The sequence below is a fragment of the Sus scrofa genome, chromosome 4 (assembly GCF_054392235.1).
Source record: "Sus scrofa isolate SSC_HxYL_T2T_F1_AM1 chromosome 4, Sscrofa_HxYL_maternal_Yorkshire_Landrace_v2.0, whole genome shotgun sequence".
Classification (NCBI taxonomy): Eukaryota; Metazoa; Chordata; class Mammalia; order Artiodactyla; family Suidae; genus Sus; species Sus scrofa.
The window spans coordinates 1,167,039-1,303,383 of NC_139386.1; the positions used below are offsets into that span (position 1 = coordinate 1,167,039).

Consider the following 136,345-nt stretch of genomic DNA (forward strand, 5'->3'; position numbering starts at 1 on the left):
GACTGTCGCCAGTTCCACAGGCCTGGGGCCTCCAGGTCCAGAGCCCAGACCTCACTTACCCCTGGACTGGGCTGGCCTGGCCTAGAAGGGACAGGGACAAGTGTTCCGACCTGAAGACAGGCCAGTGACCTGCCCACCAGACAGGGGCCGGAGCCTGGGGCCCAAGGAAGGGTCATGCCATCCTGTGGCTGTGGCCCTGGGTCACTGCGGTCCAGGGCCTAGGCACATGGGACAGAGTGGAAGAGAATGCTGCCTTCGCCCAGACCCCGGGGGCCTGGGTCTCCTTACTTCCAGCCACTCTGGGAAGCAGGTTTGAGCCGGCAACAGAGATGACAGGCTGGGTTGTCCCCAGCACTTGAGGGGACAGTTGGGGGACAGGGAAGGGCCTCCAGTCCTGCGGAGTCCACAGCTGCCCCCTGCCCAGCCCCCAGCCCTGCCTGCTGCTCTGACCACAGGACTGGCCTTGTCACTTCCCTGGGCCCAGCTGCAAGATCAGCGGTTCCTGAGGCCATGGAGTCGGGCCATGGGCCAGGGAGGCCCTGCTGGGGTGCAGGCACCCTGCTCTCCCAGAGCCAAGGCCCGCTCAGCCTGCCCTCCACAGACACTCTGGGGCCCAAGGAGGGCCAGCCTGGAAGGAAGTCTCCCTTTTCTCCAGGGGGAGGGAACTCATTCATTCACTCAAAATTGTTGATTAACCACCTACTGTGTGCCAAGGCCTATCTAGGAGGTGGGGACAGAACTGGGAAGGGGACAGACAGCCCACCCCCTGGGGGTCCCTTTTGGGGGGGGTAGGGCGGGGCCTGCTGGGGGAGGCGCTGGCTTTCCAGGTGGAAGAACAGGTGGAGGGGGTGGGGGAGGAAGCAGGGGGCAGTGGGTGGAGGCAGATGGGGGGGGCGAGCTCTTTGGGGGAGGAGCTCTGAGCTGGGGAGGGGCGGGTGGGAGCGCCAGCTGCAGGGAGGGGCTGGGGGCACTGGGCCCAGACTGCAGTGTCACCTGGTGGCAGAGCTGGGTGCCATCCCGTCCCCTGGGTCCACTTTGGGCTCTTACAGCCAGAGCTGCCCCGGGAGAGGGCACAGGCTGCGCCCCAGGGCCAGGAGGACAGTTCCCTGGGGACCAGCCAGGGAGGGCTGGGGCCAGGGCCTAAATTAGGCAAGCACGGAGCCAGCGGGGCGGCCGACCTGCATTTGCGCCTGGTGAGCAGTAGGTAGCGCAGGGGCCAGGGAGGGGGACGGGGGTGAGGGGGACAAGCTGGGCTGGGCGAGGGCACATGCCCGGCAGAGGGGCAGGAGCTGGAAGGCCTGGGGGCGGGGGGGGGGGGCTGCAGCGCTGGGAGGGGCGGGCCGTGGGGAGGGCAGGGGGGCTGCGGGGCACCCACTCTCCCGCCACACCCTCACTGGCACCGGAGCTCCGAACACGTGCCCACTGCCATTCCGAGGCTCAGGCGGCCACAGTCGCGGCCCGCGCGCGGCCGCTGCTCCAGCACAGCAGCCACGACGAGTAATTTGCTGTTGGCGGGCTCAGTGCCTGCCTAATTCGCAGTGACACCGCTCAGCTGCTGAGGGCTCGAGCTGTCACAGCCGATTAGCCCGCGGCCGGAGGAAGGAAGGCCGGGGGCGGGGGCGGAAGAGGGGGCGCGGAGGGGCGGTCGGAGCCCGACGGGGACAGGACTGAGGGAGCGGGCACGGGGAAGGGACCGGCCAGGTGTGCCCGAGCTCTGCCAGTCTCCACTGCCCTGGGGGCGCTCCCCCTCCCCGCGCCTCCTAAGCTTCTAGGCGCCCCCCCCAACCTGGCATCCTGGAGGAGAACCTGGTGGGGAGCATTCTCAGGACATCGAGCTAGAATCCGGCTAAAATGCGCATCCCCAGACCTGAGGGTGGCCAGAACCTACGTTTCTAGGGCACTCGAGTCTGAAGCCACAGCCCGGGGGCAGAGACAAAAAGGCTGTGTTTATGGGGGCAGATCGCAGGAAGAACCAGGGTTGGGGGCACTGGGGGCTCTTCAGCCTGGGCCCCTGATAGGGAGACGCCCCCAGGAGGCAGGAGGTGGAGCAGAAAGCAGCAGACTGTAGGTGCAGGACCCCAACTTGGTGCCAGGGCTGGTGGGGGCGGGAGAGGGACACTCCAGCTGCCCGGGCAGCAGTTTTCCTCCTGTCTCTTTTGGCCCTGGCACTAGGCTGAGCCTCGCCACCTCCTACAGGCTGGCCTCCCTGGTGTTGGCACCCTGATTGGATGGCCGCCTGGTTAGGTGTCCTGAGGCCAGATGCCAGCCTCAAGGGGAATTGTTCCCCATCACCAGGCCACACTCTGCCCCGGACTTGCCTCTGTCACCCATCCCGCCCTCCCTTCTGCTCCCGTCCCTGCTCCCCAGGGGCAGGCCCCTCGACCTCTTGCCTTGTGGCCTCCTCCACGGGCCCTGCACCTCCTCCTTGACCTCGGCTTCGCTTCAGCCGGGTCTCGGCCCCCCTCCCAGGACTGGCCTCCCTCCCTTCCCATGGCCCTCTCCCGACCCCGGAGACCGGCCTGGGAAGGTCATGATGGGGAGGCCAGCACCTGCCAGAATCTAGAAACGGTCCTGGAGGTGCCCGTGGCCTGTTTTGCAGATGAGGGGCTGGGCGTGGGAAGGTCGCCCAGCAGGGCCCCGCAGGACCCCGGAGGCCAGCGGTTTCACCTCAGTAAGGAGGGTCCTGGGGCCCCTTCTGCAGGGTCAGGCCCAGTGGGGAGTGGCTGGGTCCCCTCCAGGCTCCCCCAAGCTCTTTTTTGGGCACGAGCACCCCAGGGCATGTGGCTGCATAGCCCACTATTCCCCTGAGACAGAGGGGTTTTGAGCACAACCGGCCACGGCTCCGTCGCCCAGACCCCAACCCCCGCTTCTCCCTGAGACCCCTGTCTCCTCTCGGGCTCAGGGCTGCCCTCTCCAGGCCGGAGCCTCCTGTGGGTCCCACAGGGCCCTGGCCTCGCCCCCGCCTCTGGGAGCCCTGGGGCCTGAGCGCTGCCTCCCAGGCGCGGTCCTCCTTCCCCGCTAACCCCCACCCGGTCCTCGAGCAGGCGTCCAGGGCACACTCGGGGGGCTTTCGGCCCGCACTGCCTGGGGCCACAGCACAGCGGAAACCCCTCCTTGTCCTCAGGGGACCCCAGGGGGTTTGGGGCTTGGGAGGGGACGAGGGCGCGGCCGGAGGGGGACGGGCGGTGCTGGGCTGCAGACGGGGCGGCCCTCACGCGCTGCGGAGGAGGCGGGAGCCGCGCCTTCCCGGGGCGGGCACGTGACTGCAGGTGCGAGTGGCAGAGCGTGCGGAGAGGTGGCACTTCCAGATGTGTGTCTCCGTGTGTGAGACGCTCTGGCTGGGGCGCCGCGGGATACGTACTCGGGTCACGTGGGAGCCCGGCGCTGGGACCTGTTACTCCAGGGGCGGGGAGGCAGGGGTGTGGGGTCACCGGGACTGCGGGGAAGGGGCTGATGGGGGGGGTCTGGAGGGAGTCCTGCGCTATTGGGGAGAAAGCAGGCGCGCAAGTTAAAGGAGTAAATGATAGAGAGTAAGTCAGAGAGGCCAGCACTGGGGGGACTGAAGGTGGGGCGGAGGAGGGGGCCCTTCAGACAGAGGCAGCAGGGGGGCCTGGCTGGGCCCGAGGGGAAGGTGGGGCCCACGGGGATGCAGGGGAGGGGCGGGGGGATGGTGGCAGGGGAGGGCGGAGAGGGAGCCCAGAGGGTGTGGGAACGGCGCGGGGACCCCTGGTTCAGTAGGGACGGATTGTGGGGGTCAGAGCTGGAGGTCACTGCCAGGTGCAGGTGCAGGGGGGTGGCCGGCCGGGCGGTGAGGCCGGAGATCTCATCCCCCCTCCCCTGTGCCTTTGTAGCTCAGAGGCCCAGAGACCTCCGGAGAGGGGCCTTCTGACTCCAGGACCTGCTCCCAGGGTCTGCTTGGGGCTGAAACAGGCCAGGGGTACAGCGTGGCATGGGCACGCGTGGCTCCTCAGCCCCTAGTTCCTCCTGAGGGCGGGTCCCCCCGCGCCACATCTAACAGAAGCCTGGCTTCCTGGACTTGAAGGGGCCGTGGGGTTTCCCCCCAGAGCCGGGCTGGGCAGAGCTGAGTCCCCTATTCCAGGGCTTTCTTCAAGGGTCCTAGCGAGGGGTCGGGGTGTAGGGGGGAGGCCCGCAGGGGGTGGCCTGAGCCAGCTGGCCGCGGGGGCGTTTGGGACCTGGGTTTGGGAGGGGAGGGCAGAGCCTGGGCAGCTCGGCCCCCACCGCATCCAGGCTGCAGCTACCCGCCCTGCCCTGGCCTGGGGCCTGCGTGTTCCCTCTTGGCTGCAGTTGGGGGGAGGGGGTCAGGTCAGTGCAAGGGGGGTGTCACTGCCTCCCCATCCCTCGTCCCCATTAAGGGGACAATGGGAGAATAAGCACTTTTCTTTCTTCATTTCCCCGCTGTCTGCTAATATCATATTGATGATAATTTCTCTTTAATGGGCTATTTGCGGTAATTACGATGCACTGAGTGAGTAATTGTATCTGACTCCCAGCGCCCACCAGGGCTGCGGGGGTGGGAGGGGGGCGTATGCGGCCTTTGGCCTTCTCAGCCCCTCTGCCTGGAACCAACTTCCGGCCCGTGACTGTGACCGCCTGGTGCAGGGGTGCCCCTTTGCCTGGCCTGTCTGGGAAATGCCAGGCTCTCAGCTCCCCAGCGTTGATGGGGCCTCTCTCCCAGGGCAGGGAGGGGCCCAGAGCAGCCCACTCCCAGGGCAGGGCACCCCTCCCTCCCCAGGGCGCTCTAGGCTCCCACGTGCGGGGCTTGGCCTCCTTGAAACTGTGGTTGCGGGGGGCCTCAGTCCCTGCGGGGACAGGAGCTCCAGCCCCCCCACCCCACCCCGCTCTGGCTGCATTGGGGGGGGCACAGTCACTGTTGGGCTGTGCAGGGCAGGCACCTGGGGACTCGCCCAGCCTCCCGCGAGGGAACTGTCAGTAGGGTGCCCGCCCCCCAGCATCTCTTTTCTCCCTGTGCTGTCCCTCCAAGTCCCTGTCACCTACCAGGCCTAGCTGGGCAGGGGGCATTGGGGCCCTCAACAGTGTGGCCCTGCTGTGTGCCGGGGACGAGCCGTGGCGGGTAGAGGTCAGAGGCCAGGCAGAGCTCCACCTGAGTTCCCATGCAGATGGTGAGCACTGGGGACAGAGAGGCCCCAGAGCCTGCTGAGTCCAGGACCTCCAGCCTCCCAGACCCTGGGGCCCACGCCCTGCCCTGCCCTTCCTCCACAAGGGCGACGTCCCACAGACTTGCCGGGCTGTGGCCGGACACCTGCCACATCCCGAGGCAGGGCCCCTGCCTCACCATGACCTCTGCCGCCACCACCAGCACCACCAGTGCCATCACCGCCCCCGCCGCCGCCACCACCAGCACCACCATCCACGCCTACGGTGGGCACAGCGCTTTGCTACACAGGTCATGCTCACGTGTTGGGAGAGAAGCACTCAGAGGAACAACCTCCTGAGTTGCTGCGAGAAACTCAACTCGATGCCAAACTGACTATTTTTGCCTGGGGAACAGGGAGCAGGGAGCGTCTCTGGGCTGGGGCCGTCCGGGAGTGCCTGGCCCGGCCACAATGCGCGCGCTGCTCTGGAAGAACATTGAACTGCTCTGGAAGAACATTGAACGAGCTCAACAGCAGGCCGGACAGATCGGGGGTGTGCCTGCAGAAAGCATGCCAGGCAGGGCACACACCTGCTCCAGGCGCCACCGAGAGGAGGGGCTGGCCTGGGATGTGGCCACCGCTCTGGGGGCTCGGGCCACGCGCCCACCCTGCCTGGGAAAACTCCGGCCAAGTGCAGTCTTCACGCGGGGCAGGTACGCCCAGAAAGGCGGAGGCTGGAGGAGTGGAATGCAGAGGGACTCCGCCAGGGACCTGGGCGGATGTGGGTGTGCCCCCCGCCGCGCTGAGGGCACCAGCCTCCCCTACCCCTCCACCCACCCGCACCCTGCCCTGTTGCCCACGGCCAGGGTCTCCTCGTGTGTCTTTTCTGGTCAATAAACCTCGGCTCCTGGGGGGCCTGCGGGGGGGTAGGCTGCTGGTGCTGCCCCGCCCCCACCAAACACTCTGTCATAATTAAGCACGCACAGCCTAATTAATTGAGTGGTCAGGATGCTAATTAGCAGCTTGATTGAGACTGGAGGAGGGTGAAGGGTAACCTTGGCAGTGGGCGCTCCTCCCAGCTGAGCTGCTGTCCGGCTCGCTCCCAGCTGGGGGCTCCAGGCCTGGCCTCCACCCCAGGCCTCACCCTCACGTCAGCCCTGCTCCCACCTCTCCCGGCCCTGCCCTGCAGCCTCTCTTGTCCCTCTGTGACCACCTCAGCCAGGTCGGGCCCTGGCCACTCCCTCCTGCTCAGCATCCCTACCCAAAGGAGAACCCACAGAGAGCCAGCTCCCTCGTGACAAGGCTTTTCCCGGGTAAGACGTGTGTCCTGGAGCCTCTGGCCACTGGCCCTAACCCTGACTCCTGGCCATGAGGGCAGCGTGCCCACACCTGATGGCAGGGTTCTTGCCCCTCTCCGGGGTCCTGGACTTCACCCCAAGCAGCCACAGACCCACAGGGATCTGGACACAGTGGCCTGACCAGCAGGTGTATGTGGCCATGCCCCCATAGCGTTTTCTCTCTTGTTTGGCATTTTAGGGCCACATCTGCAGCATATGGAATTTCCCAGGCTAGGGGTCCAATTGGAGCTGCAGCTGCCGGCCTACCCCACAGCCACAGCAATGGAGGATCCAAGCCATATCTGCGACCTACACCACGGCTCACGGCAACACCATGTTCTTCACCCACTGAGCGAGGCCAGGGATTGAACCCGCATGCTCACGGATGCTAGTCAGATTCATTACCGCTGGGCCATGACGGGAGTTCCCAGGCCCCCATAGCTTTGAAGCCCATCTCCTCTGAGCAGCCTCCTCCCCGCAGGCTCATGCGGGTGAGTAGAGGGCACGTGGGCTGCTGAGAAAGGGGGAGAGAGGAAAGGCTGGGGTGGGTGGGAAGCCCAGGGGTTGGGCTCCTTCTGAGAGGCCACCTGCCGTCCACGTCCAGCCCACACTGCCTGTGCTCCATCCAGCCCCCCCTGGCAGGAGGGCCACACCCCTCCTCTCCCTGAAGGAGCCAAAGGGCAGGAAGGGGCCTGCCGGAGAATGGCCACACCCAAGCCTCGCTGTCCTCATCCGTAAAGTGGGTGGTGGTGACAGGCCTCCCTCCAGGGACACCCTTGTGGTCCTTGGCTGATCAGCTGGATTCCTGGCGGGAAAGAGGAGGGATGGGGGGCGCCCCCCCACGCCTTTAGGGGCCACCCAGAGCCAGCCAGTGGAAGAAGTCCCCTCTAGGCTCGTGCTGCTCTGGAGCTCAGGCAGCGCAGGCTCCAGACGTCGGGGGTCGCAAACTAGAGGCGACGGCTACTCAGGGTCCAACCTGAGGAGGCTGGGCGGGGCACTGGAGACCCGCAAGCAGCACCAGGCAGAGGGCACCGGAGGGGGCGGGCAGGGGGGTGCTGGCCGCGTTCGAACCAGAGGCGGCCTCGGAGCGGGGACGACTGCGGGAAGGAGGAGCCCAGTGGCTCCGGGAGGAGGTCTGGGCACCGCACCTCCCGGCGCCCTCCCTCCCCTGCTTGGCCCCCGACCCCAGGGGCGTCACCCGGGCTGAGCGCGGGCTCCGCATTCCAGCCCGGCGGCGGGGACGGCAGGACGCGGGGAGGGGCGGCGGCGCTCTCCGGCCTGGCCCGTGGCCTGGCGCGGCTCCACGGCGGACAGATGGCAGCGGGCAGGGCGGGGTGGAGGGTGCAGGGGGCGTCAGATGGCGCCGCCCCGGGCGCACCCCGCCGCCGCCGCCGAGGAAGCCGTCTGCGGCCCTGGGCTCTGCGCATCTGGGGGGGAGGCGGGCCGCGTGCCCGCTGTGCTGCGCGGGTGGCGGGGGAGGTGACACGCCGAGCTGCCACCGCCGGTGCCCGGGGCTGTCCCGCCGCACGGGGCGGGGCGAGGTGGGAACTCGCGGGCGGGCGCGCGCAGCTGTCTCCCCGCAGCTGCCGGGCTGCCGCCGGGCCGCCAGTGCGCGTGCGCGGCCAGGGCTGGGGGGCGGGGCGGGCCGCCCGGGACCCGACGGGCGGCCTCACGGTCCCTCGCGTCGCGGCCACCCGGTCTCATTGCCTCTGTGGCGGGGCTGCCCCTGCGGCCAGGTGAGCTGGTCACTCCACCCAGGCCCGGGGTGAGGAAGCCGCGGTCTAAGGGTGTGATGTACACGAAACCCAAGCCGAGGGGAGATAGAAAACAGATGTTTTTGGAGTTCCCGTCGTGGTGCAGTGATTAACGAATCGGACTAGGAACTATGAGGTTGCGGGTTCGATCCCTGGCCTCGCTCAGTGGGTGAAGGATCCGGCGTTGCCGTGAGCTGTGGTGTAGGTCGCAGACACGGCTTGGATCTGGCGTGGCTGTGGCTGTGGCTGTGGTGTAGGCAGGCAGCCAAAGCTCTGACTTGACCCCTGGCCTGGGGACTTCCATGTGGTCCATCTGCAGTCTTAAGAAAAAAGAAAAATACATCTTGTCGTGTCCCCTCCCCCGACTCTTACAGCCTGCTGAGCACTTGTCTGTGGGCACCTGTGAGGGCCCCAATTTGGCCGGGGGCACTAAGGACCAAGGAGGAGGCCACAAGCCAGGCAGGCAGTAGGCAGGGCACACAAGCCTGGTGGGCAGTAGGCAGGGCAGAGCCTGGGGCTGGGGTTCCTGGAGCCCAGGGCCCGCCTCCCCGCAGCCTCCCCGGCCGCCTGCTCCCACAGGGGGCTGTGGGCAGGGGTCGGGGGGGGGGGCAGGGGCTGAGGGGAAGGCTTGGAGGTCACAGGAGCTGGCTCTCTTGTGAACAGTTGAGGCCGCGCTGGGGCGGAGGCAGGAGGTTGGTGAGGGGCCTCTTCCCGTCCGGTCCCTCGGCCCCTCAGGGAGGCCAGGCCAGCTTGCTGGGTCCCCACACTGGAGGGGGCTCCCTGCCCTCCTGGCTGCGGTGGGTGGCCCCTGTGCTGAGGGCTGTGGACAAGGCAGGGGCGGCCACGTGTGGGGGAAGGGGGATCCCCAGAGGGGCAGCACCCTGCCAGGCCCGGAGGAGGCGGTGGTGCTGGGTCGATGGGGAACAGTCCACGCAGAGGGAGGCGGGGCAGAGCAGGCATTGGGGTTGCGGCAGCTCAGGGGCTACTTCGGGCAGCGGGGAGAGGTTACTGGGGTCAGGCTGCAGAAGGGTCTAGAGAGTCGTGGGACTTGATCCTGTGTCTGCTTCTGAGAGGGGTGTTCTGCGGTGCGGGCCGTGACGGGGACGCCTCAGACCAGGCTCCGGGAAGAAGAGTCCCTGGTAGAAGATGGGGACGTGGCATCAGGCCAGGCACGTAGGAAGCCAGACCCTGGGCTGGGGGTGGGAGGGGGCCGGCTGGGCCGGACAGGGGCGGTGATCCTGCCGGGGGCGAGCATCCATGATGAGGGGGTCCCAAGCAGGAGCCAGGCGGGGGCGGAACAGCCCAGGGGCCAAGGACCTGTGCGGCATTTGTCTTCAGGGCTCTGGGGAGGGCTGCCTTGGAAGGTGGAGGGACCCTGTCGGAGACGGAGGGTGCCTTGGGAGGTGGCGCTGAAATGACCTCACAGGTGACCTGCAGCCAGGGAATGGGGAGGGCAGCGCCCAGGCCAGGGGACTGAGAGCCGTGCCCCCTTCGCCCCCTCCATCTGCCCTCACCCTTCTTGCCTCACCTGCTCTGGCCAGTGATGGCAGCCCTGCCCCAGTGTTTTTGGGCAGCAGAGGACCGGCTGGCCCGGCCCTCGTGCCAGGCCTTGGGCGCTGCGGAGGGAACTGGAGCTGCGGGGCTGGGTTTCAGGCCACTCCGCCACAGCATGAATAATGCAGCTGGCTGAGATTGGAAGGTGACCTCAGCCTGGGGGGTGGGGGCACCCCCAGAGCCTCCAGCCCATCCTAACCTCCCCCCTTGCCAACCAGGACACCGGGATCCCAGCCCCCCCCCGGGGGGGGCATCCAGTCAGCTGCCCTGGGACACCAAGCCAGTGCCCCCCTAAGCTGTGTGTGGTGGAGCGGGCTGTAGGGCAGGCATGGGCGTGGCAGCTTGGGGACAGCAGCATCCTTTTCTGTGTGGGTCCCCCGGTGCCTGTGGCTCATCTCCTACAACACAGAGGAGACCGCGCCCGAGGAGGAGCCACGCCCGCTTCTGGATGCTTCTTCCTCTGACCTCTGGAGGAGAGAGGCCAAACGTCAGCCTGAAACCTCCCAACCTGCGGCCGAAGAGAATCTCCTATAACCATTGGAGGAAGGGTGGCCCCGGCCACACACAAGAAAAAGCCAGGAAGGGGAGGAGTCGGACGACAGCAGAGTGGCGGCCCCTCGCCGTTTCCAGCTAGAATTCGGGCGGCCACCCCTCAAGGTGGGCGGTGGAATCCGGACATTTTAAGGAGTGCCAGGGCCCCAAAGGCTTGCCTCTGGTGTCCCTTCCGGGGAAGTGAGCACACAGCAGCTGGGACAAAAAAGCAGGGGGGAGGAAGACATGGGTCCCCGAAAAGGGAACCCGGCAGAGGGGGGCCCTGGAAAGCAGCCCCCGAGTGGCAAGGTCCCCCCGGGCGAGGGCCGCGTGCAGACAGAAGGTCTGGAAGTGCGGCCCAGGGAGCCTGCGGGAGCCTCATGCTGCTGCCGCCAGTGTCCGGATCCTCAGGCTGCAGGACCGTCAGCAGGGTCACCGCACAAACAGGGAGGGTGCATGGGGACCGCCGCTGCTGCTGCCGCCGGCAGGGGTGAGGGCCTGAGCCAGGCGGGTCGGGCCGGAGACTCCCGTGGTGAGGAAGCCGCTGGGGAGGCCACGAGCTGGCGGCGGGGGCGGGGGGCGGCAGCCAGATGCCCTTGCCCAGTGGGGGCGAAAATAGCGCAGCCACTGAGGAAGGCAGCGTATGGGTTTCTTACCAAATTAACACACTCTCACCACAGGATCCAGGGATCCTGCTCCTTCTCTTTTCTTTTGGCCACTCCTGCAGCACGTGCAAGTTCCCCGGGCCAGGGATCGAACCAGCGCCCCTGAAGTGACAATGCTGGACCCTTCCCCTGCTGTGCCACGAGGGGACTCTGACCCCTTGGTATTAACTAAAGGCCACAGTTTGCCTTAGGGTCCACCCTTGGTGCTGTACCTTCTGTGGGGTTTGATCTAATGCGTCGGGACCTGTGTCCACCCTTACAGGGCCATAACCAAGGCTTCCACTGCCCTCCAGGTCGCCTGTGCCCATTCTGCGTGTCTGTCCCCAAGACACACACCCCTGAACCACTCTCTCCATAGTTCTGCCTTTTCCAGCATAGTCATACAGATGGAATCTTCTAGTATGTAATCCTTTTAGACTGGCTTTTAAGATTCCTCCAGCCTCTTCATGGCTGATAACTTTCTTTCTTCCTTCCTTCCTTCCTTCCTTCCTTCCTTCCTTCCTTCCTTCCTTTCTTTCTTTCTTTCTTTCTTTCTTTCTTTCTTTCTTTTTCGGCTGAGCCCACAGCATGTGGAAGTTTCCAGGCCAGGGATCAAACGTGCACCACAGCAGTGACAATGCTGGTCCCTTAATCCACTGAGCCACCAGGGAACTCCCCGTTTCTTTGAACACGAATATTCCATTGTCTGGACCGACCATGGCTCATGGACTCACCTGCCGAAGGGTATCTTGGGCAGTTATGAATGAAGCTGCTGTCAACATCCACACACAGGTTTGTTTGTTTTTTTTTCTTCATGCACGGGTTTTGTATGGACATAAGTTTTCAACTGCTTTGGGTAAATACACCAAAGAGCAGGATTCCAGGAGTTCCCTGTTGGCTCAGTGTGTTACAGACCCAGCATTGCCACTGCCGTGTCATGGGTTCAATCCCTGGCCTGGGAACTTCTGCAAGCTGCAGGCCCAGCCAAAAAAAAAAAAAAAAAAAGCATCAGCGTTGTCTCAGTCCTAACAAAAGTATCACACGGGTGCACTGTGTTATAGGAAGGAAAATCAGGGTGGTGGGTTAACATGGAAACTGTACTTTTGCTCATTTTTCTATAAATATAAAAATGCTCAAAAAATGTTACTTTTATATCCAAATTTATACCTACCTGTCTATCAAAGGGAACAACGAAAAGATGTGGGGCCTAGAAGGGGCAGAGGGCTAGGGCATCTCTGAGGGCCCAGGACCCACCCATCCGCCCAGTTCCCAGGCCACAGGCAGGGACGCTGTGGCAGCTAAGACCCCGGGGGCGGTCGAGGCTGGGTGCCCCCCCTCTACCCCACCTCTGAGCCCTGCTCACCTGGCAACCTGACCGGACTTGCATCACGGTCCCATGAGGCTCCTGCTCCGGATGGCGTTTTCCTTGGCACCACAAGGGCCCGGCCCCTCGACACCTGCCACCCCCAGACGAGTCCACTGACCAGCCTTCTTTGGCCCCCCAGGTCCATGGCTCTCCCCCACGAGGGGCAGCACAGCTGAGGGGGGAGCCGGGGGGGCGGCGGCCTGGGAGGACCTCACTGAGGCCCCGGGGTAGAGCCCAGGAGGATGCCTCCAGCAGAACCCGCTCCCCATCCGCACCCCTGCCCCACCTCCAGCCAGCGTCTGGCCCTGGAAGTCTCCAGAACTGGAGTTCCCGTTGTCGTCGTGGCTCAGTGGAAACGAATCTGACGGGATCCATGAGGATGCAGGTTCGATCCCTGGCCTCTCTCAGCGGGTTAAGGATCCTGCGTTGCCACGAGCTGTGGTGTAGGTCACAGACGCAGCTTGGTTCCCATGCTGCAGTGGCTGTGGCGTAGGCTGGCAGCTACAGCTCCGATTGGACCCTTAGCCTGGGAACCTCCATGTGCCGCAAGTGTGGCCCTAAAAAGCAAAAAAAAAAAAAAAAAAAGATAAAAAAAATAAAGAAATATCTACCTGCGGTGCCTTCGGTCGCTGCAGAGGCACGAACTCCATCCCCGGCTCGGCAACTTCCATTTGCCACGGTGCCACCATTGGAAAAATGAAAGCCGGAACTCACCTTCTCACCGCTCCCCGGCCCTCCTGCCCTGCGCAGCCGTGATCGGCCCCCAGGCCACTAACTTCCAGGCAGCTAAGACCTGACGCCCAGGCCCGTGGCTGCCTCCTCATCACTGGGCAGGCGCTTAGTGGGCTTGGGATCTGATGTCGCTGGGTGCCCTGTCCTCTGGGGCCTCCGACGTCCCCTTGCCTGGTCAGATCCCTGGCCTGTGGGCCCGGCCACCTCTCCTGCAGGAGGGTGCGGCTGCTCATGGGACCACAGCAACGGGTGGGGGGCAGGGGGAACCCGCACCACTCTGCTCCCGGTTCCTGCAGCCCCTCCCAGGAGACCCCCAGCCCCCTGCAGAGCCAGGCAGCCCCAAGGTCAGTGTCTGCGTATTGACAGCGTCTGTCCACCCAGGGCTGGGGGGGAGCGTGCACAGCTCAATAAGGCCCGTCTCCTGAGACGATAAATTCGGCCATTGACCCGGCAAGCAGATGTCGATAAGCGAATGGTTCATATAAACACTGTCCTTCCCAAATGAATGCGGGCGCAGGGTGAGCGGGACAGGGCTGTCCTCTCCCAGCCCATCTCTGCCGGGGGGCGGGGGCTGCCCTCTCCTCCACGGGGTCCCGGGCAGCCAGATTTACTACATTAAAACCGGGGAGGCCTGGCTGCATTCAGATATCAGCTCGACAACTAAGCCCTGGAGAGGGAGAGGACCCCCGCCTGATCTGGGGCGAGGTCCCCGCACGGACGCCACAGAGAATAGCTCTACAGACAATGCGCCCACCCTGGGCCCCGGCGCTAAATTTAGCCCAAGACCCTGGCGGGAAGGGGAGGGCTGGACAGGCATTGTGACCGCAGCGCCTTCGGGGCCCACCCTGCCCCAGGCGCCAGGTCTGGGCCACCCCACCGGCCTCCCCAAGTGATGACCGGCGGGGCACCAAGAGGCTGCCAGCCGGTCCAGGGCGGGGGCACTGCAGGACCACGACCCTGAAGGACCTTTGAAATTGTCCAGCGTGAAGTGACCCGACCCTCCAGTGACCCCCATTTGTGCGGCCCCTGCTTCTCTACACAGGGAGGAGGGAAGGCACTGGGGGGCTGCTTCCGGGCCAGACATCGGCTACCTTTGGGGGGCTCCTCTGCAGGGGGGCCTTGAGAATCTCGGGTGTCAGGCCCCCCACAGCCAGGAGTTCCCGAAAGGTGGCTGGGCACCGCCCCGTGGGAGCCCTATAAATAAATGATCCTCTAAAGCCCAGTCTGCCGGGCAGTCCTGCCCTAGGGGCAGCTGCTGCGCCCAGCCAGGCCATCGCCTGCATCCTGCAGCCTCTGGGAAGAGGGAAGGCGCTGCCAGACATTTCCTGGGGCCTGGCTGGCCTCCCACACCCTCTAACCCAGGTGCACAGAGGCCCAGAGACCCAGCAGGGTCAGTCTCGGGCTCCTCCTGGCAGGGGCAGGGGCCCTAAGGGTTGGGGTTGCTCCCCATGGCACAGGCCCAGGCCCAGGCTCTGGCTGCCAGCCTGGGACTGGGCTGCGGACCTGGGGTGGCCATGGGGCTGCCCCCCCTGCCTCCAGGAGGCCCCTCCTCTCCGCGTGCTCCCCGAGTCCTCCATGATGTGCTTCCCGGCCGGACCACGGAGCCCAGAGCAAGGTGGAGGGGGCTGCAGCCCCCAGGGTCCATGATGGATGGGGGCCGGGGGTGGGGGGCGCGCTGTGCAGAGGGGAAGCAGCTGTCAGCACCTAATGGGCCCCTTGACAAATAGGATGGGGAAGCTGGCAGAGCTTCCGATTTGTCCCTGCCCCCGAGCAGGGCCCCGAGGGCAGGGCAGTTCCGGCCTGGCAGGCCGAGGTCAGCACTGGGGTCTGAAGACCCACAGGACAGGGCTCTGCCCCCCTCTCCTTGGCAGGTTCCGGTGGCCCTGGAGGGGAGGAGGAGCTGGGGGAGGGGAGGGGTGCGGAGGCGGGCCCCTCCCAGCCTCGCAGGGGGATGCTGAGCTCAGCGCTGCCTGCGCTGACCGACCGGCTGACCGACCACTGAGGGCTTTAGGGACCATTACAAACCCTCTTGGCCGCCGGCGCCTGGAGACATCAATTTGCTGCTGGAAGGTAGTTACCGCTGCGGCCTCCCCTCCCCCGTGCAGCCTCCATCAAGCTCCCCTCCACCTACCGGGTCTGCCCTGCCCCGCCCAGCACTCGACCTGCCGCCTTGGAAGCCTCGGGACACGCCCCACGACGTGGCCAAGGCTGGAGGACGCGTCACGGGGTGGAAGACGCCAGCCGCAGGCGGACCGAGCCAGGCCCGAGACACAGGGAGGAGGAGGGCGGCTGGCGGCTGCACCAGGGGATCAGGGACTTGGTGTTCAAGGGGGCAGAGCCTGGGTCTGGGGAGGCGAGGTCCTGGAGCTGGAAGGTGGCGAAGGCTGCCCAGCATGTAAATGCGCCTAAAGCCACTGACCTGAGCGCAGGAGGAGGGCGCACGGCAGGTTTTAACGCAAAGTAGCAAGAAGCGCTCCCACGTCCCATGTCCCAAGGACCCACCGTCCCTCCTGGCTCCCGTTCGTGGACGGGGTGTGGGCGCATGACTGCCTCGCAACCCCTTCTGTCCCCAGGCTAGGCCCTGCGTAAGGACTGTCCTTGGAGGGGTGGCAGCAGCTGAGGGGCCTGGGGGTGCAGGTGGGGATGGGGGTGGGGGTTCCAGGCCAGGAGGGGACTGGGGCTCCCCAAGGCAGGCCGTCCTCGGGCTCAGACTGGGGACCAGCACTGCGACTGCAGGAAACAGAGCTGGGGGGCGTTTTTCTTACGGACTCTGGTTAGTGCGGGGTGATCAGAAGCAGGCCAGCTCTCAGGCTGGGCCCCGGCCCGCCCCTGGCCTGCCCCCCACCCATCCCCTCGACAGCCTGGAGGCAGGCCTGAGCCCCGACGGGCCCACTCCTTACCGGATCCCCACGTTGCCCACACGCTCGCTCTACAGGGTAGGTGGGGGATCCTTGGGCCTGGGCAGGGGACCTTGGCAGGGGCACTTGAGACGGACCGTGAGGAGCTGTTCGTCTGGGGCATCCCAGAGGTCGCGGCCACCGGCCCTGAGAGCGGGAGGCGAGGGCTGCTGAGCCGGCAGTGCGGGCGGTGCCCGGCGGGGAGGTGGCGGGCTGCGCGCCCGGAGAGGATTTAGAGCCGGGCTCGCTCGGCCATCGATCCTCCCCGGAGTCTCTTCCGAGGTGTATAAAACTGCTTGTTCTCCGAGTTAGAAAAACGGCCACGGTCCGGGATAATTGATTGGTTTTCCTCTTTAGGAATTTTCATAAACACCAGTTCCAAGAACAGGTAAATTCTGGTCCCCAGGCCACGTCAGACGTGGGGGCAGCTGACAGGCCCCACACAAACTCCCTCCAGGGCAGAGAGCAGGGGCCGCCCTGCACGTGGCGGGGTCACCCACGGCGAGGAGCGTGGTGGCGGAGGCTGGGCCTGCCCGGGGCTCCCAGTCAAACCCCAGCAAACTGCTCTGAGCAGGCCCACAGGTGAGTGTCCGGGAACCCCAACCCTGCCCAAATGCTGCGTGACACTGGACAGGTCTCTGAACTTCTCTGGGCACTAAAACAGGAACGTACACACAGCCCCTCGAACCCGAGTGGCTGTGTCAGGGTTCCAGGACACTTCCCAACAACCCCTTAAACCCACATGGTGGCAGAGCCACCTCCTGACTGCTGCTCTGTTCCACAGTCCTCCTCTGGGGTCCCGCGAACGGGCCCTCCTACCCCACCACTGCCCTCCACCCTTCCCACACCAGGCTGTTTCAGGCCTCTTAGTCAGCCTGGAGAGCTCCTACTTGCTCCTCAAAATCCTTTGTAAGTGCCCCTCCCAGGCAGCGCTGTACCTCCCTTTTGTAATTCCAGCCTGGCGCTTGTGCACAGGAATATGGGATCCTGGTCCCCTGCCTGTGCCCTGGCCCAGCCCCTCGGGGTGGGGTGCTGGCCGAATGGACAGCGGTGGGCAGGCCCTTGGAGGGTCAGTGAACCAGCCCCAAGAGGGTTGACTTGTTAGCTTCTTTATCATATGCTCCCTCTTCGACTGAGTGATGTGCCACGTATGTTGTGAAACACACAGACGCAGACACTCCAGCAACAGCTGCGCCCGGGTTTCAAGCTCTCACTCCCCCCGCCACGCCTCTGCTTTGGGGACGTGGGAACTGTCACCGGGCAGAACTTGATCAGCGACATTCGGCCTTGGAGCCGAACTGGGGCTTCTGCATCTGGAACCCCCACACACCCTGGCAAACTCCTGGGACGTGCCTGGGGGGCCAGGTCAGGGGAGGGGAGGAGCGAGGCCGGGGTGGGGGGCAGGTGAATAAGAACCAGTGAAAGTGAGAATGGGGGTGCAGGGCTGGGCCATGGTCCTGACGGTCGAGGGGCCTTGGCCGCAGACCCGGTTGCCCACTCCCCACAGCCCTGCTGCCCTGGCCGGGACCCACTCCTCACTGGCCGCCTGCCCGGCCAGGGCCGCCTGTGGGCGGGCAGGACGTGGTGGGCGTGCTGGGGGGGAGCTCAGGCCCCTTTTCTTAGGATCAGTGAAGGGGTGGCGGGCCCTCTGACCAGACGGGGTCCTGGCCTCCTGCCATCAGGGCCACTTGGCTTCTTCAGGGACAGCCTTGTGCTGGGGAGCTCCCCCTCCATGGCCCCCACCACCTGCGACAGTTTGCCTCCTAAAAGCCCTCCACACTGGGAGTGGTCTGGCCGAGGAATCCCTCCCAGGGCCTCCCCCCCCAACCCTGGTGGGATTCTAAGGTCTTACCAGGCTCTTCGACTCAACAGACAATGCCTCAGAGGTTAGAGGTCAGCTGTCCAAAGCCCTGCCGGGGCTGGGAGTGAGGCCCAACAGAGGCCCCGGGCAGCTTCAGGGGCCCACCCTGCTGGGCCTTGGGGGCCACCAGGGAGCCAGGAGTGGGGAAAGGGAGAGGCTCAGAGGCCTCCTGCCGACTGCCCTCCTGCCCACCTCACTCTCAGGGCCGTGCCCCTGAGGTGGCTGCAGGGCCCCGCCGTCATCCTGCCGGGGGTCCCTGGGGGGCTGAGGACAGCTCCGGACAGGATGATCCGCTATCGACAGGCCAGCCTGCTCAGCAGATCCGTCCCAGGCTCAGGATGTCGGAACGTGCCTGGCCATTGATCTGACGGAGGACGGCCTGGCTGGGCCCTGGGGGAGGAGGGGGCGGGCACAGAGGCGGAGACGCACACCCCTCCTCGTGCCCACCCTGCTCTGCTTGGTCCACCCTGAGGGCCGGGGCAGCCTCCGTGGTCCTGGGGGCAGAGCTGAAGTCTGGCCGTTGGTGAGGAGCTGGAGTCTCTCTGGCCCTGACGGGGGCTCAGGACACTCCCGGGGCACTGTCTTTCCTTGCTGGGCAGGTGACCCTGGCCTGGGCAAAGTAGGAACTCAGCTGTGACCTCTGAACCCTAGTAAGCACGTGCCAGCTGTTTCGAGGGGCCCGTTGACTGGGGCCTGGCTCCCTCCCGGGTTGGCTGGTCCTGGGCACCCCAACCCACCAAGGTGGGAGAAGGTGCAGACCCGGAGAAGAGACAGGTGCCCCGAAGGGGAGTGGGGTGCTTGGCGCCAGGGCCGCAGGGATGAGAGGCAGCACCTGTACCTGGAGAAGCAGAGACAGCACCTGAGACTGGTAGGGGAAGGGCAGGGGGAGCAGAGACCCCGGCTGAGCCCAGAGACGAAGGGGAGCGACAGAGACACCAGGACAGGAAGGGCGGGGCTGGGACCTGGCTCCCCTACCCGGCGGAGGCCGGACCAGGCTCGGGCCACCTTGGGCTGCCCTCGTGGTCTGATTCAGGTCTGGCACGCGCTGTCCTTGAATTGATCGCTCGAAGCCGGTTCGCTTGGTGGGGCCTGGGAGCTTCTGGAGCCAGGCAGCCAGGCCTCCTGGGAAACCGCAGACAGGGCCTCGGCCCCCTGCCCGCACCTACCCTCCCTTCCTGAGCTGCACCGCTAATGAATTGGGATTTGATCTGCAAGACCACAGCCCGCCGCCGCGAGGCGGTCTGGCTCCGGCTGGGGGGGGGGGGAGTGAGGGGCCAGCGGGCTGCGGAGCCCGTGCTGCCCACCCTCCCACACGCTGGTGGCCTCTGGGCTGTGGCTCCCCACAGCCACGCAGGTGGGGGGGACCCTGGAGTGTACCCCCTCCCAGCACCAGGGCTCCCTGTGGGCCATCCCCACCAGCCCCAGGGGCCAGTGAGTGGGCACAGGGCCTGAGGGGCTCCTCCAGGCTCTGTCCTGCCCCGGGACCGGCCCCCGCACCATTCTCCACCTGCACCCTTAGGCCCCATGCCCAGGCCAGCCCCTCCTCTCCCCCAAACCCAGCCCTTGGCTGGGCCCCCACTCTGCCCCCCACCCCCACCTCCTCCCTCACCCCACAGCCCTCCGCTTCCCTGCCCGGCCTCCAGCAGCCCACCCGTGCCTTGGGCGGGGACGGGACCAAGCCCCTCTGGGCAGCCAGTCCTGGCCTGGCAGGACCCCGGGGCACGAGACAAGCATGCACGAAAGAAGGAGCAAGTGAGGAGAGCAGAGCCCCAGGAGGACACGGGAGGGTGGCAGCTCGGAGTCCCGGCTCCAGGAGAGACTGTAAAACCGGACGAGGGGCACAAGGGGCAGATGGGGGAGGCCACGTGGCCGTCACCACAGAAGGTCGGGCAGGGGTCCCAAGGAGCAGGACCCAGGTGAGGAGCCACCCCCTGGGCCCTGGGCTTTCCTGGGGGTCCTGCCTCCCTGAGCGCAGGCCCCAGGGAGGTGGTGACAAAGCGACAGGAGGGTCAGAGGGAGGGGGCGGCGGACGAGTGCAGCCGTCAGAGCAGCGATTTTAAGGCAGGATCCAGGAGAGAGGGAGAAAGATCTGCCGGTTTAACGGGAAATGAATCCCTCCTGCCTCCCAGCCCAGCGCAGGCACCACGTTGGGCAGGGGGCCTGGGACAGCCCACCTCGGGCTGCCCTCCTCCTCTAGGGCCGCAGGAGGCTCCTTGGCAGCGCCCGTGTCTGGGGTCAGTCAGGACCTGCCTGCTGTTCCCGACCCCTGCGGCCTCCACGGAGCGACAGAGCACCGAGGCCTCCTGTCCACCCCACACGCACGGGAGGAGGGTCAGGCCTGCCGCCTGCTTCTGCAGGGAGCCAGCTCCCCAGAGAGCCCCCCACACCCTCTTCCAGGGCCCGGCACCCCCTGGCAGCAACCCTGACCCTCGTGGCCTCATGCCGCTGATCAACCCGGCCGTCACCACAGCCAGCCTTCTGCCCGTGTGGCCAGTGGTGTGGACGCCAGCAGCAGCAGCAGCAGCAGCAGCAGCAGCAGCGTCGCCCAAACTGCTGCCCTCTACTGGGGTCTTGGGGCCCCCGTCTGTGTTGGGGGCATAGCAGCTGACTCAGCTGGACTCGCTGGGGCCACCGAGCGGCTCCCGGGCAGGACGCCTGGGGGGTGGAGGTGGCAGGTGTCATTCTCAGAAGTAAGCTCGGGGGTGGGGGGTAATGAATGGGGGGTGGGCTGCAGTATTTAACAGTCGCTATTGGATTGTGTGGCTCGGCCTGTAACCGGCGCATTATGAAGCCTAATGGATTTTTGAGGCCAGATTGATTTTTCATTAATTTGGTAAAAATCTTTTTCCTCTCCCCTATAATTCTGTCTTAAAACGCTCCCCCTGACAGCTCGATAAGTCACTCTTGTCTTAATGCATGTCTGGCTCACCCGTCCAGGGGCGGAGGGGGCGGGGAGCGTGGAGCCCGGGGGGCCTGCCCATCATCGCAGGTAAGTACTGCAATATGCACGGGCCCTCGCCCGGCCAGGGCCTCGGCTGGCCGCAGGCAGGACCTCCACAGGCCCCAGCCCCCCGACAGAGACGACATGCGGGGACACTGAGGCAGGAGCCGCACCCCCAGGAGGGCTGTCCCGCTAAGGCCCTCCTCCTGGTCATGGCAAGGCGACACGGGGCTGACCCCCGAGGGGCTGACCCCCGAGGGGCTGACCTGCCCAGGCCTTTGGTCCCTCCTCAGGGACCCTCCCACGCTGCCCCGAGAGGGCCTACCCCAGCCTGGCCTCCTGCCCACCTCATCCTCCAGAGAGACCTCGGGGCCAGAGGGGCCTGCGGCTCCAGCCACCAACCCTCAGCGGCTGACCGGGCTGACCCGGGGGCGGGGAGGGAGCTGACCTTTTCCTCCTCTCGCCCTCTGCTCTCCAGCACAGTGCCCCCTGCTCCCCCAACACTGCCCTCCTAGCCTTCTCTCACGGGGTCTCCAGGCTGCCGGACACCCTCTTCCAGGGCCTCAGGTGACCCTCCAGGCCCCTCCCACACCCCTCCCCCTCCAGCCGCAGACTGTGCCTACTGGCAGCCCAAGTCCAGGGTCTACCTTGAGCTGAACCACCCAAACCTGCTGGCCCTCCTGGAGTCACCCAGTCCCACCACACCTGGCCCAGGCACCCCCAGGGGCCCCATGGCTCTGCTTCTGGTCCTCAGAGTCAGGCCACCGGGGGCCCTCTGGGAGTGGGGTGGGATGGGGTGGGGTGCCTGGGAGTGGGGAGCAGCTCCATGGTTGTGCCCTCCCCAGGAAGGGGCCGGGCTTTCGAAATGAGGCCCTTCCCCCACAGTCCCACCTGGGGCACCCTGGCCCTGCCTGGCTCCATCCTGCCTCTTTGCCAAGCTGCCTCCTGCCCTCCTTCTAGGGTCTCCTCACCACCCTGTCCCTGGAGGGACCAACCTGAAACTGGGCAGCGGCATGAGGCCCCCTGTGCTCTGTCCCTGCCCTGAGATGCCTCTCTCGGCCCCTAGATGGTCTGGCTTGACCTCTCAGTGCCCAGACCGCTGAACGCGGTCTGCTGGCTCTCCAGAGAGGATCCTAGGCTAGCTCTAGCCGCTGCTGCCATCACCCCAGCGTCGAGCCCCAACCCCATCCTCTGTCCAGAAGAAGGGACGATGGTGAAGGGGGCCCTGGCCCGAGGCTCGTAAAGCTAGTGTGTCGTGGCACTTGGAGGGCTTAAGATCAAATTGGTGCTGACACTGATGGGGTGGTGGAGCTGCTGGTCCGGTGGCGCCCTGCAGAACTGGGGAGACGTGGATGCCGGCGATGGTGCTGACGGCCGTGGGCATGGGGCGGAGGTGGAGGGGCTGCTGCGGGCTGGGAGCCGCCACGGGGCCGATGAAGACGAGCTGTCCCTGTCTGTCCGCTGCCCGGAGCAAGGGGGCCGTGGAGCCGGGGCCAGAGGGGCTGTCTCGGCGGGGGCGGGGCAGGGCCGTGGGACCCGGCCCTCTGCTCGCCGCAGGCCCACGCCTGGGAGTGGGTCCGGCCGTGAGGAGGGGCCTTCCTGCCGACCCCGCCCTCCTGGCCCGGGCGTCCTCCCCGCTCCTGTGCGCGCGCACGCGTGGCCCCGGGAGCCTGACCCCGGTGGGTCGGCGGGGCCTGGGCGGGTGCGCCTGTGTGCGCGCGAGCACGCGGTGGCTGCGCGGCCCCCAAAGGGGCTGAGTCAAGGATCCACGTCCCAGAGGAGGGAGCCGCTGGGCCCGGGCCCCTCCCAGACGCCGCCCGTGCAGCCGGGCTCTGAGCTCACAGGTAGGAAAGCGGAGACCCAGCCACCATCTCCGGGGGCTGGGCGCAGGGCCCTCTCCGGGTCCCCGGGCTCAGCCCCTTCCCAGCGGGGCCCTGGGCTTCAGCTGGGCAGTTCTGCCCGGCCTTCCGCGCCCTGTCGGAGCGCCCACCTGCCCTTCTTCCCACTCGGCCTGCCTCGACGCCGCTCAGCGGCCGCAGGTGAGCCCCCGCGGCAGCCCCACCCGGCCCGCGAGCCAGGTGCCACTGAGAGCACAGGTGGAGGAGGGCAGGCTGGGCCGGGAGGGAGGGGAGGAGGGCCGCCGTGGGGGGTGCTCACGAGCAGCGGGGCGTCTGGACCCGGGTACAGCTGGTGCGGCAGGGCTGGGGCCAGCGGTGCATCGGGCGCGAGGCACAGGTCGGGTCAGGGGTGAGTGCCGCGTGTGCTTTGGTCCCTGAGAACTTAGGCAGGTCGCTGCCCTCTCTGCTCCTCACCTGTCCCTGCTGGGGTGTGAGCCGAGGGACCCTCTGTCTCAGGAGACTGGCTGGGCAGAGATGCTGGCCGGGACTCTGCTGAGGGGTTTCAGGAGCCCCCACGGAAGAGGTGGCTGCAGAGAGGGGAGGGGGTCCCGGGGGCCTGACGGTGGCTCTCCTTTCGCACACACCCGGGGGCAGGGGGCCACAGAGGGCAGAGCTGCAGGTTTGCTCCCAGAGGCGGGGCCAGGCCCTCACCCCTCATGCGGGGAAATGGAGAGTCATGGCGCCGGTGGGGGTTTAATGTGCTCTAAACCCGCGCACTACCCGTTCCCTGCCCTGGGCCGCCCTCACCCTGCCGGGACAGCAGCATCGAGTGGGCACCTCCGGGGTGGGCCCCCAGCCTTGTCCCCACCTTTAACCTTCACCCAGTGGCCTCAGGGGCGGCTAAAGCTCACATCCACCCTGGAGAGCCCCTGCATCCCCCGCCTCTGGCTGCGGGTGGCCTCCGGGCACCCCCCACACACACTGGCCATCACCCCGCTCCCTGCTCTTCGGGGTCTGGAGCCGGCTGAGCCTCCCCCTGAGCCCAGCCCCACCGCGACCTGGCGGCCTCCTCCCAGGCCCCAGTCCAGCTCCTCCACTGCCCGAGCGCCTCACCGACCACTGACCCTGACCTGGGCCGTCTCCACTCCGCTCTCGAGAACGGTCCCTGTCGAGCCTTCCAGGCACTCGGGTCCATCTCCTCCCAGGCGAGGACCCACGTGCTCAAGGGCCAACCGGCAAAGCTCAGCAGGTGCTGCAGGCTGTGTAAGGGACAGGGAGGTCCGGGCAGCCCTCCCGGCCTCAGACCCCCAGCCCGCCCAGCAGGGGCTTGTCAGACTGCCCCGCGGAGGCCGAGCGACCCCACAGGCCTGGGCAGAGGCCTCCCTCTTCCCCTGGGCGGAGCCCACGGGGGCAGTGCTCAGGACCCTGTCTGGGGGGGTGGCGAGCTTCCTTGAAGGCCAGCCACCTGGGGAGCAGCTACACCAGGCTCTGGGCCCATTCTCCGAGGCCGAGGGCGGCGGGGCAGGGGGCGGAGGTGTGGCTGCTGGACGGCCCGAGAGGCCCACGTTCCGGCCACTGTGGCCAAAAGTGCCCAGGCTCTTGCTCCAGGGGCTGGGGGAGGGCCGGGGGTCCTCGTGGCAGCCGGGGTGGGTCCGCCCTGACCCGACACCTGAGGCCCTGTCGGGTCGGGTCCATCCTACAGAAGGACAGACCGAGTCCCAGAAACACAGGGACTTGGGTGGAGTGGGCTTCCTGTGAACGGGGGCGTTTACCACAGAAACGTGTCCTCTCAGAGCACTCGAAGCCAAAAGTCTGCGATCGAATTGTCGGCAGGGCAGTGCCCCCTCCAGAGGCTCGAGGGGGGACCTTGCTCGTCCCTTCTAACTTCCGGGGGCCCCTGGCCTGGGGTGGGCTCTGCTCTCCTCCCCTGCCTCTTACTGGGAGCCGTGTCAGTGGACCCAGGGCCCGTCCAGGTTGTCAGGATGCTCTCATCCCAGGACCCTGAGCTCCATGACTCCGGCTGCGTCCTCTTCCAAACAGAGGCACGTTCACAAGTTCTGGGGTGTATTTTGCGGGCTGCCTTGAGCCCTCCGCGGTCAGGCAGCAGCTCCAGCTTTTCCAGTCAAAGCTCTGGCTCGGGATCCTCGGCCTCTGGGGCTCAGGATGCTCTGAACCCCAGCTCTCCTCTCATGTGCCCCCCCCGCCCCCAGAGCTCGGGTGGGAACTGCTGCTCCTCTCACTCTGCGCCTTCCACACCCCCACTTCTGGGTCCCCAGGGCCCTGGGAGCACCCTGGATGGCCCCCAGTGGCTGTGCGGCTTTGGGCGTCTTGCCACGTCAGACTGCTGCCTCCTGTGGGCTCAGCCCAGGGGCCAGTGTCCAGTGGGTGGCAGTGGGGACCACCAGGAGGGTGACCACGGTTAGTGGGGTTCCAGCTAGGGGGTGGCTTTGATCCAGGCCCCTGGTTTTGGAGGCTCCTGGGCGGGGGTTGCGAGGGTGGGGGTGGGGCAGGCGCCCAGGGCGCACTGAATGGTGGGGGGCATGGGCAAAGCCAGGAGGGTCCGCAGCCCGCGGCCCTGGCGCCTGCTCCGCCCGGGCCCCCTCCCCTGATGGCTGCGCCCGGCCCCCACCCGGCCCCCCTCCTCCGCCTTGGGGCTCCCTTCCGCCTGCTCCTCTCCTCACATCAATCTGTGCCGGGCTCGCTGCTGACCCAAGCGAAACGGAGTTTGCCTTTTCCCCTCTCGGCAGTTTTCTGTTGGCAAAGCAAAATGATCACAGCGCGCGCTCACCCCGAACTCCCTGCCCCCCCCCGGAAAACGAGACGAGGCCCCTTGGGCTGGTCGCGGCCCACTCCCTGGGGCAGGGGCACAGGTGCCTTCTGGGGACACGTGTGTCCTCCAGTCAGCGCCCAGGCGCTCAGCCCACGCTCTCCCGGCCTCCGAGGCACCAGGGAGGGGGCAGTCTTGGCAGCTCCTGGGCCTGACCCTCCCTCCCCGGGGGCACGTGGGTGGGACTCTCGCACAGGGAGGTGCGTCTTCCCAGGTATTCATGGGGCGGGGGGATGAGCTAGCGCAGTCCCTGTCCATCCGTGACGGTGACAACGGTGATGTGTGGACCAGAAAGCGAGGAACCAAAGCCGTGACCCAAGGTGTGGCCCTAGGGCGGGGTGCACAGGCTGTGGGCAGAGTGCGGCTGCGGCGCCCGTGGGGACAGGCTGGCGGGGGACCAGCATGGATGGGCCAGGCGGACACACGGCTCCTCAGGCGCACATACCCACGAGCCAGCCCATGAGGCAGAGGGCGCAGCCCTGTCCCAGCCCAGGCCAGGCCCCCAGCAGATGCCCCTCAGCCGCCTGCTTCACTCCTGGGCCGGGCTGGGCACTGACATGACCCCGAGCCACCCTCTGCAAAGCAGGTGTGTGTGTGGCAGGGCTCATGCCTGGGCGCCAGGAAGGCCACTCAGGCCACTCTTGTTCTGAGTCCTGGCCCCAAGGGAGGTGCAGCATTGTCCCTAGGGTGGGGGACAGGCTGCGACTGACCACTGGGGTCCTGCCAGGCTCCATGGTTGTGACCTCATCCCCGAGGCCTCCCGGAGCCAGCTTAGAACTCCGCCAGCTGCCAGTTCAGCTGTCGGGGGCACTAGGGAGAGGCCAGGAAGGTTGGACAGGCCGGTCCATCCTCGGGTGCGAGGTGTGGGTGGACAGTCCCCCCCCTCCAGGGACAGCTGCCTCAGGCGAGCAGAGGCCACGGCTGGCCCCGTGGGACACAGGTCGGTCTGCTTCTCACTCAGCACCCACGTCCCACCTGGAAAGGGGGTCCACTGCTTCCTGGGGAGCTGGGGCTCCCCTTGACGCCCGGCCCCGGGAGGCGAGCAGGCAGGCAGGCAGGCTGTCCACATCGGGAAGGCGGTGCGTGGCCTTGGGGAACGGGCCCTCCCCGCAGACGGGGCAGGAGCAGGTGGCAGCCCTCACGCCCCGGGGTCCACATCAGCTGCAGGGGGCGGGGAAGTTGCCGAGTCGTCCTGGACAGGACCTGCCAGCCCTGTCGTCCCTGATTAGCGGGTAATGGCTTCCTTGACGCACAGGTTTATTAATCAAATTAATACGTGGCGAGGTGACCTTGGCCGGTTCTGCTGAGAGGGGCATTCTCCCAGGAGGGGCGGGGGCGGGGGACGCACCTGGATGCCCTGTCCCCGGGCTCAGGCAGGAGGAGCGCGCGTTCCCTCCTCACCGCACTCGCCCACCCCTCACACACTCAGCCCCACTCGCTGCTCCCCCAGCTGTGCCAACGTTCAGGGAGGTGGTGATGGCCGGGCTGCTCCAGCCTGGGGGCCCCGTGGAGGGGCGAGGATGGTGCCTGCAGAGGCGGGGGGCGGGCTGCGCCTGGGTCTGCAGAGAGGGGTCCCTGCTCTCTTGGGTCTGCTGCCTGCCCCTTCCCAAAACGGTGCTGCCCGAAGACCCTGCCTCCTGTAGCCGCTTGAGCGGGCAGTGCCTGCCCCCTGGTGGCTGCCAGGAACCCCCCCACCCCACCCCAACCTGGTGAGGGCACCCCCTCCCACCTCACCCCTCCCTTTGGGGCCAACTCTGAGTCTCACGTCTGTGGGATCTGGGGCAAAGTGCCCCTCTGCCACCGCCAGTGTGCAGGCCTGGGGGACACCGAGGGCTCAATCCGAAGAGTCCAGTTTGGTGCCAGAGGGGCAGCTGAGGGGGCCGGGGTGGGCCGGGGCCCCTCCTCTCTGCTGGGCTTGGGTGCAGGAGCATGAGCCGGCCTCACAGACACCAGCCTGTGGGCTGGAGCAGCAGCCTCATGTGCCCAGGCTGGGATGCAGGGTGAGGCGGGGCAGAGCCAGGCCCGATGAGGAGTGGGGGCTGGGCCCAGCCGGGCAGACGGGCGGGTGCAGGGCTGGGTCCCATCTACACCCTCCACCAGGTAAAGGAGGGGTGTCAGGGCCACGAGGCAGGAAGAACATGAGCAAGGATGGCTCCCCGTCCTGCACAGAGCGAGAGTGAACACAGTGCCTTGGTGGCACGCGGCCTTGGCTGGGACTCCACCCAGAGAGGAGGTGGTGCTGTGGGTGCCCCAGACTGCTGTGGGGAGGCAGGAAGGGAGCTGAGGCTGCCCCAGCCTGAGGGGTGCCCAGGAGTCCCTGTGGGCCAAACAGGCACTGGGCTCCGGGCAGACCCAACTCTGTGGGCGGGCGTGGACGGGGAACGGCAGGTTGGGGGGCGGGGGAGAGCTCAGCTGAGGCCTCAGGGGCCCAGTGTGGGTGCGGGTGGGCTGCAGGCACCAGCTGCCAACTCGTGGCCCCTGCCTGCCCGGCTCTGGGGTCGGCTCCTTCCGGGTCCAAGAGGAGTAGCTAGACACCCATCCCCGGAAGCTGCCCTCCTCCAGAGGGCACTCGGGGCACACGTGGACAGGGCAGCCAGGAGGCGGCCTCCTGGCCCCTGGGCGGCTGTGATGTTTCCCACGAGGGGCTGTGGCACCAGCCCCAGCACTGGGCTCAGATACACCTCATCTGACACTGTCTTGAATGGGCACCCCGGGCACTGGGTGGGCAGCGAACTGGCCCGAAGGTCTTCTGAGGTGGGGGAAGGCACGAGCCGGGTCCTCCGTCCCAGGCAGGCAGAGCCCGGCCCCTCACTCCACCCTGGGCGCCCTGGAGGGTGAGGGCAGGGGCAGCTCGGGGCTAGGGGGCTGCAGACAACCGTCTTCCTGGCTTGCGTCTCCCGGCCTTGCGGCCCCAGCCAAGGAGGGGCCTGGGGCTGGCTCGTGTGGGCACTGGTGTCTCCCAGCCACACTCCTTCTGGCTCCTCAGAAGCCCCCCGAGGGCCGGCCGGTGGTCCCCCTGTGCTCGGGACAGAGACGGGCACTGGTCAGTAGCCCTGGCCTGGTTTGCCTGTAGCTAGCCTGGTGCATGGGACAAGGGACGAGGGGGCGACACGTTGGGGGCAGCCATGCTGAGGGGACAGGGCTCTGGCAGCAGCGCCTCTGCCGGAGCCTCCAGCAGGGTGGGGCTGGTGGCGGGCAGGGGGCCCCGTCGGGCAGGAAGTGTCCTCCTGGCCTCTGGGACTTCTGGAGGCAGGCCCAGGAGGTAGGGACCCCCTCCCAGGCCCCTGGGGCTCACCGGGCCAGGCTCAGCACTGGGCAGCAGCGTCGCCACCTGCAGGCTCACGCCCTCGTCGCCCACACTCTTCAGCTGGGCCACCACCTCCGCGTGCTTCCACCACCGGCACGGCTGCCCGTTCACAGACACGATGTAGCCACCCTCCTTCAGGCCGGCTGCCTGCAGGGCCACGGGAGGGTTCCAGGGGCCCCGCCTCGCCTCTGACTGGTCCCACCCGCCCACCTCGGCCCATCGGCCTGCGGGGCCCTTACCGCAGCCCGGCCCCCGGGAACAACCGCCGCGATGAGAACGGGCGAGTCTCCCCGCAGCGTGAAGCCGAAGCCCTCCTCTCCTCGGGCCACATGGATGGGCCCCGCTAGCCGCCAGCGGTTCTTGACTGAGAACACGGACAGGGGCCCCTGCGGGGGTCAGCGGTCAGAGGCCTGGCTGGGCTGCCGCACCTGGAGGAGCCCTGGCCTGGAGCCCCGGGCCCCCGCCCTGCATCCGGGGCAGAAACCCTGGGGGGTGAGGCCACCACGGAGGGCAGAGCCAGGGTCGGGGGTGCCTGGGAGGGTGCTCACCAGCCGGTGGAAGATGTCAGCCACCTTCACCTGGGAGACGCTGGGGGCTCTGCCCTCCGGCCTCTGCTGCGTCTTGGCTGAGGGCGAAGGGCAGGGCTCAGCCCAAGGCTCACGGCTCCAGAGCCCTGAGACGTGGTCGGGGCCCCTCGGCCAGAGCACAGTGGGTGACCCCAGCGCGGCCCGTGCACCTTGGACCCCTTGCGGACCCGCGGGGCCCGGCTGCGCCCCTGCCAATCAGGAGCCCCAGGGGAGGCCTGGGTGTTTCTGCGCCGCCCCGCCTGGGGGGGCAGGAACCAGGTGTGGGGAGGGGGAGGGGTGGAGGGGGCCAGGGAGCGAGCCGCCGCCGGGGCGGGCTTCTCCCAGCTGCCCTGCTCCTTCGAGGGCTGCAGCTCCAGCTCCGTGGGGACTGGGAGGTAATTGGCCGCAACACCCGCCCCCCCCCAGGGGCCTGGCCACTCACGCCGGATGTCAGGGGCCTCGGTGGCCTCGAAGAAGTCGTCCTCGAGGTCGAGCTCCGAGTACTTGGCCAGTGAGCGCTGCAGCGCCTGGGCCAGCACGACCTGCAGCAGGTCCACCCTGCGCAGCGCCCGGCACACGGCGTGCAGCCGCAGTGCCTCCTCCTGGCCCAGGATGGCCCGCTTCAGGTGGGCCTTGCCTGCACAGGACCGAGCCGCCACACGCTGCCCGCCTGGCCCTTCCAGGCCGGGCCCCTGCCGCCCCCACCCCCAGATGCAGCCAGAGGAGGGCAGGTGAGGGCTTCTGGCTCATCCTGAGGGCCCCCCCGACAGGACCAGGAGGAGCTGCCTCCCACGTTGCCCCCGCCAGCCCAGAACACCACCCTCACCCAGGGCATCACCCACCAGGCAAAGGGTATCCAGGCCGGCTGGAGACCCCGTGGGAATGAAGGATGGAGTGGGTCATTTCTCCCCCGTCCCTGGGGCCCCCGCGCCCCACCCTCCTCTGGTGGCCGCCTCACCCAGCTTCCTGCGCTCCTCCCACTCCTGGGGCAGGGCGGGGGCCCTGGGCTCAGATGGGGCTGGGGGCCCGAGGAAGACCTGCTCCAGGGCTGGGAGCTCCACCTCGGCCGCCGCTGGGGGTCAGAGAGGGCGGTGAGCCACGGGTGCCCAGAGCCTGCAGGCACTGGGCACGCGGGGCAGGGCACTCACGGGGGCCGTCGCACAGGGCCAGGGCCGCCTGGTAGTGGGCCAGGGCCCGGAAGTACTCGGCCTTCACAAGCACCAGGGTGGTCCAGGAGAAGGGCACGTAGTCCCGGACGGGGGGCTGGGCCATGGTCTGGTGCACCAGCCGGTACTCGGCCGCCACCTGCTGGCACACACGGGACAGTGGGGCCTCCCGTGAGCAGCAGCCGCCCGCCCCGCCGCCCACCCGAGTCCCAGCAGCTGCCCTGCCCCACGCCCCGTGCCGAGCTGAGTGCCTGACCCCAGTGTGGCCCCAGAAGCAGGGACTCAGGACCCTGGGGGCCTGACCAGCCCCACAGAGCCCAGGACAACAGCTGGCTTTGGGAGCCCCCTGGGCCCCTCAGCTCCAGCCAGCACCCCTGACCCAGGCCTGCTGCCCATTGAGCAACTGCAGCTGGCGGCCCGTTTTCCCGGGATGCGGGCTCCCCACCTCACCTGGGCGGCCTCCTGAGCCAGGTGCAGCTGGGCCAGGCAGGTGTGGGGGGCCGCGGGGGGCTGCAGCGAGAGGCCCTCGAAGACGCACTCCTGGGCCTGAGCCGTCATGAGCTGCTCCAGCACCAAGAGCGACCCAGGGCTCATGTCCGGGCTGGGCGCGTGGGAGAAGTTCTCCCGCAGGAGGCTGAAGACCCCTGCGGGGGGGAGGGGGCTCGCAGCGGCGCAGCAGGGCTGCCCCAGCGCAGGCTGGAGGAGCGCCCTCTGCGCCCCTCCGTGTGCTGAGCCTCTCAGGCTGGGGCGCCCTCCTCCCCGCCCCCACACCCCGGCCACAGAGACGTGGCTCTGCCACAAGCGCCTGGAAGCAGGGAACAGCTGTGGGCCAGGGTCTGGGCGCCCTCACCAGCAGCCCTCCGAAAGGCCTCCACGGCGCGGCTGGTGCCCTGCGGGCTGGAGCGGTCCTGGCGGGCGCCCATCTGGGTGTGGAGGGCGCCGATGTTGAAAAGCACACTGCCCTTCTCGAAGGCCAGGGCCCGCTGCTGGGCTGGAACCCCGGTCAGTGAGTCGTACCTGCAGGGTTGGGTCAGGCTGGGCAGAGTTCACGGCAGCGGGGAGTCCCGGGCGTGGCCCAGGGCGCCCACCCACCCTGCCCCTACCAGTGGAAGAGCGGCCCGAGGTTCCTGGCAGGGGTGGCGAAGCGAGCCTCCAGGAAGCAGAGCTGGTGGTAGTAGGCCGTGAGCAGTTCCAGACCCGCCTCGCTCCGGCTGGGGGTCCGCGTCGCCTGCCGGGAAGAAGTCGCCTGGGTCCCACCAGCCCAGCCCAGCCCAGCCTGGAACCCCCTGGATGCACAGCCCCACGGGAACACCCCGGCGTCTTGGGGTGAACATGGCCACACCTGCCTGCCCTGGGGCTGCTGGGGACCACATATGCCACCCCAGGGGACAGTATAGGGCCCTGGGGCAAGAGGCTCCGGCAGGGTCCCCGAGGGGGACCGGACCGAGCAGCCAGAGGACAGAACTTCCCGGTGTTCGAGGAGCTGCCCTGGGTGGGGACTGAGCCTCACCGTCCTGCCTTGATGGATCTTTCACCTGTGGCTGGGAGGACCCCACCCACCTGCCGTAGGTCCTCCAGCTCCCTGACTTCGGCCTCATAGGAGGCGCTGTCCTCTCCGAAGTGCTCTGAGATCAGCTCCTGGTTCGGAGGGACAGGTGCCACACTGCCCGGTGTCTCCCAGACCAACGCGGGGCAGGGGGGCCCCGGAGGAGGGCTGAGGCTGGGGTGCACAATGATGGGGCTGCCCCCCCCCGCCCCAAGACCCAGCGATGTTCCTACTGGAATGTCCTCATCAACCCCCTCCCCCTGACAGGCCAGGACACTGAGTCCAAGGGCCAAGGTGGCCTCCCCCTGGGCCTAGTGGGCAAGCTGCCTGGGGCGGCCTGGCTCCTGAGCCCCCACTAGGACCCTGCAACGAGTTGGGTTTCTCAGCACGGGCTGACTGGAGGGGGTGGCCTCCTGCCAGCAGGACTCTCAGAGCGAGACAGGGACCCTGTAGCTGACACCCTTCCCAGGGTGCAGAGCCCACTGGATCTGAACCCCTGCAGCCTGGGGGGCCTGGCAGCTCCGGGTCAGACCCTTCTTCCTTCCGGGCCTCAGAGTCTCCGAGGGCTCAATGAGCAGGCTGGACCGGGAGGCCTGCGAGACCCCCAGACCCCGGAGCTCAAGGCCAGTACCCACCTTCAGGGGTGTGGCCCAGTCCAGCTGTTTGGTCTCCTTCAGCCCCAGGGGGATCATGGGGACAGCGATCCCGTCACTGGAACTAGAAGGACAGAACTCAGGCTCCAAGGTGGACCTGCTGGCCCAGGGGCCAGCGTCCCCGGCTACTGCTCCTGCTACAGGTGCCACACCTCTCCTGATTCTGGTACACACGCACCCCCTCGTGCTGTGCTGGATCACGTCCCCCAAACATGCGTCGTGGTCGGTTGGGGGTTAGGCGTAGGGTCCATCCTCCATCCGGCGAGCACGCACACTCACCTCTCTGGCTGCTCGGCATCGGCGTTGCCATCGAGCCCCTCCAGCTCCTCCTTCAGCAGCTGCAGGCTGGAGTTGACGTAGCTCAGCTCCAGGGCCACGGTCTCTCTGACCTGGGCATTGCTGGTGGCCCTGGGGGCAGCCAGGCTCAGGTGAAGCCCCAGCTCTGCAGATGGACCCCTGCGCCAGCCTGGGCGCCAGAGCCCACTCCCAGAGTGACGAGCCAGCGGGCTCAGACCCTTAGGGGGACAGCAGCGGGGTCCGGGGTCCAGGACTCACCAGATGACCTCACCCTTCTCTGAAACCCCCTGTGGTTCCCGCGGATTCCTGTCCACACGTGCGTGTCATGACACTGGCCCGAGCACACCGCATCAGAGGCAGGACTCCCAGGGCATGAGTGGCCTCTGCCACCTCCCTCCCCAGGACGCAGCACACAGCTGCCCCCCACAGCAATGGAAGCCAACTTCCCTGGAGGGGTGGGGGTCAGACCCTCTCTGTGGCTGCCCGAGGGGCGGGGGGGGGGGTCCCTAGGAAGGCGGGGCTGCTAAGGAAAAGGAGGGCCCCCCAGAGCCCTGTCCTGGAGCTGGCTCTGTGCTCACTGGCTGTGGCTTGAGCAGGCCTGGGCCTCGGGCCATCACCTGTAGCCCAGGCATGTGTGAAGAGCTGGGCACACATGCTGCCATGCACCTCCCCAGTCGGAAGGACTGTTTCCCGGGTCCTCAGCCTTGGGACGCCTGTCACCTGCCGCTAAAAAGTGCCCCAGCTGGTCACCATGTGCATTGGAGTCTCCCACACCGCGTGGGGTGTGGATACCTGCTCCAGCCCAGCATGGCACTCGGCCGGCACTGAGCTCACCCCTGCCAGTGAGGCCCCCCAAGGTGGGAGCTGGCTGCCCCAGCCCCTAGTGGGAGAGCCAGCCCTGCCTCCTGGGAAGCCACAGTCACGGACTCACATGTGGACCGAGAACAGGCAGCCACCGGGGTCACTGCCCTGCCTCCTTTACGCAGGGTGGGCCTGGCTCGCAGGGGCCTCTGGGAACGCGGCACCGCTCTCCTGTGGGGCAGGGGTGGCAGCTGGTACCCCAGGCAGCCAGCACGCACCTGTACAGGTTCTCGGCCCCTGTCCGCATCCGTAGCTCTTTGTTGATCTGCTGGTGGATCCGGGCCCTGCGGCTCTGCAGGGGGTCCCGCTGCATCTGCGCCAGCTGATCACAGCCCTGCAGAGAGGCCGCAGTCATGGGGGCCGGGCCTGGAAGGACGGGGCCCCAGGAAGAAGTTGGGCACATCTGCTGGGGCTCTGGGACTCAGCAGCCCAGCCTGGAGCCCCCACCAGGAGACAGCCGACCGCCCGCCCAGCACACGTCCTCCAGCACTTGCGAATTCCTGGCGTGACCCCCACGACCCATCTCGCCCTCGCAGTTACTCCAGGCCACACGTGTTTAGGTGGGGGGGTGACAGCCAAGGTGCTCACGAAGAGCGATCTTTCAGAGGAAGCGTGCCCTGTGGTCACACACACACACACACACACGGCCGTTTCAGACCCCGTGGGGACTCCAGCCTGTCCCGGCCCCACGCGGGGGGCACTCTAAACAAGGCTCCTGGTGCACGGCCACCTTGGACAACAGCCCAACATCTCCAGACACCAGCATTCTCCGGAGAGGTCAGTCAAGGAGGACTTCCTACAGGAGGAGGCATTCTTCTGGGACTTGAAAGACAGAAGGCTTCCAAGCGGTCCTAGGTGTTGAGGAGAGAACCTGCACCCCACTGACCAACGGGATAGAGAGCAATCAGCCAGGAGGACTCCCCCTCTGGAGCCCCGGGCAGGCCCTCATCTGGAGGTGGACGAGGGCTGGTGTCCCGATGGCACCAAGAAGGGACAAGACAACACAGCCTCCCCCTCCCCGCTCCGCCCTGCTGGCTGGCTGTCTTCCCACAGGCCCTTCTCTGTGGTGCCTCCTGTGCCCACTCCGGGCTCAGGAGGGATGAGCCCAGGGTGTGAGCAGTCACCCCCTGCCAGGAGGCCTGAGACTCAGAGGCAGGGGCAGGCCCCGCCGAAGCCACACCCCTCTCCCTCCCAAGGTCCCACTGCAGAGCTCCAGCAGGTTCTCAGGGCTGTGGGGGACAGCATGGCCATCCGCCTGGGGAGCAGGGCCGCACTCGACACAGTTCATTTGGTCTCCTGTGTCAAGGACTCCTGGAGAGAAGTGTTGGAGGCCGGAGACCGCGGGGTCTCCAGGGAGCTCTGCGGCCAGCACCCCTCAAAGCCTTGCCACCCTAACTCTCCCTGCTGGCAGCAGGCTGGTTGTGTAACCTGGGCGGGCTGAGAGCCACTCTCACAAGTGGTAAAGGGATCTGCCAGCTCGCCCACTTATGGCAGAACCCCCACCTCTGATAAGGCAGCGACCCCAACACACCCTCACTGCTGTGGCCCCGACGGGTGAGGGTCTAGTGGATCCCCCAGAATCCCCAGGAGAAAAATGCCATGGGCAGTGGCCAGAGCTGGCAAAGTGTGGGGATAGCTATGCCAGCACGGGTCTAGGAACAAACCTGCAGGACGGTGGGCAGGGCCAGGCCGCATGCCCCCACCAGGCAGGTGGCATGGGACTGAAACCCCTCGTGGATATGGATGCCCAAAGCCTGGAATAAGCACTGGGGCAGCCTCACGGTGACCCCCAGGGGAGAACCGGGCTCCGGGCTGCAGAGTGAGACAGCCAGGGTGCCTCCTCTTTCCCGAACACAGACTCCAAAGGTCTCCAACCCCCCCCAACCCCCCCAGCGATCAGACTTCAGAAGGAGGCAGAGGTGCGGGTGAGGAGAGACAAACACCCAGATGGGAAGTCCTCCAGCCACTTCCTATACCCAGGAAGCTTCAGCCGCCTGTCTCTAGGCCTTTCATCAAGAGATGAGTGCCCCGGGGCAAAGTTGAATGGCCCTAGGGAAGAGAGCAAAGCTAGGAAACGAGTGCCAGGCACGAGGAGCAAACATGAGGGCCACGGGCTGCAACGGACCCAAGCCCAATCGCTGCCACAGAAGCGGTTCCTGGAGCATTGGAGAAAACCACAAGCTGGGCTGGCGCTCCCACCGGTTTCTGGTAAGCGCAGGGCGGAGGTGGGGGTGTGTGTCCCCAAACAGGAGGGAGAGAGAGGAGCACAGGCAGCCAGCCAGCCAACCCGGCTCTGGCTCCGCATGGAGCCCTGGGTTCCCCAGCAGTAAGACCACCTTGCCTCTAGGGGCGAGTGAGATTCTCGGGGACCGGGTGGGTCCGCCCCCGCCCCCGACACTAGCGGTGCGCTCAGACGGGAAAAGCCAGCGTGGGCTCCACAGCCCCGCCGGTGGCAGACAGCCACAGGAGCCGGCTGGGTCTGGGACCCCTCCTCCCGGCGCCCCCTGCCCCCGGGCGCGCCCACCTTGCGGGAGCTGCCAGCCGCCTGCAGCTGAGTGCTCTCCTCGCCAGCGGCCTGGCCATCTGGCCTCTCCTCGGGGACCATCGCCGCCCGCTGCTCGGGCCACGCCCACCTGGAAGCCGATCCCGGCGCAGGGACCCCCGGCGCGCGGGATCCCGCACTGTACTCTTCTCCCGGTGGCCGCCAGGCCGGGTGGAGAGGCGGGGCGCTAGCCGCCGGGCGTGCGAAACTTGTCCAATCGGCGGCGGCAGCGACTCTGACAGACGGAAGCTTCGGCCAACCAGAGCCCGAGGGAGGTGGCTTCGCGGCCAGACCCCGCCCGCCTGCGCCCGAGGAGCCCGGAGGCGGGGGGTGGAGGGGGATGCGGTCGCCCCTGGCAACCGCCGGCGGCGGAAAAGGGAAAAACAAGGCGCGGCGCAGGGCCCTGGGCAACGCGGGTTTCACCCGCCCAGCGGCGGGGCCTCGGGGCGCCGCTCGTAAAGATTCGCCAAGGGGTGGTTAACAGTTTTGCTGGAACAAGCGCCCGTGCAGGTCTCGATGTCCGCTTTTCTCTCTGCGTCGGGACCCAGGCTTCGGCCTGGCCACAGTGCTAACAGCGGTCGGCGCTCCATTGCCATGCCTCTAGATCCTGCTTCCAGAACCTGCCCCTGGAACCCGCCTCTGGAGCCCACCCTTCAGAACGTCCAAAACCCACCCCAAGAACCTGCTGCAGAACTCGCCAGTACAATCTGCTTCCCGAATCATCTTACTTTCACAGCCCGCTTCTAGAACTGACTTGCCTCCGGGACCAGCCTGCCTGCAGAGCTGGCCTGCTTCCAGAATTGGACTCTTTCCGTGCCCTGCTCTCCTGGTGGGTTTGCCCCAGCGTCCGGGTCCTTTCCTGACTTCTCCAGGTATGATGACTCTGGAACACGCTCGTTTCATGCCCGGCTCACCTCAGGGAAGAACACACCCCTTGTAGGGGCAGGAACACCAGAGCATAAGCAGTAACGCGGCTAATCTTTATCACGTTGCCCTAAAGTTCCAGCCTTGCCATCTTCGCCATCACCTGGGTTCCTGCCACGCCTCCGTTCTTCCCCACAGGCTCTTGCTTGATCCTGCAAATCCTGTGAGCTGAGCTGCTTGGGCCGCCCTGGCCATCTGCAACAATAACTACGAAATAAGGGAATCGTTAACTCCCGGGAAAATAAAAAATAACCAGAGACGTATTTGACCTGACTCAGCGGTGTACCACTGTCCTGTGGCATCTTGACCCTGGACAGCTTTTACGAGTTTCTGTGGGGAGGGGAGAGGTGAAAGGTGAAGAAGTGGGTGAGAGAAGCGCCTCGTCCTCCTGAGGCTAAATCAATAGATAAGGCCTGAATTAGAAGCAGAATTCCAGAGGCAGACGCTTGTGGGTGGAATTGCGGAATTTGCAATGGTGGAATTCAACACCGCATTGGCAGCTCAGCGACTTAGGGGAGGTCGCCTCGGGGAGGGCAGCGGGGCTCTGGAGGAGGCTCCTCTTTGGCCGAGTGGTTCCTGTAGAGCTAAGGTTGGTGCGACGCTGCATCTTCTATAACCAGACAGTCCTAAAGCTTGTGTTTTTCAAGAGTGGGTGTCTAGGAGTTGACAAGAAGAAGCATCCCAAAGCGGAGTTCCTTTGTGGCACAGCGGCTAAGGATCTGGTGTTGTCGCTGCCGTGGCTGGGGTCCTGCTGTGGTGTGGGTTTGATTCCTGGCCTGGGACCTCCCTGCCCCCCCCAAAATCTTTCATTTTATGGGAGCTTATTACTATATGATATGATGTATATGTGAAATAAGTATTCTCAGCCAAGAAAATAGGAGGAAGAAAAAGCTAAAGAGGAAAAGCTAGGAATGCTTGTTGTGGCCCTGCGGGTTACAGACCCGACATTGTGTCTTTGAGGATTTGGGTTTGATCCCTGGCCTCGCTCGGTGGGTTGAGAATCCAGCATTGCCACAAGCTGTGGTGTAGGCTGCAGATGCAGCTTGGAACCTGTGTGGCTGTGGCTGTGGTGTAGGCTGGCAGCTGTAGCTCCGATGAGACCCCTAGCCTGGGAACCTCCATATGCTGCGGGTGTGGCCCTAAGAAGACCAAAAAAGTTGGTCAGTCCCTCAGAGGCGCAGTCTGGGACAGAGATTCTCTCGGCTGGGCTTCGCCTCTGACTGCTTGAGACTGAGAGGCGTGAGGCCCTGGAGGCCCTGAGCCGTGACCTTCGGTCTCGAGGGGAGGCCACGTTGCTCCTCCCCTGGGCTCATTTCCAGGGAGGAAGGCGGAGCAGGAGGAAAGCCAGATGTCCCCAAAGCTCCCCCAGACCTTTGTCACCTGGCCACACGTAGCTGCGGGAGAGGCTGGGGAGGTGTCGGCCTTGCTGCCCGAACGCAGTGGGGGTTCTGTCTGGCAGGAGAGCCCGGAGTGGGCTTGGCTTCCCAGAAGGAGTGGCCGCGTTGGAGTGAAAGCACAAATACACCACATTCAGAAAGGAAAGAGAGCGATGATCGAGACGGGGAGCTGGCACAGACCATGGGAGGACGTTGTGCCAGTAGACGGGCCGGGCCAGAGAAGACGGGCGACTCTGTACCCAAACACACATGGGAAGGGGGGAGCGAGGAGACCAATGACCGTGGAATCAGGTGCTGAGAGGGGCGCCAGGCGCCCCAAGTCCGTCCAGTCCAGATAACAGCTGCTTGCTGTGCTGCTCAAAGGCCCCCAGCCTGTGGAGGGCACCGAGGGCCATGGAGCAGCCGGCCAGGGTAAGGTGCCCACGTCTCCTTAGACGTGGGGACACTGCCCTGATTTCACCCACGCAGCTCAATGACAGATCCTGTTGTTGGCGGGTCCTGTCCAGTTGCCCCTCCCCGGTCACTACAGAATTCACAGGCTCAGGGAAGGATGGCCAAGCAGCCCCAGAGGGCAGAGACCCTGCTGGCGCCTCTGGGTTGTCACGGCAGGGTGGGAACCATGTTGGGGGCTGTGTGGGTCAGGAGCTGGGGGAGGTTAAGCACCTGCCACGCCAGGGAACTGCTGCACAGTCACCATCCAGCCCCAAATGCTGGCGGGACACAGCGAGCCACACTGGTCCCCTTAGTCCCCTTCCTTCAGCCGGTGGTCACCTGACGCCCGGGGGCTGAGGATGCAGCTGTGGCCAGTTGGACAAGATGGGAGTCTTCAGGGGGCTCCTGGGAGGGTGACCTCCCCCGACCCCCACCCTGGAGCTGTCGTGGCCGCATGCCACCCCGAGGCTTGTGGGGGAACCCGAGGGTGGCAGAGAGCCCTGGCCCTGCTCCCCTGACTTTGGGTTTGGGGACATAACCAGTCTCTTCTCCTTCTCAGTCACTTGGAGTTGGGCTTGCTGATGTCTGAAGCCCAAATTGTCCCACACCCAAGTTCCTGTTGCAGCTCGTGGGTTAAGAACCAGACAGTGTCCGTGAGGACACAGGTTTGATCCCTGGCCTCGCTCAGTGGGTTAAGGATCTGGCGTTGCCGTGAGCTGTGGTGTAGGTCGCAGACTCGGCTTGGATCTGATGTTGCTGTGGCTGTGGTGTAGGCCTGTGGCTACAGCTCCCATTAGACCCCTAGCCTGGGAACCTTCATACACTGCAGGTGCAGTCCTAAAAAGACGAAAAAACAAAACAAACAAACAAACATTAAAACAGAAAGAGAAGGAGCTGTCTACATTTGATGAAGACAGTGTATCAAATACTACAGATAATGACTATGTTACATATTGGAATTTTAAAACCATTGACATTTATTTATTTACTTATTGTTGTCTTTTTAGGGCTGCACCCATGGCATATGGAGGTTCCTAAGCTAGGGGTCGAATTGGAGCTGCAGCTGCCGGCCTACACCATAGCTCATGGCAATACTGGATCATTAACCCACCGAGCAAGGCCAGGGATCAAACCCGCAACCTCATGGTTCCTAACCAGGTTTCTTAACCACTGAGCCAGGACAGGAACTCCAGCACTGGCATTTAAATCAGGAACAAGATATGAATGCTTGCTACTACGATGGTTCTTCAGAGTAGTTTTGGGGGTTTTTTTCTCTCTTTTTTTCCCCCCAGGGCCATACCCTCAGCATATGGAGATTTCCAGGCTAGGGGTGAAATCCGAGCTTTAGCTGCCGGTTTACACCACAGCCACAGCAACTCGGAATCCAAGCCACATCTGCAGCCTACACTGAAGCTCAGGGCAACACCGGATCCTTCACCCACTGAGCGAGACAGGGATCAAACCCGTGTCCTCACAGACACTGGTTGGGTTCCTTACAGCCGAGCCACAGCAGGAACTCCCCGGAAGGCTTTTAAGTTAGGGAAATAATGCAAGAAAACCAAGTATTAGGGGAAAGGAGACAAAATTCTCTTTAGGTTCAGATGACATGATTACTTTTTTTTTTTTTTTTTTTTTTTTTTTGTCTTTTTGCCTTTTCTAGGGCCGCACTGGCGGCACTGGAGGTTCCCAGGCTGGGGTGTAATTGGAGCTGTAGCCGCCAGCGTACGCCACAGCCCCAGCAACGCGGGATCCGAGCTGCGTCTGCGACCTACACCACAGCTCACGGCAACGCCGGATCCTTCACCCACTGATCGAAGCCAGGGATCGAACCCGAAACCTCATGGTTCCTAGTCAGATTCGTTAACCACTGAGCCACGGCGGGAACTCTTGGTTACATAATTTAAAATCCCAAGAAAATTGGGACTGAACTCAACCCAGAAAACTGTTAGAACTAATTAGAGGAGTTCCCATTATGGCTTAGTAGGCCGGTAGCTGTCACTCCAGTTCAACCCCCAGCCTGCAGACCTCCACATGCTGTAGGTACGTCCCGAAAAAGGAAAGAAAAAAACAATTAGAAAATTTGGAAAGGTAGCTAGTATTTTTTTGGCTGCACTCAGGGCATGTGGACATTCCCAGGCCAGGGATCCAACCTGCACCACAGCAGCCACTCAAGGCCCTGTAGTGACAAGCCAGCCAGATGCCCGACCCACTGCGCCCTTGGGGGATTTTTTTAAGGTAGCTAGTTTTAAGCTACTGTATGTTATGGATTGAATTGTGCCCCCTCCCAGATTCCTGTGTCGTCATCCACAGGCCCAAGGTGACCGGGCTGGGAGGGGTTTAGGGTTAGAGGAGGTCGTGGGGGTGGGGCCCCCGCGGCGGCATTACCAACGTCACTAGAGAAAAAGGCGCCAAAGCCTGACCTTTCTCCCCCATCTCCGCCCCGAGGACACAGCCAGGGGGTCTGCCAACCAGGGAGATGAGGAGGAACTGAATCAGCACCTTGGTTTTTTTTTTTTTTTTTGGTCTTTTTGCCTTTTCTGGGGCCACTCCCCCGGCATATGGAGGTCCCCAGGCTAGGGGTCTAATCAGAGCTGTAGCTGCTGGCCTACGCCAGAGCCACAGCAATGCGGGATCCAAGCCGTGTCTGCCACCTACACCACAGCTCATGGCAACACCGGATCCTTAACCCACTGAGCAAGGCCGGGGATCGAACCCGAAACCTCATGATTCCTAGATGGATTCATTAACCACTGAGCCACAACAGGAACTCCGGCACCTTGATCTTGGCTTCAGCCTCCAATACTGTGAGAAAATAGATTTCTGTTGTTTAAGCCGCCCAGCCTGTGATATTTTTCTGATGGCAGCCTGAGCAGACTAGGAGACCATTTAAAGAATAATTGCTTTCGAGTTCCTGTTGCGGCGCAGTGGAAATGAACCCGACCAAGAACCATGAGCTTGTGGGTGCGCAATCCCTGGCCTCGCTCAGTGGGTTAAGGATCCAGTGTTGCTGTGAGCTGTGGTGTAGGTCGCAGACGAGGCTTGGATCTGGTGTTGCTGTGGCTGTGGTGTAGGTTAGTGGCTACAGCTCCAATTCGACCCCTAGCCTGGGAACCTCCACAGGCCACAGGTGCAGCCCTAAAAAGACAAAAAACAAAACAAAAAGGATTAATTGCTTTGATTTATTTATTTTTTCCGGCTGCACCTGTGGCATGTGGAGGTTCCTAGACTGAATCCGAACCACAGCTGTAGGCAATGCTGGATCTTTAATCCACAGTGCGACGGGGAACTCCCAAGATTAATTGCTTAAAAAAAAAAAATCCCAGAAATACAAACTGGGAATTTTTTCATTCAGAATGTTGGCATTCCCGTTGTGCCTCAGCAGTAACGAAACTGACTAGTAATCATGAGGATTCAGGTTCGATCCTTGGCCTCGCTCAGTGGATTAAGGATCAGAGTTGCAGTGTAGGTTGCAGATCCGTGGCTCGGATCTGGCGTTGCTGGGATCTGGGGTTGAATACAGGGATTGGCACAAAAGCATGGGGTGTCTGGAGAAGCAGAGGCGGGAGGCGGGCTTGCCCAGAGCCCACCAGGCGGGGCTCCTGCAGACACTGCAAAATCCAGGAGTGTGCACCCGGGAGCCAGGGCTGCTGCCACCTGTGCCACTGCCTTTGCCTCCCCCAGCACGGCTCTCCCCGAGGTCTCGCTGGAACCCAGCGGGCAGGGAGTCTGGGAAGGTAGTTTTCCGGCTTCCAGGCTCTCTGCTGGAGAGGTGCGTGTTGAAGTGCAGGTGTCAGGCTGGGGACCAACAGCTGGTGGCGTCACACCCCGGATATAAGGGACAACGTGTGTGAAAACCTGGTGTGCTGCACCAGGAGGCAGGGAAGGGCAGACCGGGCACCAGGGCACACACCTGTGAGGCTTCGGACAGGCAGGTGTTTGAGGGGTTGGTAGTGTGAAGCGGTGACAAGGATAAAGGGGCAGCAGCCTGTCCCAGGGGTGGAGAGAGAATGCCTGTGAGGCGTCACGCTTGAACGTGAATGGGCACCGCCGGCCCCTGTGACCCTGCATTTTGAAATCACGGCTGCCAAGTGAAAACGTCGGCGTTGACACAATAACAGACAAACAAAACCCGAATACGACCCCAGTGGCCCCTGGCAGCGGACTGGGTTTGGGGTCCTTCAGTTCAAAGCTAAATGTCCAGTGACTTGGTGAAGGCGGTGGCACTTCCGTCGGCTTTCTTTCTGGTCCCAAGTCTCTACGAGGGACGTTGCCGACACTGTTTATTTACATTTGCATTTTTTTCCGAACGAGGGGCAGAGGAGTCAGGCTCTGGAGGCACAGGACTGGCAAAGAATTCCATGACTCATGTGTTTGCTCACGGTTGTGGCACGTGGAGATTCTGGAGTTTTGGTACCTGCCTGTACTGAGAGGGGCCGCGACATACACTGAAGAATAAATAGCCGTGACGCCCGAAGGGAGCATGATATACTGCTGGGGGTGAGCCACTTGTCTGTGACAAATGGGGGATCAGGCAGCGCAGGACCACGGGAAGCCTTAATCAATGGTGGTAATAGCCTCCGATGCATCAGCCGTGCGGGTGTCACCAAGGGACCAACGCTGGAGAAGAGTCAACGGAACGTGAAAAAGGAATTGTTTGTAAATACAATCAACAATTTTGTGGTCGTGAGAAAGCCATTCATCTTTTGGAAACCGCCTTCAGTAGAAGATGCCCCCGGCTTCCTGGTGAGACGGGGCCATCAATCCCACGCAAGTCACGGGGCCAGTTCAGGGCTGTCAAAGGCTCAGGGAACAGACATTCATATTCATTCTTATTTAAAAGCGAGTTGAGAATCAGTTGGGGACAAAGGGCCACGGAGAGCCTTGGCTTGCAGAGGGCACATATAAAAGCCGCCGGGGAACAGAGAGAGGTCCACAGTCTATCTTTGGGGCTTCCGGCCATGGACCCCGGTGGGAGGGGCTCTGTGGGCCCTGGATGCCCACCACACGCGGGCCCTTCCCGGGCCAGGTCTGCGCTCTCCTCCTCCCGACACGAAGGTGCTGCGTGTCCACGTGGGGAGGGAGGGGGGTGTCTCTCTCCAAGCAGTGAAGATGGCATGTTTTGGGGTGAAGTCCAAGGAAAGGGGGGAGCCAATTACTGTCCTTGTAAATTTGGCAGAGTAGCCCGGCTCCGTGGGCATTTTTCTGGCCACTTTGGGGACCTAGTTCCACCCTTAGAACAGCAGGAGGTGAGGACACCCAGAGCTGCCCAGAGCTTCGGTGTGAGTAGCTGGCATGTACTGGTCTGACTGTGGGCAGACGGCTGGAGTCCCTGCGTGGCTCTCTCCCCACGTCCCGCCGTCCTCTGCAGCAGATCCCACAGCCAGGTGGGGAGCATGCTGCGGCAGAGCCACGTGTGCTGGAACAGTCATGGACAGAGGGCCGGGCAGGCCAGGAAGAGGAGGAGCGGCAGGGCTGGCTCAAAAGCCACCCAGAAACCTTGCGGGGGATGGGGTCCCAGGAGAGCCGATGACTGAGGCATGTCTCATGCTGCACACGTCAGCGGGATAAAGCTGGGGAATGTGGGGGAGCCGTCCCAGCAGCGGGTAGGGACAAGGGGCTGCTTTGACGGGGATGAAAAGGGAGACAGAGAAGTGGGTACACGTCTGGGGTGTTCTGTTCTGGGGTGGGGGGATAGGACTGCGAGCAGCTGGCTGTGGGGTCGGGACGACCGAGGGGCAGGCTGGCCTTTAACACAGGGACAAACAGTCCAACCACAGTAACAGGAGAAGGCAGAGGGATGGGCAGGAGGCAGGATCCGAGGTGGGAGGAAGTGGATGCCCCCTGTGGGCCGTTTCTGCGTGTCGGTGACTGAGGAAGCAAGGCCCCCGCTGAGGACGGGCCCAGGAAGCTTGCTGCAGGTCCCAGGAGCGGGGGTGGGGGGTGGGGGAGGTGGGGGGGATGGCTAAGGACAGGGCTGGGGCTCGGCCGGGCGGGGGCTCCAGCTGTCCTGTGGCTGCACAGAAGGCGGAGGGCGGGTTTGAGCAGGTTTAAGGGGTGAGAGGGCATGGGCAGCCTTGCTAGCTGGAAGAAAAATGCGTAATTTCCAGGACTCCTTCATTTGTGACCTAATGCAGGAAGATTCAGATTCTGGGTGGAGGTAACTCTAATGTCACAACTGAATATCATGCTGTCACACAGTTTGGGGTATAATTTATAAAAATTTTTTGACACCTGCCCAGTCAGTCAACAGACAACAAAGCTCCTACCCCAAACCCAGGACCACCTCGACATAGCTACCTCCGAAAGTATGTATCATCAGAAAATATGCATCATTTATTTACCAAGCAAAAAAGGGGCATAATTCAGTGGAACCAAAGCTTCCTTTTCCCTGAAAACCTGTTTCTATTTTCCACGTATGACTAATTTTTAATCTCAGTGACTGAGCGGTAATGCCATTGTCGCTGATGCTGACAACGGGGTTTTTTAAGAAGCATATGATAGATGTCGCCTTCATGGTATCCTTTTTTGGTTATCGTTCCTCTGGCGTTCGGAATAAAATGAGTTCGGCTTCCGTGGGGCTTGAGCAAATCCAGGCGCAATTGTAGATGAGATGCCATCTTTATGCAAAGCCGCCGCATCACATGCTCAGCTGGCAGTGTGTGAGGCCGTCGACGCGACAGAAGGCTTCCGACTGGCCATTACTCACCAAAGCAGGAAAACAGCTATTTACCTAACGTCCATTTGTTAAGAAGGCAGGCAAACGGCGTCTTTAATAACCTCAAACAAACGCACCAAATTGTAAAACGGGGAGCATGTTTTAACCATCGCCACCGTTCCCCCCAAAAGTGTGCTTTTAGGCCGTTTAACTGTGATGGGGCTTTAGGGTCAGAGGACAACCCCCCCCCCCAACTCCTCCTGTTCCACCTCCCACGATCCTCAGCGGCCATCTGCACTGCCGGCCCTCATTGCACCAGGCAATGGGTGTCCTGCGAGGCTCCCTTCCTCGAGACCGTCCTGCCCATCGAGGCCCATTCGTGGCTTTAAATGCAACGGCAGCCTGTTGTTACCGTCCCTAACCTGGCACTGCCCCCAGGGCCTGCACCTTCACATCCATGCCCCACGGGGCCGTCTCACAGCCCCACACGCAGGTGCATGCACGAGCTCACACCCCTGGGAGACTCGGCCGGGGCTGCCCCCTCACTGGCCCCGCCCCTCCCGCGGAGGCCCCGCCCCGCCCCCTGCCGACTGGGCACGTCCCCACCCCGCCCCTCACCTCCCCTTGAGGCTCCCCCCACGCACTTGCACCGCCTGCCTTCCCAGCGGCCCCCGCGCGGCGTCGAGGTGCGGCACGTGGGGGCGACGCTGCGCACGCGCGGACCTCATTGCGGGGCGGTGGGCTCGTGGCGTCGTTGCGGTCGCGGTGGGTCCGAACCGCGAAGAGCTGCAGGTGGGACGGCCTGAGGGCGCACCCCCCTACTTCCCTGCAGGAGCGGCGGTGGCCCGCAGGGGCCTCCTGCTTCCACCCTGCGCCTGACCGACGCTCCCAGGAGCATTTCCGCTGGGTTCCCTGGGCTCCAGTCCTTGCCTGGGGCCGCTCTGGAGTCCACCTTAGGGGCTCGGTTGTCCGCCTGAGCCCTGATCCGCCTGCCTTTTCCTATCGCCTGCCTCCTCGTGCTCATCTTGTAACACCTCGAGTTTTCAGCTTTTTTTTCCCCCTTTTCTGTTTGGCGGATGCATCTGAAGTCATGAAGACTCACTCAGCCAGAATTGGCAAATGGGCTATTTTCAGTGAAGTTTATGCTTGCATTTCAGATGGTTAATTGTGATATTTAAAAATTTCAAGATGACATATAAAGCACAGGAGAATGTTCCTAGAGAGACTAATTCTGTAATGGTGGGTCAGGAATGATTGGCATGTCCTGGCGCAGCGGCTCTGTGGAGACTTCGCCAGCAGTGTGCCTTTGCTTTGCTCTTGGTTGTGGGTTGATGAGGTCGCTGTTGCTGTTTGGGAAGTAGACTCAGCCAGTGGGACCACCAGCCACGAGTAAGACAAGAGGGGGACTGTCCCAGCCACGTGGGCCCAGGATAACCTCCTGGAGGACTGACCTGCTGCCTCCTTGGTCTCCTCTGTGATGGTCTCAGCTCTGTGTTTTCTTATAGTTGAAGACACACAATTATGGATACAGAAGAGGTGATGGGAGACGGTCACACGTCCGATTTGAAGCTGTTCTCGGTGAAGGATAAGCTTGTCCCCACAAGGTAAATGAACACTTCTGGAGAGAAGTGGCCTTTGCTGGGCAAATGGTGCTTTTATTTTTTTTTTAGGGCCACACCCACGGTATATGGAAGTTCCCAGGCTAAGGGGTGAATCGGAGCCGCAGCCGCCAGCCTACACCACAGCCACAGCAAGGCCACATCTGAGCTGTGTCTGCGACCTACACCACAGCTCATGGCAACGCCACATCCTTAACCCACTGAGAGGCCGGGGATTGAATCTGTGCCCTCATGGGTACTAGTTGGATTTGTTACTGCTGAGCCACGTTGGGAACTTCCCTAATTGTGATTTTTAAATTACTGAGCTGCCTCACCTCTTGAAATGGCCGAGTCTAAGGACCCTGTCCCCCCCCTGGTGGAAGACGGGATGGGCACAGTGTGTGCACAGACACGGCCCAGGGGGCTGCGGGCAAGGAGTCTGGTGTCCGGCGGGGAGGGGGAGGGGCTGTCCTGTCACTTTTCTGTGCTGTTTGTGTTTCTTCCAGTGAGACCTCATTTCAATGTTGGCTTCGCATTTCCTCCCTTGGGACTCACATTAAAATATTTCTTTCATTAAAGGAAGAGGGAGAATCCTGACCAGATGAAAGTAAAAAACCCAAAGAAACGGAACGTGAAGGGGCCAGACCAGAAAAGTCAGGAAGGGCGTGGGAAAGGGCAGGTTTGACTCTTTCCTTTACGTTCAGCTTCCAGTTTTAAACTTAAGCGTCTTCCGTAGGTTTGTTTGCATCGTTTTTACGGGTTTCTTGGTTTCCACGTCATTTGGATGGTTTGTAAAATTCACCCTTTGTGTTCACTCAGAGGACGTTTATTTCCAGCCTCGGGAGGTGCGCTGCGCCCGGGTGGTGCTCGGGCCTTGGAATCAGTCCTGGGAGGGGGTGGGTGGTGCACAGCTCGAATCCTTTGACCCGGGGCCACCTCCCTCTTGCTGGGTTTTAAGGACCAGGCGGCCCCCCGCTCAGGGTGTCACGGTGGCCTGGACTGGTGCTGGTCCCTTCCTGAGGGTCACATTGGTCTTCGCAGGGGCCACACGCAGGACACATTGGTGATGGTCTTTTTAGTGTCTTCACAGGCGTTTTAACCACTTGCTGCAACACGGCCATAATCCTCAGTAACACTGTTTTCTCATGACCCGTAGCAGCGTCTGAAAGAAGAAAGCACGTTTTTTGTTTCAAAAGATACCAGGTACGGTTGGTTCTGTGTCTCTTTCTTCTCCACGGGAGGCGAGGCGGACGTGGTGATGCTGGGGCGGCGGGAGGGGCAGTGACGTCACCTCTGTCCTGGTCCGGCCTCGGCTGTGGAACCGGGACCCGAGTTCCCTGTTCTCCTCCAGTCTCTGCCCTCACTCAGGCAGAAGCTAAGGATCCGGTAGAACGTAGGACGAGGGGTAACGTGAGCTGCTGCCCTGCAGGAAATCAATCCCTGGACCTTCTGTGCCAGCCGGGGTGTAGGCTGCTGTCCTGAGGCCCAGCCCCTCAGCTGCGCTCGCTCCTCTTTTTTTGTGTGGTTTTTATTTTAAATGAAGGATCTCGTCGGCAGGAATTGTAAACTAGGTGACAATCAGTGTAAGCCCATCATTTTCGAAGGAGAGCGTGCATGTCACCTAAACGGCCTCAGCCTGCAGCTCTGGCTGCTTCCTTTAGGCGCTGGTCTGTTTTCCACCCCTTCCTTGTGTCAGATGATAGGGTAAATCACTCCCTTTGTCCAGTAGAACAACAACAACAAAAAAAAGCTGATGGAAAAAGCATGGTAGGTTTTGCTTTTGGAAACTTTGGTGCTGGAAACACACACCCGGCTCGATGACAGGATTTGCGTATCAGTTTGCCGTGAACGGAACCCAAGCTTTAGGATCAGGTGTTTGGGGACTTCCCGGGTGGCGCAGTGGGTGCAGGAGCCCTCGTTGTCACTGCAGCAGCTTGAGTTGCTGCTGTGGCATGAGTTCTGTGCCAGGCCCGGGAACTGCCCCATGCCAGGGGTGCAGCCAAAAAAAAAAAAGAAAGCAAAAACCGAAATCAGAGTCATGTAGTTGGAGCCCTGTTCTAAATAGTAGTTGCAGCCTGGGATGGAGCCTGGGGCTGTGGAGTACAGGAGTGGCTTAATGTCACATTTCCTCGCAGTCCTGTCGCATGGAGTTTATTGGTTTCTGGTGACCTGCTATCGGGGGAGCGGCGCCCCTCCCTTTAACTTCCGCCATTTGCGGCCTCCCTGGCTCCCCCTGGTGGCCGTGCTCTGGGCAGGCACCTGGGACGCAGGCACCTGGGGACACAGGCCCACGTGCGTCCCAGTGCAGGCTGTTTCGGGAAAGGTCACAGTGCTAGAGTGGCCGAGATGTTTCAGAACTGCTTGGACGCACAGAAGTGTGTGGCCCAGGCCTGGCTCACAGGTCACAGCGTGCGGCCCCTGTGCTGGGACATGGAGGCAGGATTTCTCCTGGGCCCGAAGTTCTTTCCCGGCTCTTCTTTATCTTTCACGGGACATGTCAGAAATTTGGGGGAACTTTCCTTTGTGTTTGTTTTCATTGTAGTCACGTTCACACGATGTAGAAGTCATCATTTTCAGGCGTGCAGTTTGGTGGCACTAGGTGCGTGCGCCGTCTTGCACAGCCGTCACTGCGAATTGCAGAGTGTTTTCGTCACCCCAGAGGAAACATCCGTGCCCCTCTCTTCCCTCTTCCCGAGGCCTTGATAACTCTTTTTTGGTGTGTTTTAGGGTCGCACCTGCGGCATATGGACACTCCCAGGTTAGGGGTCCAATCAGCTGCAGCTGTCGGCCTGCACCACAGCCACAGCAGCGCCAGATCCGAGCCACGTCTGTGACCTGCACTGCAGCTCACGGCGGTGCTGGATCCTTAGCCCGCGGGGTGAGTCCAGGGATCGAACCCTCTTCCTCGTGGATCCTAGTCGGGTTCGTCACTGCTGCGCCTCACTGGGAGCAGCCCCTAGACAACTTCTAATCAGCTCTTTATTTTTACGGATTTGCCTGTTTGGGGTGTTTCAAACGTGGGTCGTGTTCTTGGCCTCTCGTGCCTGGCTTCCTTCACCTGGCATCCTGTTGCGATTCGCCCACGTTGCTGCATGGGTATCAGCACTTCATTCCTTTTTTGGGTTTTACTCTGAACGGTCCTCTTTGTGCTTATCTGCTCATCGGCTGGTGGTCGTCTTGGGTTGTGAACGGTGCCGCTGTGGGCACTGAGGCACAGTGTCCGTGTGGACAGTGTGAGTAGAGTTGCTGGGCTGTGGCGACTCTGTCTGCCTCGCCTAGGGGCCGCCACCCTGTCCCCAGGGCGGGGGGCTGGTTTTGTCCCCCCGCCCCATCAGCCCTCGTTCTGGCCCATCTGGTTGGCTGTGGCCATCCCAGTGGCTGTGGAGACCCTGGCGGTCAGTCAGCTGGCGCTGGCCCTGCCTTGTCCTCACGACCTGGTGCCTGGCCCTCCGCAGGGCCTGTCTGTGCAGGTGTTTGGGTGACGGCCCGGGGCCCCCCCCGGCCATTCCCACCTGGGCCTGTCATGTCTGGTCTTTCTGTTTCGTTTGTGTCTGCATATGGCTTCTTACACTTACTTCTTCTTAAGGGCTAGTTCGCAAAGATCATTTTCTAAATTGCTGGTCCCTGGCAGTTGTGTAGACGGGGGCAGGGGCAGACTCGGTGGGTGATGTGGCTGGCTGCACGGCCCAGCAGGTCTCCTGCCGCAGGAGACGGGCTGGTGGTGCTTTTGCACCTCCAGCAGCCCGTTAGTGTCAGGCTGGAGTCTCGATCATCAGCCCCCTGCCCACAGAGGTCACACAAATAGGGACACGCTACTCCTGTTTACCACGTATATTGGGAACAACAGAAGAAGGGCCATTAAAAGACTGGAGACTTTGGGGAGTTCCCGTCATGGCGCAGCGGAAACGAATCTGAGTAGGAACCATGAGGCTGTGGCTTCCATTCCTGGCCTCACTCAGTGGGTTAAGGATCGGGCATTTCCGTGAGCTGTGGTGTAGGTTGTAGATGCGGCTTGGATCTGGTGTTGCTCTGGCTGTGGTGTAGGCTGGCGGCTACAGCTCCGATTGGACCCCAAGCCTGGGCGAGGCCCTAGAAAAGGCAAAAGACCAAAAAAATAAAAAAAGACTGGAGACTTTGTAGTCGACGCTGTGGGTTATTTTGAATCTTTCGCTCTCTTTTCAAAATGGTCGGCTAAGTGAGCAGCTGATGATGTATTTATGTCGAGTTTTGTGTCCTAGATCTGCACAGAGCGCCCAGCCACTGAAGGCACATAACCATGAAAAACCATCCAAGAAAAAAGGCCAGGTAAGCTCCTTCGGGTGGGTTCTCAGGACCGACTTTGTCGGCACTCCGAGGCCACGAGGAGGCCCTGGAGACGAGAGGAAGGTGGCCCTTGGTGTTCTCCAGGGGTCCTCTGAGGACGGGGCGTTGCAGGCTGTGCCCAGCGGGCAAGACGGCGAGAAGGCCCTGAGGCCGGGCACCCTGGGAGAGGGAGACAAGGAGCCCACAGACGCAAGCCAGGGCAGCGACCGGCTGAAAGGGAAGCGCAAACAGACCAAAAATAGAGGGAAAAAGTGCGCAGAGGAGAAGCAGGAAGGGCGTGAGGAGAAAGGTGCAGGGAGCCGGTGCAGGGCGTTGGGGCCGCGGGAGGGCAGTGGGGACTGGAGGGGGGCTGCCGGGAGGGGCCTCGGGCTGGGAGCCAGCGGGGAGGCGGCACAGGCAGGCGACAGGGACACGGGAGCTGAGGGCTCCAAGGAGGACACGCAAGTGGCAGGAGAAGCGGCCACAGCGGGGAAGGCCGGGGACACGGAGAAGGCAGGAGGGTCGGCTGGGAGGACGCCGCTCCAAGGTGAGGGCGAGGAGGGCAGAGGCCCCTCGGCTGTCGTGGAAGCTAAGCCAGAAGGCGGTGCGGAATTCATTGCGGGTGGCAAGTGCTCCTCAGAGACTGTGGTGTCCAGAAAAGACAAAAAAAGGAGGAAGGGCAACGCAGCGGGGGCAGGAGCTCCAGAAGCAAAGGAACTGAGCGGAGGGGATGGAGCGCGGGGGAGAGAGGCCGCGAGGCCTGGCCGCGGTGCGCCCAGGAAGGACGTGCAGCAGCGGCAGGAGGGACGTCGATGTGGCCCGGAGACGGGCAGAGGCGTAGAGGAGCTGGTCGGTGCGACATCCGGAGGAAAAGTCAGGAAAAGGAACCGCGAGGCCAGCGAAGGGCCGGAGACCGAGGGAGAAGGCACGTGGAAATGGTAGGACCTGCGCCCCCACCCAGGCCCCGCCCCTCACCAGGCCCCGCCCCGGCCCCGCCTCCGAAGCAAGGCTCCGCCCCCGCAGCCCAGGCCCGCCCCCGCCCGTGGCCTGTCTCCACCCCCAGGGGCCTGCCCGCCTCCGCAGGCCCCCGGGGCGGGGGCGGGGGCGGGGGCGGGGTGGGGGGGGGAGGCGGTCTGCGCGCTGGCCTCTGCCGCCGGCCTTGTAGGCCTGTTGGGGTTTCGTGGAGGGAGGCTGGGGAGGGCTCTCGTGCAGGGGCAGCCCAAACGTAGCGTGTTGGGAGGTCCTGTCGAGGCTCAGGGGGAGCCAACCTGACTAGTATCCGTGGGGACGTGGGTTTGATCCCTGGCCTCCCTCGGTGAGTTAAGGATCTGGCATTGCCGTCAGCTGGGGTGTAGGTCGCAGATGTGGCTTGGATCTGGCGTGGCTGTGGTGTAGGCCAGCAGCTGCAGCTCTGCTCCAATTGGATCCCTAGCCTGGGAACCTCCATATGCCTCAGGTGCAGCCCTAAAAAGAGAAAAAGACAGGAAGAGAAAAAAAAAGCAACAAGACAAAAAGAAAGGTAGGTTTTAGGGGCCGCCAGTGCCGGCCGCTGTGATGAAGCGCCTGCTCTGCGTCTGCATCGCCTTTGCCTGGTCCTGGATGAGGCAGGTGCTGTTACCTCCACATTTCCTTGAGGAAACCAGGGCACAGAGACGTTAAGTAACTTGCCTGTGGTCACACAGCTCCTGACGTTGGACGCCGTGGTCTTAGCCATTACCCATGCGCTCTCCCACACGCAGCCGCACGAGGCTGTGACAACCCGAGATGTGATATCCCAGTGAGGACGTGCTCTGGGTGTAAACTGCACACTGATTTCAATTAGGAGCAAAAGGGTGTGTGAGCTTACTCACCGATGTTTTATATTGATTTGCGCGTTGTCATTATTTTAGATGTTTTGGTTGAGATTAAGTATATTTAAGAAATCAAATTCACCTGTTTTGGTTTCTAAACAGTTTAAAATCCGCATCTGGCACGGGTCGCCTTGCTGGGCAGTGCTGGCCCTGCCTTGTGAAGGGGTGTGATGGACACACAACTGGGCACTGGCCTGGGGTCACAGTGGTCTTTGTTGACGTCCGCTCCACGTTCAGCAGTAGCGTGATTCTAGGGAAGGTGGTTTTCTGAGCCTTGCTTCTCTCGTGTGTGAAAAGGGGTTATTTGTGCCTCCTCCTGAATTGCCACGTGCCAGGGGATGTGTGATGCCATATGAAATGGCTGGATGTGGCATGGTCCCTCGTTGTGGGTTTGATTTGCATTTCCCTGTTGGCTAAGGATGCACCCTGTGTGCTTATTGGCTATTTGTGTATCTTCTTTGGAGAAATGTCTGTTCGGTTGCTTTGCCTTTTTTTTTTTTTTTTTTTTTTTTTTTGGTCTTTTTAGGGCTGCACCCTTGACATATGGAGGTTCCCAGGCTAGGGGTTGAATAGCAGCTACAGCCGCCGGCCTACACCACAGCCACAGCCACGCCAGATCCGAGCCTCGTTTACAACCTACACCACAGCTCACAGCAATGCCAGGTCCTTAACCTGAGCGAGGCCAGGGATCGAACCCTCAACCTCATGGTTCCTAGTCGGATTCCTTTCCACTGCGCCATGACAGGAACTCCTGCCTGTTTTTTTAAGTTAGGTTATTTGTTTTCTTATTGTTAAAGTGTAAGAGTTCTTTCTGAGCAGTAGACTCATGTATAATTTGCAAGTATTTTTTCTCTTTCTGTATATTGTCTACCGTCTTTTCTTTTTTTCTTTTTAATACTTTTTAGGGCCACACCCATGGCATACGGAGGTTCCCAGGCTAGGGGGTCTAATTGGAGCTATAGCCACCAGCCTACACCACAGCAACGCAGGATCCGAGCTGTGTCTGCAACCTACACCACAGCTGACGGCAATGCCAGATCCTTAACCCACTGAGCAAGGCCAGGGATCGAACCCACAACCTCATGGATGGTAGCCGGGTTCGTTCACCATTGAGCCATGACGGGAACTCCTGTTTGCTTGTCCTTTTGGTGTCATGTGTAAAGACCAGAGTTTAATCCACAGTCATGAAAAGTCATACCTGTTTTTTTTTCGGGTTTTATGGTTTTGGCTTTAGCTCTTTAACCCATTTTAAGTCAACTTTGTGGTTGTCTCACTTTTTCTTTGCGTGTGGATAGTCCAGCACCACCGGTTGAAACGACCCCTTTCCGTACTGAATCGTCTTCCTTCCTTGGGGAAGGTCAGTGGCCATAGATGTGTGAGCTGATTTCTGGACTCTGAGTCGTCCTCCGTTGATCTGTGTTTTATCCTTATGCTAACACTGTGCTGTCTTTTCTGGGGCCTTGTCTGAGGCATGTGGAAGTTTCCAGGCCAGGGATCGAACCCATGCCATGGCAGCAACTCAAGCTGCTGCAGTGACAACACCAGATCCTTAACCCACTGTGCTAGAGCAGACCTCCTACTAGTAAGTTTTTTTTGTTTGTTTGTTTGCACCTGCAGCACATGGGAGTTCCTGGGCCAGGAGTGAAGTCGAGTTGTCGCTGCGACCCGTGCCGCAGCCGGAACTCCTGTGAGTCCTCAAGGTGGAGCGTGGAAATGCGCTTCGCTCCTTTCTTCCAGGAGTGGCTCTGCTCTTCTGGGTATTTTGTCTTTACGTGTGAACTCTAGGATTGTTTGCTAATTTCTGCCAAGAAGCCAGTCTTTCCAGAGGGGCTGGCTTTTCTCTGTGGATGGCTTCGGGGAGTGTTGCCTTCTTGGCAAAGTGAAGTCTTCCAATCCATGAATGTGGGGTGATTGCCATTTATTGAGATCTTCTGTAACTTTTTTTTTTTTTTTCTTTCCTGCTTTTTTAGAGTTGCCCCCATGGCATATGGAGGTTCCCAGGCTAGGGGTCAAATCAGAGCTACAGCTGCTGGCCTACACGCCAGCCACAGCCACTCAGGATTGGAGCCGCATCTGCGACCTACACTGCAGCTCACGGCAGCGCTGGATCCTTAACCCACTGAGCAAGGCCAGGGATAGAATCTGTGTCCTCATGGTTACTGGTCAGGTTCATTTCCACTGAGCCACGATGGGAACTCCCTGGTTTTTCTTTTTTATCATGAGAGGGGGTTGGTTTGTTTTGTCAGGTGTTTCTTCTGCATCTGTTTAGAGATGGGATGGTTTTTGTTCTGCCACATTCCTGTTCACTGAATTTGAGCAGAGTCTGAATATGAAAACAGAGTGGGGAGTTCCCGTCGTGGCTCAGTGGGTAACGAATCCGACTAGGAACCATGAGGTTGCAGGTTCGATCCCTGGCCTTACTCAGTGAGTTAAGGATTCGGCGTTGCTGTGAGCTGTGGAGTGGGTCGCAGACACAGCTCGGATCTCGTGTTGCTGTGGCTCTGGTGTAGGCCGGCAGATTAGACTCCTAGTCTGGGAACCTCCATATGCCGTGGAAGCAGCCCTAAAAAAGGCAAAAAGGCCAAAAGAAAAAACAGTGGGCTTTGGATTCTGATGGAGGAACCGGCTGGCAGCTCAGGCCCAGGTGTACTTGCTGACTTTAGTAGGATGAGAAGAGAGCGAATGCAGGGCCTCGAAGCTCACGTGGCAGCAGGTGGGCCTCACAGAGCGTTGGCCTGCTGTGTGCTCTGTGGGTGGAGGCTGACAGGTGTCGTGTGTCCTCTTCCCACAGTCCCCGAGCCCTGTCCTACGAGTCAGGGGAGCTGGGCACCTGCCCAGGGTTGACAAGAGGTGGAGCTTGGCCCGCTGCTGCCTCTGGGCTCCTGGAAGCAGCCCCTCCTGACCAGGCCCTCCCTGGAGGGCTTGCGGTGGTCTGTGCTGCCCAGGGCAGAGCTGGGAGGTCAGACTGGGGTTGGGGGGGGGGCAGCTGAGTGCGGGAAGGAGGGTTCAGCTGCACAGGGTGAGCTGGCCTTTGCACACTGGCCCTTACATGCTGGCCTGTGGTGCAGAGGGCCTGCTGGTAGTGTGAGCTTCCTCTGCCACATCTGGCCTGGTGTGCAGGACGAATGTGTGATTACAGAGACCTAGTCTGTGCCTTCGGGGCCTGGGGCCTGGACTTGGCGTGGCCAGTCAGGCAAGTGTGCCAGGCAGGGCCCTTTGCACCCGGGGGCGGGGCCGGCTTTGGCTCCTGGGGCCTGGAGAGCCTGGTGCACACGACAGCCCCGGGGCCCCAGCCACTTCAGACAGTCCTCGGGCTGAGGGTGTGGTGGCTCAGGGCTGATACGTCCGGCCCCTCCCAGGCACCGGACAGAGGGAGTGTGGGGCCCAGCGGGGCGCAGTGCAGGCTGCTCTTTGGTTTCTCCAAAGGTGGTTTCTTTTTTTATTTTTAAGCTTTTTTTTTGGTTCTGTTGCTTACATAGCTGTGTGGGGCCTTTCTGGTGGTGTTGGGTGCTGGTTTATTTTGAACTGGATGGCGTGCTCCCTGCTGGAGTCTCAGTTCCCGCCTGTTCCCAGGAGCTGTGGTTCATTCATTCTCATCCCGGGCAGGATCCAGGCGTCCAGTCTCCCCGTAGTGGCCACTGTGCCCCCAGCTGAGGCCTGCTTCTGCTCCCAGGGCTCCCACGCTCCTTCCTGGGGGATGAGGGCAGAGGCCCCAAGTCTTGTGGGAAGTGAGCTGTCGGGGGTAGCGGCGGCGGGGAGGACGGTGGTCCCTGGCATGAAATGCCACGTTTCCAAAGAGCTGCGTGCCCCGGGGGTTCCTGCTGTGGCGCTGACGTCATTAGCAGCGTGCTTATGGGCTGTGCTTTCCTGTGGTCTGGCCGGCTCGCTCCTGTGACCCAGGTACAGACAGTACCTCCGCTTTATCATCACGAGCCAGAAACTTGCCAGTGGAAACCTTCTGTCTGCCTCTGGGGGTCTGGGGCCTGCTGTGGGGCGGGGGGGACAGGAGCGTAGGGAGGTAGGGAGGTGTCAGGCCTGCATGTGGAGCTGGGCCGCCCACTCACTGTGCTGGGTTGCAGTGGCCCCTGGGCTGGTACGCCTGGTACATGGCTTCCAGAAAGAGCAGCAGATTGTGGTTGCACAGGATTGGAAGTAGGTTGGAGCACGACCTCCCTTTGAAAGCGAGCTTGCTTCTCACAGCAGCCTTGGTACCGGGGTCTGCCCTGGTGAGCCCCACGGCCCCGGCCCTACTCGGGTCCTGGCCAGGGAGTTGCTGGACTTTGACCTCAGTGTCCTCATGTGAGGTAGGGACAGTGGTAGAATCTGCTGGTGGCTTTGGCGGCGAGGACCTTGGCATGCTGCCCAGCACGTGGCCGTGCTTGTTCAGTCCTGGGAGCCACACTTGGCTACGTTCCGGAATCTGAAACCGACGTGTCTTCCGTTGCTAAATGCTTGTCCGTTGTAAAACGTTGTCCTAGTTTCTGTTCTCACTGGCACGAATGGGGTGTCCTGGCAGGACGGCCAGCCTAGATCTCCTGGGCTAGGGCAGCAGGATAAGGCCCGGAACTCCGAGGACGTGGCCTCCGATTCAGCCGGGTCCCGCCCCACCGTTACCCCTCGCCTCTGTGCACCGTGGTTCCGCCCAGCATGTTCTTAAACTGCGCCGTGTCTTCCCGGTCACGGGCTCCACCCAAGCTCATCTCCTCTGCTCCGGTTCCCGGGTTCCCACGTTGCTAGCTGGGCCTTGTCACCAATCTGTCTCGCTTGCCCCTCCCCGTCTCCAGCCCTTCAGAGACTCTTCTGAGTCCACCGGGCTGCCTGAGCTCAGGGCTGAGCGTGAGGCTCCTGGCTGCACCTGGCGCCGCGTCTGCGCCGGGCGGGCTGCCTGCCTCTTGGCGCTGGTGCCGACGGCAGGGCCTGGCCGGGGCAGACTCCGAGGCCCCCACTCTGCCAGGCCGAGGCCGTTACTGTCCTGGGGCCTTTGCACTGCTCTTCCTCCTGCCGGGAGTTGCTTTCCTCCCCGCCCTGTAGCTCCAGCCCAGCTGGCAGAGGGCCCTGCCGAATCCAGCAGCAGCCACCCCCACCCCCCTTCCGCCTAAGCCAAAGCAAGTTTCTGTCTGAATTCATCTTATCTCCTGGGGAAAGGGCCTGCTGGACCTGGCAGGCCCTGGCCCAGAGCAGGCCCTCGGTAGAGCTCCAGGGCCGGGGAGGTAGGTAGCAAGGTCTCATGGAGGCAGGCCCTGTGTGGTGGCTGCTGGCGCGCCTCGCAGGTGGAAGGTCTGGGGCGGGTGGGGGCGGGGGTCTTGGCCGGGCTCCCAGGGACGCGTTGGGTGGTACGAGACCCACTGCCAACAGCAGACCCTCCCTAGCGTCCTCGAGGCTCACACGTCTGGGCCGCCTCTCCGCCGGAATATCTGCTCGGTCCCTGTGCCCTGGGGGCTCGTGGTCCTGCTGCCCCCTCTCCCCTGCCTCCTGCTCAACCCCGCACTGGGCGCCAGCCAGGCCTTTGTGGAGCAAAAACGGTCCCGAGAGCGCACGGCGGTGGCTCCCAGGGCGCGCTCTGGGGCAGCCCTGAAGGAGCCCCTCCAGGCCGCGGAGGTGGGGCTGCTGGGCTCGAGGCCCGAGCGGGGGGCTGACCCGCTGGGAGGCGGGGCCGCGGGCCGGGGGCGTGGGCGTCGGAACTGCTGGGCCTCCCGCAGGTGGGAAGAGGAGAGGAGCCCCCGCGGCGTGAGGTGGACGCAGCTGGAGCACAGAGGCCCGTGCTTCGCGCCCCCGTACGAGCCCCTTCCGGATGGAGTCCGCTTCTACTACGACGGTGAGGACTGCCCGGGGCCCCCCGCGACCGCGGGCCGAGCACCCCCCGGCCTGCTGCTCCGGCGGCGGTGGGGCTGCCCCTGGGGTCAGGGCCGGCCTGGGCCCTGGGAGACGCTCGCGCTTCGCCCAGAGCCGGGCCGGGCCCCTTCCAAGTCAGCAGTTGAGAGGCCGCCTGAGGGATCAGCAACTGAGGTCCCCAGCCCCGCTGCGGCCGCCCAGGGCTGCTCCTGCCAGGCGGGCGGGGGGTGGGCGCGGCCGTGTGTCCTTGAGCTGGCCCAGCTGGCTTCTGCCGCCGCCGCCTTCCCGCTGTGCCCCCGGGCCTGCAGCCGGACCACCCTCTGGGTGAGGCCTGGGCCCTGGGGGTTGGGAGCAGGCTGCCCGCGGGCTCCCGGGCGTGCGGCTGCTTAGAAGCTGAGCGAGTTTCCGCCCCGCCCGGCCTCTGCTGCGGGTTTGACCGGGCCCCGGTTTTCCGCCGTCCCGAGGGCTGTCCCAGCCGTCCCAGCGCGCTGCCCGGGATGCTCGGCCGGCGCCCGCACGGCTCGCCGTTTCCTTGCCGTGGCCGCGCCCTCGACGGCGGTTTCGGTTGAGCACCTTTTTCTTCGGCTGGACTGAAATCCATGCCTGGCGGCGCTCAGAGCCCGTCCCCGGTGCCCCGGAGCCCGCTCTGCTGGGCGGGAAGGGATGGGGCGCGCCCGGCCTTGGGGGGCAGTGCGTCTCCGGCGGGAGCCCAGCCCCTCCGCCTTGGCTGCTCCTGTGGTCCCCTGGCCTCAGAAGCTGGTTAGGGCAAGAACTGCGCTGTTTCATCCTGGCTTTTTCCTTGTTGTCAAACGAATGCGTCTATGTTCCCCAGCGTTTTGTTAGGAAAATTTTCGAGCACACAACGCCGCTGGGAGAAGTCCCTGTGGCTCCCGCCTCCTGGCCGCGGGCCTGTAGGCTGCTTGGCGGGGACACCTGAGCGTCTCCACCCCAGTTCCTCGAGCAACCGCCACAGTAGTTGGGCGAATGGGAAGGTGTTTAAAAGGTTGCAGCTGCTACAGTTACTCACATTTTTCTGCTTTGAGGCCTGCAGGTGTTGTTGAGCTGCAAATGTCGGTGTAATGGTGGCAGCCTCCTTTGATGAAGGGTAATTGACTGTAGGTGTGTGGGTTTATCTTTGGCTCTGTTGACCCATATATGTGTTTTTGTGCCAATAGCACACTTTAGAATTTTTTTTGGTCAATTTTATTTGTGTTTGCACAGGTTGTGTGTGTGTGTACACACAAACTACTTGCACTAAAGAGTGTAATCTTTTAGTCATCAGAGTTGCTGTCAGTAATCTGTGGGCAAAGCAGGGCTCATCCAGAGCCCTGTGAGTTCCCCGTTTCACCTAATGGGTCTTTAACTGGAGGGGAGTGTGGCTGATTGTGTAGCTCCGTGTAGCGGAGAGGCTGGGCTGAGTGTTGGATGCTTAGCGTTTTCATCAGCCTGGGAGACTTGAATACCTCTTTTTGTGTATCTGCGCCTTAGATTCCTCACCTGGAAAAGGAACGCATTAGTTAAGATTTTCTTGTAGAGCTTGCAAGTTTAGAACTGCCGACCTTTTAGAAGTCAAGAATCTTTTTTTTAATTTGCTTTTTAGGGCTTTACCCACGACATATGGAAGTTCCCAGGCTAGGGGTCGAATTGGAGCCACAGCTGCCAGGCACAGCTGCCAGGCACAGCCACAGCAGACCTGCGCTGCGTCTCTGACCCACACCACAGCTCACAGCAACACCAGATGCTTATTAACCCTCTGAGCAAGGCCAGGGATCGAACCTGCATTCTCATGGATACTAGTTGGATTCATTTCCACTGAGCCACAGCAGGAACTCCGGAGGTCAAGAATCTTGCCACATTGTTTTTATTACTGTAGCTTTGTAGCATTGTCTGAAGTCTGGGAAAGTTATACCTCCAGCTTTGTCCTTTTTCCTCAGGATTCATTTAGCATTCTGGGTTTTCCATGCTTCTATATCCATTAAAAAAAAATTTTTTTTTTTGTCTTTTTAGGGCGGTACCCATAACATATGGAGGTTCCCAGGGTAGTGGTCTAATCAGAACTGTAGCTGCCAGCCTACACCACAGCCACAGCAATGGGGGATCCGAGCCGCGTCAGCAACTTACACCACAGCTCACAGCAATGCCAGACCCTTAACCCACTGAGCAAGGCCAGGGATCGAACCCTCAACCTCATGATTCCTAGTAGGATTTGTTAACCACTGCACCATGACGGGAACTCTGCAACATAGTCTTTTAAAATTTTTTTTATTACTTAATGACTTTGATTACATCTATAGGTGTACAACAGTCATCGCAACCAAAATTTTATGTCTATCCCAAACCCTCAGTTCATCCTCCCCCCCAAACTGTCTCCTTTGGAAGCCATGAGTTTTTCAAAGTCTGTGAGTCAGTTTCTGTTCTGCAGAGAAGTTCATTCCGTCCTCTTTTCAGGTTCCACCTGTCAGTGAAAGCCTTTGATGTTGGTGTCTCACTGTCTGACTGACTCCACTTAGCAAGATAATCTCTGGGTCCATCCGTGTTGCTGCAAATGCCACACTTTCGTTCCTTTTTATGGCTGAGTCACATTCCATGGTGTGTATGGACCACCTCTTCTGGGTCCACTCCTCTGTCGATGGGCACTGAGGTGGCTTCCATGTCTGGGCCATTGCAAATAGTGCTGCAGTGAACATCGGAGTGCGTGTGTCTTTGCGAGTCGTGGTTTTCTCTGGGTAGATGCCCAGGAGTGGGACTGCTGGATTGAATGGCCGTTCTGTTTTGAGTTTTCGGAGGCATCTCCATACTGTTTCCCACAGTGGTTGCACCAATTTACAGTCCCCCCAGCAGTGTCCTGGGGTTCCCTTTTCTCCACACCCTCTGCAGCACTTACTGGTCGGAGACTTGTGGATGATGGCCGTTCTGGCTGGTGTAAGGTGGTACCTCAGCGTGGTTTTGATGTGCATTTCTCTGAGAATGAGTGACGTGGAAGATCTTTTCATGGGTTTCTCGGCCACCTTATGTCTTCTTTGGAGAAGTGCCTGTTTAGATCTTCTGCCCATTTTTGGATGGGGTCGTTTGCTTTTTTTGGTATGGAGCTGCAGAAGGTGTTTATAAATTTTGGAGATTAATCCCTGGTCAGTTGGTTCATTTGCAAAGATTTTCTCCCATTCTGTGGGTTGTCTTTTCATTTTGTTTAGGGTTTCCTTTGCTGTGCAGAAACGTTTAAGTTTGATTAGGTCCCATTTGTTTATTTTTGTTTTGACTGTCATTACTTGAAGAGGCGGATCTGAGAAGATGTTGCTGTGGTTTATGTGGAGAGGGTTTGGCCTGTGTTTTCCTCTAGGGGTTTTATAGTGTCTGGTCTTAGGTCTAGGTCTTTAATCCATTTTTGAGTTTATTTGTGTGTATGTGGTGTTAGGGAGTGGTTTTTTTTTTTTTTTTTTTGGTCTTTTCTAGGGCCGCACCCGTGGTATATGGAGATTCCCAGGCTAGGGGTCTAATCAGAGCTGTAGCTGCTGGCCTACACCAGAGGCACAGCAACACTGGACCCAAACTACATCTGCGACCTACACCACAGCTCATGGCAACGCCAGATCCTTAGCCCAATGAGCGAGGCCAGGGATCAAACCCTCAACCTCATAGTTCCTAGTCGGATTCGTTAACCGCTGAGCCACGGTGGGATCTCCTAGGGAGTTATAATTGCATCCTTTTCCATGTGGCTGTCCCGTTTTCCCAGCACCACTTATTGAACAGATGGTCTTTTCTCCATTGTATATTCTTGCCTCCTTTGTCATAGATGAGTTGGCTGTAGGTGTGAGGTTTAATTCTGGGCTTTCTATCCTGTTCCACTGGTCTATATGTCTGTCTTTGTGCCAGTACCGTACGGTTTTGATGACTGTTGCTTTGTAGTATAGTCTGAAGTCAGAGAGCCTGATTCTTCCTGCTCCATTTTTCTTTTTCAGGATGTCTCTGGCTATTCTGGGTCTTTTGTGCTTCCAAACAATCTTTAAAATATTTTGTTTGAGTTCTGTGAAAAATGTCCTTGGTAATTTGATAGGGATTTCATTGAATCTGTAGGCTGCCTTGGGTAGTATAGTCATTTTGATAATATTGACTCTTCCAGTCCAAGAGCATGGTATGTCTTTCCATCGCTTTGTGTCATCTTGGATTTCTTTCATCAGTGTCTTACAGTTTTCAGAGTACAGGTCTTTTGTCTCTTTAGGTAGGTTTACTCCTAGATATTTGATTCTTTTGGATGTGATGGTAAACGGGATTGCTTCCCTGATTTCTCTGTCTCATCTTTCATTGTTAGTGTATAGAAATGCCATCTATTTCTGTGTATTAATTTTGTATCCTGCAACTTGGCCAAATTCATGGATGAGCTCTAACAGTTTTCTGGTAGCGTCTTTAGGATTCTCTAGGTATAGTATCATGTCATCTGCAAATAGGGATAGTTTTACTTCTTCCTTTCCAATTTGGATTCCTTTTATTTCTTTTACTTCTCTGATTGCTGTGGCTAGGACTTTCAAAACTATGTTGAAGAGTAGTGGCGAGAGTGGACATCCTTGTCTTGTTCCTGATCTCAGCGGGAATTCCTTCAGCTTTTCACCATTGAGAATGATGTTCGCTGTGGGTTTGTCACATATGGCCTTTATGATGTTGAGGTAGGTTCCCACTATGCCCACTTTCGGAAGGGTTTTGATCAGACATGGGTGTTGGATTTTGTCAAAGGCTTTTTCTGTGTCTATTGAGAAGATCACATGGTTTTTATTCTTCGGTTTGTTCATGTGTGTAGCACACTGATTGATCTGTGGATATTGAAGAACCCTTGCATCCCTGGGATAAATCCCACTTGATCATGATGTACAATCCTTTTCATGTAGTGTTGGATGCTAGTATTTTGTTGAGGATTTTTGCATCTATGTTCATCAGTGAAATTGGTCTGTAGTTTTCTTTTTTTGTGGTATCTTTGTCTGGTTGTGGTATGAGGGTGATGGTGGCCTCATAGAATGAGTTTGGGAGTATCCCTTCCTCTGCAGTTTTTTGAAATAGTTTCAGAAGGATGGGTATTAGCTCTTCTCTAAATGTTTGACAGAATTTGCCTGTGAAGCCATCTGGTCCTGGACTTTTGTTTGTTGGAAGTTTTGTTTTGTTTTGTTTTTGTCTTGTAGCCATTTCTTGGGCTGCTCCCACGGCATATGGAGGTTCCCAGGCTAGGGGTCGAATCGGAGCTGTAGCCACCAGCCTATGCCAGAGCCACAGCAATGCGGGATCCAAGCTGTGCCTGCAACCTACACCACAGCTCACGGCAACACTGGATCCTTAACCCACTGTGCAAGGCCAGGGATCAAACCGGCAACCTCATGGTTCCTAGTTGGATTTGTTAACCACTGAGCCACAGTGGGAACTCCTTTTGGAAGTTTTTTAATCGCAGTTGCAATTTCAGTTCTTGTGATTGGTCCATTCATCTTTTCTAGTTCATCTTGGTTTAGTCTCGGAAGATTGTACCTTTCTAAGAATTTGTCCATTTCTTCTAGGTTTTCCGTTTTATTGGCGTATAGTTGCATGTAGTAGTCTCTTATTATCTTTGTATTTCTGTGATGTCCGTTGTTACTTCTCCTTTTTCATTTCTAATTTTATTGATTTGAGTCTTGTCTCTTTTTGCTTGATAAGTCTGGCTGGGGGTTTATCAATTTTGTTGATCTTTTCAAAGAACTAGCTTTTCGTTTCATTGATCTTTTCTGTGGTTTTCTTCGTTTCTATTTCATTGATTTCTGCTCTGATCTTGATGATTTCTTTCCTTCTACTACCTTTAGGTCTTGTCTGTTCTTCTCGAGCTGCTTTAGATGTAAAGTTAGATTGTTTATTTGAGCTTTTTCTTGTTTCCTGAGGTGGGCTTGTATTGCTATAAACTTTCCTCTTAGAACGGCTTTTGCTGCATCCCACAGGTTTTGGAGTGTTGTGTCTTTGTTGTCATTTGCTTCTGGGTATTTTTTAATTTCCTCTTTGATATCTTCAGTTACCCATTGGTTGTTTAGTAGCATGTTGTTGAGTCTCCATGTGTTTGTGTTTTTTTGCAGTTTTTTTTTTTTTTGGTTGTTGATTTCTAGTAGTATAGTGTTGTGGTCAGAAAAGATGCTTGATATGTTTTCAGTTTTCTTAAAGGTACCGAGGTTGAATTTGTAGCCCAGGATGTGATCAATCTTGGAGAATGTTCCATGCGCACTTGAGAAGAATGTGTATTCTGTTGCTTTTGGATGGAATGTCCTATAAATATTCATTAAGTCAATCTGGTTTAATACTTCATTCAGGGCCTGTGTTTCCCGATTGATTTTCTGTCTGGATGATCTGTCCATTGCTGCAAGTGGGGTGTTAAAGTTCCCCACTGTAATTGTGTTATTGTCAATTTTTCCTTTTAAGGTTGTTAGCAGTTGCCTTATATATTGTGGTGAACCTATGTTGGGTGCGTAGATATTTAAAATTGTTATATCTTCTTATTGGATTAATCTTTTGATCATTATATAGTGACCTTCATTGTCCCTTAAAATATTCTTCATTTTGAAGTCTATTTTGTCTGTTATGAGTGTTGATACTCCAGCTTTCTTTTGATTCCTGTTCGCGTGGAATATTTTCTTCCATTCTCTCACTTTCAATTTGTATGTGTCCCTAGAAGTGAAGTGGGTCTCTTGAAGACAGCATATATATGGGTCTTGTTTTTGTATCCATTCAGCCAGCCTATGTCTTTTGGTTGGGGCAATTAGTCCATTAACATTTAAGGTAATTATTGATAGGTCTGTTCTTATTGCCATTTTATTAATTGCTTTGGATTTGTTTTTGTTGCTCTTTTTTCTTCCCTTCTCTTGTTCTCTCCTCTTCTGGTTTGATGATTATCTTTAGTGTTGTATTTGAGTTGATTTTTCTTATTTGTTTATCAATTGTAGATTTTTGGTTTGCATTTATTCTGAAGTTTTGATATGAGTGCATATATATATATATATGAGATTGTTTTAAGTTGTTGGTCTCTTAATTGCAAGTGCATCTCCAGTGTCCTGCATTTGTACCCTCCTCTTTTCATGATTTCTGATTTTGGTGGCATAATTGTGCATGGATGATTTCATATCTTTACTGTATATATACCTTTACTGGTGAGCCTTGTCATTTGTGGTATCTTTGTTTCCTGTTGCTGTCTTTTCTTTTCTGCCTAGAGAAGTTCTTTTAGTATTTGTTGTAAGGCTGGTTTAATGGTGCTGAATTCTCTTAGCTTTTGCTTATCTGTGAAGGTTTTTATTTCGCCTTCAAATCTGAATGAGAGCCTTGCTGGGTAAAGTAATCTTGGTTGGAGGTTTTTTCCTTTCATCACGTTAAGTATATCATGCCACTCCCTTCTGACCTGCAGAGTTTCTGCTGAAAAATCCTCTGATAACCTTAGCGGGGTTCCCTTGTATGTTATTTGTTTCTTTTCCCTGGCTGCTTCCAATATTTTTTCTTTGTCTTTCATTTTGGTCAGTTTGATTAATATGTGTCTCGGTGTATTCCTCCTTGGGTTTATTTTGTATGGTACTTGTTGTGCTTCCTGGATTTGAGTGAGTGGTACCTTTCCCATGTTAGGGAAGTTTTTGGCTGTTACCTCTTGGAATATTTTTTCCATCCCTTTCTCTCTCTCTCCTTCTGGCACCCCTATAATACGATGTTGGTGCATTTAACGTTGTCCCAGAGTTCTCTGAGACTCTCTTCATTTGTTTTCAATCTTTTTTCTGCATCCATAATTTCTACTAATATGTCTTCCACCTCGCTTATTCATTCGTCTGACTCCTGTATTCTGCTGTTAGCTGCTTTTAGTGAATTTTTTATTTCAGTTATTGTATTTTGCATCTCTTCTTGTTTAAGTTATATCTCTTTGGTCAGTATTTCCTGTAAGTTATCCATCTTTGCCTCCAGTTTATTTCCAATGTCTTGCATCATCTTCAGCATCAACAGTATACAGTCTTTTTTCCTGGGGACTGAGAATCTCCTCATCACTTAGCTGATTTTCTGGGTTTTTTTCTTTCTCCCTCATCTGAGTTATAGTTCTCTTTCTTTCCATTTTCTTAGGTTTTTGGCGTGGTGACCTTTTTACAGATAATAGAGTTGTAGCCTCTTTTACATCTGGTGTCTGCCCCCCTTGTGGCTGAAGTCAGTATGGGGGCTTGCTGTAGGCTTCCTGATGGGAGGGACTGATGCCTGCCCACTGGTAGGTGGAGCTTATTCTAATCCCTCTGGTGGATGGGGCTTTGTCTCTGGTTAGGATTAGAGGCGGCTGTGTGCCTGGGGGGACTTGAGGCAGCCTGTTTACTGATGGGTGGGGTTTAGGCAGCCTGTTTACTGATGGGTGGGGCTGTGATCCCACTTGGATTGTTGTTTGGCCTGGCTCTTCTCAGTGCCGATGTGTTGGGCCAGATTTTCCTAAAACGGCCACCTCCAGAGAAAGGCACGCTGCTGAATACTCCTGAGAGCTTTTCTTCCAATGTCCTTCCCCCACAACAAGCCCCATTCACCCCTGTTTTCCTAGGAGGTCCTCCAAGAACTGCAGTCAGGTTTGACCCAGATTCTGATGAAGACTTTGCTTTACCCTTTATCCTGGGACCCAGTGCACATGAAAGTCTGTGTGCACCTTTTAAGCATGGGGTCTCCGTTTCCGTCTCCTGGAGCTCCTTCACACAAGCCCCACTGGCCTTCAATGCCAGATGCTCCGAGGGCTCTTTCTCCCAGTGCCAGATCCCCCATACATGGGAGTTTGATGTGTGGCTCAGAACTCACTCCTATAGGTGAGTCTCTGTGAACCAGTTACTTTCCAGTCTGTGGGGCTTCCCACCCGGGAGGTACGGGGTTGCTTATATCACATAATCGCTCCTCCTACCTCTTGATACGGCCTCCTCTTTGTCTTTTGGAGTAGGACATCTTTTTGAAGGTTTCTGGTCCATTTGGTTGAAGATTGCTCAGCATGTAGTTGTAAATTTTGTTTTTAGGAGAGAAGTTGAGCTCCAGACCTTCTATTCTGCCATCTTAATCCCATCTGAGAGTGTTCTAATTTCATTCTTTTACATGTAGCTGTCCAGTTTTCCCAGTGATGTATTGAAGGGACTGTCTTCTGTCTTTTCTCCATTGTATATTCTCGCCTCCTTTGTAATAGATTAGTTTTGATTATAGGTGTGTAGGTTTAATTCTGGGCTTCCTACCTTGTTCCACTGATTTATATTTCTGGGTTTTTTTGTGCCAGTACCAAACAGTTTTGATGACTGTAGCTTTGTAGTATAGTCTGAAGACAGGGAGTCTGGTTCCTCCAGCTCCATTTTTCTTTTTCAGGATGTCTTTGGCTCTTCTGGGTCTTCTGTGCTTCCAAACTTTTAAATATTTTGTTTTAGTTCTGTGAAAAATGCCATTGGTAGTTTAATAAGGGACTGCATTGAATCTGTAGATTGCTTTGGGCAGTATAGCCATTTTGACAATATTGATATTCCAGTCCAAGAGCATGATCCATCAGTTTGTGTCATCTTTCATTTCTTTGATCAGCGTCTTAGAGTTTTCAGAGTACTTTTGTCTCTTTAGGTAGGTTTATTCCTAGGTGCTTTATTCTTTTTGATGAGATGGTAAATGGGATTGTTTCCCTAATTTTTCTTTCTGATCTTTCAGTCAATAAATGCAGTCAATTTCTTTGTATTATTATTATTATTATTTTGCTTTTTAGGGCTGCACCCATGGCATATATAAGTTCCCAGGCTAGAGGTCGAATCAGAGCTGGAGCTGCTGGCCTATGCCACAGCTACGACAATGTGGCATCCAAGCTGCATCTGCAACCCACACCCCAGCTTACAGCAACGTCGTATCCTTAACCCACTGAGTGAGGTCAGGGATTGAACCCACATCCTAATGGGTACTAGTTCAGTTCATTATGGCAGAGCCACAACAGGAACTCTGGTTTGCTAGTATTTTTGAGGATATTTGCATCTGTGTTTGTCAGTGATACTGGCCTGTAATTTCCTTTTTTTGTGCTATCTTTGTCTGGTTTTGGCATCTGGCTGATGGTTGCCTTATAGAATGAGTTTGGGAGTGTTCCTTCTGCTGCAAGATTTTGGAGTAGTTTCAGAAGGATAGGTATTACCTCTTCTCTAAGTTTTTGATAGAATTTGCCTGTGAGGCCATCTCCTGGATTTTTGTTTGTTGGAAACTTTTTAGTTACAGTTTCAGTTCTTGTGATTGGTTCATTCATAGTTTCTATTTCATCTTGGTTTAGTCTTGGAAGACTGTACTTTTCTAAAAATTTGTCCATTTCTTCTAGGTTTTCCGTTTTATTGGCATGTAGTTACTTGTGGTAGTCTCTTATGATCTTTTCTGCTTCTTTGGTGTCCCTTGTAACTTCTTTTTCATTTCTAATTTTATGGATTTGAGTCCTCTCTCTTTTTTTCTTGATGAGTCTGGATAAGGGGGTTTATCGATTTTGTTGATCTTTTCAAAGAACCAGCTTTTAGTTTCCTTGATCTTTCTCTGGTTTTCTTCGTTTCTATTTCATTTGTTCCCGCTCTGATCTTTATGATTTCTTTCCTTCTGCTAACTTTGGGTTTTGTGTGTTCTTCTTTCTCTAGTTTCTTTTCTTTTCTTTTTTTTTTTGTTGTTGTTGTTGCTATTTCTTGGGCCGCTCCCGCGGCATATGGAGGTTCCCAGGCTAGGGGTCGAATCGGAGCTGTAGCCACTGGCCTATGCCAGAGCCACAGCAACGCGGGATCCAAGCCGCGTCTGCGACCTACACCACAGCTCATGGCAACGCCGGATCGTTAACCCACTGAGCAAGGGCAGGGACCGAACCCGCAACCTCATGGTTCCTAGTCGGATTCGTTAACCACTGCGCCACAACAGGAACTCCTCTCTAGTTTCTTTAGGTGTAAAGTTTGATTGTTTATTTGAGCTTGTTCTTGTTTCCTGAGGTAGGCTTGTATTGCTATAAACTTCCCTCGTAGAACTGCATTTGCTGCATCCCGTAGGTTTTGGAGTGTCGTGTCTTTGTTGTCATTTGCTTCTAGGTATTTTTTAATTTCCTCTTTGATTTCTTCAGTGATCTGTTGGTTGTTTTAGTAGCATGTTGTTTAGTCTCCACCCATTTGTGTTTTTGCAGTTTTTTCTTGTTGATTTCCAGTCGTATAGTGTTGTGGTTGGAAAAGATGATTGATAAGACTTCAGTTTTCTGAAATTTACCAAGGCTTGGCTTGTGACCCAGAGTGAGGTCAATCCTAGAGAATGTTCCATGTGCACTTGAGAAGAATGTGCATTCTGCTGCTTTGGGATAAAATATTCTATAAATATTTGTTAAGTGCATCATTTAGGGCCTGTGTTTCCTTGTTGATTTTCTGTCTGGATGATCTGTCCATTGCTGCAAGTGGGGTGTTAAAAGTCCCCCACTATTACATTATTGTCAGTTTCTCCTCTTAAAGTTGTTAGCAGTTGCCTTATATGTTGAGGTGATCCTACCTTGGGGCACATGTTTACAATTGTTCTATCTTCTTCTTGGATTGATCCTTTGGTCATTATGTAGTGTCCTTATTTTCTCTTATAATATTCTTTAAGGTCTCTTTTGTCTGATGTGAGTATTGCTAGTCCATCTTTCTTTTGATTTCTGTTTGTGTGGAATATTTGCTTCCATCCTCTCACTTACAATTTGTACGTGTCCCTGGAAGTGAAGTGGGTCTCGTTGTTGTGTCCATTCACACAGGTCTTTTGGGTGAGGCATTTAGTACATCACATTGACGGTAGTTATTGATATGTCTGTTCTTACTGCCATTTTATTAGTTGTTTTGGATTTGTTTTTGTTCATCTTTTTTTCTTCCCTTCTTCTCCTGTTCTTTCGTGTTTTGTGTGTTTGTTTGATTTTTAGGGCCACATGTGCAGCATATGGATATTCCAAGGCTAGGGGTCAAATCAGAGCTGCAGCTGCCGGCCTGTGCCACAGCCACAGCAATACAGGATCTGAGCCAAGTCTGTAACCTACACTGCAGCTGATGGCCATGCTGGATCCTTACCCAGTGATCGAGGGCAGGGATCAAACCCCCATCCTCATGAATACTAGCCGGGTTTACTACTGCTGAGCCACACCGGGAACTCCCTCTCTTGTGGTTTGATGACTGTCTTTAGTGTTGTGGTTGGATTGCTTTTTCTTACTTGCGTGTGTATCATAAATTTTTGGTTTGCAGTTATCATGAAGTTTGGATATAGGAGTCTATATATATACAGGATTGTTTTAAGTTGTTGGTCTCTTAATTGCAGGTGCATCTCCAGTGTCCTGCATTTGTACCCTCCTCTTCTCGTGATTTCTGGTTTTGGTTGCATTTGTAATATTTTTGTTTCTAGTTGCTGTCTTTTCTTTTCCACCTAGAGAAGTTCCTTTGGTATTTGCTGTAAAGCTGATTTAGTGGTGCTCAGTTCTCTTAGCTTTTGCTTGTCTGTGAAGCTTTTGATTATTCCTTCAAGTCTGAATGCGAGCCTTGCTGGGAGAGTAATCTGGGTTGGAGGTGTTTTCCTCTTGTCTCTTGAAGTATATCCTGCCCCTCCCTTCTGGCCTGCGGAGTTTCTGCTGAAGAAACCCAGCCAGTAACCATATCGGGGTTCCCTTGTATATTCTTTGTCTCTTTTCCCTGGATGCTTTTGTTACTGTCTCCTTGTCTTTAATTTTGGTCAGTTTGAGTAATGTGTGTCTCTGGGTGTTCCTCCTTGGGTTTATTTTATACAGCCCTCGTTGTGCTTCCTGCATTTGAGTGAGGGGTTCCTTTCCCATGTGAGGGAAGCTTTCGGCCATTCTCTCTTCAGATGTTATCTCTGGCTCCTCTCGCTCTCTCTTCATTTTGGCACCCCTATAGTATGGATGTTGGCGCATTTAACATTGTCCCAGGGTCGTCTTAGACTGTCTTCATTTCTTTCCAATCTTTTTTTCTCTTTTCTGTTCCATGTCAGTGATTTCCACTGGTCTGTCCTCCACCTCGCTTATTCATTCTTCTGCCTCCTGTATTCTGCTGTTAGTTCCTTCTAGTGAATTTTTATTTCAGTTATTGTATTTTGCATCTCTGCTTGCTTAATCCTTAAACCTCTATTTCTTTGCTCAGTGTTTCTTGTAATTTATCAGCTTTTGCCTCCAGTTTATTTCCAAGATCTTGAATCATCTTTACTGTCATTAGTCTAAAGTCTTTTTCATGGAGGCTGATAATATCCAGATCACTTAGCTGTTTTTCTGGGTTTTTTATTTTTTTGCTTTGTCAGATCTTTAATTGTAAGGTTTTGTTCCTTGAAATGTTTCCTTTTTTTAAAAAAAAATCAATATATAGTTGATTTACAGTATTAGTTTGGGGTTGCAACATAGTGGTTTTTTGTTTGTTTGTTTGTTTTTTGTCTTTTTGCCTTTTCTAGGGCTGTTCCTGCAGCATATGGAGATTCCCAGGCTAGGGGTTGAATCGGAGCTGTAGCCACCGGCCTACACCAGAGCCACAGCAACGCGGGATCCGAGCCGCGTCTGCAACCTACACCACAGCTCACGGCAACGCCGGATTGTTAACCCACTGAGCAAGGCCAGGGATCGAACCCTCAACCTCATGGTTCCTAGTAGGATTCGTTAACCACTGCACCATGACGGGAACTCTGCAACATAGTCTTTTAAAATTTTTTTTATTACTTAATGACTTTGATTACATCTATAGGTGTACAACAGTCATCGCAACCAAAATTTTATGTCTATCCCAAACCCTCAGTTCATCCTCCCCCCCAAACTGTCTCCTTTGGAAGCCATGAGTTTTTCAAAGTCTGTGAGTCAGTTTCTGTTCTGCAGAGAAGTTCATTCCGTCCTCTTTTCAGGTTCCACCTGTCAGTGAAAGCCTTTGATGTTGGTGTCTCACTGTCTGACTGACTCCACTTAGCATGATAATTTCTGGGTCCATCCGTGTTGCTGCAAATGCCACACTTTCGTTCCTTTTTATGGCTGAGTCACATTCCATGGTGTGTATGGACCACCTCTTCTGGGTCCACTCCTCTGTCGATGGGCACTGAGGTGGCTTCCATGTCTGGGCCATTGCAAATAGTGCTGCAGTGAACATCGGAGTGCGTGTGTCTTTGCGAGTCGTGGTTTTCTCTGGGTAGATGCCCAGGAGTGGGACTGCTGGGTCAAATGGCCATTCTGTTTTGAGTTTTCGGAGGCATCTCCATACTGTTTCCCACAGTGGTTGCACCAATTTACAGTCCCCCCAGCAGTGTCCTGGGGTTCCCTTTTCTCCACACCCTCTGCAGCACTTACTGGTCGGAGACTTGTGGATGATGGCCGTTCTGGCTGGTGTAAGGTGGTACCTCAGCGTGGTTTTGATGTGCATTTCTCTAAGAATGAGTGACGTGGAAGATCTTTTCATGGGTTTCTCGGCCACCTTATGTCTTCTTTGGAGAAGTGTCTGTTTAGATCTTCTGCCCATTTTTGGATGGGGTTGTTTGTTTTTTTGGTATTGAGCTGTCTGTGGGAGGTGTTTATAAATTTTGGAGATTAATCCCTGGTCAGTTGGTTCACTTGCAAAGACTTTCTCCCATTCTGTGGGTTGTCTTTTCGTTTTGTTTAGGGTTTCCTTTGCTGTGCAGAAACGTTTAAGTTTGATTAGGTCCCATTTGTTTATTTTTGTTTTGACTGTCATTACTTGAAGAGGCGGATCTGAGAAGATGTTGCTGTGGTTTATGTGGAGAGGGTTTGGCCTGTGTTTTCCTCTAGGGGTTTTATAGTGTCTGGTCTTATATCTAGGTCTTTAATCCATTTTGGGTTTACTTTCGTGTATGGTGTTAGGAACTGGGGTTTTTTCTTGCTCCCTTATCTGAGTCATAATTCTCTGCCTTTTCATTTTTTATAGACTTTTGGTGTGGTCTCCTTTTTGCAAACAATAGTGTTATAACCTCTCTTGCTTCTGATGCCTGCCCCCTTTGTGGCTGAAGGTCGGGGGCTTGCTGTAGGCTTCCTGATGGGAGGGCCTGGTGGCTGCCCACTGGGAGGTGGAGCTGATTCTTATTCCTCTGGTGGGTGGGGCTTTGTCTGTGACTGGAGGTGGCTGTGTGATTGGGGGGGTCTTTGGGCAGACAGCCTGTTTGCTGATGGGTGGGGCTGTGTTCCCACCTGGCTTGTTATTTGGCCTGGGGTGTCTCAGTCCTGATGGGGGGGGGGGCACACCAGGTTGTCCCAAAGTGGCGCCCTCTAGAGGAGCACGCAGGGAGGATTCTTCCCGAGACCTTTGCCTCCAGTGCCCTTCCCCCGCAGTGAGCCACAGTCACCCCATTTTCCAGGAGGTCCTCCAAGAACTGCGGGCAGGTCTGACCCAGATTCCCTTGGAGGCTCTGCTTTGCCCGGGGGCACAGTGCACACGGAAGCCTGTGTGTGCCTTTCAGGAGTGGAGTCTCCATTTCCGCCAGTCCCGGGAGCTCCTGTGCACAAGCCCCACTGGCCGTCAACACCTAATGTTCTGGGGCTCCCCCTCTCAGTGCCAGCTCCCAGGCGTGGGGACCTGCCGTGGGGCTCAAACTCTCACTCCTGTGGGTGAGCTCTGCGATGTAGTTTAGTTCCTCTCCAGTCTGTGGGCTGCCCACCCGGTGGGTATGGGGTTGCTTATATCACGTAGTCACCCTCCTGCGGTCCCGATGTGGCCTCGTGCTTGTCTTCCGGTGTAGGATAGCTTTTTTGATAGTCTGCAGTCTGTTTTGGTGAAGGTTGCTCAGCAGTTGTTGTAATTTCGTTGCTGTTCTGAGAGCAGGTGGGCTCCAGTCCTTCTATTCTGCTTTCCTCCTGGGTCCTCTGCGCCACGTCACAGATTCCACGTGGAAGTGATAGCGCATGGTGCTTGTCTTTCTCTTTCCGACCACTAGTGTGAGACTCTCTAGTGGCATTCATGTGCTGCAGGTGGCATTATTTTGCTTTTGTTTATGGCTGAGTAGTCTTCCATTGTCTGTATGCACCACATCTTCTTAATCCGGTCGCCTGTTGATGTACATTTGGGTTGTTTCCTTGTCTTGGCTGTTGTGAATGGTGCTGCTGTGAACATAGGGGTGCAGGCATCTTTTTGAATGAAAGTTTTGTTTGGATATATGCCCGGGAGTAGGATTGCTGGATCATGTGATAGTTGTATATTTAGCCTTCTGAGGAACCTCCCTACGACTGTCGGCACATAGAGTTTACATTCCCACCAGCAGGGCGGGAGGGTCCCTCTGCTCCACACCCCCTCCAGCATTTGTTATTTGTAGACTTTTTAATGATGGCCACTCTGACCGGTGTGAGGTGGTACCTCACTATAGTTTTGATTTGCATTTTTCTAATAATTAGTGATGTTGAGTTTTTTGTGTGTGTATGTGTGTTTTTAGGGCTGCATCCAGCATATGGAGGTTCCCAGGCTAGGGGTCGAATCAGAGCTGCAGCTGCTGGTCTACACCACAGCCACACCAAGTTGCTGCCAAGGCCAAGTCTACAGCCTACACTGCAGGTAACGGCAATGCTGGATCCTTAACCCCTAGAGCGGGGCCAGGGATTGAACCTGTGTCCTCATGGATGCTAGTTGGGTTTGTTACCACTGAACCATAACGAGAACTCCCTGTTTTTATTTATGTTGCCTTGGGAGACTGGCCTAAAAGAAACCTTTGTACGATGGATGCCAGAGAATGTCTTGCCTGTGTTCCCTTCGAGTTTTGGGGTGTCTTCATGTTTAAGTCTTCAAAAGCCATTTTGAGTTTATTTTTGTGCATGGTGTGAGGGTGTGTTCTAGTGTCACTGATTTACATGCAGCTGTCCAGTTGTGAGGGTATAACAAATTTTAGGGTTAATTCTTTGGCAAGAGTCACGGGCAATTTGGTAGAGGCTGAATTCAGTCTGCAGATTACTTTGGGTGGTGTGGCCACTTTAACAGTGTTCATTCTCCCAATCCAAGAATATGGGGTATCTCTCCACTTCTTTGAACTGTCTTCCGTTTCCTTTGTCAGCATTTTCTAGTTCTCAGCATATGAGTCTTTCACCTCCTTGGTCAGGTTTATTCCTAAGGATTTTACCTTTTGGGGAGCAGTCTTAAAAGGGATTTTTAAAATTTTCTGGTATGTCATTGTTAGTGTAAAGAAATGCAGCTGATTTTGTGTAGTTAATCTTGTATCCTGCTGCCTTGCTGACTCCATGGATCAATTCTAGAAGTTTCTGTGTGGAGCCTTTAGGGTTTTCTGTACAGTGTCGTGTCACCTGCATGTAGTGACAGTGTCACCTCTCCCCCTCCAGTTTGGATGCCTTTTCGTTCTTGTCTGACCGCTGTGGCCAGGACTTCCAAAACTCCGTTGAGTGGAAGGGGCGAGACTGGGCATCCTTGTCTTGTTCTTGTTCCAGGTTTTAGTGGGAAGGCTTTCGGCTTTTCTCCCTTGAGGGTTCTATTGGCGGTGGGCTTGTCATACGTGGCTTTTTGTTACGTTGAGGTATGTTCCCTTTTTACCCACTCATGGATGGACGTTGGGTCTCATCAGGTGACTTCTCGGCATCTCTTGAGATGATGGCGTGGAGCTGCCTGTGTGGAACCGTTTTGTGACTCGGGGGTGACTCCAGCTTGGTTGTGGTTTATGATCTTTCTTATGTATTGTTGGGTTCAGTTTGTTACTATTTTGCTGAGAGTCGTCTTTCACTCAGAGCACATGCTTCCGAATTAAAAAAACCCGGAACGCGTTGGCCTTGGCGACACCTGTGGCAGGATACAGCCCAGGGTGGGGGCCACGATGGTCTGAGCAGCAGGATCTTGTGGCCTGGAGGACACAGCTGGCAGCTCCCTCAATCGGTGTGTCTTCTGCCGTTGCCAGGAAAGCCCATGAAGTTGAGCTTAGCAGCCGAGGAGGTTGCCACGTTTTACGGGAAAATGTTGGAGCACGAATACACAACCAAAGAAGTTTTCCGGCACAACTTCTTCCGTGACTGGCGGAAGGTGCGTGTGGCCCGGCGCCGGCTCTCCGGGGCCGCTTCGCAGCTCGGCCTGGTGCCGTCCGACGCGTGCCTGCCTCGCTTCTCTCCGAGCCGCTGGCGGGGCAGGCAGGGCCAGGCTTGGGGTCCCCAGGAAAGGCCGTTGCGGGGGGGGGGCAGGGGTGGCCCCTTCTGGTCCCCAGGAAACAAACACTTGCTGGGAAGCTCTGTGGGATGAGCTGCTAGTTGCCTTTTCATTTCCCTCTTGAAAAACCGGCTCCCGTGCATGACGGCGCTCAGCTCCGGCTACGTCCGTGGACCTCACCCCGCGAAGGCAGGCCCAGGCCCCTTCCACCTGCGCTGGGGAGGACGCCAGCGCCATGTGTGCCCCTTTCCCGGGTGACAGGCCCCCAACGTTCTGTCACAGGGCGTGGTGTGGCTGTGCACCCACCTCTCCGCAGGGACCCGGGGGGATGGGGTCCACGGGCTCAGTGTGTGTGGCTGGACTGGGGCCTCTTCCGCTGTGGTCGCCGTGCCCGGCCCAGCAGGTGCGGGTGGCAGGCCGTCCCCCTGAGGGTGAGGGAGGCTCTCAGCGCCCCGGCCACGGGCTGCTGGTGGGGGCCGTGCCTCAGCTGCGGCCGCGGGGCTGATGCAGCCGTGAGGAGGGAGGGAGCGCCCCCGCCACCTTCCTGCAAAGGCTCTCCTGTGGGGACCCCTGCGGCGGCGGCGGGGTGGCCCGGCGCTCTCCGCCCAGTCTGTCCTCCTGCTTCTGGGGCGACCGTGAGCCTGTGGGGTGGGCCCCAGCCATGCGGGCCAGGGTCTCGCTGCCACGGGATGGGCGCCGGCCTCCGGTCCTCGAGCGCGGGTCTGGCTTCGGTGCAGGAAATGACGGCAGCCGAGAGGAAGGTCATCAAGCGCCTGAGCAAGTGCGACTTCACGGAGATCCACAGACACTTCGCGGACAGGGCCGCGGCCCGGAGGGCCCTGCCCCGGGAGGAGAAGCAGGTCAGGCTGCTCGGGGCACCGTCTGGCTGGGGCCCCCGGGAGGGGGGAGGCTGCTGGCGCGCGGGTGGCCTCACGCGGGGGCGGAGCACACGACCCCTCCCCTTCTCAGAGGCCAGCCCTCTGCGGGGATTCTTCTAGACAAGCCCCCGGAGGGTGTGGCGAGGGGGCTCTGACTGCGCGCCTGCGTCCTTAGAGCCTTCTTTTTTCGTTTTTGGCTGTGCCAAGGCATATGGAGCCCCTGGGCCAGGGGTCAGATCCGACTGAGCTGCAGTCGCCACCCGAGCCGCAGTGCTGCAGCCCGCTGTGCCGGGTCGGGGATTGAACCCGGGTCCCAGGGCTCCCCGAGACATCGCCCATCCCTCTGTGGCAGCAGGGACTGCACGCTCAGACACTCGCGAGTCACACGCCTCCTAAGTGGGTGTGCACAGAGCTCGGTCTGTTCACCACGTGAACCTGTGGGATGAACCAGGGGGTCAGCAGCTCCCTCGCGCTGGACGTGGATGGGCATGGCTGCGGCGGGAGTGGGCGCGGGCGCTGCGCCCCGGGCTCAGCGGCTTCCTGGGCTCTGACGGGTGCTCCCAGAGCAGCAGAGGTGGGCACTGGGCTCATCCTGTCTCTTCTCTCCCGACACCTACGTGCTGTTTTATTAACACAGAGGCTCAAAGAAGAGGCGGAGAAGCTTCAGCAGGAGTTTGGCTACTGTATCTTGGACGGGCACCGAGAGAAGATAGGCAATTTCAAGACGGAGCCGCCCGGCTTGTTCCGGGGCCGCGGCGACCACCCCAAGATGGGGATGCTGAAGCGGAGGGTCCTGCCGGAGGACGTGACCATCAACTGCGGCAGGTGCGCTGGGCCCTCGCCCGGGGCGTGGTCGTGAGCCTCAGGGAGCACGGGGCCCGTCGCTGTCACTCTGGGCTCTGGGTGGGCGACAGGGCAGGTTCCCGCAGGTGCTGGCCCAGCCCGCCTTCCTGTGCCGCCGGCCGGAGGCTTTCTGCACCACGACAGCTTGTCTGCCTGATCTCAGCACGGCCCTTGCCCCTCACGTTTCAGGTTATCGAGATGCTCTGATTACACACGCGTGTGTGGCCCTTGTGGGCCGCGTTCCAGCAGTGGCTTCTGTGCCTCCACCATGTGGGCCCTGGCTGAGCGGGGTCCTTCGTGCTGTTGAAGCTCCTGGAGATGCCTGTGGCCCTGGGCCACACGTGGGGGCAGCCCTGAACGAGCCTGTCCCGTGCACGGTGCTGCCGGAGCTGAGAGGGAGAGAGGCCGTGACACGAGGGCTCTGCTGGGGCGCGAGGCGGCTCTGGGACAGATTCAGACCGCCAGGGCCAGCGATGCCAGGCGCGGTCCTGTCACAGGAGGTGGGAGAACTTGGCTCCCAGTTGAGCGCGCGGGGTCTTGAATTGTTGGGTTCAGGTCGCTCTCTTGATGCAGGGACTCAAAAGTACCAGAGCCCCCGGCAGGCCACCAGTGGAAGGAGGTGCGGTCGGACCGCACGGTCACATGGCTGGCGGCGTGGACGGAGAATGTGCAGAATGCCACCAAGTATGTCATGCTGAACCCCAGCTCGAAGCTCAAGGTGAGCCGGGCTCTGACTGAGCAGCTGGGCCACACCCTTCGGCAGGGCGTCCCCAAGGTCCTGGGCGTTACCAGGCCAATTCTGAAGTCACATTGTGTCCGGAAGCCATTTGCTTTAAAAACAGGGAATTTGGAGTTCCCGTTGTGGCACAGCATGAACGAATCTGACTAGGAACCTTGAGGTTGTGGGTTTGATCCCTGGCCTCCCTTAGTGGGTTAAGCATCTGGCATTGCTGGAGCTGTGGTGTAGGCCAGCAGCTGTAGCTCTGATGAGCTCCCTAGCCTGGGAACCTCCATTTGCCATGGTTGTGGCCCTAAAATGCAAAAAATAAATAAAAAATAGAAAAAGGAAATTTAAATTTTACACCTTCTTTATTTTTTATTTTATGTTTTGCTGTTTTTTTTTGTCTTTTTAGGGCCACAGCCTTGGCATATGGAGGTTCCCAGGCTAGGGGTCTCATCGGAGCTACAGCTGCCAGCCTACACCACAGCCACAGCAGTACCAGATCCCAGCCCTGTCTGCTACCTACACCGCAGCTCATGGCAATGCCGGATCCTTAACCCACTGAGTCAGGCCAGGGATCGAACCCACATCCTCATGGGTAGTAGTCAGGCTCATTGCCACTGAGCCACACGGGAACTCCTACGCCCTGTTTACATTTCAGTGAATTTGGGGGTCTGCTCTCCGCCCCCGCTGCGCAGGTTGGAGCGGCCCCATCCTGGATCAGAGTGTTGGCAGGTTCCTGCTTGCCAGGAGCACCCCGGGTTTTCCTTGCAACTTATTCTCATTTAGGGGGAGAGAGACTGGGAAAAGTACGAAGTGGCTCGGCGCTTGAAAGGCGTGGTGGACGAGATCCGTTCTCGGTACCGGGCCGACTGGAAGTCTCGGGAAATGAAGGCGAGACAGCGCGCTGTAGCCCTTTATTTCATCGACAAGGTGCGCATGGCCCCAGGCTTTCCGGCCTGCTCTTCGCGGATGGGCACCGGTCGCCAGGGCCGGGCTGGCCGGGCAGCTGGGGGACGGCGGGGCTTCCGGGTCCTGAGCCGCGGCCTCGTGCTCGTGGGGGCCGGGGTGCGCCTGGGCGCGGGTGGGGTGTGCGCGCGCTCCTGCTGCACCTGTGCCGCCCTGACCCCGCCCCTGCCCCTGCCCCCGCCCCATCCAGCTGGCGCTGCGAGCTGGGAACGAGAAGGAGGAGGGCGAGTCGGCCGACACCGTGGGCTGCTGCTCCCTCCGCGTGGAGCACGTCCAGCTGCACCCAGAGGCCGACGGCTGCCCCTATGTCGTGGAATTCGACTTCCTGGGGAAGGACTCGATCCGCTACTACAACAAAGTGCCGGTGGAGAAGCCCGTGAGTGCCTGTGTGGGCGGGGGCGGGTCTCGCCCCTCCGACGCGCGGCCCCCCCCCCCCCACCGACGCGCGGCCCCTCCGACGCGCGGCCCTTGGCCTTTCCCGTGCGCGCGAGGATAACCAGGTCAGGCGGCGGCACGCGGGCGCAGGAAGGCCCCGTAGGCTGACCTGGACCCGCCGTCCTCCCGGTGGGTTAGTCTGGCAGCTGCTGTAACTGAGCCTCGACGTGCCTCTTCGGAGGTGGGGAATCCGAGACCTGGTTGTGGCAGGGCCTGGGCCCTTGGCCGCTCTGCAGAGACTCCTTCTGGGCCTCCCCTGGCGTCGCGGCCTGAGGCAGCATCACTGCAGTGTCTGCCTGCCTGTCTCTCCCCGCTCCCCCAGTCTTGTTCCCCTGTGTCTGCCTGTCTTCCTGCTGGGTGTGGGGCTTAGCCCAGTGTGAGCTCATCTTAACTGATTGCATCTGCAAAGACCCGGTTTCCAAAAAAGGTCATGTTTTGAAGTTCCTGCATGAAGGACACTAATTTGGGGGACATTGTTCACCCCAGCACACTTGGGAAGGGTCTTCTGGGCAGTCAGCTCACTGTGGTCACTCTGGCGGTGTCCCTGGTGCCTTTTCTGAAGGCTGAGGCTCAGGCGTGGAGCCTGCTGGCTGACCCTCGCGCCCACAGCGCCTGGCCTTTGCGGGCGGGGGGCGTTTCTGGTTCGCCAGGAGGTCTGGAGGGAAGTTAGAACTTGGGGATCACTGTCTCCTGGAGGGGTGGAGCCTTGCATGATGGTCGCCCTGGCCTCTGTCTGGGTGGGCACCGCGTCACAGCAGTGAGAGCAGACCCGCTGCTGACTGCCTGCCTGCCTTGTTTAGGCAGACATGGCTCCGCAAACACAAATGGGGACTTTGGGGAGCCTGACGGAGCAGCACGGAAACACCCACTTAGGTGGTGTGATGCACCCCGGTGCCTGGTGTGCCCAGGCCTCTGAAATCCATCCGGAGGTGAACTAGTGAGAAGCTGCCAGGCGATGAGGGGCAGAGGCCTCCCTGGGCGGGGGGCAGGGGGCTTTTCTGACCAAACACCAGGCTGGATGATTCATAAACGGGTGTTTATGTCTCACAGTCTGGAGGCTGGAATGGAGGGCTGTGAGCTGGCCTTCTGCCTGTGCCCATGTGGCGGTGGGGGAGGAAGTGCTCTGGGGCCTCTTCTATAAGGCACTGACCCACCCAGGGGTCTGGAGTATTGGGGGACATGGTGCTGAGAGCAGGGCCCATCCTGCCATGTCTGGACCTGGGCACCTGGCGTCCAGCCCAGTGGGGCACACACACAACTGCGTGGAGGGCAGTGCGGAGCTGGCTGGAGAGATGGGCCCAGGCCGACGCGAGCTGGGAGGACGGGAACGCCAGGCAGGGGGTGCGGCCAGGGCCCCCATGGAGCCTTCTCGCAGTAAGAGCAGCTTCTGCAGGGGAAGTGATTTCTCCCGGAAGGGCTCAGCGGAGGGAAACAGACAGTCTGTGAAGGTTGTCGGAGGTCCTGTGGTGTCGGGCGAGTCTGACTGTGGACCTGGGGTGACCTGGAGGAAGCCCAGCGTGGGTGGCGGGAAGGAGCTGGGGTGTGCAGGGCCGCCAGTGCCGGCGCGTGACCCCAGGGCGCTGCCCCCTGCCCCCTGTGGGAAGCGCAGTCCGCTGGTCTCCGAGTCCCGCGTGCAGACGTCCCTGTGCGGCCCTCATTTAACCCCTCCGCCTCTGGTTCCCAGGAGGCTGCTTCCCGCCTGCAGTCTTTCTGAAGGGCCCTCTCCCTGTGGCAGGTCTACAGGAACCTGCAGCTCTTCTTGGAGAACAAAGACCCGGGGGAGGAGCTCTTTGACCGACTGACTGTAAGCCCAGGGCCCCTGAGCCGTGCTGACGGGTGTCCCGGGGACCGCCAGCGGGCTCGGCCCGTTGGGGACGAGCCGGGAGGAGCGTGGGCCCTGAGTCTAGCGTGTTCTCTTAAACAAGAAGGTGTCCGTCCAACCAGCAGCCTCCTTCCACCCGGAAGCGTGTGTGCGGTGGGGGCTGGGAGGGACACGTGACCCTGTCCCCAAAGGAAACCACCTGCTGAGACCTGCCTTTCCGCCTGTGTTCAGACCGCCAGCCTGAACAAGCACCTGCAGGACCTGATGGACGGGCTGACGGCCAAAGTCTTCCGGACCTACAACGCCAGCATCACCCTGCAGGGCCAGCTGCGAGCACTCACCAGAGGTGCGTGTCCCCTGGTCTGGGACAGGGCACCTGTGCGTGGTATGATGCCTTGTGGCCAGTGTCTAGGGCAGCGTGGAGGTGGCCTTGCCTGGTCCAAGTGTGGGCTGAGCAGGAAGGGTCAGGGGTGTGTGTGTCTCAGCTGGAAGGGCCCAGGGCCCCAGGCTGAGCCTTCCCTGCAGGGTCCCCTGCTCCTGGCTCTGGCCTCCCCAGGGCCGCCCCACCGCTCCTGCCCCGCAGGCAGTCGGATCTTGTCTGCAGTGCCTGCCCAGCTGTGTGTGTCGCCTTCGTGTGCGGGAACCTTCTTCCTGCCACCTTCTGACCCCGTCATCCAAGCTCCCCCACCCTCTGGGTCCCCGGTGGGGGCTCCTGGCCACGGCCTGATGCCCTCATGGGGGTCTGGGGAGGTCCCAGCTCTGCCCCTGCTGTGGGCCCCGTGGACCGAATCCCTGTCGCTGGGGCCCGCCCCCGGTGTCCTCACTTGGTGCAGCAGTGACTGCTGAGCTGCGGTGGCTGCTGTCCAGCCGACCCTGTCTTTCAGCTGAAGACAGCATCGCCGCTAAGCTGCTCTCTTACAACCGCGCGAACCGGGCCGTTGCCGTCCTCTGTAACCATCAGCGGGCACCTCCCAAGACCTTCGAGAAGTCAATGCAGGCTCTCCGGTCGAAGGTGTGTGGTGGGCACCGTGGGAGGACCTTTGGGGACCAGTGGCCAGGGCTCTCCCCTTGCCTTCCCTGGGGCTGCCAGGGCCCCGTGCTGGCCAGGAACAGGCTTGGGGGTGGGTGCTGCCCTGTGTGGCCCCCCGGGGCGGAAAGGCCTCTAGTTCAGGGAAGAGGTCAGCACAGGGCTGGGTCTGGTTGGAGCAGGTGGTATGTCTGGGGCCTCTTGGACTCACCCTGTTCCCTGGCCACAGAGTGACCAGTCAGGGCCGGCGCCCTGGCACCCTGCCTGGGCAGACAGGTCCCCCTGCAACCTGGCTCAGCCAGGCCCTTTCAGGCTGTTAGGCCAGCTGGCTGTGGACGCTGGTCCCTGGGGCTGGCCCAGGTGTGGCAGGGGCAGCCTGAGTGGGCCCCTCTTTTTTTTTTTTTTGCAGATTGAGGCAAAGAAGCAGCAGGTGGCCGAGGCCAAGGCAGAGCTGGAGAAGGCGAGGGCCGGCCACGCATCCAGAGAGGACGGCAGGTCCGAGGCGCGGGTGTCCGGAAGGTGCGACCCCGAGTTGGGGTCGGCCACGGTCAGGTTTTCCCTTCACCAATTTCTCCTTCTAGTTGTATCTTGTGGCTGAAAAAACACAAACTGTCATTTGTGCCCCAAACCCCGAAGCAGTGGAAGTGCACGCGGAGGGCCGTGGCTGGCCTCGCTGGGCGGTCAGCCGGGGCCTGGCGCCCTGTGTCTGGCCCGCAGGCTTTAGGCCGCGGGGGTCCCTCCCTCCAAGGCACACGGTTCGCCCCCTGGCTGTGCACGTGCCTGGCTTTGGTGCCCCAGGACCACGCAGCCAGCACCACTCTGGCTTTTAGAACGTGCTCTCGCCTCACACAAGCCTGCTTCCAGGCCCTCGCGCTCCCTCCTCACCCCGGCCCCTGGGGTTCGCACAGGGGGGTCTCGCCCTCGGGGGGGCCAGGTCTGGCCCCTCGGGATTGGCATCCTGTTGCTAAGCTCATCCGAGTGGCAGCTGTCAGCGCTTCCCTGGTGTGATTGCCCGCCAGTCCGCTGTGTGAGGTGAGACCACGTTTTAGCATCCGTGCGTCTGGACGCGCGAGTGTTTCTACTTGGTGACATCTGTCTTTTCAGGGCCGCAACCACGGCACGTGGAGGTTCCCAGCCAGGGATCGAATTGGAGCTACAGCCGCCAGCCTACACCACAGCCGCAGCAACGCGGATCCGAGCCGCGCCCACGACCTACCCCACGGCTCACGGCAACGCCGGGTCCTTAAGCCCGAGCCCGGGATTGACTCCGAGTCCTCATGGACTCTCGTCGGGTTTGTTTCTGCTGAGCCACAACGGAACTCCTCTGTGTTGTGATTTTGTGGGTTTTTTGGTGTCTTTCTTTGATGTTTGGCTTTTGTGAGTTTCGTGGTAGAATTGTTGGGTCATCGGCAGCACCAAGGTTTATTACTTTAAGAGAGCGCCCGGCTGGTTCCCACGGTGGCAGGCACTGCCCCTCACGTTCTCACCACCTGGGCACAGGTGCTGGTTTCTCCAGCATCCTTGCCAACAACTGTCTTGTCTTTCCTCTTTTTGGTTTTAGCTGGGAGGGTGTGAGGTGGCGTCTCAGCGTGTGTTCAGTTTGCGCTTCCCAGTGGCTGGCGACAGGGTACCTTATGCGCTCACGGCCGTTTGTGTGCGTGCTTGGAAGACGGTATCTCCAGCCCTTTGCCCGTTTTCCAGTTGGTTCCTCGCCTTTTGACTGGTGGGAAGAGCTCAGTATTCATTTCAGGCACAGGCACCTGTTCCAGTGTGACTTGGAGAAGCTTTCTCCCGCTCTCTGTTTTTTCGTCTTATTTTTTTGGTAGTATCCTTTGAAGCACAAGATTTTAGAAGCTTGATGAGTCTAGTTTTTGTTATTCTCCGGGTCTAATAAAGCTTTGCTTGATTCAGGGTCGTGGAGTCATTCCTTAGCTGCTTGATCCACAGGGAGTTAAGTTTTGTACGTGACCTAAGGTTGGGTCCACGGTGGTTCTTTTGCATGTGGACTCCCAGTTCGCCCAGCACCGACTGCTGAAAAGCACCGTTCTTTCGGCACCGAATGGTCTAGGCACCTTGGGGAAGATCGGGTGGTGCAGGTGCTCTGGTTTATTCTAGGCTCCGTTCTGCCCACGTTCGTTGTCCTCTTGCCACCGCGCAGTCTGGATTCCTGTGAGTTGGAAAGCAGGAAGTGTGAGTCCTCCAGTGTTTCTTTTCTCTTTTTTATAGTTGCTTGTTTTGTTTCACTTTCAGAGTGTTATCACGGTGGGGTTGACTGGCCAGGCTGTGTGCGTTTGTGCTGTACAGCAGTGATTCATCGTGCGCACAGCCACCCACCACGTTCCCGCCTGCATCCCTCCGTGGCGGCTCGGCCCGGGGTGTTGAGCGCGGCTCCCTGTGCTGCCAGCGGGACCTTGTTCATCCATGGATGACGTGCTTTGCGTCTGCGGAGCCCAAACCCCCAGCCCCGCCGCCACCACAGGGCTGCTCTCTGTGCCTCGGAGTCTTCCTGTCTTGTAGGAGTTCACTTCTCTCCTGTTCGAGAGCCCACACACGAGTGAGGTTGTGGCGTTTGTCTTTCTCCAGCTGACTCAGTTTCCTTCGAGTGATCGTCTCTAGGGCCACCCACGTTGCTGCAAATGCCATTACTTCATTTCTTTTCCTTTTCTGGCTGCCCCTGTACATATGGAAGTTCCCAGACCAGGGGTTGAGTCTGAACTGCAGCTGCAACCGACACTACAGCTGTGGTAACACTGGATCCTTTAACCCACTGTGCCCCAGCAGGAGCTCCCTCTTTCTTTATTTTTCGTGGCTGAGTAGTATTCCACTGTGTGTGTGTGGCCATCTTTATCCATTCTTTATCTGTGTCCATCTTCTTTATCTGTCAGTGGACATTTCGGTTGTTTTCATGTCTTGGTTGTTGTAAATGGTGAAGCAGTGAACATAGGGGTGCCTGTGTCTTTTTGAATTATAGCCCTTTTAAAATTTTTATTATTTATTTATTTATTTTTAGGGCTGCACCTGTGGCATATGGAGGTTCCCAGGCTAGGGGTCGAATTGGAGCTGCAGCTGATGGCCTACACCACAGCCACGCCAGATCTGAGTCATGTCTGCAACCTACACCACAGCTCATGGCAATGCCAGAGCCTCAGCTGACTGAGCAATGCCAGGCATCGAACCCACGTCCTCATGGATACTAGTCAGATTCGTTTCTCCTGCACGACAGTGGGAACTCAGTGGATGCAATTTTATTTATTTATTTATTTATCTTTGTCTTTTTAGGTCCACACCTACGGCGTGTGGAGGTTCCCAGACTAGGGGTCTATTCGGAGCTGTAGCCACTGGCCTACACCACAGCCACAGCAACGCGGGATCTGCAACCTACACCACAACTCATGGGAATGCTGGATCCTTAACCCACTGAACGGGGTCAGGGATCAAACCCGCAGCCTCATGGTTCCTAGTCAGATTTGTTTCCACGGTGGGAACTCACTTGATGCAATTTTAAAAGGGATTTTTTTTAACTTTTTCTTTCTGATATTTCATTGTTAGTGTAAAGAAATGCAACTGATTTTTGTAGTTAATCTTGTATCCTGCTGCCTTGCTGACTCCATGGATCAATTCTAGAAGTTTCTGTGTGGAGCCTTTAGGGTTTTCTGTACAGTGTCGTGTCACCTGCATGTAGTGACAGTGTCACCTCTCCCCCTCCAGTTTGGATGCCTTTTCGTTCTTGTCTGACTGATGTGGCCAGGACTTCCAAAACTCCGTTGAGTGGAAGGGGCGAGACTGGGCATCCTTGTCTTGTTCCAGGTTTTAGTGGGAAGGCTTTCGGCTTTTCTCCCTTGAGGGTTCTGTGGGCGGTGGGTTTGTCATACGTGGCTTTTTATTATGTTAGGTTTCCTTTATACCCACTTTGGTAAGTTTTTATCATGAATGGATGTTGAATTTTTTTTTTTTTTTGTCTTTTTGCCTTTTCTAGGGCCGCTCCCGTGGCATATGGAGGTTCCCAGGCTAGGGGTTGAATCGGAGCTGAAGCCACCGGCCTACGCCAGAGCCACAGCAACGCAGGATCCGAGCCGAGTCTGCAGCCTACACCACAGCTCACAGCAACGCCGGGTCCCTAACCCACTGAGCGAGGCCGGGATGGAACCCGCAACCTCATGGTTCCCAGTCGGATTCGTTCACCACTGCGCCACGGCGGGAACTCCGTGGATGCTGAATTGCCAGATGATTGATCTGCATCTTGAGATGGTCAGTGTTTTACCTTTTTTGTGGCTGATGTGAATTACGGTGATTTGCATGTTTGAGCCACATCCTGGGGCCTGGGGTGAACCCCACTTGGTCGTGGTGTATAATCCTTTAAAGGAGCTGTTGGATTTGGTTTGCCAATATTTTGTTTAGATTTTTTTGTTTGTTTGTTTTTTGTCTTTTTAGGGCCGCACCTGAGGCATATGGAGGTTCCCAGGCTAGGGGTCGAATAGGAGCTGCAGCCACCTACCTACGCCGCAGCCACAGCAACGCGGGATCTGAGCCGCGTGCTGATGGCAACACTGGATCCTTAACCCCCTGACTGAGGCCAGGGATCCAACCCGTACCCTCATGGTTCCCAGTCGGATTTGTGCTGCGCCACGACGGGAACTCCTGTGTTTTTTTGTTTTTTTATTGCACATTGACTCAAGTCCCTAGCAGTTCAGTCCTTACAGGTGCCCAGGAGGATCCCCGCTGGAATGGGGTGGCGGGGGGCGCAGCGCTCTTCTCTAAAGCTTTGTTCTGGGCTTGGGAACGGATCTAACAGTTTCCTCCCACTAGGCAGGGAGAGCAGTGTGAGCGGGTAGCATTTGGACGCATCTAAAGCCCAATTTTGAGTCCGTTCTCCCCCTTAGAGAGCAGAAGCCGGGCATCGTCTGGCTGTAGTTTAGCCCTGTGGGCAGGGCAGCCTGAGCACCCGGCCCAGTCTCGTCACCAGGCACAGCCCCACGAGCGCCACCCCAGCCCACCCAGTGACCAAGGGCGCGTCCTGCCCTCGCCTTTCATCCCTCCTTCTCCCAAGAGCGCCCTCCCCACGCTTCACGTCGCCGAATGCTCGTGAACCCCACTTCCCCACGATCCCCCAGACCATCTGTAGGGTCAGCGATTCCCAAACACTCACATGAGGCCTTGGCAGTCATGGCTTCGACTTTATACGTGAGAGGCCGCGTGGCCGCCCTCTGCCCGCACGTGCCCCCTCCAGGCTCCCGGAGGAAGGCGGGAGTTGAGCAGGAGCAGCACTGTTCGTGCACAGGAGCCCCCTCCGCCGCCGTCCAGCCTCATAAGCAGCCCTTCCTCCAGGTGGGCCTGGGTTGGCTCTTCTCTGCACACGGTAGAGAAACAGAGCTGATGCATGCTGGTCTCACACCCGCACCCTGTTGGCCTTACTCGTTAGTTTTGGAAGTTCCTTCGCAGGTCGTCATGGTCAAGTAGAGAGAGTTTGCTGCTTCCTTTCCAGTCGGTGCTTAATGTCTTTTTCTTGCCTGATGCTGTGGCCGGAGCCACTGGTGGTGTTGGGTCCAGGTGCCCTCCGTGGACCGGTCTTGTTCTGGAGGTCACCTGCGGGATTGCCGAGGTGCCCTTGTCGAGACAAGGACATGCCTTTCTGTTCTTATTGTCGAGGTTTGTTTTTTCGTGGAAGGTGTGGATTTTGTCAGGTGCTTTTTCTGCGTCTGTTGTGATGATGGCGTGCCATGGTTTTCCTGCCGCTCCGACGGTGGCGCCAGCTGGCACTCGGGCGTGACATTCTTTCGGCTCAGGGATGAGCCTGGTTTGGAGGGGGTGCAGGATCTGTAGCCAGGGTCAGGCTTGCTGGCGTGATGGGGGCTTTCCTTCTGTATTCACAACGGCTGAGGCTCTCTGGTTTTCTCGCTGCGTCTCCGGGTGATGCTGGTCCCAGAGTTGGGAGGTCTTCCCCTTCCTGCGCAAGTGGGTGAAGAGCTGCAGCGCTTCTCCTCATCCCAGTCGGTAGAAGCGACAGTGGCGGCGCCTGGACCTGGACTCCTCTTCGTGGGGAGTCCTGAATCGCCACGCAGGGGCTCTGCCTGATCCCTCGCGAAGTCTCCCCGGAGCTCCGCTGCCAGGGGCGTCTGCAGCCCTCACTGTCCTTGTGTCTAGGGGCGTCTCCTTTCACCTGCGGTTGCTGTGGCTGTGGCTCTTAAAGCGTGAGTTTCCTCGTGGTGACAAGTGTCCTCGGGGCGGAGGTGCCGTCTCCAGCCCTGGGGTGTGTGTAAGGAAGTCCGGCTGCCAGGCCCAGGCGGGTTCATGTTCAGTGAAAAACGAGGCTCCCGGGGGGCTGCTGGGAAACTCCCGGTGCCTTCCAGGGAGCTTCTGGCCACTTGCCCTCCCTCCGCCCCCTGCCACGTGGGCGCCCCCCACCAGTGCACAGCCTGGGGACAGAGGCCGCCTCACACAGAGTCTGTCGGGGCCACTCCGGCCTTTGCGGTGGCATCTCCCCTGCACGTGGGCCTCCCACACGTGTCAGTGGGTTTGGAGCCCGAGCGCCTGGGAGAAGGACTGGGGTTGAAGTTCAGGTACACGTGGGCATCATGGCCGTGGGCAGGGGCCTGCCCCACGGCATCACATCTGAAGGGCGCTGTGGGGCATGAGAAGGAGGGTCCTACCTTGATAAATCGGCGTTTCTCAAGAACAGCAGGAGTGAGGGCTTTCGTATTTGATTCTGTCTCTTCCCCTCTGGTTGGGGCCTTTGTGTGTTTCGTACCTTTCCCTCCTGCGAGGCCGTTCTGGGGGATGGGTCCCCCTCGTGCTGAGGGTGGGTGGGCAGCGAGGGCCAAGCACAGGGGGCCTGGTGGGGAGCGGAGCCATGTGGCACAGGGGCCCGTTTCCTTCTTCCACTAGCTTCCTGGAGAAGAGGCGGCGGCGGCTGGAGAAGCTGGAGGAGCAGCTGGTGCGGCTGGGCACACAGGCCACAGACAAGGAGGAGGGCAAGCAGGTGGCCCTGGGCACGTCCAAGCTCAACTACCTGGACCCCCGGATCAGCATCGCCTGGTATGTGGGCCCAGACTCCCTGGGGGCCCCACTCCAGCCCCCAGACCCGTGGTCAGCACAGGCCCTTCCTCTGATGGGACCCAACTGGCTGGTGTCCCCATGCTGAGACCTGTGCCACTGGTCCCTGGACTGCGAGCGCTGGGGCCCCGCAGCCTGTCCGCTGGGGGCGGGGTGGCTGGGGCGCCTGCGTGCCCCACAAGCGTTCCCTGAGCGCCCTGCTCAGAGAACACTGCCCTCCCTTCACCCCTGGGCTGGTGGCCGTGCGTGGGTGGCACCCCAGAGGGGCCGGCCGGTAGCCGGGGTGCCCTGTTGCTCCTGAGCCCTGGTCTCCTGGCAGGTGCAGGAGGTTTGGGGTGCCCGTCGAGAAGATCTACAACAAGACGCAGAGGGAGAAGTTTGCCTGGGCGCTGGACATGGCGGGCGAGGACTTCGAGTTCTGATCGGGCCTCCCTGGGCCTCATCGGATGCGTTTGGCAGCTTCTGCACTACTAAGGCACATCGGGTTTTGCACTACTAAAGCACATCGGGGGGTTTTGCACAATGAAATGTAAGGCTGCAGGTGTCTTCTGTGTCGTCGTCGTATAGGAAGGTGGCCGACACCCGGCCTGTCCCTTGACGTGTCCCCTCCTGCGTGAGGGGCCCCTTCAGGGTTTCTGCAGAGGGATGGTCAGGGGCTGTGCCATGGGGCTTGGCTGCGTGCCCACCTGTGCTCCTCTGGAGAGCCTGGCCAGCCGTGTGCAGGGCTGCGGGGCCAGTGGGCGGGACCCCTGACGGAGCAGATGCCACGCCCTGACGGTCCTTTGCCACCCCTGCTCCCGCACTGGTGCCAGCACCGGACAGGGAGCCCTCAGACGTGCTGCACCTCTTTCTTCAACAGGTGGGACAGTGGAGCCCGGAGTGTGTCTGGGCCAGTCTCCCCCGGGGGGATGTTCTGTCCAGGTGCCCTGGGCTGTCCCTCCAGACACTGACCTGGCAGTTGGGGACGTGGTGGCCTCGGGGGTGGGTGAAGCCCACATGTCCCTGAGGCAGCATGTGGGGCCAGGCTGAGTTCTTGGCCTGAGAGTTGTGGCAGCGTCCTCAGGCCACTGAGGAGCGTGTACAGGCCCAGAGGCTGGTCTCAGCGGAGTCCGGGGAGGTGTCAGGTGGCTGTGTGGCCTGGGACGCCCAGGGCCGGCTGAGGGGGGGCTAGGACCATCACCGACGCCCGGGGCGGAGGGGTCCTGACAGTCTAGGTTGGGGCACGTGACCGTCCTGTATTTAGTTCATTGCTCTGTGGCTCAGGAGGCCTCTTGTCTGCACCCAGGCTGGGGGAATCTCGGGTGAGAGCAGCCTTGGCCGACACGGCCCTTGGTCGGGACTCGGTGTGCTGTGCGCGTGAGGACAGTAAGTGGTCACGGCCGCAGGGTGGCCTGGGGAAGACAAAATGGTCACAGCGCTGTTCCCTCAGCATCCCTGGCCTTGCCCTCCCCTCGCGTGCAGCCCTCGCCGTCTGTCTGCGGTGGACCCCGCTTCCTGGACCCCGCCCCCCTGTCCCGGCCCCATTTAAATACTGTCCTGTTCTCTTTCAATGGACGGAGAGAACTCTTGATCCCTGGAGGTCACTGACCACACTGCTTTGTTCCCCGCGCTCTGTATCCTTTGAGTTTGTAAAAACTGCCTCTTCTCTGGTTCGACCTTGCACCCCATCGAGAGCCTCCCGTGGCTCCATCCACAGAGGAAGGGCAGGCTCTGGGCACGGGGAGGCTTGTTGCCTCGGGAGCAGCTGAGGGCGGGCGGCTCTTGAGGAGGCTGGTCCTTGGGCCAGGACTCCGCCTCTTCTCTGGGTGGTTCCTGTTCTCGGGTGGAGGCCCCAAACCCATCCCCTCCGGTCACGGAGCCTTTCCAGCGTTTGCACAGCAGACCCAGGCATCTTATCTTGGGGGGGGGGGCACCTAAGCCCCTTGCTGGACTTAATAAGCCTCTGCCTGCTTTTCGTCTGCAGGGGTTACTGTGGTTTGGGTACAGGCTCCCCCTTCCAGCCTTATGTTCTAACTGGCTGTTCTGTCTGGCCGGCTTTACTGAGATGCTGGACCTCTTTGGGGGGTTCCTGCCATCTTACTCTGATTAGGTGCCCAGTCCCCCCCATTTCTCTTTTCCTTCTACTTGTTAACTGACATCGTAAGGTTTTGTTCTTGTGAAGTTCTTACATTTGTTCTTTCTGTTGGATCGGACAGGTATTCGCTGTCTGTGGTTAGAGTGTGTGCGTACCTCATGTCCGCAGGCAGAGCGTGTCACAGCCCCTCCCGTGTTGGGCGTGGGCTGCCATCCTCACTGCGTGCGCGGTGGGTTTACTTTCGGGCCGGCCCCCCGCCTGCGCCACTGCAGTGGGCGTCGAAGACATCGGCCTGCGAGCATCTCCCCTCGTTTCCTAGTAAGACTGTGCAGGCAGTTCTCGAGTGAAGGCTGCCTGGTGAACTGTCTCGGGTTTTACGTCTCCGTCAGCATCTGTTCTCACTTTACCTGTAAAAAGGAAGCGAGCTGGGCATCCAGTTCTGGGTGGACAGGCAGTTCCTCAGCGCCGTGAAGACCTGACTCCACGGTCTCCTGTCTCTTGCTCAGGGCAGGTCACTGGCGGAGTGACTCTGCTGGTGGTGGAGCCCTTCTCGGGCCTCGGTGTGTCTGCTGCCTCCACTGTGCTGTGTCGAGGTACAGCCTCTGGTTTGTGCGGGAGGCTCACACATGTTATGCTTCCTGGGTCTGGGAGTCTTTCATTAAATAGAGGTCTTGGAGTTCCCGTCGTGGCTCAATTCTTAACGAATCCGACTAGGAACCATGAGGTTGCGGGTTCGATCCCTGGCCTCACTCAGTGGGTTAAGGATCCCGCACTGCTGTGGCTCTGGCATAGGCTGGTGACTACAGCTCGGATTTGACCCCTAGCCTGGGAACCTCCACATGCTGCAGGAGCAGCCCAAGAAATGGCAGAAAGACAAAAAAATAATAAAAATAAATAGCGGTCTTGCCAGAACAAGTGAGTGGGCTGTGCAGTGCAGTCCCACGACCGTGACAGTGGCTCAGGGCTGCCACAGGCTGGGGTCCATCCGAGCCTCCAGGCAGCCTCAGCTGTTGGCTTGCACTTGCTTACTCTGCTTACACACGCCCGGGGGGATCCTGGGTCCTGGGAATGGTTGGAACTTTGAGGATAGATTCCAGCACTCACCTCTTTAACTGATGGCCTTGTCGGCCGGACTCTGGGGAGGCGGGCTCGGCTGTTCCCTGCCTGGCCTTCGCCCCCACTGCGGCCTATGGGGAAGCAGAAGCGTCTGCGCAACCCGGGGCCCCTGCAGGCCCGGCTCCCTCTCCTGTCTGTCGGGGACGCCCGTGACATCTCTGCCAGACCTTCTCTCCTACAGATGTCTGAACACTTCCACCACCGCTCTGGGCTCCAGAGGTTTCTTCCGCTACTAATGTGTCTTCAGCTCTGTCTGCTACTCAGCCTACTCACTGAGGTCCAGTTGCACTGTTTCCATTTCTAAAAGGTGAACTTTTTTTTTTGTCTTTCTGCCTTTTCTAGGGCCACTCCCGTGGCATGTGGAGGTTCCCAGACTAGGGGTCCAGTCAGAGCTGCAGCTGCCGGCCTGCACCACAGCCACAGCCACGCAGGATCCGAGCCGTGTCTGTGACCTACACCACGGCTCACAGCAACCCTGGATCCTTAACCCACTGAGTGAGGCCAGGGAGTGAACCCACATCCTCATGGATGTGAGTTGGGTTTGTTCACCGCTGAGCCACAACGGGAACTCCTCGTGTGAGTTCCTGATGTACAGCAGTGACTGTCTTTATACATGTACTTCCTCACTTTCTCTTCCATTAGTTTATTCCACGATACGGAGTGTCCGTCCCCGTGCTGCATGGGAGCTCCTTGCTGGTCATCTGCCTGCCGCGTCGTGGTGTGGGTGTCACCCCCACCTCCTAACACCGCCCTTCTGCTCTCCCTTCCCGATTTGATGAGCATACGTGTGTTTTCTGTTTGTTTTGTGAATAAGCTTATTTGTACCACATCTTAGATTCCACATACAAGCACGATCACGTATTTCTCTTCACTCAGTGTGATAATCTAAGTCATAGATTGTTTCTATGTCTTGGCTACTGTGAGCAGCGCTGCTGTGAGCACAGGGGTGCATGTGTCTTTCTGAATGAGTCTGGTTTGGATATATTCTTAGAAGTGGGATTGCAGCATAACATGGTAATTCTATTTTTAGTTCTTTTTTTTTTTTTGGTCTTTTTAGGGCTGCACCCAGGGCATATGGAAGTTCCCAGGCTAGGAGTCTAATCTGCAGCTGCCAGCCTACACCACAGCCACAGCAACACCAGATCTGAGTGATGTCTGCAACTTACACAGGATCCTTAATCCACTGAGCAGGGACGGGGATCGAACCTGCGTCTTCATGGATACTAGTCAGGTTCCCTAGTGCTGAGCTACAGCGGGAACTCCTGTTTTTGGTTTCTTGAGGAACCTCCACACTGTTCACCACAGTGGCTGCACCCGTTTGCATTCCCCAGCAGTGCGGGAGGCTCCTTTTCTCCACACCCTCCAGCACTTGCTGTCTGTGGACTTCCCCTCTGGCCAGTGCGAGGTGATACCTCTCTGTAGTTCCAGTTTGCATTTCTCTAATGATTAGCAGTGTTGAGCATTTTTTCACGTGCCTGTTGGCCATCTGTACGTATGTATTCTTTGGAGAAATGTCTGTTTTGGTCTTCTGCCCATTTTCTGATTGGGTTGTTTGGTTTCTGGATATTGAGTTATAGGAGCTGTCTGTATATTTTAGAAACTAAGCCTTTGTCGGTTGCATCACTTGCAAATATTTCCTCCCATTCTTTAGGCTGTCTTTTTTTTTTTTTTTTTAATGGTTTCCTTTGCTGTGCAAAAGTCTGTACGTTTGACTATGTCCCATTTGTTTATTTTTGTTATTTCTTTAGCCTTGGGCGACTGACCTCAGAGGACACTGCTGTGACCGAAGCCAGAGAATGTCTTGCCTGTGTTCTCTCGTTTTCTGGTGTCATATGCCTTAGGGTTAAGCTTTTCAGCCACTTGGGTTCCCACGGCGTGAGGGGGTGTTTGACGTTGACTGATTTACATGCAGCCGTCCAGCTTTCCCAGCACCACTTGCTGAGAGACTGTCTTTTTTCCATTTCACATTCTTGCCTCCTTTGTTGAAGAGCGACCGTAGGCCTTGCAAGTTTATTTCTAGGCTGTTTTGTTCCATCAGTCCATGTCAGTTTTTGGGTCAACACCACGCTATTTTGATGACTGTGGCTTTGTGGTGTTGCCTGAAGTCTGGGAGGGTTATGCTTCCTGCTTGGTTCTTTTTCCTCAGGATGCTCTGGCAATTCTGGGTCTTTTATGGCTCCTAATACATTTTCATTTTTTAAAATTACATTTCTGTATGACTTATTGTGGTTTGCGAAGAGTCATGGGTACTTTGATGGGGATTTCATTCCGTCTGTAGCTCGTTTGGGTAGTAGGACCACTGTAACAGTGTTCCTCCAATCCCAGAATTGAGGTCTCTTTCCATTTCTTTAAATAATCTTGTTTCCTTTACCAACTTTTATTGTTTTTAGTGTGTAAGTGTTTCACCTCCTGGGTCAGGTTTATTCCTAAGTATGTAGATGTGTGTGGATACATACTGTATACATATATGTATATGATACATACAGATATGTATCATATACACATGTATACACATATATACACATATATAATATGTAGTAATATATAATACACATATATTAAATATGTACATATATACACAAAATATTTCTATATATATTTGATGCTATTTTAAAAGATTTTTTTTAACTTGCTATTTCATCATGACTGTAAAGAAATGCAACTGATTTTTGTAGTTAATCTTGTATCCTGCTATCTTGCTAAATCCATGGATCAGTTCTAGAAGTTTCTGTGTGGAGCTTTAGGGTTTTCTGTACAGTGTCATGTCACCTGCATGTAGTGACGTTACCTCTTTCCTTCCAGCCTGGATACCTTTTCGTTTCTTGTCTGACTGCTGTGGCTAGAACTAGTACTATGTTGAATGGAAGGGGTGAGAGCAGGCATCCTTCTTGTTCCAGGTTTTAGCGGGAACACGTCTTTCTTCTTTGTAACTACGCTCTTGCCTGCATCACCCTGTGGTCTCACCAGCTGCAGTTCTCTGTGCTTGTCTGTTCTTGGCTTTTTGTTGAGCCTCAGCCAGTGAGACACCCTCCTGTTTACCTGGTGGTTTCTGTAAGCCCCCAGCTCGATCTCATGAGCGGGCCCTACAGGGTCTAAGCAGGGGAAGCATTCCTCCAGACAGTGGGTGCTTTGGCATTTGGTGGCAGCTGGGGGGCACCATGGACCTGGGAAGACAGTTCAGCCCGTCTGAGGGTCTTGGCTCAGTGCAGGACTCACAGGTTCCTCTTCCCACCTCGCCTCGGCCCACAAGGCAGTAGCACAGTGGCTGTGGTGCCACTGAATCTGCTCTGAGGCAGCTCTGCCCCCACAGGCTGCACAACCTTGTAGCCTAAAGCTCACCCCTTAAAAAGAAATCGGGGCCAACAAGAGCCCCAGAACTGAGCTACTATTTTGGACATCCCAGCCGGCCACCAGACCCAGTGATTCAGTCAGTAGCTGAGCTAGAACAGAGACGGCTGGTGTCAGGGACACCAAACCAACCTGACCAGGAGGATCTGGGTCCTGTTCTGGACCCCGGACCAGGTGACCGCTCAGGTCTGTCTTAGTCATTCCAGTAAACTGTCAGCAACAGGACCTCACTCCTGTCTTTAGGGCGGAGTCTTATGATACGCACAGGGCTTGTCTCCAACAGAAACTCCCTTCCGACGGCAGGTGACGTCCACACGTAGCCGCTGTGCTGTCAGCGATGGGGTCACACACAGAGCTCACCCGGAGCAGTCTTACCTTTCATCTCGTCTCCCAGCTGCAAACCGCGAGGTCCTGTGAGCACGTGTCTTACGCGCCTCACAGTCCCGTGGGCCCTGACCTGGGCTTTGTACACAGCATCCAGTCCTTCTGCTGAGTAAGCCCTTCAAGCAGCCAGCTCAGGAATCCCCTCCCTTGGGCACTCCTGCCCCAGTCTTGTTTCCTCATCTCTCTGCCACTGGTTCTCTGCATGCGCTTCTGTTCCTGGGCTGTTAGCTGGCAGCCCTTGAGAGCAGACATCATGCCGGCCTCCCCCCACGGCAGTGGTGTAGAGCCTGGACAGGCAATGCTGAGGAAGCTGAAAGTATAAAGACCTTAAGCCTGCTCTGTCTCGGACCCTCCGGAAGCTGAGCAGCGCTCTGTGTGCTGAAAGGGTGCGAAAATGAGAGAGTCCGTTACCTCTGGTTCTGGCCAAAGCCCTGTGCGCCGCCCTCCGTCACGCTCCCCGCAGAGTTCGTGCACTTGACCCTGTGCTTCTGTGGAGGGCACGCCCTGTACCTGGGGCTGCGCTAAAATCATTCTGGCTGCAGGGTTCACACTTCCATAGAGACCTAGACGTAAGCACAGAGCGTTGAGGAGAGGTAGCAGGCGACTCTTGCCTTTTCAAAAGTGCTGTGAAACTAAAAACACCAAACCCACCAGAGTTCCCACTATGGCACAACAGGCTTAGCAGCATCTCTGCAGTGCCAGGACACAGGTTTGGTTCCTGGCCTTGCACAGCAGGTTAAAGGATCCAGTGTTACCACAGCCGTGGTGTGAGCTGCAACTGTGGCTCAGATCTGATCCCTGGCCCAGGAACTCCCTGTGTCACACGGCAACCAAAAAAGACAAAACAAAGCACACCTACTGATCCATGGACGAACCTGAAAACATTAAGCAAAGGGGAAGAAACCTAAAAGTGTGTCATCCTATTTATGTAAAGTTCTGGAACACACGAGACGAGTGACAGATCCCAGGGCACAGGCTGCCTCTGAGGATGTGGGGCCGATGCGAGGGCGCGAGGAGGTCATCGGGGGGGGGAAGTGCTGCAGTGGACGCTGTGGTCGTCCCACAGGCACAACTCACGAACCAAGCACTTAGGATCTCTGCGTTTCACCACATGTAAATGAGACCTCAGGAAAACACCAATGCTAAGAAAATGAAAAATTGATTTCAGAGGTGCCAGCACGCTCCTTTCCTTTGGGAAAACCTCTGCTTCCCTGGTGGAGCCTGCTTTCCCCAGGCTTCTCTCCCTCCCCCACCGCCCACAGAACAAAGCCCGCGGACCCGACGCGGGGCAAAGCCAGGCGGCTGCTCAGTTTTCTGCTGCGCATTCACCCCACCACAGGGTCACTCCGTGCCATGAACCCGCCGGTGCTGGATGAGATGAAAGCTCAAGCGGAAGGCCCTGCCGCACTCGGCACAGCGGAAGGGCTTCTCCCCGGTGTGGATCCTCTGGTGCCGGAAGAAGCCTGACAAGGCCCTGAAGGCGCGGCCACACTCGCTGCACTCGTAGGGCTTCTCCCCGGTGTGGATGCGCCGGTGCTCGCTGAGGAAGGAGCTGCGGCTGAAGGCACGCCCACACTCCTGGCAGGCGTAGGGCTTCTCCCCGGTGTGGACCCGCTGGTGCTGGATCAGGTTGGAGCTCTGGCTGAAGGCTTTCCCGCACTCCTTGCACTCGTAGGGATTCTCTCCGTGGTGGATGCGCTGATGCCGGACAACGTTTGAGCTGTGGATGAAGGTCTTCCCGCAGTCACTGCACTCGTACAGCCGCTCCCCAGTGTGGATGCGCCGGTGCTTCACTGCGTCCGACCTCTGCCCGAAGGACTTGCCACACTCGGCACATCCATACGGCTTTTCTCCCGTGTGGCTCCTCTGGTGTCTGACGAGGTTAAAGCTCTGGCTGAAGGCTTTCCCACACTCCTTGCAAATGTACGGCCTCTCCCCATTGTGGGTGCGCTGGTGCCTGACGACGTGGGAGCTGTGGATGAAGGCCTTCCCGCAGTCGCTGCACTCGTAGGGCTTCTCCCCAGAGTGGATGCTCTGATGCTTCACCGCATCCGAGTAGCATTTGAAGCTCCTGTCACAGGTGCTGCACTGATACGGCCGCCCTTTCCAGGGGCCTCGCCCATCAGTCACATGGCCTGTGTGCAGGGTGACCTCTGACCCGGACATGCTGTCCTCACGGCCACTCGGCCCTCCAGTTTCCTCATCAACAGCCAGGCCGGGCCTCTCTTCAGCTTCCTCCTTTGCACAGGGATCCAGAAACCCTGGGGCCTGGGGAGGCCCCTGGAACAGTCCTGGCACGGCCTCTCCATGGAACCCCCCTTCTCCCAGGGCTGCCTGCTGTGGCATCAGCCTTGTGCTCGGAGCCCCTTGCTCAGCCACTGAAGCAGCACAGCTGGAAGCTCAGCCGCCACTTGATGCTTGTGCTCAGAAAGCTGGAAAAGGGCAGAGACACAGGATGTAAAAAGAGAATGGCGGCAGCGCCACAGCTACCCCAGAGAGCCGTGTGACGACAGAGCTACCGGAGGGACACCAGAGGGGAGGAGATGTCCCCAGGGGCACAGGCATGGACAAGGGGCTGGGGGAGGGCCAATGCAGAGCCTTCCCTGTGACTGTGGACGGTGCCCACCCCTCTCACCTGAGACAGAGCCCTGGCCCTGGGAACGGCCTGGTTTGGTCTCATGGCCCGGAACACCAAGGACCGTGGCTGCCGCAAAGCCGAGGGGCCACGGTGGGCCCCGTAGGCACAGGGCGGCCGGGCGGATGGCACACATCCAGGCCCTTTCCCTCCCTGACCCCGGGCGTCCACAGCCACACGGCTCCCCAACCTGCCAAGATCCACAGGCAGCCTCCTTCCCCAGTCAGGTCGGCACGAGAGGCACAGCCCCTGCTGAGGGAGGCGGAGCTGACTGTGCTGAGGTGGCCTCCTGGTCCTGGCTCGGGGGTGGTGAACAGCCGGTTACACAAGGCCCTCGGCTCGTGGGCACCGAACACCCACCTGTTTAGACCAAAGCTTTAGCGGTGTGGCTCTCAGAATGCTGTGTCGTTACTGGAGCCACCACAGGGAGCGCGTGGGGGGTGAGACAGGGCCAGGGCCACTTGGGTGAGCACATCCCTGGGTTAAGAGGAAGCCCTTCTGCCTGCAAGCAGTTAAAAGCCCGGCCACACCTCTCGGCACTCGAGACGGCAGATGGGCTGGGGTCAGGAGGCTGTCCTGGGCAGGTTAGAGCAGACAAGTGCCCGCAGACTGTCGCCATCCAGGGGGCTGCAGACCTTGCAGCGGGGCGCTGGGGAGGCCTGGCCCTGGCAGGGAGCAGGGGAGGCCTGGGGAGGGCCGGCCCTGGTTTCGGAGTTTGAGAGACGTGGAAGTTCAAGAAACTGACTCAGGGGCACTGATTATGACGAATGGAGTTACTCAAGGTTAAAACGAGGCCACACGCTCTCTCTTCAGTCCTACCCGGCCAGGCTCCAGGTCCTGCCAGTGACAGCCCTCAGGGACCCTGAATGGCACCTGTTCTCAGTGGGGGCAATTCAGCCCCAGGCACGTGGGGCCACATTTGAAAACACTTTTGGTGTCACAACCAGGACGGGGTGCTCCTGGCACCTAGAGGGGAGAAGCCAGGGAGGCTGCTCAACACCCTACAAGGCACAGCCGCCCCCCAACAGAGACGCCCCGTCCCAGGGTGCCCACACGGGAAACCCTGACAGGCAGAGGCACAGGCCCGGGAGGCAGAACCTGGGCCGCCAGGTGTCCTGAGCAAGAAGCCCCGGCCGGCACAGATGCAGGTCACCGCGCTGAGGCCGAGACCAGCCCCCAGCCTGGGGCCCCGCAGGCCCTGTGTCTCGGGCACAGCCCAGACAGGGTGCTTCTCTTTGCTCCTTTTCCAAGTGAATGGCTTCGCTGTGACTAACCTGTTTTCCTCCACACTATGGATGGCAGCATCTGCTAAAATTTAGCCCCAAATCACGCGACTGAAGAACCCCGTCTGAGCCGAATCTGGTGAGGATTAAGGTCAGACAAGGGGAGAAGCACAGAGTCCTGGGCCAGTGGGGCGGCTCCACGGCTGGGCCCCTGGGTCACCCCCAAAGGGAGAACACGCCTGACTTGGGGGTTCTGTGATTTCTGGAAGGACGGGACCATGAGTGTCCTGCAAGCCACAGCGGCGCCTCCCCTGGCTCCCACCACTGAGCCAGAACCTTCGGAGAGCATGACATACAACAGGCAGAACGGGGAGTTCCCATCGTGGTTCAGCAGCTAACAAACCCGACTAGCTTCCACGAGGACCGGGGCCCATCCCTGGCCTTGCTCGGTGGCTGGAGGATCCGGCGTTGCCTTGAGCTGTGCTGTAGGTCGCAGATGTGGCTTGGATCCTACGTGGCCGTGGCTGTGGCGTAGGCCAGCGGCTGTAGCTCCGATTGGACCCCTAGCCTGGGAACCTCCATATGCTGCAGGTGCGGCCCTTAAAAGACAAGGAAAAAAAAGAGAAAAGCCAGAACAGGGCATGTTTGCTAAGGGAAGGTGGTGTGGTTAACACTGGTCACATGACAATTTAGCAACAGGAAATTGCATATGAGCCCTCAGCTTCTGCCAGCCCCCAAATGTGGCTTGAAATTCAGAACACAGAGGCCTGGAGCTGAGGGGGGAGGTGGCCAGCAGGTAGGAGGCCAGCTAGATTTCCATTCACCACACGCGTCCTGTCCACTGGCCCTGAGCCCAAGCCTGCTGACACTGCTGGGCCTTGGTGAGACACAACCGAGAATGAATATGCTCATTCTCCAGAGTTGGTGGCATAACCCTCCAAGACTTCACAGATCACATTACAAAGCTGCAGTGATTAAAACAGTGTGGCACTGGCGTGAAAACTGACACACAGACCAGAGTAGAGAGCCCAGAAATAAACCCACACACCCGTGGTCACTTATCTTTGACAAAAGAGGCCAAGGACACACAGTGCCTTTTTCCCGGTCTCTTCAGCAAGTGGTGTTGGGAAAGCGGCACGGCTGCATGCAAGTCAGTCAATTTGGAGCACACCCTCCCAGCACACACGCAACAATAAACTCCAAGTAGCTGCAAGACTTCAGTCGAAGACATGACACTGTAATGCCAGGAGAGGACACAGGCAAGACCTCCTCGGACATAAACCACAGCACTGCTTAGGCCAGTCACCCACAGCAACAGCAACAAAAGCAAAAATACGCACATGGCACCTGGTCAACCTTACAAACGTCTGTGCAGCAAAAGAAACTATAAACAAAACAAACACTACAGACTGGAAGAAAATATTTGCAAATGATGCAACCAACAAGGGCTTAATTTCCAAGATGTACAAACAGCTCATACGACTTGATATTCAAAAACCAAACAACCCACTTAAAAAATGGGCAGAAGACCTAAACAGACATTTTTCCAAAGAATATACACAGATGGCCCAGAGGCACATGAAAAGATGCTCAGCATTGCTAATTATTAGAGAAATGCAAACCAAAACTACAATGAGGTATCACCTCACACGAGTCGGAATGGCCATTATTACGAAAACCTAGACAGAGAAAATTTGTTACCAGAGCGGGGGGAGGGTAAATTAAGCGTTTGGGATTCGCAGACACAAGTGTCTACACATACAACCAACCACAAAGTCCTACTGTATAGCCCGGGGAACTGCACTCAGTGTCCTGTAATAAACCAGAACGGAAAATAATGTGAAAGACAAACATATAAAACCGAATCTATACGTAACTGAATCGGTTTCCTGTACCCTGGAAACTAACGATGCTGTAAACCAACTATACTTCAATAAAATGAGGGCAGAAAATCTTGTTCTCGGAAGTGTCCAGGTGGGGGAACCAAGAGAAAGCTGGAGGGGAGCGCGCCCGGAGAGCCAGGCAGAGAGGGGGCCGGGGAGCAGGACAGGGGAGGAGCCCTCACCTGTGCATGCGCTCATCAGGGCAGTCCTCTCTGGGCCACTCTGGCCCCGGGCTCTGCTTGCTGCTTCCTGCAGAGAGGCCAGCAGTGGGACAACCTGTGCAAGAGCAGGACAGGGGACAAAATGACAGAGGGGGGTGAGGTCAGGGTGTCTTCAGAGAAGGGAGGGCCCTACCAGAGCCACCTCCCTAAAACCAAGGGCCTGAATAAACAGACACCCCAGAAGCTAGAGTTCCATGGGACACACTGGGAACTCCGTCCCGGCCATGCTGGCTCCCCTCACCCCTGCCCCTGGCAGATTTGGAGCAAAGACAGGTGTGGTAACACGTGTTAGTGGCCTGCTGTGGTCTCAGCTCCAGGAGGAACTAACCAGCATTTTTTTTTTTTTTTTTTTGGCTTTTTAGGGCCGAACCCTCAGTATATGGAGGTTCCCAGGCTAGAGGTCCAATTGGAGCTGTAGCCCCAGCCTAAGCCACAGCCACAGCAGTGCCAGATCCGAGCCACATCTACAACCTACACCACAGCTCATGGCATTGCCAGATCCTTAACCCACAGAGCGAGGCCAGGGATCGAACCTGCGTCCTCAAGGATGCCAGTCAGGTTCACTTCTGCTGAGTCACGACAGGAATTCCTAACCAGCACCTTTAATCAGCTCTTAAATGCTAAATACATAGAAATGTCATGTATTTAAAATTTTTCTTGATAAATACAAAGATTTGAACGTGAAAGTATGAAACAAAAACAGTGACCTGAATGGTGCAACTTTGAAGAAAGCTTTTGCACAGCTTGACACGAAAGGTTTAGTCTGAGAGATTTAACTACACAAGGATATTTAAAGTAAAAAACAAAGATGGACAAATAAACAACTGGGCAGAGTTTCTGCTGTGGCACAGTGGTGAAGAATTCAACTGCAGCAGCTCAGGCGCTGTGGAGGGGAGGGTTTGATCCCTGGCCCAGCGCAGTGGGTTAAAGGATCTGGCATCTCCACAGCTGCAGCAGTTAGCAGCTGCTGCTCAGATTCAACTCCGGGCCAGGGAAATTCCACATGCAGTGGGTGGGCCGTTAAGAACAAAAATAAAGGCGTTCCCACTGTGCCTCAGCGGGTTAAACACCCTCACGTTGTCTCCGTGAGGACGCCGGTTCCATCTTTGGCCTTGCTCAGCTGGTTAAGGAACTGATGTTGCCTCAAGCTTCTGCAGATGGGATCCAGCACGGCTGTGGCATAGCCTTCAGCTGCAGCTGAGATTCGACCCCTAGCCTGGTAACTTCCATACGCCACAGGTGCGGCCATAAAAAGACCCAAAAAACTGAGGGAGGGGGATATTTGCAACATAGATGTTCATATCCTTAACATATAAAAACCACTATATACTCATGAGAAAACAAAAAATTAATAAAAGTTATAAACAAGTAATCTGCAAAAGAAAACAAGTAGCCAACATACTTTTTAACCACTGTTCCACCTTGTTTGCAATTAACAATGTAATTTAAGGCGTTCCCGCTGTGGCTCAGCGGTAACGAAGCCGACTAGTGTCCATGAGTACGTGGGTTCCATCCCTGGCCTTGCTCAGTGGGTTAAGGAACCAGCTCAGCTGTGTGATATAGTTGCAGACGTGCCTTGGCCCCCGCATTGCTGTGTAGCTCCGATTCCACCCCTGGCCTGAGAACTTCCACCCGCCGCAGGTGCGGCGGCAACAAAAAAGCAAAAAAACCAAAAACACACTTAACAGTGGCACCTTACGAGCACGGAGATTAAGGGAACCAGGAGGTCGGCCCCCCGGGGCCTCACCCCCGTCGGGGAGGCCGGCCCTCGGGGTCTCATCCTGGGCGGGGAAGCGGTCGCCGCCCGCGCGGGGGGCGTGCCGCTCTCCTCCCGGACGCGCGCCCTTCCGCGGAGACAGCCCGGAACCGGCAGGCCCCGTGCCCCGGTCTCCGTTTCCCGCGTCGGCAGCCCCGCGCCCCCTTCTCCCACCTCCCCGGCGCCCCCCGAGGCACTCACCCCGCAGCCTCCGCCGCCCGCCGTCCGCGCCGCCCGCGCCGCCCGCCGCCGACCGGAAGCGCCGTCTCCGCCTGCGCCTCGGCGGCGCGGGCACTTCCGGGGACGCTCTAGGCCCGGAGGACCGCGCACTCGGCGGCTCTGGAGGCCGCGGGCCGGCGCCGCAGACGCGAGGGGGCGATTCCCCAGCTTCGCCCGCAGGTGCCGGCCGCCGTCACCTCCACCTGCCCGCGGTCCTCGCTCCCCAGGCCTCTGGGCGCCTCCTGAGCATCCCCCCCACCCCGCGGCCTCCAACCAGGTTCCGAGGATTGGGGACCGATGAGAGAATGAATGGACGGGTGAAGTCAGCGCTCGCGGAGAAGGGGGCAGCGCCGCAGGGGAGAGGCCGGCAGAACCGAAGGGGCCACCGGGAGACCCACCCCATGGAGGAAGCCCGCCGAGGGCATGGAGCCTCGAACCTGCCCTGGCCCGGGCGCCGAGCCTCACGGCGGCTGGTGGTGCAGGTGGACTTCCCCTCGTCCTGGTGCTTCTGCCAGCGGCGCCGTCCTCCCTCCCGCGGCCCATGTTCGCCCTCGCTGCGGGCACACACCACCTGTCCCGGTGCCCCCAGCACTGGTTTTCAGTGACCGCACGCCCATTCAGCATCCCAGTTTCTTTGGGTTACCCGACTGCTGTGCTGGGGTCTCGCCTAGGCTGCAGTCAAGGTGCTGGCCAGCCCTGGGGTCTCCGGGGAGGGCTAGATGGGGGAGCCTCTGCTCGCAGGCTCTGCGGGTGGAGGTAGGATCCAGTTCCTTGCAGCTGGGGGATCTGGGGGCTGCAGGCCTTTCCGCAGGCACTGAGTCCTTCGGTCTCCTGCAGAATGGATGTTTCTGCTCCAAAACCTTCCTGCATCTGCCCCAGACAGTAAAGGGGGCCTGGGCGTGGCTGTCTCTCTGCTCCGGGCCCTCTCCTGTGGTCTCTCCTCAGCCACCTCGTTCTAACATGCTTCTGGAAAGCCCAGCCCAGAGAGCCCCCAGACGACTCCCTGCTCCCTGACAGTGTCCCTTTACAGGCGGTCTGCTGCTCTGGCATCCAGCCCATCGGCCTCTGCCTGCTGGTGCCGAACCGAAACGCAGAGACAGAGATATGGGGAAAGGAGGAAAAAATAGCTTTATGGCTTTGCCAGGCAAAGGAGGTTCACAGCAGGCCAGTGCCCTTAAGACTGTCCCCCCCACGGCCCCAAGAATTGCGAGGAGTTTTATAGCAAAAAGGAGAAAAACAGGCTTTCCGATAGGAATCAGGACGGGGACAAACATGCATTCATCCCTCTTTGGGGGGCTCTTAGTCACCAGAGCTGGAGTCAGGGGATCTCGGCTTCCTGGCGTGGTCTTCTGGGTTATTGCCGAGAATAACAGCACTTGCCAAAAAGGCCTATTGATCAGAGAAGATCAGAACAGACTCGGAAAGTTCCTGAAAAACATCGTGTGCTAATCATCTTCAGTGCACAGGCAGTTATGCTCAGGGTGCCTCATCTTTAGTTTACGGGTGACTGTGTTTAGGATGCAATTAAGTCAGGGAGCAGGACAGGGAAGGCCTCTAAGCTGTTCAGTTTTAAGCATTCATTTCTAAAAGAAGCGTAAGAAATATAACTTTTCTCTCAGGGGTATGAGGCGCCTGCATCAAATCCCCCCCTTTTCTTTGATGTGCCGCTTTCTTGGGAACAGGCCTTGGGCAAGAAAGGGAATAATGGGTTTGGACGGAGATGTTCGTTAATCAGCAAGGAACTCCGTGCTGGGGGGGCTTTGGTGTTCAATCCCCACTTCCGGTTTACATTCCTGTCGCGAGACATGTTTCTTTGAAAGCTCCATCTTGTCCTTTGCTCTGTCCCATCTTCCTGCTTGAAAAACAGTCAGGTGCTGGTGAATGACTTAAGCTTAAGAACTGTTAGGCGCCTTGAGGTCAGAGTAAGAGCTTAACCTTTCACCAGCTAAGTGGCTTTTAAAATAGTAAAAGAACTTCTATAACAGTAAACAAGCCCTGTGTCCTCCACCCATGGCCTCTCCTCACTTGCTCGCATCTAAAGAGCACAATAAAAGCCGCGTGGTTTCTGGAGGCAGGGCTCTTGGTCCCTGAGATCTTGAGTCCCCCGTTCCCACCTTTACTTAAGGTAAATGTCTCAGTGTCTTACGTTATGTTAACTTTTTTCCTTAAGTTCCACAGCACCCGTTCTTCAGCCCCTTCCTGCTGAGCTGGTCTCGGCACATTTCTCCGCGTCTTTCAGGGAATGGGGCCACGACCGCTCTCTGGCTACTTCCTGCTGACATGGGGCGGAGTCCTGCCTCCATGTGGGGAACAGACACCAAACTAGAAACCGTCCTGAGCTCCAAGCCCTGGATCCGAGCCCTGTGTGATTAGGTCTCGGTGCCTTGAGCCTTCTGGTGCAACAGACCCCGAAAGAAGTAAGAGTGACAACTGGACTTCAACAGACAAAAATAGATCTCATTCCCTGAGAATTCAGGAGAATTAGCCCCAAACCCAGTCTGGAACTGTCACTTTGGGGAGACTTGCGGCCAAGTAGCCAGTCGTCTATTTTTGTCTGAGTCCGTGTTTAAATTCCGGTGTGATGTTGACAGATACACAGCAGGAGCTGTCGGCCAGCACGCATTTCTTTCTTTCCCGGCCGATGTCTGGTCTAGAGCAACTTCACTGGATTCCTCGGAGCCGTAAGACGGCAGCCACCAGCTGCCAGCAGACATTGCTCTAAGAATGGCTGGGACATCCCAAGTTTGACCCAGCTCAGAACGTTCTCAGCGACACAAGCGCTTGTCTGAAATTGCAACCCCAAGGCCGCCTGGCGTTGCTTTGGATGTCTGGCCATGCTGCTCCGTTTTTAATAGTATTTTCCTTGGTGGCCACGGCAGGTGTCCTTGGTAATGATTTTAGTGCTTTTCTAGGTATGAGGAGAGGCCAGAATTGGGCTCATAAAATCTTCTCCTGAAAATAACTAACTGTCTGAAGACCTGTTCTGCCAGTTTCCTCAGAGCACGGAGGGCCTGACTCCTGATGTCCACCCTGGGCTCTTTGAGGGCTCTGACTCAGTGCGCGTGGGGCGGAGGGCGGGCGCCCGCCTCCAGTTCACGGGGCTCCCTCATGGTCATGAACGCGACCACGGTGTGGGAGGCATTTCATGACCATTTCGTCCCATGCTAGGAATGCTCGTTCCCAGGTCCGGCAAAGGTTTCACGGACAGGCCACTCAACGTGCTTTCGCTGGGCGGGGCCTTGTGACAGTCGCCAGAAGTCTCCGGACCACCTGTCTTACTCGTCTGCGGTGGTCCAGGAAATAGTCCGTCTCGCGGCATCTTCCCACATCTAGGGTTACACTATTACAGCAAAGAACCGCATATTTGGGTAACTGCTTCAAGTCCCCCAGTCATAATTATTTTTCTAGGAGGCTCAGTCACGCATTTGGTAAAATAAGGAACAATAATCTCGTAAAACAGGCAAAATACAAGCAATACAACTGAGCGAGTTATACGTGGGTATTTAAGCCAATAGCTTCCTACTCCAAAACAGTTTTAGAAAATGTCGTCAAGACGAGGGAGCAGGTCACTTAAAGCAGCAAAGGACCTCAGACGTCAGGAGGCTGATAGCCTGGTTACTATCATTTAAAGTCTGTTGGGAGTTCCCGTCGTGGCGCACTGGAAACGAATCCGACTAGGAACCATGAGGTTGCGGGTTCGATCCCTGGCCTCGCTCCGTGGGTTAAGGATCTTGCCGTGAACTGTGGTGTAGGTTGCAGACGCGGCTTGGATCCCGCGTTGCTGTGGCTCTGGTGTAGGCCGGTGACTACATCTCTGATTTGACCCCTAGCCTGGGAATCTCCATATGCCGTGGGAGCAGTCCTAGAAAAGGCAAAAAGACAAAAAAAAAAAAAAAGGAAAGAAAGAAAGTCAAGTCTGTTGGGTGAAACTCCTTAAGGCTTTGAGGTGGCTGATGACGGGTTCCGATCCCACTGACAGGGCCACGACAGCTGCGAAGCTGTCAGACTCTTGGAACGCAGATTGCTTGACCCCACGGGCTCTTACCAAGGGTAGACCGGTTGGCGTCCTCTTCAAGTTGTGACGTAGGCGACCTTGAGTCCGAGGGCGTCTGGAGTGCATCTTCCACCCATCCTGGGGGACGCCAAGGCCATAACTGAGTTCTACGAGTTCACCACGTTCCACTCCGTGTGACCCAGCGAATCTCCGGTCATCTGACCCCGTCTGCTCCACACCAGCCACGATGGCCAAGGGTAACAATAGGCAGGCACTGTTCACAAGGCACCAGCCTGCTTTCCTAAGGTTACTAGGCCCGGCTGATCCTTCTTAGTCGGGGTTGATTGCTCTCACCACAGGAGAGCCTTCAATCGTAAATGGCCACTGCCTGGCGTTAACCGCGAAACCCATCTCACAGCTGTGGGAGGTTCCCTTCCAAGAAACAGGAGGTCACAATTTTTGATTGAGACTTAGCTCATTGTTCTGAGTTTGACTGACCCTAAAAGAAAATCCATAATTCTGGTCATGGTCAGAGCAGGTATTACTAACTGGCCAGGTGAAAAACTCCCATTCAGTAATACATTTCCTAAGGGTTATTCAGTCAGCGCCTTGGGGAGGAGAAAGCCACCGAAGCACCCCGAAACTGCTGGACACAGGTAGTTGGTCACCAACCCAATAATCAGATGGGTTTTAGGAATTAGCACAGGATCCTGCGCCTGAGGGAGAAACATTTGATTCATATGCAAAATGTCAGGAAGTCCAGAAAACATTTTGGGGAGTTCCCGTCATGGCGCAGTGGTTAATGAATCCGACTGGGAACCATGGGGTTGAGGGTGGGTTCGGTCCCCGGCCTCGCTCAGTGGGTTAAGGATCTGGCGTTGCTGTGGCTGTGGTGCAGGCCGGCAGCTGTAGCTCTGATTGGACCCCTAGCCTGGGAATCTTCACATGCCGCGGGTGCGGCCCTAAAAAGACAAAAAAAAAAAAAAAAATTATAAACCACCATACGAGTAGACCCATCATCCTGGGTCTACTTCTGATGCCAACTTCTCGTCCTGGTGCAGTTTTTCCTCCATGTGGGCATGGCTTTGTCTGCGGTCCTCTCTACAGACCAGGCCAGTGCAGGGGCATGTTTCTGCAATACGGTCTGAAAATCAGGAATTTGTATTTCCCAAAACAGACCTCCCTAAAGAGGAAACATTTTTGCAAAGGCATTAAAGCCATTAACAGCCTATAATGACAAAAGACTTAAGAAAACACATTTAAGATCTGATTACAGTGCAATTGACAAAGAAACTGGGTTAGTGTTGAGACCTCACACTGTATCATCTGGCGCTTCTTATCACTCACTTGACGATGCTCTTCCCGGGTGCCCCCAGTCAATCTGCCCCTGTGCCCCACGCCTGGGAGGCCTCGGAGGCCTTCTGAACCCTCCCAAATTTAGCACAAGTCAAGAAACTTTAATTAGTCAGGCAGAATTACAGGTCACCGTGGACAACACTTTCCCCAAAGTCACCAGAGCTCCTGAAAGCAAACACAGATCACCTAAAGGCAAAGGACTTCACACAATCCGTTGTCCAAAGCGGCGTTCCGAGACTTCGTCCTCTTGGTAGAGAGAGAGAAGCCGAATTCCAGTTTTGCGCCACCTTGCTTTTTAGCAGTAACTTAATAAGTGATTCTAAACTTGGTCCCGACCCTGCACGGAACCCTGCTCGGGGTCCACGTCCCCGCGCCCTGCCTCGCCTGCCGTGTCCACGGTGGCCGTTGCCTCTTCTCTTCCACGCAGAGCGCCGCGCTCAGGACAGGCGTTCCTTTCCCGCACACAACGCAGCTCCTCTCCTCGTTTCTTCTTTACTGGAAGCTCTCGCAAGTCTTTTTCTAAAGCCACCACAGACTGTCTTATAATGTCTAGAAACGTGTGTTTTTCTTGTAGAGAACATCTCAGGATGGCAGGAAACATGTTGATTAATCATCCCAAATACCTTCAGGATCTCTGTTTATTTGTTACGTGAGAATTGCAACGATTCTTAATATTTACTTATTTATTTTGCTCTTTAGGGCCGCACCTGTGGCATGTGGAGGTTCCCAGGCTAGGGGTCCAAACGGAGCTACAGCTGCTGGCCTACGTCAGAGCCATAGCAATGCAGGATCCGAGCCGCATCTGCAACCTACACCACAGCTCATGGCAACACCAGATCCTTCACCCACGGAGCGAGGCCAGGGATCGAACCCGCAACCTCATGGCTCCTAGTTGGATTTGTTTCCAATGCACCACGACAGGAACTCCTAATATCTCTGTTTGTAACTGATGTCTCAGTGTATCGTTTGACTTCTATTAAACCGGGTACAGTAAGATGTTACACTTAATGTCGTAACTGGAATAACATGTCTATTAGGTTTTTTTTTTTTTTTTGTCTTTTTGCCTTTTCTTGGGCCGCTCCCGTGGCATATGGAGGTTCCCAGGGTAGGGGTCGAATCGGAGCTGTAGCCCCCGGCCTACACCACAGCCTCAGCAACGCGGGATCCGAGCCGCATCTGCGACCTACACCACAGCTCACGGCAACGCCGGATCCTTAACCCACGGAGCGAGGCCAGGGATCGAACCCGCGACTTCATGGTTCCTAGTTGGATTCAATCGCCACTGAGCCCCGACAGGAACTCCAACAGGTCTATTAATTAGATCAACAAACTTCAATTCTAATACAAGATATGAATTTAATACTGAATATTTCCCAGGGCACGTGAACCTAAACGCCACTCTGGCCGGTTCGTCCCTTTCGTGTTTTGAGAATCTGTGCGTGTGCACTGGTTTCCTTTAGGCCAATTGAGTAGAGCTCATTGAATCTGCCTTTTGATGAAACCATGACACATGGGACATACATTCAAACACACAGACGGACACGGAGAGGCCAGAGCTGCATTTTCCAAGCTTAGTCCTGAGTCAGATAGTACAAATAAAACTCACCAGTTACAAGTTTTGAAAAGAGTTCTTTCCCATTTTTTTCCTCACGTCTCAGGACTGAGAGAGGGATTAGACGAGATAAGTGGTGCTGAGAGCCCCCCACTCCCGCCCCCGCCCGTTCGCAAGCGCAGGGCGAGAAAAGCCAATTCTCCCAGAAGGGCTTCTCCCCTCGGGGTCAGAATTCTGCAGCTTGCTTCTTTTTCAATCGTATATGCAAACGGGGGAACGGACATATCTTGGGCTTCGACGGCTTCAAAAGGAGGAAACGAGGCCAGCTCAGGAGCAGGAGGGAAAGAGGCCGGCCACGTCGCTTGGCCCTTGCCCGGCCGGGGCGCTCTGGCCGGTCGTCTGCGTCAGGAGACCAGGGACGAAAGAGTCCCGGTGGCGGCCGCGGGGGCCGCTCCATCGGCGGCAGGCTGGCCCTCAAGCGCCCCGAGGGGCCGGGGTGTCAGTCAAGGCCAAGAAGGGATGTCCCACCAGAACTGCGAATTCTGAAAAGATATTTTTCCTTCCAAGCTGGTTTCTCTAGGAGTTCCTGTCGTGGCGCAGTGGAAACGAATCCGACTAGGAACCATGAGGTTGTGGGTTTGATCCCTGACCTCACTCAGTGGGTTAAGGATCTGGCATTGCCGTGAGCTGTGGTGTAGGTTGCAGACGCAGCTCGGATCCCATGTTGCTGTGGCTCTGGCGTAGGCCAGTGGCTACAGCTCCGATTCGACCCCAAGCCTGGGAACCTCCATATGCCGCGGGAGCGGCCCAAGAAATGGCAAAAAGATAAAAACAAAACAGAAAAACAACAACCAAAAAAGCGGGTTTCTCCAGTAACTCTGTGCACCAGGAGAGCCCATGTGGCCTAACTCTAGAGCAGCTTTTCCCTTTCACACACACTTGAGGAGCTTCTCGCAAGGATAAGTTTGTAAATCTGGCCGAGGTGTCAGCTGGAGGCCGGCTTTCTGGTGCTCCTCCTTCTCCTGTTTGAGACTCTCTTTCCTGGTTTTTTTTTTTTGTCTTTTTTTGCCATTTCTTGGGAGAAGTTTCCCAGGCTGGCTTTTCTTCCCTTGGCTCGCAAAACTGAGGCCTGGGCTAGAAGCTCTGGCCAACTCTTTTCTAGGCACCATCAGATGGAATTAAAACTCGTGCCCCAAACCGAAAGCAAAACCAGAATCCTCGCCAGCCAAGAGGAAGCCTCCGAGTTACACACGGGATCCCCCAAAGGAAAATCCCCACAGGCTCCCCAAATGGACAAGGTCCACGGGGCCTGGGAGGGCACAAGGGGGACTCACCCAGATGCTGGTGGAGGCGTCGCGACGTCCCAAAGGTGTCTTGGACTGGGAAGCTGGGGTCTGCAGGAGCGGAGGGGAAGGGAGGGGCCCCCAAGGCCAGCGGAGCCCGGCAGCTGCTGGGGTGGTCCTTGCCTTCTGACCACGTTTCCACTTCTGGGACGGCCCGTCGGGGCTCCTCGGGCGCAGCCCGGCCGCAGGAGACTCTCCCCAGTCAAGCCGGGGAGCCCTTCGGGGCTGCTGCCCACCGGCGGATCCTGGGCGAGCCCACGGAATTTGTCGCCAGAGTTCGGCCTCTGCCTGCCGGTGCCAAACCGAAACGCAGAGACAGAGATTTGGGGAAAGGAAGAAAAAATAGCTTTGTGGCTTTGCCAGGCAAAGGAGGGTCACGGCAGGCCAGTGCCCTTAAGACTGTGCCCCCCCCACGGCCCCAAGAATTGCGAGGAGTTTTATAGCAAAAAGGAGAAAAACAGGCTTTCCGATAGGAATCAGGACGGGGACAAACATGCACTCTTCCCTCTTTGGGGGGCTCTTAGTCACCAGAGCTGGAGTCAGGAGATCTCGGCTTCCTGGCGTGGTCTTCTGGGTTATTGCCGAGAATAACAGCACTTGCCAAAAGGGCCTGTTGATCAGAGAAGATCAGAACAGACTCGGAAAGTTCCTGAGAAACATCGTGTGCTAATCATCTTCAGTGCACAGGCAGTTATGCTCAGGGTGCCTCATCTTTAGTTTACGGGCGACTGTGTTTATGGAGAAGGACGCGGAAAGACTCTAAGCTGTCCAGTTCTAAAGTATTCATTTCTAAAAGGAGCGTAGGGAATGTCACTTTTGTCTCAGGGGTACGAGGCGCCTGCATCAAGGGGGTGCCCCCACTGCGGGGGCTGGGCCGTGGACCGTGGCCAGAGAGGCCGGATCTCAGAAGCCTGCAACTCCTGCCACCTGCTGGCAGGTGCGCCCAGGGCGGGACAGTGGCAGGCGTTGCCTGATCAGCCTGATGCTGGGCCCTCCCCTCCACCCCCCTCTCCAGGGTCACCTCCTCCTGCATCTCCGCCGCCCCCCCAGCTGTGAGGCCAGTGGCCATTTCCCGAGGCCGCCGGGCTGGCACCCCGCCGCCCCAGCCTCTGCTCATCCCATCCCTTCCTCATTGGACGAGGGCTGAGCGCCGCCGGCAGGAATCCCGCCACCATGTGTCCCCGGGTGTCACTAGAGGGAAGTGGCGGCGCCCGCTCCTGGCTGGATGGTGTTGGTTCTGACATGGGTGTGGTCTGGCTTTTCGGAGCTCCCGCCTCTTGCATTTTGAAGCCCCAAAGCTGCCCGTGGGCTGCGGCCGGAGCCGGTCTCGGGCGGGGCGGGCGCGCTCTTCCCCAACCGACTCAGCTTCTCCACCCGGGTGCCTGGAGGCGCCTTCTGTTCACGCGGCTGCCTTGTGGGATGTGCACGGCTTTTCTCTTCCAGCAGTTCCGGAGTGCCCCGGGGGCTGTCGTTAGCTTCTGCTCAGGACCCCTCCCTCATGCGGTCCCTTCCGGGGTGCTCCTCTCCCTCCATCGCCCCAGATGATTCTGGAACCCCCGCCCTCAGGCGCCCCAGGATGGGCCTGTGACCCGTCTCTCTGAGGGTTTTCACAGAGGCTGGGGGAGGGCAGCCAGCGGCCGGAGCCTGAGACCACATGGGGCTGTGGAGACAGGAGGAGAGGGGGCCTGGTCACCTCAGGGCTCCCGTCCCGGCCACAACACAGGATCCTTCGGGCCCTGAAGCAGCCCCTCGATGCGTCGCCCGCCCAAGCCAGGCCCGAGGGTTACTGTGACCTGCTGTGCCGCATGAAGTGGGTCCCCCTGGCTTCCACGTCCAGGCCCTGGGCCCCGGAGAGCTGGGCAGTGCCCAGGGAGGCAGAGAAGCTTCATGGTGCCAGGGCGGGGTGGGTGCGGAGAGGGGAAAGCAGGGCTCAGACTGGCCTGGGGCTCCGACCAGGCCTGTCCCGACCCTCCACCCAGCAGCCCTCGGGGACGTGGCAGAACCACTCCGGCCTCACCAGCCACACCCACCCGGGGCGGCCTCCTCAGAGCTCAGCAGCTCTTCTGATGTTAGCAAGTGCCCAAGGCTGCTCTGCAGACCAGGAAGTGTGTGCTTCCCAAGGGAGGCGCTGCAGCACGGAGAGGAGAAGCCACAGGCCTCAGCTGGCCCAGCTAAGCCAGGCTGCGCTGGGCTGACAGACCAGCTCCGAACCTCCTGGCTGGAAACCACAGGTCCCTGTTCGGTGCTGCTCTCGGGCTCGGCTCTGCTGGGCATACTTCCAGGGCTGGGCCAACAGAACAGGCATGATGGGAACGCGGCTGCTGGTCATGCCAGTGGAGGACGAGGCCTGCTGGCCCTTCAGGGTTCCCTTTTACTGCCCAGAGAGTCTTCGGCACAGCCAAGTTCAAGAGAACGCGGGCCTGGGGCCTCCCACTGCCTGGGGAGGGGGAGATGAAGGGGACGGGCACAGCAGGCAGGCCTTCCGGCGGCGACAGGCCTGGGAGGGAAGGAACCCAGGTAGCCCGAATCCCCGCCGACTGCCCAGGGCCCAGAAGGAGATTCAGAGCCCAAGAGCAGACAGCGGGAGGCAGGCAAAGGCCCCTCGTCACTGAAGGGGCAAAGGGTGGCCAGAGACTGGCCCCATCCCCAGAGGCCAGAAAATGGACGCACCGAAGAAGCCCTCCCAGTGCCTGCAGCTGAAGACCTTCCCCCCTGCACCTGGGGCTCCCAGCCAGCCCTGGGACCAGGGGACGCCCCCACCCCGAGTCCCCCACCCATCTCCTACCAGCCCCCCTCTGCCTCCTGTATCTGGAGGTGTTTCACTGCATGCTGCAGCAGGAAACGCCCAGTAAATGAGCACCGCACACTGCACTATTTATTTGTAACAAATTTAAAGAATCATGAAACATACACACAAATGAGACATCTAGGGGTTTTTTTGCTTTTTTTTTGAGGGCTGCACCCGCGGCATATGGAGGTTCCCAGGTTAGGGGTTCTAATCGGAGCTCCAGCCACCGGCCTACACCACAGCTCACAGCAACGCCGGATCCTTAACCCACCACTGAGCGAGGCCAGGGACCGAACCCTCATCGTTCCTCACTAGCCGGATTCGTTTCCGCTGCGCCACAACGCAAATTCCCAAATGAGACATCTTAAAGAGACGACCCAAAAAGCAGAGCCTTGCCCAGCACAGTACCTCCGGAACACAGGAAGGCCAATCGTCCCACAAACGACACGACAACCATGAGTCCAACACACCATTCCCCAGACTTCCATCCCACGGAAGTGCAGTCCAGGCATAAGAGCCCAGGAGGCCCAGGCAGAGGACCACCTCCAGAACACCGCCCACGCTAAGCGGGGCCTGTGCCCTGCACTCTTCTCCCGGCACCAAAAGCTCGGGAAGGAACACCACTCGGGGAAACCTGGGCCTGCGCTGCAGCTGAACAGACGCAGCAACCAACTCACGATTGAGGCTTCACCCCCGCCCCCTTAGCGCGCCCCGCCCCCTTAGCGCGCCCCGCCCCCTTAGCGCGCCCCGCCCCCTTAGCGCGCCCCGCCCCCTTAGCGCGCCCCGCCCCCTTAGCGCGCCCCGCCCCCTTAGCGCGCCCCGCCCCCTTAGCGCGCCCCGCCCCCTTAGCGCGCCCCGCCCCCTTAGCGCGCCCCGCCCCCTTAGCGCGCCCCGCCCCCTTAGCGCGCCCCGCCCCCTTAGCGCGCCCCGCCCCCTTAGCGCGCCCCGCCCCCTTAGCGCGCCCCGCCCCCTTAGCGCGCCCCGCCCCCTTAGCGCGCCCCGCCCCCTTAGCGCGCCCCGCCCCCTTAGCGCGCCCCGCCCCCTTAGCGCGCCCCGCCCCCTTAGCGCGCCCCGCCCCCTTAGCGCGCCCCGCCCCCTTAGCGCGCCCCGCCCCCTTAGCGCGCCCCGCCCCCTTAGCGCGCCCCGCCCCCTCAGCGCGCCCCGCCCCCTTAGCGCGCCCCGCCCCCTCAGCGCGCCCCGCCCCCTCAGCGCGCCCCGCCCCCTCAGCGCGCCCCGCCCCCTCAGCGCGCCCCGCCCCCTCAGCGCGCCCCGCCCCCTCAGCGCGCCCCGCCCCCTCAGCGCGCCCCGCCCCCTCAGCGCGCCCCGCCCCCTCAGCGCGCCCCGCCCCCTCAGCGCGCCCCGCCCCCTCAGCGCGCCCCGCCCCCTCAGCGCGCCCCGCCTACACGCCACGCCTCCTGACGGGCCCTGCCCCTTTACGCGTCCCCGCCCCCTAGCACGTCGCGACCTTCCCCTTACGTGCCCCTCCCACTACCCTCCACACCACGCCCCTTACGCCCTCTGCCCCTTTAGCGTGCCCCTGTCCTCTTAACGCGCCACGCCCAGCCCTGGTCCCCTGTGCTGAGCCGTGGTCTAGGCCTCGGCCAAGGCTGCCTTCAGGGTGCCCACGAACCCCTCTGGCGCTCCCTACATTACCCTGTCAAGAGCAAAGCCAGGAGTTCCCGTCGCGGCTCAGTGGTAATGAACCTGACTAGTATCCATGAGGACGTGGGTTTGCTCCCTGCCCTTGCTAAGTGGGTTAAGGATCCAGTGTTGCTGTGAGATGTGGTGTAGGTCACAGACATGGCTCTGATCGGGCATTGCTGTGGCTGTGGCGTAGGCTGGAAGCTACAGCTCCAATTGGACCCCCAGCTTGGGAACTCCATATGCCATGGGTGCAGCCAAAAGACCAAAAAAAAAAAAAAAAGCAAGGCCTCCATGTCGTCCAGGGAGAGAAAGAGAAAGGGCACAGCCACCCTGCCTCACCTTCTCTCCTGTCCGCAACAGGGACTCTTTTCATGCTTGTTTCACGTGGAGGCCCAGAGGGCAGCCAAGGCCCTGCTGGAGGTGAGGGCGAGGGAGTAGGCCCAGGCATCTTCACCAGGGTCCAGGTTGTGGGCCAGCTTCAGTCGGGGTCCCATGGTGGTCTCCATGCACCCAGAGCGGGGAAACAGGCGTCACCAGCACCCGAGTGCTGTCCACTCAAGGTCTGCTCCACGTTGCAGAGGCCCCAGAGGACCTCTGGGACACACTGGCCACCTCAGTTCCAGCCGTGGGTGAAGTAGAAAGCCTTCTCCCCCATGTGAACCTGCTGGTGCCAAGAAAGAAGCCCAACAGGGCCCTGAAGGCCTGGCCATACTCGCCGCACTCGTAGGCTTCTCCCCGGCGTGGATGCGCCTGTGCTTGCTGAGGAAGGAGCTGCCACTGAAGGTGTGCCCACACTGCTGGCAGGTGCAGCGCTTCTCCTGGGTGTGGACCTGCTGGTGCTGAATGGGGCTGAAGGCCTGGCCACATTCTGGAACCGCAGATGCTGCTTGAGTGAGTGGTGCACGAACCTCGGCTGCACTTCTGAGGTTTCTCCCTGTTGGGAAACTTCCGCTGCTTCAGGACTCCGGCCCTGCATGCGCGGAGGCTTGTTCTCCCAGCTGGGTCTCCCCACACTTGCTGGATTCTGAGTGGCTCCTCCAGCTGGGGTCACTAGGGCTCCCTCCTGCGCAATCTTCCTGGAGGGTCACCAGGTTGGCAGCGAAGCTGGCTTGGCTTCTGGGCTCAGGTTCGTGGTTCCTCTGCTCCCCAGGAATCGCCTGCTGAGGGCAGGTCTTGTGTGGCTGCCACACCCACCCCGTGACCCTCAATGGTTTCGGCAGGGCCTGGCAGCTCCCTGGCCCTGTTGTCCCCGGGGTGCCCTGGGGTTCTGCCTCCTCCAGGGTTTCCTGCCTGGGAATCTGCTCTCCACTCTGAGCTCCACCCTCTTGGTCTGAAACCAGAAAGAGAGGCAGCAAATGACACTAGACCCTGAACCAGAGCACGGAGAGACTGCAGGGAGGCAGCAGCATCTCACCTAAGTCAGTGTCAAGGGACAAAGGAAATTAGGCCTCCGTCTGGGATGGGGCTGTACAGGGCTCAAGGTCAGGAGAGGAAGGGTGAGAAAAGGGGGCAAACTCCCAAAACGCTATTTAAGAAAAAGAAACCTGGGAGCACGCCTAGCCAGTCCGGTTTGGTGCTGCCTGGTTCTAAATAACTTTTGCTCAAATAATCCCTTAAAATTAAAACAAAACAAAAAAGAATTTTGTTAAAACCTGTGCTCCTTCAGGACCAGCCTTCAATTTCCCCTGAGCTCAGGGACCGGGCTGATTTCCCAGGAGGGGAGGGAGACTGCACAGCCCTCCAGGGGGCTGCACACTGAATGCCAGACGTCAAGGTCAGGGCCTGTGGCCCAAGGGACAAAGACGGGGGCTGGGAGGGAGTACCCAGTCCCTGGACCCCGCCCCCAGAAGAGGAGAGCCTGGCCCTGTCTCCGCGGCAGGTGGAGGGCTGTGTGTATGTGTGTGTGTGTGTGTGTGTGTGTGTGTGTGTGTGTGTGTGTGTGTGTGTAAATCACAGCGGGTGACAGCGCTGCTTGCTATCCCCCGGGGATGAGGACTCCGTGCGGATCCGGATCCGTGGCAAGGTCTTGAGGAAAGCAAATCCCAGCCGTGCTGCTAGGTTGGTGCCCAGGGCCTGATGCCCTCCCCAGGGGCACAGCAGCCGGGACTTTACACTCTCAGCTTCTCCCAAAGGGAAACCTAGCCTTTCCCTGGATTTTCAAATCTCTCAGCGGACCCCTTAAAATAAGGAGGTGGGAGGAGAATATTTTGGGGGCCTATGCGCGGCGGGCGGGCTGCGCCTTTTTCTAGGGACGCAGCTCCGAGGCTGGGGGGTCGAGGAGCTTGTCGCGGGGCTGAGAGCGGCGAGGGGCGCTGCCGGCTAGTCGAGAAGACGGCGGGAGGGAAGGCCCAGCGCCCCCCACCGCGAGGGCCACTCACCTGTAGCCCGGACCTGGCTGGAGCCGAGCCGGAAGCGCGCGCCGCGCCCAGGGTGAGCCCCACCCCGCGCCGTTCGGAGAACTTCCGGGAGCTCTAGGAAGCTCGGGGGCCCCCGGGGGCCCCCCTCCCAGGGGACCGACCTGGGGGACGGAGCTGGGGGAGGGGCCCAGAGCACCGGCTCGGAGGAGCGGCCCGGGGACCCCGTCTGGAGACCCGGAGAGCCTCAGGGCGGTGGAGCTGCGCGCCGCGGCGGGCGCGCGCCGCTGGAGCTGTCCGAGGTGCTGGCCTAGGCGGAAGATGGGGCCTCGGAGAAGTCGGTGGAGCAGAGACTCTGGGAGGCAATGACCAAGAGGAAGTGGGTGTAGGCCCCTGAAAGGCCGTGGGCAGGGCTTTGGGAAGCAGGCGAGGGACACCATTCAACTCATGGCTCTAGAAGACTCTGGTCGATGGGGTGGGGAGTGGGAAGGCGAGTTCTGGGTTGTCGCAGTGAGTAGTTTCGGGGAGGAAGGGCGCATGCGGTCCTTGCAACAGTCTGAAGGGACTGAGTGCCCAGAAAAGAACCGCGGGGGTTACCCTGGCATAACCACTACCTTCGCATCCTGAGGGCTCTTCTTGCCACTGAGTGCAGCTGGGCTATGGCAGGCCCAGAGGGCAGAGCTGGCATTCTGGCCCAAGCCATTGTTGTGCAGCAGTTTGAGTTGCCTATCCAGGTGGTGACTGAGCAGGGCTTGGGCAACCACCTACTCAAGGTGCGCCTGCTTCGAGGGACTGGATGAGACCAGAGACGCCAAAGCTGGCACACTGTCAGCATCACTGGGGGCATTGGAACTAAGCAGATTCCCTGGCTCTACCCCAGGCCCACTGAATCTGTCCTCCCTGGTGGGGCCTGAGAAGCTTGGAGCCTTGGGTTTAAAAGATTTAAAAGAGAAAGTCAGGGGATGTGGCCACTGATACAAGTGGCCACCCCAGTGACTTTTGAATCATGCAGAGGTGCACAGGCTGAGGACAGCTGGGCGCGACATGCTGTATGCACAGCCCAGAGCAGGTGCTCCAGAAAGGCTTACTGAACGGATGGGGTGGGGATAGACAGACATCATCAGCTATTTTGAGGGGTTAATGCATTATTCCCCAGGTGGAAAGCAAAGCGTTAAAATTCTTACTTGCCACCTTCTGGTTCTGGCTTGTGCTCTGCCGGCTTGTCACATAACGATCTTGTCTAGTGCTCACAGAAGCCCTGTGACGTAGACTCGTTACTGACAATATACTGGTGCGGCTTGGCGAGCTTGTGGACCTTGCCCGAGATGGCCTAGAAGCCAAGGCAGAGCTGGGCTACGAAGTAGAGTGAGTGGTGTTAGGAGCTGGATGCTGGGACAGGCTGCCTGCCTGCCCACCTGCTTAGGGGCACACGGCACACAGCAGATGAGTCCATGGCTTCCACTTGTGGGTCATTAGTCCAGTGTTGCTCAGAGACACCATGGGATACTGAGGCAGCCCGATATGGAATGTCATGTAGCAACTCAAAGACCAAGCATGTGGGCAGCACCGGTGTTGAAAGTGTGTGCAGAGGGACTCATGGTTCTGCCTGCCCATCCCAGCATCTTGCACCCAGCCATGGCTGTGACCATGAGTCAGCTGAACGGCAACCTCTGAGCCCATCTCCCTGGTCACAACCCCTGGCCGTGGCACGAGGCCCCAGCAGGACCCAGCAGAGCCCTTCTCCGGGAGGCTTCTCTTAGCCCTCTAGGGGCTAAAACAGACGGACGGAGGGCTGGGGCCTCTTTGAGCTCTGCTCTGTGTCACAGCGAGAGAGCAAACCTGTAGCAGGAAGAACAAGGCCAACCCCATGGCATCAACAACAATTCTTGTCTGTTTGTGACAGGTAAGTTCCTCAGTCAGCTGGACTGGGCCCCAGGGCGTCCGCATAGCTGGTCAAACTTTACTCTGGGTCAGATCAACAACTGAGTCAGCAGCTGACTGAGTGAGGCAGGATGTTCTCCCTAACTTAGGGGGGTCCAGCCAGTCAGAGGAAAGACTGAATAGGACAAGGAGGCAGAGTGACAGGGAACCCCGCCTGCCTGACTGGAGCTGGGACATCAGTGCCATTCTGCCTTTGGATGTGGACGGAAACAGCGGCTTTTTCTGGGTCCCGGGTCTCCTGGCGTTCAGACCACACGACACTACCGGCTCTCCTGGGTCTCCAGCATCCCAGCTGCAGGTCTTGGGACTTCTCAGCCTCCATAATCTCATGAGCCAACTCCTAATATCTGTCTACCTACCTGCCTACGTACCCGACTGCTTCTGTCTCTCTGGAACACTAATACCTCCTTTTTTTTTTTTTCTAATTAGAACACCGATTTGGAGATTAGTAAGGTGGCCAACCTTAAAGTTAAGTGTAGAGTTGGGTTTTATTTTATTATATTTTTGTCTTTTTGCCATTTCTTGGGCCGCTCCCGCGGCATATGGAAGTTCCCAGGCTAGGGGTCGAATCGGAGCTGTAGCCACTGACCTACACCAGAGCCACAGCAATGCAGGATCCGGGCCGCGTCTGTGACCTACACCACAGCTTACCACAACAACGGATCCTTAACCCACTGAGCAAGGGCAGGAATCGAACCCACAACCTCATGGTTCCTAGTCGGATTCGTTAACCACTGCGCCACGACGGGAACTCCTAGAGTTGGGTTTTAAATTCCAAAGTTGATTTTCTTCTTCTTTTCCTTTTGGCCATGCCATGACATGTGGAAGTTCCCAGCCAGGGATCAAACCCTCGCCACAGCAGTGACCCCAAGCCTCAGCAGTGACAACGCTGGATCCTTAACCCACTGAGCCACCAGGGAACCCACAAAGTCGATTTTCTTTTTCTTTTTTTTTTCTTGTTGTGGCTGCACTGCAGGGTATGGACGTTCCCGGGCCAGGGACTCAATTTGATCCTTTGACCCACTGGGCTGGGCGGGGAGCAAAGCCTCACCTCCACAGTGACCTAAACTGCCACAGTCAGATTCTTAATCTGCTGCCCCACGGCAGGAGCGCCCTAAATCCATTTCCTAACCATTATGCCACACTGCTCATACTGATGCAAAAATAAAAATCCGTATCCAACTAAAAAGTCTCCACACTTAGGCCCGTTTCTGTCCATTGTTCGCTGACCCACAGGCAGTGCAGTCCGTCCCACGTTCCGCACACACAGCCAAGACGGTGACTAAGTCGGCTCTCGGGCCCTCCTCCCTCGCGTGGGGCTGGGAAGCGCCCGAGGACCGTCTTTCTTTCCAGCTCCAGCCCCTCTGGCGCCTTTGTTTCCTTCTAGGGCCCAAAGTGGACTCTGCCCTACAGATGATCCCTCTCTGGCCGCTGCTGCTTCTCACTCAGGGCCCCTGTGCTCGCCGGGGCCAGCCCCAGCCCCAGGTGACTCTCTGCTCAGACTGTCCACTAACTGTCCTTGACCTGTCCCTGTCGTCGGCCGTCTTTCCTGCAGCCCCCTCTTACGGGACTTTGCTGCGCGCTTGGGGGCGTACAAAGTCCCTACAGCCATCCTCGCAAACACCCTAAGCAGCATCGAGAGACCGCTGTCCCCGTTTCCAGAGGAGGACACAGGCTCAGAGACAGACGGCAAGCGCCCAGGGCTTCAGGGAACATCTGGCCAGATGCTGACAAACAACAGCGGGCACGGAGGTGGCGACGCCCCAGGAGCCCAGGAGCCAGCCAGTCTGGGTTCCCGGCAAGCGCCGAGTGGATCTGACGGAAGGAACGCAACGCAAATGCCACTCAGGCCGTCTCGTGGGCTCTGCCGGACAAGGGGGGACACAGAGACCTTGCTGAGAGTTGACCACCCTCCCCTCCTCCTGGCAGCCTTCCTGACTTGCCTGCCCCGAAAATGGATGGGGGGGGTGCGACCACTCCCTCCCCACCTGGTGGCCCCTCTGGGACAGTGGAGGACTGCCGGGTTCGGCTTGCTCGTGGGGGTGCCCAAGAGGCCCAGTCGTGGCACAGGCATCCAAGTCCAGCCTCGGCGCTGAGGCTGCAGGACGAACCTTCTGGAGCACAGGCTGACCCCCTGCTCCCTGTGAAGCCCTGAGGACTCTGCTCACCCGCCCTGCAGCCTGGCTGCCCAAAAGCAGAAGCACTGCGATACCTGCGCAGAGTTAGGGTCAGGGGAGTGAGGAGAGAGCGGGCTTTCTCTTTTCCAGGGCCTCACTGTGCACCAGTGGAGAGGACTCAAGGAGTCCTTGGCCCTGGGGGTGGGGTGGGGTCAGAAGCCCTCGGTAGCTGCGGCCCTGGGAGTGCAGCCTGGAGAGGCAGGGCGGCCCATCGCTGGGCTGGCTGCTAGCGGCCTCTGGGAAAAAGGAAGGCTGGGGAGGTTAGGCCTGGAGCTGCTGCCTTGGGAGAGGTCGGGCTACTCCTCTACGTGGGGCAGGAGCAGGGTCCCAGCAGCCCAGGAGGGAGCAGGGGGGGGCAGGGAGAAGACACCCCCACTCACATAGCTGCCCCCTCTACCGCAGGGGCTGGAGGTGGGAGAGCTACAGGGCAGAGCTGAAGCCACCACCCAGCTGCAGCGGCCTGTCAGGAGGGGAACCCCTGGGCCTCCAAATTCCATAAAGGCTGGACAGGGGCGCCTTCCACTGAAGCCCGCTGGCCTCAGGCAGCCACCAGCAGGTGCAGAGGCAGGTGAGAAGCGCACAGAGCAGCCGGGAGGGCTCGAGGCTGAAGAGCACACTACACGCCTCCCCCAGACGCACGGGGTGGGGTGGGGGACAGGACTGCTGGAGACCGCAGTCCAGGGTGCCAGTGGGCACCCGGCCGGCCCGCCTAGCCTGGGTCTTGGCCTCGGAACACCCATCTTGAGGTGCTGACCACACCCGGCTCCTCCAAGTGGACACACCCTCGGGGATGGGGCAGCCTCACGGCCTTCCTCGTCGCCGTCAGGTAGAAAAAATTTATTCGGGACACAGCGCACGGTGCCGGTTGTGCCAAATGGGTGGCGCGCAGAGGCCGGAGCCCTCCCCAGAGTCCCCTCCGCACCAGGCCGCTGTCCCCGGCCCCCCGCGGCTCCGCCAGGCCTCACGCGCACACTACTCCCGGGAGTGGACCCTCTGGTGCTGGATGAGCTGGGAACTCTGGCCGAAGGCCTTGCCGCAGGCGCCGCAGGCAAAGGGCTTCTCGCCCGTGTGGGTCCGCAGGTGCCGGAAGAAGTGCGAGCGGCCGCGGAAGGCCTTGCCGCAGTCGGGGCACTCGTAGGGCTTCTCGCCCGTGTGGATGCGCTGGTGCTCGATGAGCACGGAGCTCCAGATGAAGGCCTTGCCACACTGGCTGCAGGCGTAGGGCTTCTCGCCCGTGTGCAGCCGCTGGTGGCGCAGCAGGTTGGAGCTCTGGCTGAAGGCCTGGCCGCACTCACCGCACGCGTAGGGCTTCTCGCCGTTGTGGACCCGCACGTGCTGCGTGAAGTGCGAGCTGTGGCTGAAGGCGCGGCCGCACTGGCCGCACTCATAGGGCTTCTCACCTGTGTGGATGCGGTGGTGCTGGATGAAGCCGGACCAGCCGCGGAAGCGCTTGCCGCAGTCGGGGCACTCATAGGGCTTCTCGCCCGTGTGGATGCGCTGGTGCTTCAGCAGCAGCGAGTTATACCTGAAGCTCTTGCCGCAGGCCTCACAGCGGTGCGGCTTCCCGCCCCGAGGGCCGCCCTGCCGGGCCCCAAGGCCCGAGCCCCTGGCACAGCTGCCCGCCAGCTCGGCGGCCCGCTCCGGGCCACCCTCCGTCCCCAGGGCTCCCTGCGGCCCCAGCCAGGGGCCTCCTCTCTTCTGGGTGCAGGGCCCGGCTCCCGGCGGCTGCTCCAAGCTGCACTCCTGCCCCAAGCCATCCCCACACTTGGGCCTCCGGGCGAGACGCCTCAGCAGGGTCCGGAGCGCGCCCCGGTCCCGGCCCCCGTGAACCTCCTCTCCAGGGCCGCGCGGGCGGGGAGACGACGGAGCCAGCTGGGGCTCCGACTCGGAATCTGGAGTGAGAAACGCGAGAGGCGGGGCGCACTCAGTGGCCCCCGAGGCCGTCCCTCTCGGGGACCCTGCCCCATTCCAGGTGATGTGGCCAGCGGGGAGCCCCCGCCCCGGTGGAGGCTGCCCAGAACCCCGAGGGAGGGAGGCTCTCGCCCCTGGACCGGCCAAGGTCTGGGCGGCAACTGCCTCTCAGTCCAGCTCTCCTGCCCACCTGGAAGGTCGGCTTTCCGGGGACCAGACCTTGGACACCTCCAGGCTTGGCGGGGGGTGGGGGAGCAGACCCCGAGGGGACACCCCAAGGGCTTCTCTGGGGGAGGGGGCGGCAAGAGGAAGGAGAACAAGGGGCTGAGAGCAGGGATGAAGGAAGCCCCAGCCAGGCCTTGGGGAAAAGGGGACCAGAGCTGGACGGAGGGGACAAGTGGAGGCCAAGGGCACTTTGCAGGGGGTGGGGACAGGATGACTTCCCAGCTGCCAGCCTGGGGTGGCAGTGATGCCAAGCTGGGCACTCTAGCTGGACAGGCAGGGGCCCATGGGGGTCTGGGCTGCACTCGCAGTCCAGAGAGAGTCACAGCAACAAGACTGGGACCGAACAGGGGAGGGCCAAGGGGGACAGAAGAGCACTGTGGTCCAGGGAGAAGTGGTGGGCCTGCAACCACGGGTAAATGCCCTTCTGGGCAGACCCAGGAGCAGGTCTGCTCACTCACCTGGCAGGCAGGTGTCTCTGGCGATCTGGTCCTCCTGCTCGTCCTGGAGGTCCAGGTCCCACAGCCCCTCCTCCTGTGGCAGCTGGGAGGGCACCTCAGGGCTGCAGACGGGGAAGCCTGGGGGGCACAAGAGCTGGGGCTCAGCTTCCCTTCTCTAGAATTGGTCATGACCCCCAACACACACACGCCTCCTCGCCCTCCAGAGGCTCCCCGAGAGCCGCCAAGGACTGGGGTGATCGGGAGGTGGTGCCCCGAGGCACTGCTTGGCTGTGCCGCAATACTGGTGGGGTTGGTGGGCGCCAACCAAAAGCCACCCCGGGCCTTTCAACTGCTCTCCCAGCTGCCCCCCGCCCTGGTATGGGCAGGCCTGGCAGCATGGGCTGCTCTGGGTGCTGCCCTCACCCATCTGAGGGCTCAGGGCCTGGCGCGGCCTGGTCTTGCCAGGTGGACAGGCTGCTGCTTGTGTGGCTCGTCGAGACGCCCTCCCTCCCACAGTGCCCAGTGCCGTGTCCCCCTAGGCTGGGCACCTCTGGGGCGGCTATGACGCAGGGACAGCTCGGCCACCCTCACTAGTGACAGTGACCGGCTTACCCGACCTGGGCCGAGGCCCCCAGGTCCAGGGCTTGAGTGGACACCGCAGCGCTGGGGGGTGGTGCTCCAGGGGGAGGACAAGGAGGCCGGGAGGACGATGGGTGCTTTTTCGGGGGGCTGGAAGCTTTCCTTGTTTATAAAATGGCACAGAAAGCGTGTCCTGAGGCCTGGACGTGGGGGAGAGGAGCAGGCTGGGCAGAGGACAGCCAGCGGGCACCAGCCACTGGGGTGCCTCCCCACCCCTGGGCTTAGGCCCCAGGTGTCCAGCCTCCGGTGCTGCTTTCCCTTGTTCGCACATAGGGCTCCAGACCAAAGCTTCCAGACCTCACTCTGGCAGCACCGGCTCTGGCGGGCACAGCCTGGGCACCAGTCCCCGAGAAGCTGGGTTTATCCTTGGCCAGCCCAGCATAGCCCGGCTCTGCTGCGATCCTCAGGGAGCTGCCGGGAGAAGCGGGACGGCGCCCTGCCCACCGCCCGCACCCAGAGGCTCGTGAGGGGCAGCCTCGAGCACATTACTGCACGACCCCAGCTTCATGCCCAGCCCAGGCCCCGGGGCCAGAGCCACGTCCCCTCTGCCCCTGCTGCTCCCTGCACCTCTTACAGCAAGGGCTCCCCTTCTGAGGAGGCCCTCTGCTCCCTGGCGCCCAGTGCTGCGCTCAGCCCCTCGGGCCTAGAAACTGGCTCCTGGAATGACCGAGGCTGTGGGAGGTTGGAGGGACCCCGGGCCTCTCAGGACGGATCCCCGCATGCTCTTTCCGGCCCGTCTCATGGACTCTGGTTTGAGCGTGGGGAGGCGGGTTCCTGAAACGCCGGGGTCTTTCCTGTGAAAGCCTCTGCGGACCCGGAGCAAAGCAGAAGCCAGCAGCGGAGGAGGGCGCGCCGGGCTGCGAGGGGACGTCTCCGCCCTGGATAACCACGTGGACGCCGGGCCTGTCCTGAGGAGGGGGCTGATGCCCCCACTCGGGCCTCCCTGACTCTGTCCCTGCCTGCACGGTGCCCTCTCCAGAGCCTGTGGTGGCCCCGTGTTGCTCTTTCATTCCAGCAGGGTCCCCCCACATGCTTCCGGCACAGCGCACAGAGGGCTGAAGCGGCTGGCTGCTCCCCCCTTCCTCCCACCGGGCAAGCCCTGGGCACGTCAGGGCACTTAGACACGGCTCGGGGACCCCAGACCAGCCTTCTGGGCCCTTCTGCCTTTGGCTGGTGGAGAGCAGGTGGGGCAGCCCCACCTGTGTGGGCTTGGGGCCTTGTAGGCGGGTACCAGCCATCCTCTCCTGCGGACAGCCCCTCCCGTCCTGCTGGGCCGCCTCCCCGAAAGGAGAAGCACGGCTTGCTGGGCCTGTGGGGGCCAAGGGCGTGGACTTGAGTCAGAGTGTTGTGGTGGGAGGGCTGCTGGCCTCCACGGGCTTCCGGGTCCCCATCGGAAACACAGACAAGAGGTCCTACTTGCCAGGCTGGTGTGAGGGTGACATGAGAAACTGAAGGTCAGGTGTGGGCCCCCACATTGGGACTGCAGGAGGGGCGGGGGCATGGCCCATGGGGACAGGGTGCTGCGAGTCCTGGGAAAGGTCTTGAAACCACTGCGGAGGGACAGGCGGCTGGCCCGGCGCAGGCCTGAACCCTGTATGTGCCAGGGCATGTGTGGGCTCCTGGCAGGCAGCACCCAGCTCTGCCCTCAATCCACACCCCTGGCCTGGCCACCACAGGGACGGCAAGTGGGCCAAGGGGGGTCCTGGAGGCAGGCTCGGCACAGGGCATGCTGGCAGCTCCTGCTCCACCCTGCACTGGCCAGTTAGCTCTTGCCACCCCTGAGCTCTCTGGGCCTCCGAGTCCTCATCTGTTGGCGCCCGTCTGGGAGCGCTGAGCCCGGGCTTCGAGAGAATCCACCCAGAGCCTTCGGCACGGAGCTGGCGCCCGGCACAGTTCTGCTCGACAAAGCAGCTGCCGTGACATACTCTCTGTAGCACCGGGACCTGCCAAGAGCCAGAGCCCCGGGCGCAGAGTGGGCCCTGCCCCTGCCCACTGCCAGCTCTTTAGGATAGCAGTGCAGGCTAAAGGGACTGGCCCTGAGTGGGATGTGACACCTCTGGGCCCTCGTCCTGGCTGTCACCAGCTCATCTGTGTCCTCGACTGTGAGAAGAGTGAGACCAGGTCTCCTGCAGGCCAGGGGGCATGGAAGGACCCCCCACCCCCGGACTTCCTGACCGCTGAGTGCGAACAGGGGCCACCACAGGCTTGGACGTCCTCCTCCAACCAGCTGTTGGCTAGTTCTGCACCTGGACACCCCCAGACTCTGCCAGGGGGTGAAGCAAGGCCAGCAGCTCCTTCCCTGCAGGTCCCACCCAGACCAGCTCACCCAGAACTCTGGACACTATCTTCCTGGCGGGGACAGAGGCTCCGAGAGGGAAATGACGTGACTCTCCCCTGTTGCACCGGGCCTGCCATTAAGGCTGCTTGTTACACCCCTACTCCCCCAAAAAAACACAGTCCAGGGGACTGTCCCCTAGGGAATCGCTGCTCATAGAGCTTGGTCCTCAGCCCCCATCACTACCCAAGGCCCAACCCAGGCACCAGGGCACAGGGGCCCCAACACCCAGGGAGCCACCTGCCCGCGGTGACAGTGCCCAGAGGGAGCAGGAGCACAGTGCAGGGCAAATACCATGTTGCTGACCGTGAAGCTGGGCTCCAGGTGTCCCTGGTGACTCGAGACCAACAGGGGACAGGACGTGAGGGGGCTCCTGACTGTCCACCAGGGCCGCCATCTTCCCCCAAGGCCTGCTGAGGTGTGCGCACCCGGACCTGGGAAGTGAAATGACAGCAGGATGAAGGGGTTAGAGGGATCCGAGGGGAGAGGGTGCAAGCCAGCTGCCCGTCAGCCACAGGGGAGCTGGAGGCCCCGCCACTGGGTCAGAGAACAAAATACCAAGAAGGTACATGTGAGGCCCGGGACGCGGGGCTACCAGGTCCCTGGCATGTTAGTTCGCCACGTGGATGGTGCCAGCACACCTACAGAAACTGAGCTGACGCTCCCATCCCAGCAGTGGCCTGGAATGTCATCCCACCCGCGACCTTGCCCACAGAGCACATCAAGCTGCTTCTCCCAGAAACACTTCCCACATCACAGCTGGGGGCGGGGGGCAAAAACCTTCAGCTGCCTGCGGGAGCGTGAGCATTCCAGGTTACATCTCAACGAGACATTTTCAGAGGAAAACCCTCCTCAGAGGCTGCAGGCTGGGACCGCCACGCCCCAGCCCTGCCCGCAGTGCTCGGAGGCGCCTCTGGCCTCAAAGATACTTTTCTTTCGTCTGGTTTGCAAAAACGGTGATGCAGTAGGGGTCCTTGTTTGGGGCGCATAGGAGGCAGGGGAAGGACAAAAGTGAGGGCACACCCAGCAAGGGCACGGGCAGTACCTGCTTCAAGGAGTCGGGGAGGCAGCCCCCACAGGGCTCATCAGCGCAGGCCTTCTGGGGCGGCCTCATCGGACCTCACCCCCTAGGATGGGGAGGGCGCTGGCAGCCAAGGAAGCCGACACAGGGTGGGGCTGCAGTCGTGACATCTGGGTGCAGGTCCTCACCGCCTAAGTCACGTCTTAGGTTAATTGCCGGGGGACTTGTCTGGGAAAGGGGACGCTCACCCTCTCGGGTTGTCTGAGGGGAGGTGGCGGTCACGCGGGGAGGCCAGAGCAAACTCACGTTCAGGCTGCTGCAACGGCCTGAAGGCAGAGGCGACACAAACGCCACCGGCCCAGGAACAAGCCTTCCTCCACCCCCTTCCAGCTTGGAGCCTGTGCCCAGTGGGAAAGGGCCCGAATTCGGGGCGCTCCGCAGCAGAGAGCAGGCTGCCCGGGCTGAGTCCGGCCGCGAACCGTGGGCCAGACGCAGCTCTGAGCCTCAGTTTCTTCTCTGCAAACTGGGCATCACGACAGCTCCCGTCCCTGGGGCTCCAGGCGGGGGGGGGTGGGAGAGACGCCCCACAAACGGACGCCGGCGGTCGCCAGGGGCCAGCGCGCCCGCTGCGGCCCGCCACCCGCGCCCCCAGCCCCCAGGCCGCGGCGGCAGACCCCGCCCGCGGGGACCGCACGCGAGCGCAGGGCCGGCCGGGGACCCCCCGCCGCCGCCCAGCCCCACTCACCTTCCGCGCGGGAGGCGGCCGCCCGCGCGCCGGCCGGAAGTGCGCCTGCGCCCCGCCCGCCCCGCGCTTCCGGGACGCTCTGGGCGCCGGGAGGACGGCGGCTCGGTGACCTCGCGAGGCCCGGAGCCTCCGGGGCGGCCGGCTCCCCTCTCCGCCGCGCGTGCTGCGGTCCGGTGGGCGAGGGCGCTCGCCGAGCGGGGGCTGCCCCGCGGGTGCCCGAGGCCCGTCGCCACCGCCGCCGCGCTGAGAGCCGGCTCCTCCGCGTGCAGCGGACCAGCCCGCGCCCTCGGGGCGGGGATGCCCAGCCCGTCGAGGCCGGTGGCCCCTGGTTGGTCGGCTGAGCTCGCGGCACCCGGTCCGCCGCTTCCGGCACGGGCCCCTCCGTGCTGAGCGAGGGCTGCATCGCACACGTACACCCAGCAAAGCCCTTTTACCCCCTGGATTCCTCCCCGCGGCATCCACAATATGAAAAGCTCCCCCCACATCTAACTGGAAGGTATTTTTCCTTCCTCCGGATGTTTCATGGACCGGCATGGTTTGCTGGGGAATTGCTGAAGACATTCTTCCTCCCTTTTTGGGGGGTGTCTCAAACGTCCCCTAAACGGCGAGGCCACGTGAAACGCGCTCCCAAACTCCAGGGCTTGAGGCGTGTGTTACAGGTTTTCCCAAACACCTTTTCGTGGAATCCTCCCTGAAGGTCATCAGAGTCTCCTTCTCAGCCTGGTTCTTAGAATGCTTCTTCCAACTTGCAAGAAGGTGTAACCCAGCAGGACCCTGTGAGGCCTTCCGAGGGTGGACCCCTCCCACTCATGGCCTCTGCCTGCCTGTCTCTAGGGGAACTTTAGTCAAAGAATCAGCTTAATCAGAGAAGTGAGAAAATAGAGAAAAAAAGGAAAATTAGAGTTCCCTTCGTGGCTCAGCGGTTAACAAACCTGACTAGGACCCATGAGGATACGGGTTTGATCCCTGGCCTCGCTCAGTGGGTTAAGGATCTGGCGTTGCTGTGAGCTGTGTAGGCTGCAGACGCGACACGGCTCAGATTCCATGTGGCTGTGTCTGTGGTGCAGGCTGGCAGCTGTAGCTCTGATTCAACCCCTAGCCTGGGAACCTCCAAATGCTGCCAGTGTGGCCCCAAAAAGCAAAACAAACAAAAAAACAAAACAGAAAATAGTCAAGACAGAATAGTTTAGCCATTCAACGAAGTCAAGGACCTTTAGTTAGTTCTTTTTCGAGGACTATAGATAACATTCTGAGTCATGTCCTTGAAGCTGTCTGGAGGTGCTGGAGCCCCACCAGGTGGAAGACGTCAGCTGGGTGCTGCCCACACGCCGGTGGACCCCTCACAGGTCGGAGCCTGGAGGCTGATGACGCTGACCCCCAGGGACCTCCCCACCTACCAGTCAGGAAGATGTCCAGGCGTGGATCACACCCTGCTCCTTGACGCCGTAAGACTCCTCACTACCCCCTCAGGGGACACAGTTGTGGAGGCTCTAGCCTGCTGTGGTGGCCTCTGCCTGCAGCTAAAGCTACTTGTTCCGTTTCCTCCAACTCCGGCTCTGATTCTCCTTGGCACCGGTGCCCAGAGGCAGCCGATACTGGCAACAAAGTCAGGGGTCACCCCCTCTTGCTGGGAACAGCAGCCAGTGGGAGAAGAATTCCACGAACCTGTCCAGTAGGGATGGCAGTCCAACAGGGCGGCTTGCCCACGGCTACCCCTGAGCCTGGGGGGAGGGATGGCAAGAAGACAGCAAGGGAGGGGCCACAGCCCCAAGCCTGAGCATCACCTCACAGAGGAAGAGGCATCTGGTCCCAGGGCGGGGGCCGAGGCAGCAGGGAAACTGGACAGAAGAAGGACCAAGTGTGTGGGGAGGGGCTGCCCTGGGGGGGGTGAAGAGCTGGGAGAGGCTGAAGCGCACAGACCGCCTGGCGCTGGAGAAATGGTGCCTGCGCCTGGAGGAGCTGGCTCTCGCCAAAGACTGGGGGTGGAGATAGTACCGCCACCTGCTCCTCCAGCCCTGCTCACCGTAGGTTCTCTAAGTTACTCCTGCTCCCCCCTGCCCAACCTAGTACCAGGCCCTGGGCCACAAGCTGGTCCCTGCCTCGAAGGGTTAAGGAGGTGACATTAGAGAAGAGAGGGAGGGAGGAGGCGAGCTAGTCACACAACGGCTGGAGGTGAGAGTAATCAGAGAAGAGCGTGCAAAGGTCCTGGGGCATCACGGAGCATCACTGAGGATTTGGAGGGCGAGGCAGGCGGGAGAGTCATGAGCAAGGGGGGAACAGAACGGGCCGGACCCTTTGAAGCCAGTCAGGAGCCCGGATTTCATTCTCTGTGCACCAGGAGCCACTGCAGGCCCTGAGCTGGGGAGTGAAGAGTGCAGCTAAGACCAGTTTGGGGCGGCGGCGGCGGAGAGGCAGGAGTGAAGGGGAGGGACGGGCGGGGAGAGGAGGCTCGGTGGGGCCCCGTTGGTGGACACAAATGACAGCACGCGCTGCTGGCTGGGACGTGGGGCTCAGGCTGGAGTGTGGCTGGTGGCTGCTTCCGCAGATGGAGTCGGGGACGGAGTCAGGGAGCTGGTAGCGAGGAGGGGCTTGTGACAGGAGCGCACAACCTCCTTCTGTCTGGAGCATCCTCCCTGGCGGTGGACGGAGGCGCCTGGGGGCTGGACTCTCCCCTGTTCCCTCGTCGGCCCCCTGGTTTAGTTTCAGGGGGGTGGGGTGGGGGCTTCTGTTTGCCGTGAGGCGGGAGACCTTGGGTTCTAATTACTGCTACCAAGACTTCTGGCCCATCACCACATTCCTGCCTTCCTCTGCAACCCCTTCAGGGGGACCTGGGCCCCGTCCCCAGGCCCTTCCCAACCTTCAGGGGCGCCTTGCCAGGTGCAGGTGCTTCTGCTGAAAGCCGCCCCCTCCAGTCTTCCAGCTTCTGAACCTCGGCCCTCCTGAACCTTGCCTTTAGCTCTTCACCTAACGTCCCAGCAGCACCTCTCCTCGGTTGTGACACGCAAAACGTCCCCAGATATCACCAGCGTCCCCTTCTGAGGGCAGGACTGCCCCTTGCGAGAAGAGGGGCTGTAACAAGGCAGGTAGGGGCACAGGAGGGCAGTCAGGGCAGAGCTGCCGCGGGGGGTGACTGCGGGGTCTGGGCAACGACAGAGCCTGAGTCCTCCAGGTAGAGAGGTCCCCCCACCCCCGGTTTTTCAGTCTGCCTCATGCGACTTCACTTTTATGAAAGACCCACGTGCGTACCCGTTCCCCAACAAATCCAAAGAGTATTTTAGCCTTTCTGAATAAAGGTAAAAAGTGAAGCGTGCTCAGCTGTCACGTAGCAGCTTTTCCAGACGCAGCGAGGGCGGCTCCTGACACGCTTGTTCCTGGAACCACCCCTCAGCACAGGCGCCAGGGCCAGGACTTGCCTCTGTGCTGCATCTCCTCTTGTCCCTGCTCCGCGAGCAAGACGGGCCCGAGCGCCTCTGCGCTTTGAGCCATTTCGGCTTCGGAGGGTGTCCCTGGTGCCTTGGCTTCCGGACAGCGGGGGAGCCTGCACCCAGGGGCGGGGCGGGGGGTGTCTATCGAGGGACACGCATTGTGTCACAGGGAGGCGCCGTGCCCATTCTAAGTTGGCACATTCTTTTTTTTTTTTTTTGTCTTTTGTCTTTTTAGGGCCACAGCTGTGGCATATGGAGGTTCCCAGGCTAGGGCTCAAATCAGAGCTACAGCTGCTGGCCTACACCACAGGCACCGCAACGCGGGATCCAAGCCACATCTGAGACCCACACCACAGTTCAAGACAACACCAGATCCTCAACCCACTGAACGAGGCCAGGGATCGAACCCGCATCCTCACGGATAGCAGTTGGGCTCATAAAGCC

The 136,345-nt window shown here is 59.2% G+C and overlaps 4 protein-coding genes across 75 annotated transcripts in view; 1 reads left to right on the forward strand and 3 right to left on the reverse strand.

The window, feature by feature from the left end:
* Nucleotides 1–26,636: 26,636 nt before the first annotated feature.
* RHPN1 (rhophilin Rho GTPase binding protein 1) lies at nt 26,637–36,507 on the reverse strand. 3 transcript variants are annotated; one of them, XM_085021490.1, is made up of 15 exons: nt 36,317–36,507; nt 34,011–34,126; nt 32,914–32,979; nt 32,617–32,698; nt 31,996–32,073; nt 31,539–31,663; nt 31,286–31,452; nt 30,886–31,079; nt 30,418–30,574; nt 30,228–30,341; nt 29,712–29,906; nt 29,252–29,328; nt 28,943–29,089; nt 28,692–28,850; nt 26,637–28,412 (listed from the first exon to the last, which is right to left on the reverse strand). In XM_085021490.1, exons 1-15 carry the CDS (start codon nt 36,395–36,397, stop codon nt 28,254–28,256), a joined length of 1,917 nt encoding a protein of 638 aa, XP_084877616.1. In that variant the 5' UTR covers nt 36,398–36,507; the 3' UTR covers nt 26,637–28,253. The 3 variants fall into 3 exon arrangements, with proteins under 3 accessions (XP_084877616.1, XP_013849019.2, XP_084877614.1); XM_013993565.3 differs by having other exon boundaries at nt 32,914–33,042; XM_085021488.1 differs by having other exon boundaries at nt 30,418–30,577; nt 32,914–33,042.
* A 181-nt stretch (nt 36,508–36,688) lies between these two features.
* On the forward strand, nt 36,689–91,683 carry TOP1MT (DNA topoisomerase I mitochondrial). 22 transcript variants are annotated; one of them, XM_085021419.1, is made up of 20 exons: nt 46,428–46,534; nt 47,248–47,346; nt 47,920–48,019; nt 48,500–48,543; nt 51,579–51,645; nt 51,748–51,952; nt 52,130–52,580; nt 59,192–59,307; nt 77,169–77,290; nt 78,148–78,270; nt 78,926–79,113; nt 79,705–79,849; nt 80,642–80,785; nt 81,012–81,197; nt 82,992–83,060; nt 83,310–83,424; nt 83,963–84,090; nt 84,515–84,600; nt 90,988–91,137; nt 91,475–91,683. In XM_085021419.1, the coding sequence occupies exons 2-20, from the start codon at nt 47,264–47,266 to the stop codon at nt 91,575–91,577; spliced, it is 2,625 nt and encodes an 874-aa protein (XP_084877545.1). In that variant the 5' UTR covers nt 46,428–46,534; nt 47,248–47,263; the 3' UTR covers nt 91,578–91,683. The 22 variants fall into 22 exon arrangements, 20 of the variants coding, with proteins under 20 accessions (XP_084877541.1, XP_084877542.1, XP_084877536.1 ...); XM_085021415.1 differs by lacking the exon at nt 46,428–46,534 and adding an exon at nt 36,689–37,847 and having other exon boundaries at nt 48,497–48,543; nt 51,748–52,580; nt 84,515–84,624; XM_085021416.1 differs by lacking the exon at nt 46,428–46,534 and adding an exon at nt 36,689–37,206 and having other exon boundaries at nt 48,497–48,543; nt 51,748–52,580; nt 84,515–84,624.
* Nucleotides 89,260–106,050, reverse strand: LOC110255235 (uncharacterized). Of its 17 annotated transcripts, XR_014843284.1 has the most exons (7): nt 105,997–106,050; nt 104,001–104,094; nt 98,953–100,509; nt 98,489–98,640; nt 98,069–98,387; nt 93,385–93,636; nt 89,260–92,546 (listed from the first exon to the last, which is right to left on the reverse strand). XR_014843284.1 is itself a non-coding variant. In XM_085021588.1 (4 exons), exon 4 carries the CDS (start codon nt 100,421–100,423, stop codon nt 99,419–99,421), a length of 1,005 nt encoding a protein of 334 aa, XP_084877714.1. In that variant the 5' UTR covers nt 100,424–102,498; nt 103,615–103,747; nt 104,001–104,094; nt 105,997–106,050; the 3' UTR covers nt 96,707–99,418. The 17 variants fall into 17 exon arrangements, 4 of the variants coding, with proteins under 4 accessions (XP_084877714.1, XP_084877712.1, XP_084877713.1 ...); XR_014843282.1 differs by lacking the exon at nt 98,069–98,387; XR_014843280.1 differs by lacking the exon at nt 98,069–98,387 and having other exon boundaries at nt 98,729–100,509.
* A 17,405-nt stretch (nt 106,051–123,455) lies between these two features.
* GLI4 (GLI family zinc finger 4) overlaps nt 123,456–136,345 on the reverse strand; it is a 24,380-nt gene continuing 11,490 nt past the window's right edge. For 7 of the 33 annotated variants that reach the window (XM_085020742.1, XM_085020743.1, XM_085020740.1 and 4 more), the window contains 4 exons: nt 131,005–131,144; nt 128,349–128,515; nt 127,758–127,874; nt 125,955–127,055 (listed from right to left, as the gene is read on the reverse strand). In XM_085020742.1, the coding sequence (XP_084876868.1) occupies nt 126,136–127,055; nt 127,758–127,874; nt 128,349–128,515; nt 131,005–131,144 (1,344 nt within the window). In that variant the 3' untranslated portion in view covers nt 125,955–126,135. 33 annotated transcript variants of the gene reach the window in all.

Bases quoted from the DNA above. Each gene is read 5' to 3' on its own strand.
- RHPN1 (XM_085021488.1), bottom strand. From the start codon at position 36,397: ATGGTCCCCGAGGAGAGGCCAGATGGCCAGGCCGCTGGCGAGGAGAGC. The intron at 31,664-31,995 runs GTGGGTGGGGTC...TCTTCCCGGCAG, and splicing joins AGCTGGAGGACCTACGGCAG to GCGACGCGGACCCCCAGCCG. The intron at 31,080-31,285 runs GTGAGGGCGCCC...TCCCCCCCGCAG, and splicing joins GGCCTTTCGGAGGGCTGCTG to GGGTCTTCAGCCTCCTGCGG.
- TOP1MT (XM_085021410.1), top strand. From the start codon at position 47,264: ATGGATACAGAAGAGGTGATGGGAGACGGTCACACGTCCGATTTGAAG. The intron at 77,291-78,147 runs GTGCGTGTGGCC...GCTTCGGTGCAG, and splicing joins TCTTCCGTGACTGGCGGAAG to GAAATGACGGCAGCCGAGAG. The intron at 84,658-90,987 runs GTTTTCCCTTCA...TTCTTCCACTAG, and splicing joins TTGGGGTCGGCCACGGTCAG to CTTCCTGGAGAAGAGGCGGC.
- LOC110255235 (XM_085021589.1), bottom strand. From the start codon at position 100,423: ATGCCACAGCAGGCAGCCCTGGGAGAAGGGGGGTTCCATGGAGAGGCC.